The sequence below is a fragment of the Pelmatolapia mariae genome, linkage group LG2 (genome assembly GCF_036321145.2).
Source record: "Pelmatolapia mariae isolate MD_Pm_ZW linkage group LG2, Pm_UMD_F_2, whole genome shotgun sequence".
Taxonomy (NCBI): domain Eukaryota; kingdom Metazoa; phylum Chordata; class Actinopteri; order Cichliformes; family Cichlidae; genus Pelmatolapia; species Pelmatolapia mariae.
In genome coordinates this window covers 20,943,806-21,059,352 of record NC_086228.1, presented here as the reverse complement: position 1 = coordinate 21,059,352, position 115,547 = coordinate 20,943,806, and the positions used below count along the sequence as shown (strand labels likewise).

General features: G+C 39.6%; 8 protein-coding genes across 17 annotated transcripts; 4 read left to right on the top strand and 4 right to left on the bottom strand.

The window, feature by feature from the left end:
• The first annotated feature begins 19,646 nt into the window (after positions 1 to 19,646).
• On the top strand, positions 19,647 to 25,013 carry gla (galactosidase, alpha). The gene is made up of 7 exons (XM_063494473.1): positions 19,647 to 19,903; positions 21,157 to 21,331; positions 22,592 to 22,766; positions 23,423 to 23,514; positions 23,612 to 23,773; positions 24,010 to 24,207; positions 24,399 to 25,013. Exons 1-7 carry the CDS (start codon positions 19,743 to 19,745, stop codon positions 24,726 to 24,728), a joined length of 1,293 nt encoding a protein of 430 aa, XP_063350543.1. The 5' UTR covers positions 19,647 to 19,742; the 3' UTR covers positions 24,729 to 25,013.
• Positions 25,014 to 25,016: 3 nt separating this feature from the next.
• rpl36a (ribosomal protein L36A) lies at positions 25,017 to 29,601 on the bottom strand. Its single transcript, XM_063494474.1, has 5 exons — positions 29,503 to 29,601; positions 28,804 to 28,909; positions 28,044 to 28,111; positions 26,743 to 26,865; positions 25,017 to 25,097 (listed from the first exon to the last, which is right to left on the bottom strand). Exons 1-5 carry the CDS (start codon positions 29,503 to 29,505, stop codon positions 25,077 to 25,079), a joined length of 321 nt encoding a protein of 106 aa, XP_063350544.1. The 5' UTR covers positions 29,506 to 29,601; the 3' UTR covers positions 25,017 to 25,076.
• A 309-nt stretch (positions 29,602 to 29,910) lies between these two features.
• btk (Bruton agammaglobulinemia tyrosine kinase) lies at positions 29,911 to 38,731 on the top strand. Of its 6 annotated transcripts, none has more exons than XM_063494470.1 (20): positions 29,911 to 30,135; positions 31,705 to 31,782; positions 32,716 to 32,767; positions 33,018 to 33,176; positions 33,299 to 33,406; positions 33,987 to 34,068; positions 34,180 to 34,305; positions 34,392 to 34,453; positions 34,548 to 34,735; positions 35,144 to 35,206; positions 35,393 to 35,447; positions 35,531 to 35,610; positions 35,937 to 36,064; positions 36,460 to 36,531; positions 36,949 to 37,120; positions 37,294 to 37,513; positions 37,648 to 37,712; positions 37,804 to 37,922; positions 38,369 to 38,526; positions 38,621 to 38,731. In XM_063494470.1, the coding sequence occupies exons 4-20, from the start codon at positions 33,036 to 33,038 to the stop codon at positions 38,690 to 38,692; spliced, it is 1,911 nt and encodes a 636-aa protein (XP_063350540.1). In that variant the 5' UTR covers positions 29,911 to 30,135; positions 31,705 to 31,782; positions 32,716 to 32,767; positions 33,018 to 33,035; the 3' UTR covers positions 38,693 to 38,731. The 6 variants fall into 6 exon arrangements, with proteins under 6 accessions (XP_063350540.1, XP_063350538.1, XP_063350541.1 ...); XM_063494468.1 differs by having other exon boundaries at positions 33,013 to 33,176; XM_063494469.1 differs by lacking the exon at positions 29,911 to 30,135 and adding an exon at positions 30,719 to 31,569 and having other exon boundaries at positions 33,013 to 33,176.
• Positions 38,732 to 39,320: 589 nt separating this feature from the next.
• On the top strand, positions 39,321 to 41,374 carry timm8a (translocase of inner mitochondrial membrane 8 homolog A (yeast)). Its single transcript, XM_063494466.1, has 2 exons — positions 39,321 to 39,536; positions 40,162 to 41,374. Exons 1-2 carry the CDS (start codon positions 39,426 to 39,428, stop codon positions 40,321 to 40,323), a joined length of 273 nt encoding a protein of 90 aa, XP_063350536.1. The 5' UTR covers positions 39,321 to 39,425; the 3' UTR covers positions 40,324 to 41,374.
• On the bottom strand, positions 41,195 to 44,705 carry zgc:101583 (uncharacterized protein LOC494104 homolog). The gene is made up of 6 exons (XM_063494465.1): positions 44,592 to 44,705; positions 44,262 to 44,394; positions 42,956 to 43,012; positions 42,566 to 42,656; positions 42,144 to 42,304; positions 41,195 to 42,023 (listed from the first exon to the last, which is right to left on the bottom strand). The coding sequence occupies exons 2-6, from the start codon at positions 44,392 to 44,394 to the stop codon at positions 41,389 to 41,391; spliced, it is 1,077 nt and encodes a 358-aa protein (XP_063350535.1). The 5' UTR covers positions 44,592 to 44,705; the 3' UTR covers positions 41,195 to 41,388.
• A 2,896-nt stretch (positions 44,706 to 47,601) lies between these two features.
• Positions 47,602 to 51,194, top strand: mars2 (methionyl-tRNA synthetase 2, mitochondrial). Its single transcript, XM_063494464.1, has 3 exons — positions 47,602 to 48,026; positions 48,349 to 48,683; positions 49,028 to 51,194. The coding sequence occupies exons 1-3, from the start codon at positions 47,750 to 47,752 to the stop codon at positions 50,204 to 50,206; spliced, it is 1,791 nt and encodes a 596-aa protein (XP_063350534.1). The 5' UTR covers positions 47,602 to 47,749; the 3' UTR covers positions 50,207 to 51,194.
• A 118-nt stretch (positions 51,195 to 51,312) lies between these two features.
• On the bottom strand, positions 51,313 to 83,359 carry med12 (mediator complex subunit 12). 5 transcript variants are annotated; one of them, XM_063494458.1, is made up of 43 exons: positions 83,220 to 83,359; positions 82,406 to 82,510; positions 82,099 to 82,290; positions 75,671 to 75,830; positions 75,376 to 75,551; positions 74,655 to 74,765; positions 74,033 to 74,305; positions 73,774 to 73,920; positions 73,194 to 73,293; positions 72,974 to 73,110; positions 72,455 to 72,586; positions 71,428 to 71,554; positions 70,999 to 71,228; positions 70,841 to 70,900; positions 70,565 to 70,738; positions 69,429 to 69,573; positions 68,407 to 68,525; positions 66,683 to 66,826; positions 66,422 to 66,585; positions 65,622 to 65,753; positions 65,224 to 65,451; positions 64,990 to 65,134; positions 64,687 to 64,807; positions 62,825 to 62,935; positions 62,627 to 62,740; positions 62,357 to 62,493; positions 61,660 to 61,839; positions 61,042 to 61,113; positions 60,761 to 60,924; positions 60,452 to 60,613; positions 60,050 to 60,251; positions 57,813 to 57,922; positions 57,390 to 57,525; positions 56,483 to 56,632; positions 55,785 to 56,147; positions 55,537 to 55,678; positions 55,201 to 55,415; positions 54,948 to 55,022; positions 54,537 to 54,748; positions 54,165 to 54,351; positions 53,436 to 53,642; positions 51,813 to 51,894; positions 51,313 to 51,720 (listed from the first exon to the last, which is right to left on the bottom strand). In XM_063494458.1, exons 1-43 carry the CDS (start codon positions 83,319 to 83,321, stop codon positions 51,683 to 51,685), a joined length of 6,483 nt encoding a protein of 2,160 aa, XP_063350528.1. In that variant the 5' UTR covers positions 83,322 to 83,359; the 3' UTR covers positions 51,313 to 51,682. The 5 variants fall into 5 exon arrangements, with proteins under 5 accessions (XP_063350528.1, XP_063350531.1, XP_063350529.1 ...); XM_063494461.1 differs by having other exon boundaries at positions 53,448 to 53,642; XM_063494459.1 differs by having other exon boundaries at positions 53,436 to 53,639.
• A 2,668-nt stretch (positions 83,360 to 86,027) lies between these two features.
• On the bottom strand, positions 86,028 to 114,818 carry wu:fb13g09 (ATP-binding cassette sub-family C member 5). The gene is made up of 29 exons (XM_063494463.1): positions 114,547 to 114,818; positions 113,097 to 113,285; positions 112,438 to 112,593; positions 108,375 to 108,522; positions 107,264 to 107,497; positions 106,774 to 106,947; positions 105,681 to 105,828; positions 104,595 to 104,743; positions 104,057 to 104,164; positions 102,649 to 102,993; positions 102,337 to 102,408; positions 102,010 to 102,134; positions 101,845 to 101,917; positions 101,488 to 101,691; positions 101,113 to 101,238; positions 100,684 to 100,795; positions 100,403 to 100,587; positions 99,872 to 100,018; positions 98,858 to 98,987; positions 98,370 to 98,523; positions 92,357 to 92,485; positions 91,955 to 92,141; positions 90,720 to 90,809; positions 90,092 to 90,284; positions 89,824 to 89,983; positions 88,943 to 89,021; positions 88,737 to 88,850; positions 87,988 to 88,152; positions 86,028 to 87,228 (listed from the first exon to the last, which is right to left on the bottom strand). Exons 2-29 carry the CDS (start codon positions 113,273 to 113,275, stop codon positions 87,136 to 87,138), a joined length of 4,179 nt encoding a protein of 1,392 aa, XP_063350533.1. The 5' UTR covers positions 113,276 to 113,285; positions 114,547 to 114,818; the 3' UTR covers positions 86,028 to 87,135.
• Between the last annotated feature and the right edge of the window lie 729 nt (positions 114,819 to 115,547).

Sequence of the window (115,547 nt, the reverse complement as noted above, 5' to 3'; positions counted from 1 at the left end):
GTTGTAACAGCAGCAAAAAGACACATATACAAACAAACAGTACACAGGACACAGAACAGAAACATACACAATTTTTCTTAAATATTTACATTAAGGACAATGGTTACTATATACAGAGTATTGTACAGTTATTAAATTAAATAAAAATAACTACAGATAAGAGGCAAACCAGGTTGTAGTGCAACTCGGTTAATTAACTTATTGCAGTTACAGTGCTGATGTAAACATCTATGTTTGTTGGGAGCAGTTCTGATTGTACAGTCTGACAGCTGCAGGGAGGAAGGACCTGCGGAAACGCTCCTTCATGCATCTAGGATGCAGCAGTCTGTCACTGAAGGAGCTCTGCAGTTCAGCAACATTTACATGCATGGGGTGAGAGACTCTGTCCATCAGAGATGTTATTTTGGCCAGAGTCCTTCTGTCTCCCACCACCTGCACTGGGTCCAGGGTGCATCCCAGAACAGAGCTGGCCTTCCTGATGAGTTTATCCAACCTCTTCCTTTCAGCTGCCGATAAACCGCTGCTCCAACATACCACACTGTAAAAAATGACAGATGCCATTTTTTACATACCTCATCACGGTGTATTCCACAACAAGAAGCCAGCCAAACTGCGCGTGGTGTTCGACTGCTCTGCCAAGTACCAGGGAACCAGTCTGAACGATCATCTGCTCACTGGTCCTGACCTGATGAACAATCTCAATGGTGTACTCCTTCGCTTCCGGTTGCACTCCACTGCATTGATGTGTGACATAGAGAAAATGTTTCACTAATTTCATGTGAGGAAGTCGGACCAGGATTACCTGCGCTTCCTTTGGTGGAAGAAAGGAGATCTCAGTGCACAGCCCCAAGAATACCGTATGAGGGTACATATCTTTGGCGCAGCCTCATCGCCTGGTTGTGCGAACTACGGATTGAAGCATTTGGCTACAGAAAATAAAGACCGATACCCATTAGGCTCTCAGTTCATTCTGAGAAATTTCTACGTCGACGATGGAGTCACAAGTACAGACAGCTCAGAGAAGTCTATCAAGTTAGCAGAAGAAGCCAGAAGACTTTGTGCCCTGGGTGGTCTTAGGCTCCACAAGTTTGTGTCCAACGACAAAGCTGTCCTGGAAAGCATACCAGCAACTGAACGTGCATCAGACATTAAAGACCTCAACCTTGCCTTTGATAACTTACCTTCAGAGAGAGCGTTGGGTATCCAATGGCACGTCGAATCAGACTGCCTGAAGATCAGCACCAACCTTAAGGAACAGCCTGCAACGCGTCGAGGCATATTTTCCATTGTTGCATCATTATATGATCCCTTGGGTCTCATAGCCCCTTTTTTGTTCATTGGAAAGGAAGTGCTGCAGCAGATGTGCTGCCATGGAACAGGTTGGGACGACCCTCTAACCAACGATCTTCGCCCACGGTGGGAGAAATGGAAAAACGACCTCAACAACTTGGAGAGGATAAATATACCCCGAAGTTACGCCCCGGCAGATTTCGGAAAGGTTATCAAACGTGAGTTACATCACTTCTCCGACGCAAGCACTACTGGCTATGGACAGTGTTCATATCTGAGGCTTAGCAATGAAGAAGGAGACATCCACTGTGCACTAGTCATGGCCAAATCTCGCGTCGCCCCAACAAAAGTCACCACGATCCCAAGATTAGAGTTGACAGCTGCAGTCATCTCTGTGAAAACCAGCAATGTTTTGAAGGAAGAACTTGGATATGCGGACATTGAAGAGCATTTTTGGACCGATTCCAAGGTTGTACTAGGGTACATCAATAACGAGGCTCGACGTTTTCATACATTCGTAGCCAATGGTATCCAGAAGATACATCTCTACACAAATCAAAGGCAATGGAGATACGTCCCTACCGGCCAGAATCCTGCGGATCGTGCTTCTAGAGGATTTTTCGTCAATGAACTAATATCATCGAACTGGTTTACCGGCCCTGCATTTCTATGGGAAAAGGGAGTTGACCTCTCAGAAGAGGTGGCTCCGGAACTGTCAGTCGGAGATCCAGAAGTTAAGGAAACACGGACTCTAAACACGGAAACTGTAGAACAAGGTTCTCTTACCTATCGGCTGACAAAGTTCTCGTCCTGGACTCGCGCCATTTGTGCGGTGGCTCGCATTCTTCGAAGGATCAGCAAGGATAAGTCAAACGGTCTCTCTACAGTGCAGGAAAGAGAAGAAGCCGGGCGCCTCATCATCAAGGATCTGCAGAGACAAATATACTCAGAGGAAGTGCGGCTATTGAAGAAGGGTTGTCAGCTGCCACCTCATAACAAGCTACATCACCTCAACCCCTTCTTGGACAACAATGGTGTGATTAAGGTGGGAGGTCGACTCCGTGATTCAAACCTTCCTCTCTCAGTCAAACACCCTACCATCATTCCAAAGGAACATCATGTTACAAGGATGATCATAGCATACTGTCATGAAGAAGTCAAGCATCAAGGCAAGGGGATGACTCTCAGTGCAATTAGGACAAGAGGTTACTGGATACCAGGAATTGGTAGGATGGTTGCATCCTATCTTCGCCGATGTGTAGTTTGTCGGAAGCTTCGGAGACGGACAGAAGAACAGAAAATGGCCGATCTCCCTCCAGAGCGAGTAAATCCATCTCCACCCTTTACCTACTGTGCAATGGATTGCTTTGGACCCTTCTATAGCAAGCAAGGACGTAGTGTGCGAAAACGATATGGTCTCCTTTTCACCTGCTTCTCCTCTAGAGCCATCCATATTGAAATGCTGGAGGACCTATCTACAGACTCATTCATAATTGGACTGCGCTGCTTCATTGCTATACGTGGAGCCGTGCGCCAGATCAAATCTGACCAAGGCAGTAACTTCCTAGGAGCCAAGAATGAACTGCAGGTAGGCCTCACAGAATTAGATGGTGATAAACTGACGAACTTCCTTTCTAAGAAGCAGTGTGACTTCATCCTAAATGCTCCTGGTTCAAGTCATGTTGGTGGAGTTTGGGAGCGTCAAATTAGAACAGTCAGGAGTGTTCTCAACGCGACCCTTGGACTCTCACCTGGAAACCTACCTGATGCTTCCCTCCGAGCATTCTTCTATGAAGCAATGACGATAGTTAATAGTCGTCCTCTCACTATTGAAAACCTACACGATCCCAACAGTCTTGAGCCACTGACACCAAACCACTTACTTACCCTGAAGTCTACCATGGCCCTTCCTCCCCCCGGCAAGTTCATAAGGGAAGATATGTATACGAGAAAGAGATGGCGCCACGTACAATATTTGGCCGAGCAGTTCTGGAGCCGTTGGCGGAAAGAGTACTTGGCCAACATTGCCTTTAGACAACGCTGGCACACCCCAAAGAGAAACCTGCAGATCGGGGATATAGTCATAATGAAGGATGAAGACTTGCCCAGAAATGAATGGAGGTTGGGAAGAGTCGTAGAGACTACAATGGACAGAGATGGACTGGTTAGGAGAGTGAAGCTATGTCTAGGTGACAGGGAACTTGGCAAAAATGGTGAACGTCTTACTAAGCGGTCAGTGCTCGAACGGCCAGTTCAAAAACTAGTCTTATTGTTGGAAAATGACTAGTTCATTCCTTGCATACTATGCTTCTGTTGTTTGGTCATTATTTGTATTATGAAATCATTTGTGTTCTCTTTTCCTATGGTTATGGAGTTATGATGTTTGGAACACTAATGATTTGGTGGGAGTGTAAATGACCCAGATTATTTATCTTATTGATATTTTTCAAACAGTTAAATCCCTGAACGAATTATACCTTATAATATAGATTAGACTCTTATTTTGAAATTCGGAACGGGCAACTTCCGGGAAGGAAGATCATACTGCTACTGCTTGCCAGGGAAAGGGTTAATGACAAAGTTATTGTTTTCCATCCATCTTTAAATTAGCATCTAGCTGGAAGGCGAACAGGTATGTTTGTGTGTTGTACTTGTTGTTTACATTTCAGACAATTTGTAAATGTATTACTTGATTGTTAACAAGTTTATGAGTGATCTAGCAGGCTGATGCTAGCACCTCTTGTGCCTTTTCTGTGAATTAATTAGCATAAGGGAAACGTAGTTATATCAAGTCAATGTTTATTTTGTTTATGTTGTGATTACAGCTCTTACGATGTTTCTATGGTAACTTGTGAATAAATGGGTTGGAATACCCCACCATGGTCCATCCGTAATAATCATTGAGTGCATCGTCTGAATAAAGTCCGGCTGGAATGCTACAGTGTGGCATTGTCAAAACCAGCCTTCATTATTCATCTGAAAATGGTCATGTACAAAGATGGGACTAAAAAAATAGTGAAAAGGCTGCCGTTGTCCAAAGAAAACCTTTGAAAGACCTTCAGAAAGCCTACAGAGCTACTGCTCAGAATCACTTAAATTAAAAGAAAGTCTGGCTTCTTGGAGGCAAAGAATAATGAAATGAGGAGTGCTTAGTACTGTTTAACCAAAGACTGAAGATGAACGTTCTCACTGCAAAATGACCCAGGACTGGTCAGTGAAGTTCTTTACTATTATTGTCTTGGTAATGCAGATGAATAAGGATATCTGGGTGTGCCCACTCACAGTGTCACAGCTAGCCAATTAGAAGTTCCTAATGAACACTCTACTTTTTGTTTTTTTACTCTAATAGTGACCATAATGTAGACAATCAACATCACGGTGGTGATGACTGAGAATATAAACTCATAAGGTTAAGTGCTTACTAAGCTCGCAAGAGGACAGTTTTCCTATAGACTTCTTTACTTCTTTTTTTTTTTCTTTGCAATCAGTTGCCCCCTTTTGTCCTTCCAGATAGACTGGAGGTTTAACGCAAGATCATACTTGCTTTTCCCTTATACCTGCATCACATGTAGACTCGAAACACCCCAAAAGACACAGTTTCACAAATGGATAAGCAGGTGATCTTGCTCATTATCACTATATTTCATTACTTCTGTGAAAAGTTCTTATTATCATTGTAAATATCTCTAATTTCTAAGGTCTAAAATGGCCCTAATACATACAAATGTATCTTGTAATAAAATAGATACTTCATATAGATCTACAAATAGCATCATAAAAAAATGTCCTCCAATTCCTTATTTGAAGGTGGCACCAGCTCTGACAGTTCAAAAAGGTCATTTTCTTCTGCACTAATTAACGACAGGGCAAAGAAAAGTTCCTTCCCTAAATATCACATATCCAAACGAATGCCAAACACAGCATGGTAATGAATGCTTGGGATGTCTCTTAAGGTTAGCTTTTCCATCTTCATCTTAGTTGTTTTCAGCGGCAGGTCAAAGGTAATGCTGAATCTCTAAGACCCTGTCAGTGTGCTAATTCTTTGCTTTGTCTCTGCTCTAAATTAGTATGCAGTTTAACTTCAGACATCTCGAGCAAAATAAGTAAACCCTTTTCTTTTTAAACAATACCACCTTATTGCATATTTTAGCAATATAACAGTTTCTGGATGAGCGTTTAAGTGATCTCTAATATTTGCCCTTGATGCATGCAATCAGTTCATATAGGAAATCTCCAATATGAATTGCTAAAACATGGTGGAGGTTCTTTTTATATTTAGCCAAGTTATTTTTTTAATATATTGAAATTTGTTTGTATGTGCTAAGCCAATTAAGAAAAACTTTGCAGTTCCAGCACACTCTAGGTTGAAGTAACACTCGCTGACTCCCTACCTTAGATACCAAGACTATAAGGACTGTATTGCCTCTATAGCTTATCCATGAAGAGACTGCAGCACTACAAGCATTTTGTGTGCTTCACCACCTGCAGTCACAGATAACTGTGAGTGCCGTGGTAGGTCTCCCAACCCGATTCCTGTCATCCAAATATCTGATCCTTCAGTATGAGTGTATCCTCCTTCTACTGAGGTGGGTGATCTGATACTGTTAGAGGAAAATGTCATGTACCTCAGCCTCATCTCATGTTTTTTATCCTTACTGTTTTACATGGAAGTGAAGTGGTGCAACCAGGCTATGGGTTCACAGCAATAAATAAGAAAAAAGGCAGCTTTCATGTGGTTTGAAAATATGGGACACGCTGTAGCTCTGCCTTATGGGAAAGTAAGTGAAGTGCTTTAATGAACATGTCTCCCTGTGTTTTCTGTGTGAGGACACAGTGCTTATAAACCAAGTGCATTATGGGAAAAGCCTCTTTCTTCTAGAAATGGAAATCATCCTTTCTCCCTGTTCACAGCCTGTGGTTGCTGCAGCCCACTGGAAACAACATGACATCCAGAATCAAGGCCGGTAGCCTTGTAGTTGGGTACTGCTGGATTTGATAAGTTTAATCTAATTCACACATCAGTGGTAGATAAAGAACAGCAGACCAGTGACAATTTTGCTACAGCAGGACAGCTATGCTTTAGTTGCAGGGGTAGCTGTGGTTTAGTAAACCTTATCAAAAAATGTCATTTGCAGGTCTGTGACAGGATGTTAACTCTACTCTCTGTCATGCAGCCACCCAGCCCCCCACACACAACTTCCTAAACATTCACACTGGATTAAATGTATATAAATAGAATTCCCACCTTACAAGGTTGATTGCCATGCAACTAGGATCTTTACATTTGAGAAGGATAGCCATCCAAATGTCAGTGAACACAAACAACTCAGAGACCGTTTGAGATGTGACCCGTCTTGTGAGGTGCTGCTTTCAAGGCTGAGGCGTCACATCAACCTGCTTCAGCTGTCACTGGTGTCGTTGGTCCTGCAACACCTTAAGTCAGTGATAAGTAGGAAGAATGGGTTCGTGAGAATCTGCCACTGTAACACGGTGGCCTCTGTCAACAGCATGTTGTCTGAGCAGCCTGAAATACCAGATCGTTCTCATTCCTGGGGTGTAAAATAATGTTTAGTGCATTCACAGTGCTTCATTTGTTTATTTTTTAATACAAGTCTTTCACGAAGCAGTCTTTATTTTACTCTGTCATTTTGTTTTTAGAACTTTGAGGTGAAAAATTACTTTGATCCACTGTAAAATAAGGCTGTAACAGGAAAAACGTGAAACAAGTAAAGTGCATTGAATACTTTCCGCATGCACTATAGTTTTGGCAAGCTGTTGCCATGGCATGCAGGAAGTGTCTTTTGGTGACACCAACTAAGTAGTTTTTAGTGCCCAAACCTAATCAGTGAAAACTAAATTTTAAAAAAAGTCAATGAAATGAATCAGTAATTGCAAAAAAGTGAAGTGAAAAACTCAAAAATCACAACAGAACATAAACCAGGGCCTCCTGTTTAATAAAGCTCAGCCTTATAAGAGATAGGCAGCACATGACACACAGCATTATGTCATGCCTTTGAATGAGAACATATTAGAAATATATTAGCAAAGAGTTCAAGGAGTTTAAGGGATAGTGGTACTTTTTTTTCTATCTATTGTAGGTAAAGTAGGAGAAACTAGTTTTTCTGGTTTGCCTGGTTTACTTTCTTAACAGTAACTCACAACCCATTTGTTAGGAGCTCACAACAGGGTGTTTAATAGTTCAATGTTTAAACGTTTATTTTCTTCTACAAAACCATGTAAAAGTAAGCTGGAGGTTGTCCAGAGACACACAAGGAGGGAACTTTGAAGTCAAGAGCGTCCAGGTTTAAGTCACTTATGGCATTACGGCAATGTTCAGGTATACTGCTTAATACCTTTTTTCTCCTCCAGTTTCTCAAGAAGCTGAGTCCAGGCTATGTGATACTTTTATATATCAGCATTATAACAACCAGTGTTAATCACTTGGCATGTCATAGGGGAGGAGATGCAATGTGTTTGCTCATTACTGGCAGCTGCCTGAAATTTTAGTGGGCAAAGAGGCCAATAGTGACTCAGCAGGGCTTTCCACCTACTGTAAATATGTGATAATGCTTTCAATACCGTGACAAGCAAAATAAACAAAGCAAATTTGGAAAAAAAAAAAGACTCCTTGCTTCTGTTATCTAAGAAACACAAGTTTGCGAAATATCTGGTAAACTTTTTCTATCAAACTAGGGAATCTTTATAAAAAAAAAACCTGATAAAATACAGCTAAGCCAGCACTTCCTCTAAGTCTTGTTGCCTTGGAAACAAAGGGGCCCGTTGAGGAGCCAAGAGTGAATAATTCTGTGAGACATGGGGATGTAATTGAAGAGGAGGCAACGAGTCTATGGGGGCTGAAGCATGAAGGTGTGCATATATGAGTGTGTTTGTGTTTGCGTGAGCATGCATGATGCAGGATGCTTGCGGTGGAGAAAAGGGACTCTGCTGTTTGAAGGAGATGCACCAGGATCAACACCAGTGATTCGAGCGTGCGAGCTCTTCTCTCACCTTTTTTTCTCATTGCTGTGAGCAGTCTCTGCAGGAGCTTCAAAAATAAACATCACATCTTTCTTTGTTAACTCTGTGAGCTTTGCAGCTGCACACTGTTTCAGTGAAAAACCCTCCACCGCGCTGAAATGTGAAAGACGAGACTCGGGAGGATTCGGTGGGTGATACCACCCCCTTTTATTTACTGTCCACTTCCTGCTGAGTTATAGTCTGTCCCATCCAGTTATCCAGTGTGTCACAGCGTGGGCTAAACCTTGCATTTTTTCATTGTTTGCCTGTGCCCGTGATGTATGGAAGTTAACTGCATAGATGAATGTCATAAAAGGTCCTTATCCGTGGCTGTTTGTTCACCATTACCACAAAATCTTAAAGTTTTTCCATGGCATCATTGAGGTTTCTTCTTCTAAGTCAGCTTAAAGTAAACAGAGCATTACATGTAAGGAGAGATGCACACAATAAATATATAGAGATATTAAAAATTCCTTCCATCATTAAACCTGCACCAATTAATGATTTAATTAATTAATGTGAAAAGAATTAATCATATGGTTCAATTCAATTTTATTTATATAGCACCAAATCACAACAATAGTTGTCTCACTGCGATTTATAGTGTAGACCCTACAATAATACATACAAAGAAAAACCCAAAAATCATATGACCCCCTATGAGCAAGCACTTTGGCGACAGTGGGAAGGAAAAACTCCCTTTTAACAGGAAGAAACCTCCAGCAGAACTAGGCTCAGGGAGGGACAGATATCTGCTGCGACCGGTTGGGGTGAGAGAAGAAAAACAGGATAAAAGACATGCTGAGGAAGAGAGCCAGATATTGGTTAAATGTCAAATTTACTCTTTGTTTTTTAAGTTTCACGTCTTGTCGTTTCGTTTACACACTTCGTATGTCACATACTCACCTGGTCCTCACCTTCCACAGGTTTTGCCCCCAGCTATCCTTTTACATATGCATCCTTGTTTTCCTTGTTTCTATATAGGGAAATTGTGTCCATCACTTTCCTACAGTTCACTAACTTGGGTTTGCAAACTACTCTAATTCTTTTCTTCTCTTTTTCAGTGCTTAGATTATCATGCCATATTTAATTAAACTTAAAACTAGTGATTAAAGTCAGAATATAATGAGTAGGGTCTTTTTTTCCACAGGAAAGAGTGCAGGTTTGAGGCGTTTCCACATTGGCTTCATTTTTAGATCTTGAAGTTGCATCCATCTTTTATACATAGTCTGTGATTCCAAATAAAGATTTTCTCTGTCTGTTTCCGTGTTCAGCCTTTTCAGACTTTACAGCCATTCTACTGGTTATCTTTCAGTGCTTTTTTTTCCCGTAGTAGCAAAGTAGATTGTTTAGCAGCTTGGAGGAGAGAGCTAAAAGAAAAGGACTACTAGACAAGTAGACGCTGTCAAATAGCCAAAAACTCAACCACAAATTAGCGTAAAGTGCAAGTTTACTTTACTTCTTTGATGACAACAGCCATGTTAAAAAGTTTGCTCTTTAAATTTACTTTTATAAAGAGCATTCAATTTCAAGAGTACTTCACAGTTTTGGGGCTTAAAACAGAAGGTGGCCTCACTGGTATTCATGAGACACACAAGAAGAAGCAGTCGACGACATGATCTAACATCATGTTATTTCTGTACACGCTCTCCAGGTAAAAATTTGCACACTCATTCCTGGTTCTCCAGTATAAAAAACTTTGTCATAGCTTCTTATCATGAAAGTAATACTCTGAGATTTCTGTCTCACCCAAAAACAGACTGTTCATGAGAGGATTACCCTTTATCTGCCCTTTTCTTTTCTGTTTTGTCAAAGCAAAAAGGGAAAATTCAGTTTTGTGATGCTGCAGATTAGAAAGTGTTTTGAATCGTAGCAGGCTGATTTATTCGAGCTCAAACAATGCCCAGGCGTCTGTACATGTCAGTTTTATTTTGCCTGTTTTAAGTAGTTTTATCACATTAGATGAATTCAGAACCCCCTGCTAAAATTGCCTTCTAATCTACAAAACCGACTGGAAAAGAAAAATCACAAATTCAGACAGAAAAATTCTGAGCGTAATAGCAGTCACAACCTTTAGTTTCTGTCAGATAATTAAAGAGCCGTGAACAGGCTTTGTTTTAACCTATCAATCCCTCATTAGCATTTAATATAAAAAGAACTAAGCACTGAAGTTTTAGCATCTTCAAGCACACAGAAAACCATCCTAATAGGTTAAAATCTCATTTGAATCCAATTATGCCTTTGCCATTTGATTCAAGTGTTGCAAAGCTTACCAGCCAAGTGCAACAGGAGTAATGAGCTAAAGCCTTCATTTTCACAGTCTGTAAACAATAGGAGGGATGAGAGGACATGGTTGTGGAACTGCAATCATGGGATCTCCTGAATGCACAGTGATGGTGAACTTGCCTTGTTACCATGGTGATCCTGTTCATAAAATTTTAATTCCTGCATCACACTGACCATGCTTTCCCTCTAAAACGAATCATAGTGGGAGCCGTGTTTTCTGGCTTACTACGCTATTTTAGTCCATTAAGATCACTTGTGTTGTTTTGCTGTCAGAAAACAAAGTTTCTAGTTTAACTAACAGAGAAATACGACTTTTCTGATAACCTTTTTTGTGGCTCTACCACACCGTGCATGACCAGGTGGAATAATATGACTTGATAACCTGCTTCCTTCAGGCTATTGCTTATTTCCATCACCAAACAGAGCGATATGACAATACATTTCTGTGATAACAGAGAAGCAGAATGGTGCGCGTGACATTATTTGTTTTGTTCTCGAAGCAAAGAGAATAAAAGATGTGCTCCGGGCTCCAAACTCACCCAGAGAAATCAATTTTCAGGTTCATGGTTACCTGAGACATATTGAACTTCTATACAGAATAATTTCTTCAGGTAACACAAAAGCAGTGTCTCAAAGAAAACACAAGCTGAATTTTTCAGACTCAGATGAAAAATTAAACAGAAAGTGCAGGCCAAAAAGCTTGAAAGTGATTTTACACTTTCAGACTACTGTATGCCTGGAGTACATTAAAACTTTAAGGGCTTAGTCCAATATACTAGTGTAAGCTTTCAAGCTGCAAACTGCTTGGTACATGGTTAGTCTGGCATCTGAAATCTCCTGGTGCATTTTTGGCATCACGGTTTATCAATATGTGAAAAGGTCAAGTTTGCATCCGTTACACAGATGCTACATTTCAACAACGAAAAATGCTTTAGAACTGGTCAAAAGGTTGACTTTATTTTCACTTTATGCATTGCATAAAGTGTCCAGAGCTGCTGTTGTACTTCTAAAAAACATCTACCTTGCAATCACAAATAACCTGCGGAGTTTATTGACTCTATAAGCCAGAAAACACCCAAACAAAGGTCACTCAGTCTGGAACTTACACAGCAAAATCAGTGAAGTAAAGCACAATGAGTGGCAGTGATGGAGGACTAAAAAAACTGCTTGCAGCTATTCATGCAGTGGCTGAGAAAAAAACAGCTCACTCTGGAATAACACCTTTTGACATGACTGCTTTATAAATGTGTTTTTCTGTAAGTGCTAATGAACTCCATTTCAAACTAAAAAATGTGCTACATTTCACAATATTTTCTTTATAGGTCTAATTAGTCGCCAAATAAAAGTTTGTATCATTTTACATATTGGTCGTGCTGGATCCTTTCTGTGTGAAGCTTGCAAGTTCTCTCTGTGCCTATGTGGGTTCTCTCTGGATACTTTATTATGAACTGGCCATGTCTGCGGATATGAGTTGTAGGTGTTAGTGTGTGGTTGTCTAGCTATGTTAGGCTTGCAATAGACTGACGACTTGTCCAGGGTGTGCTCTGCCTCTCACTCTGTGCCAGCTGGCATTCACTCTTTGCCACAACCCTGAATTGCATAAATGGTTAAGACAATGTATGAATCCATGTATGTATAGACAAACTGACAAGATAAAGTAAAATTAAAGGATCACAAAGTTTAATACATTTCCCCTTTCAAGGACGGCATGAATGTTTTTAGCCTCCCAAAATGTCACTAAAAATGTAGTATACTTTTTAAGACATTTCAACCAAAACTCCAGTCGTCAACATCAAGATACGATTCTGTGAAACAAAACAAGGTTAACCACGTTTATAGGCCAGGAACCTTTCGCTTCATGTTTACATTTGGGGTAAATTTTTTGCGGAGGGCTACTGCTCAAAAATATTATTTTAAAACATCAGGAAGAAAAACAATTTGCAAGAATACACATAAGAGGGCAAATAGCATGGAGAGTGTGTATGTGTGAGGAGGGTAAACAAGTTATTGCAACAAAGGTTCTTTTTGATTCAAATATCAATTTCCCTGACCCTGGTTCTGCCGCTGGTTTCTTCCTGTTAAAAGGGAGTTTTTCTTTCCTACTATCACCAAGTCCAATTCATCCTCATGTGAGGGATTGAACTAGATCAGACTGCCCAACCTCCAACATCAACAGCTTCCCATTGCAATAAAATGTATACTTTAATCTGACTGGTCCTGCATAAGATTTAAAATGTTCCTGTGTGGATTGCAGGGACATCAAGTGGCAACCATAAGTAGTCAGTCCATCTAGTAAATGCTGCTGCTGCTGCTAGATAGAAGGTCAGATGATCATCAGAGTATTTAAGGTTCATTATCTGAGCACGATAACATCAGGGATAAATTTTCAAGGCAATCCTTTCAGTAGCTGTCTAGACATCTCTTTCTGGAACGGAAGGGTACATCATCCAAGTCACATTGCAAAAAATCGATCACTTCTCAGTCAATACAAAAATTAAAACAAAGGTACTCAGTATTGACTTCAATGCCCCTGCAATTATTTGGTTTGCCTCTAATTGCTAAATTAGATGAAGGGACTTAATTCTTACCTGGAACAGTACAGTCTAACTGGAAAACCTAAAAGAATATTTTCACCAGAGTTGTGGCAATACACAACTGTCCCTTTGACTTAAATAGACACAGACATGAAAAATGCCGCAGAATAAGACTGAAACAGATGCCAATTAGACAGCCTCAAAACTATTAGAGTTAATGTCCCAGACACTAAGCAGAGCAAATCACTGATTTCATCAGAAAATGTACTGCCTGTCTATTTCTTTTGGCTTTTGCAATACACTTTATTTACCAGCAAGACTACACAACAGACTATTCTATCTAATTACTGTAAAAAATGTGCATCGTCAGGAATCCTAAAGGTAGGATTATCCCTGGCAGGTAATCAGTGTTTCTGTAAGAGAAACTGAAGCAAAGGGCAGCCTTTGTGTGCTCCCTGACTTTTTAAGGTCTACAAACTGAATCTTGTATTGATTCTACTATTAAAATTGATTTTCTCAATATATACTGAAGTACCTGCCACAGAGATGTTCTAACTATCTCCACTGGAGTAGCCTCTTATTAGTTATAATATTTCAGATGTAATCATTAGGAGAGTAATACTGAACAACATTCTCGCATTGGCAAAAGAGCAGAATCATAATCTGGTACATAATACTGAGAGCTGTTGTTTATTGCAGAGTCTGGGTGTGAAAAGAGAAAATATTTCAGGTTCTCTTTCCTCAAGGAAAAACATCCAATCTTGAAAAAGTAAAATATATTTGAGAGGCCCAAACTAGACAAACAGGACACTTCTTTCAGTTCAACCCTTTAGCTGTAAAGCAGTGAATAATTTATTATTGAGGTTTTTTTAAGTACCTAAGCATCCGAAAGTGATCTGCACAAAAATAGAAAATGAAATACATGACACTTTTTAAATCAAAGTCAAAATCATGTTTAATGTCAAATAATTGCTCAGAGAAAGACTGAACATTATTAAGGAGTGAAAAACTGTGTAATGAGCTATTTAAGGAATGCATGTCATCGCTTCACTTTGCTCTAGACATCTTAATCTGCTGGAATACAGAACATGCAGTTACATGGTCCCTTGCTGAGAGAGATTTAATCCGATTCCTGAAGGACCAAGAAATCCATCTTTGCTCTGTGTGCTTATACATCTGTGACTTTATGGGAAAAGGAAATGAAATATTCCTGATGCCATTTCATGACTACAACATACTGAGTGAGTGTGAGTGGATTTAACCATACAGGATATATATATATATATATATATATATATATATATATATATATATATATATATATATATATATATATATATATATATATATATATATATATATATATATATATATATATATATATATACATATGACATAATGACTTTCTAATTGCATTTTCACTTGTAATAATGGTAATAATGAAGCACTGAATTACTGAATTATATTGAGAATCTAATTAAAGATATCTACAGTTCAGCTGGATAACCATACAACTTAGTGGTTCATTCTTTCTAATCACATGGTAATTATAGATATCCTAAATTTAAAAAAATAACTAAATATTGAAGTATAATTTTAATTGTAGGCTTGAAGATTTTTGCCACTGCAGCATACTGTCCTCTCTCAAATATCCAGTCCAGTAAAAGGAGAACTGACTAAACAATGTTCATATGTGCGTTTCAGACAACTGTAAAAGAAATCTTGTCACTTCAATGAGTAATTGTGGATTTCTAACATTTTGAACATTTATACTAAGCCAAAACACAATTTTGACTCATCCAAATGCATCTGTAGAGCTATAAAATATATTTATGTGTAAATAGCCAACATCCCCTAATTTTCTTTAGTTAGAAATGTTTGAAATCCAGGGATTGAACCATCAAACTCCAAATAGTAGTAGATGACCTGCTCTGCCTCCTGAGCTGAAACTTAGAACACATGGTATTCCCAGGCCCATCCACGTTTTAACCAAGCCCAATCCTGCTAAGCTTCCGAGATCATACATGCACAGGGTGGTATGGCTGTAAACTAACAAAGTATTAAAGAGTTATAGTTAGCTGAGTGTCATCAGCCATGTGCAGTCTTAAAATGGGGGGGAAAGAGCTTTCCTTCAGTTGGGTGAAGAAATAAAGGCAGGAAATACAAAAAAACAAAACACAAAAAACAATCAAAAAAAGAAGATTTCAACCAAATATATGAAGCACTCTGCTAGTGAGAGGACAACTACGTCAAAGAGTCTAGTTTGACAAACAGATGGCTCATAGGTCCTCAACTGGCAGCTTTATTCCAATAAGGAGAAATAATTTGGAAAGAAAATACAACTTATTGCAAAATTGAAACATTGGGAAGCAACATCACAGGGTAAAATTCTAGATAAAGGCAGGATATAGTTACAGACCCCCTGGAGTGTAGAAACTGGTGGTGGAACAGAGTCAGCAGATGGCTGATGGAGACTTTGAATGAGATGCCCTGGGCAACCCGGATGAGGTGGAGATGGGGAGGAGAAGAGCTCCACAACAAAGTGCCTGAAAGGGAGAGTGACAGATTTCAATGAATTTGAAGAAAAGGGAATGGAGGCTGATTGGCTCCAAAAATGCATGACAAAGGATTGTGTGACAAGAGCAGTGATATTGAAACTACAGCTGAGGTAACTTTAACAGAGAGAGAAAATCGAAGTACCAAAGAAAACAGTGATGCAGAAATAGCAAATAACATCAAAATGAACAGATACATAATGTGAGAACAGATTTTCCTAACCCAACTAATTCTCAGTCATAATGAGCTGTTATGAAAACAGCTTAAACTTGTGGTAAAAACAGAAGCATCTGATCAGGATGTCTTCCCAGCACCAACTATGAGGTGGCATCTCCCACCAGAAGAAAGCCCTAGGATAGAAGCAGGACACCCCGGAGAGATTAAATCTTGCAGATGACATGGAAATGCCTTGGTGTCCTCCTGGAAGAGCTGGCCCAGGAGACGGAGGTCTGGGCATCTCTGCTCTGCAAAGGTCCAAATGGAAGCTCATCTGACAAAAAGTTGAGAACAAAGTTATTATTTTAACTAACAACTTAATCTCTGTGGGGTATTAAATCCATTTTTAAGCTATTTTTACATGTGTTTGATTAATAAAATATGGGTTTTCCATCAAGTCTAGGTAATATAGACTACTTGTCACACGCCATGAGACTTCCGAGTGAAAGCAGCTCTACAAACAACAAAAAAACTAAATAAATCCTCTGATCATTAAACACGCTGGGTTTTACACTTAATATAATCTTTACTTCATTAACAAAAACGTTTGCACAAGTGATTTGAATTTGACTAACATAACCAAGCTGAAAAATGCACTCAATACATTGACTCATTTACGGGTCATGAGTTTGCCACTAAAGGTTATTACCAGAGACCGTTTCAGACACACTCCGTCCAACAAGGACCTAATTAAAGTAGCCACATCAGCACATGTAGGCTCTTTCCCCTGTGACACTGGCATAAACAACTTAAGCACCTAATTACACAACAACAGATGATTCCCCAGTGAGGATATGTGAGCCATAGAGTGTTAGTCGTCGTATTTAAGGAAGCACAACTTTCTGATGGCATTTACTTGCACTGCTACCTGTCCCAATAGAGATCAATGCAGTAATGAAACTCAGTGGTGAGGAGGCACACCGTAACACAGCTTTGCCTTTTATTTTATCACCCTACACTTCATAACAAAGTTGCCAACATAAGTCAGCCATGACAGTCATTTCAATTATATGACAGTGGGGAAGAAAGAAACATGATGGATTGGTGTCAAAGCTCCGGGGAGCCATATATACCAGACAGCAAGCACGGGCTGCCCATATGTCAACAATCTCAATTAACCACTGTAAAGACAGAGGCATGCTCCTCTTTTATTTGGTCCTGTGAAAAAACAATGGTTTCCATCACAACCGTGGGCGACATCCCATTTTTACAAGAAGAAAACTGTGTATTCAGATGAGCTGGATTGGCCCATCCATCAGCGGGGAGGGGAGTCAAATTGAAATCTGACATTTAGAGCCTCAACGCCTTTGCTCACTGGCTCTGATATGAACTATAGCATGTGACAAATTGTTTGTATCAGGCCTGTCCCAGGGTGAAGCCTCTGATAATGTTTAGGGTTGAAATAGGCACCCTTGACATTTCGCTGAAAGGTCATGTTTTGTGTTCATTAATGCTCCCTTTTTACATGCACCCACCAGTGGAGGGGGGAGCAGGGGGGTGATATTATTGTCATAATCTGGGTGTGTGCCAACTCAGGGATGCGTCATTTGTTTTGACTCCTCTCAATATCAGAATGCAAGGAGTCATGAGCAACAAAGACGGAGTGTCAGCAGCAAGATCACAGGGGGGTTTTACACAGGCAGTCTGCTGATTCAAATTATGTCACCTCTCCTTTGCAACTCTGTGCCTACCCCAAAACAACTGATCTGACAGCCAAATAAACCAGTTGCAGCTGTCCCTTAAATTTCTCCAAAAGAGCAAAGTAGCACGTTTAATGCAAGACTCATCGCTCTCTCTGCGTGTGTGAGACGATTTCACAAATAAAAACATCCAGGATTAATTAATTCTGTACCAGGGTGTCCGTTTACCTCTAAATTAAGAAAGCTATCTGTAATTCATTTTGTGTCAGCGGCAGACAAATTAGTGTCTCGCATCCATAGCTAATACACAGTTTGAAGCAACGTCGATATGTACAAAGTCTGCATTATTGCTGATGCTGTGCGAGGCATTTTTGATTAGGCGGGCTCCTCAGGGAACTATGTGGTAAATTGGTCCTTTTCTTCTTTTGTTCTTAGTGTCTGATGGAAAGAAAATGCAAGTATCAGGTGAAGGGTTTTCATTTAAATTTGAGTATCTCCTATATTAAAACGTGGCTTTAGTTTGGGCACAGGGTGATGGTTCCCTGGATTAATCTACTTATCCTTTACTTCCCAAATAATTTTTTTTTTAAAAAGAAAAGAAACGTGTATGTAGGAAGACCTGAAAGACTGAGTTATCTGAACTAGACCTCCAAGGTTTACATAGCAACTAATTTTGATCACTATCCAGTGAAAATCTTTTATCAAATTAGATGATTAGATTGTTTTAACTGACAATTAAGTTAAGACAGTTACTTGAATCATTAAACTAAATAAGCTATTTAGGATGACACCAGAAGAAATTAAAGTCTGAAATTAAGGCTGTTTCTCTCAGGAGTTGACAATGAGGTCCAAAAGTCTGAGATCACTTTGAAATATACTTCTCTTTTTCATCAGCTTCAAATTTAGAACACACTGTTATTGTGTTCTGAAAATCCTATCTAAGTAAAAAATAATTTCTTTGTATAGTGTATAGTGAGCTGACATGGATAACATAATGTTATCATACGAAAAAGCCTGGTGTTCCTAAAATGTAATTCCTGCTTTTTTTAGTCTTCAGGTAACCCTATAATGGTTCAGTGGGACTGAGCTCTGTTGACAGTAGAAGAAACTCCATGGCAGTGAGCACTCCTTGATGATTTTTGGTCTTTAAGTATTCTTGCAAAGCTTCGAGGAATCCTTTGGCCTCGGTATAACTCCTTCTCCAAAAAGATGCAAAGGAGAAAACATGCTATATCTCTGGAGGGCTGCTTCTACTTAGATGCAGCACCACTGTTTTGACATGGTGGAGTCAAAGCAGTGGATAAAATCTTCATACTTTCACTCTGGGGGTTAATACTCATTTACTTACTACTTATACCCACTGCTAAATGCTTTTTTAAAGAGCAATGTGCCGCTGAAAACATGATGCACAGTCATTCTATAACAGGTGTACTATTACTACAAGGTAATTTACTCGAATATGTTTCTTTAAGGATCAAATCCACTCGATCTTAAGTGGACTGAAAACTAGCAACCTCAAAGTAATAAAACTTTAAATAAAAAATTTCTTGCCATGCAGGACAGTAATGATGATAGAGGTTAACTGCGATTTTTAAAAATGGCAATGTGCTCTACTACATTAAATTACCCATATGCATTTATCTCTGTTAAAGCATACTGATGGAAACTGAAATTCTGTACTAAGCAATGCATACTTTAAGTAATGCGGGACTCAGACAGGCATTTTAAATGAGAGATGGAAGCTTATTTTTAAAAGCTTTTGTTGGAGACAAAAGCGGTGTGAACAGTGTTAGGGTGGAACTTGTAAAATTACTACAATAGAGTGTTTTCATACCCAATTTAGTCTTATAAATGTGCACTAACTTTACTATTTCCCCATCTACCAGATTAGGTGTGAAATTAATCACGCGGTTGCGGCGATGTTTTTGTATTCGGGTGAGTCGCAAGACTATCACCTGCCTCGTGGTGTCACCTGACTTTTCATGTTTTTCACCTGAGTTTTGCGTTAAACCCCGGAGCTTCCTGGTTTCCAGTAACGTCATTGGACGGTAACAGACGCATTTTAATTCAATTGGTCCAGCTTTGTGTCACTCATCCACGGGAGGCGGGCTGGCTGGCTTTGGCACGAGGAAATGAATAGTGAAACAACTACAGTCGTTTGTTGCCGGTCACTGCACAACTATTGTCGAGCTGAAAATCAAAAATGAGCAGAGCTGCGTGTCTTCTCGTAATTATCAGCTTAATGAGTCCTGCTGCTGAGGCGCTGGACAATGGTCTGGCGCTGAAACCCACCATGGGCTGGCTGCACTGGGAGAGGTTCATGTGTAACATCGACTGTGACACGGACCCAAATAACTGCATCAGGTAAGAAGTGATCCGGTTATCCTGGCGTGTATGTACGCTAAATCAAAGCACAAGCCTACATACTCTGTTAAAACTGAACATATCACTGAAACACATTTAAAAACCTCCCCTAAAAGAATTCACCATTGATTACAGGAAGTGGCATTTGCATTTAGCCAGGTAATCAGGTATTATTAAAAAGGAAAGAAATTTCTTGTGACAACTAGTAAGCACGCCTTCACCATTTATTATATGTTTAATCTGCCTTGAAAGTGTGGTATTTTTATACAAGTACAGAGGAACTCGTTATGAAGGGCTGTCATAAGAATAAGAGCAGGATCACGTGATTGAAATAGTCGTTGACAGCTGATTAAGTTCGCCTTTCTTTGTTCTCTGGATTCAGGCATTGGGGGACGTTGATGTGTGAGATATTGGTGTCAGCAAGTACTATGTATTGTGGAAGCAAAATTTGCAAAAGCTGTAACATAAAGTCATTTATTTGTTATAGTCTAGTGGAGAAATATGTAAGGTCCAGATTGGTTGGGGGAAAATGATGCACATATAAAACAAGGTTTTAAAAATGAGAAAAACTCATTTTTTACTCATTTAAAATAGCCAAAGTTTCAAATAATAAATGTCAATACATATACTGAGCAATAATAAATTGCTCAGTATAAGCAGTCTGGCTCAATAGAGGATAAGTAAGCATTATTTTGTAATCAAAATCATTCAAAGCTGCTCTAGAGGAGCTGGAAGTGATCACAGTAGGTCTGTTTTAGGCCCGGGTCTACTTGATGGTGCAGGGTAGAAGTGGGCGGATCAAGCAAATATCGATACCTACACTGATATTGGTACTGGATCAGTACTCTTGACACATTGCTCTCCCCTACATAAGATGCTGTTATATGTGGAAAACATTAGTATTGTTTTTGGTATCCGTAATATTGGCCTTGTATTTACTTGGTATGGGATTGATACCAACATTTGCAGTTTTGCACAACACTACCGCAGGGTTCATTCAGGGTTTTCTCATAATGATGATATGTTAAGTCATAATTACTATTAATTAATTAATTATTATTAATGTGCCTGACATATTTTTCCTCACAAAACGTAATGTTATTCACCTCTGAGCAAACCTTTTGTTCACTGTTATAATATCTCCTTCATCTCTAAATATTGGTGTGTGCCATATTTCCATTACACATTACATTGTACACTGGCTTCTAACTGCTACTATTAGCCCCGCCTGTCTCCTCCTGTTGCCTTGGCAGTGAGCGTCTGTACATGCAGATGGCAGATGTGATGGTGAAGGAGGGCTGGAAAGAGGCCGGTTACGAGTACGTCTGCATCGATGACTGTTGGCCCTCCCACCAGCGTGATGCCCAGGGCCGCCTGCAGGCAGACCCCAAACGATTCCCAGGAGGCATCAAGAAACTGGCCGACTATGTGAGTATTAGTTATGAAAGAGGAATGAAAAGTCTGGATGTGAATATAGTATTAATGCCATAATTCCTCTATGGACATCAAACAGAAAGAGCTTCAGAGAGACTTGGTGAAAGTGAGAAATACTTTACTAGCTGGGAGAAGCAAAATGAGACTATGTGAGAGGATATGACTGCGTTTATTGTAGCTTCCAGCTTTGGGGCAGCAGTTTGAATAATATACGCAGTTCAAAGAATGATAAACCCATTTTATGTTCAACATGCCGCTGTGATTTTATGGTATGCAGTATTATCATGTCAGTACAACGTGTCTAAAATTTCAAATGTTAAAAAGTTCTTGAAGCCCTGGTTGAATATCTCTAGAAATAAGTGATTACATATTCATCATATACCCATTCAAGCTGACCTGCAGGTATTTACATAATGAATAGGAAAGGACCAGATGTGGAATCTGTTGTCAAATTACCTACCAGTATAGCACCTGGAGCCAGGGAAGATGTGCAAGCACATATTGTTTTGGATAGGCTAGTGCTGCTGTTGACTCTCTTCGCAGGAGACTCACAATAGAAAGGAGCTGGAAGCCATGATGCCAGGCGGATTTCGATGTATAAGGCTTCACGTATAAAGATTGCTAAAAATATATTGTTTAGCAGGAAAGGAATATATTTAGGCCCACTAAGGCAACCTTGAGTTCTGTATTAAAAGAATCAAGTTTAGAGCTGTGCAACATTGCCACCTACTGGAAGAAATATATTGCCTGCTCAGAAAGTTTATGCTTGTAAGCAGAATCAGTGGTTTGTTTGTTTTTTTCAGTAAAGTAGCCCCTTGGGATGATCTGTTTGCTTTTTGGGGGGTTTCATCTTTTTTAGCAATTTACCTGTGCAGCTGTGGCTCAGGAGATAGAGCAGGTCATCTACCAATAGGAAAGACAGTGGTTCGATCCCTGGCTACTCCAGTCTGTATGTCTAAGTACCCTTAGGGCAAAATGCTGAACCCCAAGTTGCCCCTGATGCCTTCATTGGAGTGGGAGTGTATGAAAGTGTGTGTGTGACTGGTTTAATGTCAGTCCATTTACTATTTACCCCTTAAAGGGATATGGTACAAGCTTTTTCCAGCATGCACAGGCACAGTGGCATGGTTGCTCGGATGGGCTCCAGCACCCATATGACCTTGAATTGGACAAGTGAAAGAAAATGGATGTCACTGGTATTTGTCATTCACTGAGATGAATCAACAAATCTTTAATATTTTTTTATGCTTTAAGATCCACTCTAAGGGCCTGAAGCTGGGTATCTACGCAGATGTGGGGGACAAAACCTGTGCTGGATATCCCGGGAGCCTTGGTTACTACGAGAAAGATGCTCAGACTTTTGCTGACTGGGATGTTGATCTGCTCAAATTTGATGGTTGCTTCATGAATCGGGCTTTGCTGGGAGAGGGTGAGTTTTTATTTCAGATTTGCAGTGCCACAAAAGTGAACAACAGGCACCCTATAAATACACATACAGACACATATATGAACGAACGAACAAAAAAAACTCTCCGCCATTCTTGGGGGCATCTCCCATTTTGACCTCGGGACTGTCCGGGCCATATTTGGCACAGATGTTTCTGTATACTTTGCTGGCCACTTGGTTATGGCGTTCCATGCCTGTTGATATGGGGCTGGATTGGCTACATCAGGGTGATGATATCTCCCCCCCTGACCTGGCGTCCTGGCTCCCCCTTGCCGTAGCATGTGTGTTGTACCTGTGAAAGCAGTTTTCTTCCGAACACTGCTAGTTGTTTCATGTAAGCTCTTTTCATCTCTCTATGTTTTTGTTTCAGTCCTAAATTTCCCTTTCTGCTGTACGCATGAGGTGTGTAGCCTAGATGTAGCTGGATACATACGCTCCAGGCGGGAGTCGAACTTGCGACTCCAACTCTAAAGGCGTGTAGTCTTATCACTACGCTATCCGGCTGCTTACAAAAATATATATATAAAAGACATGTACTCTCCATCTATACAGGAGGTCAAATTTCTTTCCTAAACATCATTTTATTTACCAGTTAAGGTGTTTAAAGGGTTAACTACTAAATATTTGCTCTGTTTAAGGCTACATAAACATGTCAAAAGCACTGAACAACACTGAACGGCCTATCCTGTACTCTTGTGAGTGGCCATTGTACGAGTGGCCTTTAAAACAGGTGAGAACTTTGTTTTAATGGTTAACTTTTTTTTTTTAGAAGATGCTGCAAAAATAATGGAGTGTACTCAAAATAAAGAGCATTTCTGTGCTTCCAGCCAAACTACACAGCTATCCGTGAGACTTGTAATCACTGGCGCAACTTTGATGACGTGTTCGACTCGTGGAGCTCTGTCAAATCCATCTTGGACTGGACTGCCGCTCATCAGGACATCATCGTCCCTGCAGCTGGACCTGGAGGCTGGAATGACCCCGATATGGTACTTTGTTCTACTGAAGGCCTTGGACATAAGTGGTTTTACTATCATGAACGTGCTTATTTTGCTTCTTTTTATCTAATCCTAATCAAAATTCACCAAGATGTTGATTAATCTAAATCTCCTCATACTTACTATTGTATTTAGACATTTTTTAGTAGGTTGTGGACACACTGTAGCATCATCACTAAGCCTGATTTGCTTATGAATTTACATATTGAATTACTTTATTTCTCTAGCTTGTAATTGGGAACTTTGGCCTGAGTCACGACCAGCAGGAGTCTCAGATGGCGTTATGGGCCATCATGGCATCTCCTCTACTCATGTCCAATGATCTCAGAGACATTTGTCCTCGCTCCAAGGAGCTCCTGCAGAACAAACGCATCATAGACATCAGCCAAGATTCAATGGGCAAGCAGGGATATCGCACTGCCAAGGTGGGTGTGTGATTCAGTATGATCTCCTTCTGCAATGGCAGCTCAGAGTATTTATGGTAGCCTGTAGTTGCTGTTTAGAAATGCAGGTTTGTGATCAGCCTGACAGGCTCTTTATAGCATTCATTACAAATGATCAGTGTGGGTAATGGCAGATGAAGGTATAAACAACTAAGACTTCTCTTTTTCTACAGGGGAATGATTTTGAAGTGTGGGAGAGGCCGCTGTCGAAGAACCGCCTGGCTATTGCTGTGCTGAACAAACTGGAGACTGGCGGTCCTCGAGGGTTCAACATTGGGGCTGCCCCCGGTTGGAAGATCTGTGGCCCGCAGTGCAACGTCACACAGATCCTGCCTCAGTACAAGGAGATGGGAGTTCAGACTCAGCAGAGCAAAATAATTGTATCTGTCAACCCTTCAGGCACAGCTCTGGTGACTGTCACTCCCATCAGCAGCGATTTCACAAGGCTTCACAAGCTGAACTGGCAGGGCACATTTGTCAGACGAAAGCACACCATTTTGTAGTCCTCAGGTGGTTAAACGCACCCGAGACGTGTACAATATCTAAATTGTCTGGGAAAAAATTGAAGCTGAATAAGTTTTAGGTGTTTATCTTGTGTAAATCTTAGTGAATTAAAATGGTAGCTTAAAGCTGCCTGGAAATGGATCACACTTCATCGGTCCCATTTATATCCAATAAATTAAACACTTGCTGTTAACTGTCTAGACTACTGAAAGGTTAAATTACCATAGGAGACAAAGCTTGAATTTTCGTACAAGTAAAAAAAGAGAAAAAAGGATTCAACTCAAAAGTATGTTTGGATCCATTTATTGAAAATAGTGACAACTTCATCCATAAGACTGGACCACAGTTTAGAACTGGATGACCTGGCCCTGTAAGAAAACAGAGGGAAAACAGTTGTGAGAATGTGCAACTTATATTTGGATTACTTTACATTGGTGATTGCCATGAATTTATAATTAAATTCTGACTTTTGTACTGTAGTTGAATAAGACTAAATAAAACCCAGTATCTTCACTTTCATCAGCTTTACCAGCCTGTTGTAAAGTACTGCCACATATGCATACAGCGTGGATATGACTTAGCCTTTGTGCTGTTGATAAGGAAGACAGAAGCTATTAAATAGAGTAAATGTAAAGTCTGATTAATGAGGTAACCCAACAGATGAATAGTGAGTCATGGGGACACAGGAGCCAAATCACTTTGAGGCAACTGTTGTTGTGATTTGAAATTGAAATAAAAGGTAGCCAATCATGAATTTGAGAATCATGTATTAGAGCTTGTATTGAAGGAAGAAAAAACAATTGATGTTTAAGAAAAAATAAAGAAAAAGACAAGCTCAACAGCAAACCTTGTAAAAATAAATAAAAACTAATAACTGTATTGACCGTATATATATTGAGATCAACTCATGCATCGTATTTTAACCACCACAATAAATCAACACCCAACCCTGAGTCACCATCTCATCAAAACAAATACAATTTACCACTAACCACAAAAAACAACAACAAAAAGAAAAACAATCCGTCACTGAAAGCGAAATATGCTCCAGTTAAAATCCAAGATGGGCTGCATATTTATCAAGTCTAGCAAACAAACATTTCCTAATGCAATTCTGGTGCTATAGCGTGTGAAATGCGTTCATACATGCAGACACATGCCTCTTTCACAACTCAATTTCAAAAGCGGTTTCTTACTAATTACATCAGAAAAGGGTGGGCAGAATCGAGTCGGACATGGTCAGGGTTGGCCCTTTCCCTCGTCTAACACACAGAGCACGTGTCAGACGCTTTCACACTACTGGAAAAAACTGTTGGGGGTATTTTTCCACCTCTTAAAGAGTGCTGCCTAGGCAGAAGCGTGTTGCCTAGGCAGAAGCGCCGACAAATACTCTAAAATCCATATTTTTATATGCACATCTGAAGAATTAAACAATTGCCAGAACGAATAATTTTGACAGGAAATGGGATGACTAGAGAGCGAACAGGCTCAAGATAATTACATATCCGATCAAACTGCATCCGACATTTGCATTCTCGTGCACCTTCTTTGAATATCTTGCAATATCCATCTTTAGCGTGCAAGGCTACAGTGCATGTGTAACAACAGCTTTATACAAACTATTTTTTCCAAACAGGAAATCCATGTTTAGGTGAAAAAACAGCTGATATGCAAAATGTGCAATTTTATCATGCTGTCACCGTGTTAGTTCCGTAATTTATCATGATTAACACAACAGATGTCAATATGTCACATGAAAAACTAATAGTGGGTTATGAACATGAGGTTATTAATTTTTAAATGTGTGACACAAAATAATTACCTACAAATATAAGAAGTCAGAATATTTTGATAACAGATTTCTGTGGGATGATTTTGACACCAAACTGTAGCTTTAGCAGAGATTAAACCCACTCTGAAAAGTACTACTGAAATAAAGTTTATATAAAGAATATGTTGTCAAGAATAGTAAACTTTAATCTTTACAATACCAGGGACATATGTGAGTCTTACCTTTCTCTTCTTGTCACCACCCAACTCGAAGTGCTTACATCTCTTGATGGCCAGCATTCTCTTGGATCTGCAGTTGGGCTCCACACACTCGAGCCTCAACACAATCTTCTTTGTAGTCTTAGCCTGTTTGACAGTATTTTAGTGAGTGTCATTTCCCCTCACATATATCTCAACACGATCAATCCAACAGTACAATGCTGTGAGATAGTATTTACCCTTTTCATGATCATTTTTTCCTGTGAATTTGTCACACCTTAGCATTTTAACACTAGATAAAGATAATCTGAGTAGGGCTTGCTGTTGCGTTTTGGATCAGTCCTGCAGCATAACCCGAGGGCACTTGCGCATAAAGGCACAGATGGCTGGACATTCTACTTTAGGATTTTCTGGCAGAGAGCAGAATTCATAGATCCATCAATCAGAGCGGCAAAACAGCCTCTGACCATCACACGTCTGCCACCAAGTTCGATTGGTATATTTTTATCAAATGCTTTTAGTTTTGTGCCAGATGTAACATTACTTACATTTTCGAAATTTTCAACTCTTTTCTCGGCAGTCCACAGAATATTTCTGTCTTGGAGGGGGAGGGAGGTCAAATGTGAAACCATTTGGTCAGTAATGGTTTGTACCTTGAAACTCTCCCATGGACGCCATTTTTGCCAACTCTCTTCACACTGTTGAATCATGAACTCTGATCTTAACTGAGGCAAGTGAGGCCTGCAGTTTTTTTTAGATCTTTTGTGACCTCTGAGATGAGCCATAGATGTGCTGTTAAGACTAATTTGGATAGGCTAGCCACTCCTGAGAAGGTTCGTTACTGTCCCCAAGTTTTCTCCATTTGTGGACCATGGCTCTCTCCATGTTTCCAAAGCCAGAGAACTGCATTGCAACCCTTTTCATACTAATAACATCAATGTCTTGTTTGTCATCATTTCTTGATTTCTTTAGATTGTGGCGTGATGTGCTGCTTTTTGATATTTTTTAAAAACTTAAAACCTGTACAACACATTGAAGTAAGTGACTTCTTCACATCAACAGATATGGCAGTATTCAGGCCTGGGAGAGGCTATTGAAATTTAACTCAACTACCCAAAAAATTATTTAATTACACTTAAATCATGATTTCACACAGGTCAAAGTAAAAACTGTGCTTTCTATTTACTTGGGTTATTTTTTTATAATATAAAAAATTAGTATGATGATGATCTCAAACTTTAAAGTGTGACAAAATTAGCAGAAAAATATAAATCTGGAAAAGGACATACTTTTATTACAGCACTGAATGAGAAAGCCATGGTTACCTTTTTTCGGAAAATCGGCTTAGACTGACCACCATACCCACTCTGCTTCCTGTCGTATCTTCTCTTACCTGAAAAACATTTAGTTTAGTCAACACATACTTGAACAATTAATAAGATAAAGCAAGGATGCACTGATGCATGGGTTCAAAACAAAATATTGGCCCATATTTGCAGACATCTTACAATTTCCCTACTGTGGTAGGAAAAAGACTGCAGATATATTAAGTGCTAAGACACTAATCTATGGATTTATCAAAATATGTGACGACAAATAATCAGATAATGCCATAGATGAGGCCAGTGTCGTGCTAAATATTTACTGCTGATGATCATGTGACTTTGTGTATATCTTTGCTTATATTAGTAGGTAGATGTAGTAAGCAGAATTTACTGAGTTATATATAAAATAAAGAAATGACCTGTTTTACAAGAATCCCTATGACTCTTTGTCATATGGACACTTAGCTGTACCCTGTGTTTTACACGTCATCAATCCAGTCCTTTCTGGCTGCTTAAAATATATTTATGGAGATGCTGTTAAATTTGGTGCAATTTGTTCTACACTCTTGATCAAATCTACTGAAAAACAAACTTTTAACTGCTTGTATTTTGCGACAGGAACGTTCTTCCTGGCTCATAGTGACTTGATATCACTTACAAAAGATGTGTTTGACAGATCACAGGTCAATGTTTTATATACAGACACTTTTTTGGCGTTAGACACCAGTGCATCCCTTAAATATAGGACAAACATATTTACCCTGTACATAAAGAGAATCCTTCCCCTTCTTGTACTGGGTAACTTTGTGGGGCTGGTGCTTCTTGCACTTCTTGCAGAAGGTCCTGCGGGTTTTCGGGACGTTCACCTGCACAACACAGAGAATAAAATTTAAGCAGACCTGCAGTATACACAAAATACCACAACGCGGACTAACTAGCCACGTCCAACACGCCCAAGCCATAAAACTCACAACACTTATCAAAAATCAAGTGCACAGCTATCAAAGAGTCCTGTTAAATCATTTTTCGAAATTGACCTTAATACGCAGAAGCACCGAGTTTATCATTTAAACTGTGGCTGGCAATGTTGGGGCAAGCTAACACGTTAGCATCACTATTTTAAAGAAAACAGCGTAAACAAATGATGCTCCAATACTTTTTACAAAGCAAAACACTTTTTGACATAGCTGTTAATTGATTTTGATGTTTAGCTTGTTTTGTTTTTTGTTATTTTGCTTCTGACAGAAAGGCCGGTTGGAGTAGAAAAACCAACAGTGGCGTTTCGCCACTAAGATAGCATCCATCAATATAACAGCGTTAAATATACCAAAGATGGCCAATACCGCCATCGTTAGGCACATTGTAACAATATCAACATGACCGGGTGTATCAAATACAGAAATTGTACTTTAATCGGCAGGATTGAGTTAGATTTGTTTTAGGTGTAATGATAGCATACCATGGCTGCAACCCGATGCAGAGGGAAAGAGGAAGGAGGAGGCCGGAAGCAGTTCTTAAAGTCGCCCCTTCAATAGACCTCAGCCGTAGAGAGGTCGGCCCCCTAGCGGCCGGAGATGCAAATAAGCCAAAACCATAAAAAGACTTCAAACACCCACCAATTTTAAGGAGAATGACAGCCATGGAGTGCACAGCATAAACCTGACAAAACTCAGTGGCTCAGTAATATACTAAAACACAAGCTATACATTTTACTCACAGTGAAAAGGCTTTAATGCCTGCAGAAGTTATCATTTTGAAATATCTTTTAACAACGTAATAAGCAGGTGAGAAACTAAGAAATCCACTCAGGTTACAGTGTAACTATATGTAACAACCAAATATGGCCTTGCATTAATGTTTAGCCCGCTTCCACTTATCACCAAAACTGTCCAGAAGGCTGATATGAAAATTAGCAGCAAGAAAAAGGGGAAGTAAGCCCTGTCGATTCCTCTCTGTGGGTGTGTTTTAAGCTTCTTGCATCACAGACCAACACACATTTTATGGAAAGCCAGCTACTGAGGCAAAGGTCCATGCCACTCTTCAAGCCTCAGCATCTGCAGTTGTCTGATGTGTGTCATTTTTCGACATCTGGGTAAGCAGCACTTGTTTCTAAAGGGGGTATTTTTAGTCGCACTTTGTTCACAGAACTATAAAAGAGAGAAGCAACCTTTGAGTACACTTCATCTGAAAGGCCGAGGTAAAAGTAGCATAGATTAGTGCAAGTACTCAACTGAAACCCACCGTAATTTCGTTTGTATGCAAAACCTGTGAAATAACCAATGAAATTATGAATCCACAAGTGACATTTTCAGCTTAAAGTCTAACAATGTATAAAGTTTTGAATGTTTTCTGGACATAAACGTACTGTTGTGTGCTGACAGAGTGCTGATAATCCTTTATGTGCATGCACTGACACTGTTCATCAAAGTGCTTTCTTTGTAGCAGAAAAGTGGTTAAATGTATAGCAAATCGCTATCGCTAATCAGGTTGTACTTTCACACAGTTAGGGTTAGGGTTACTCTTCATGACAGGTATCTTGCATTGAACTGTCATAGATTGTATTATCATTTTTAATACTTACGTGTGCATCATGGGAAATTCTCGTATCCTGACAAATAGTTCTCACAAGTTACCACAATGTTAAACTTATGTGGTATTTTAATATGCCTGAGTATTCTTTGCGGTTAGAATCAGTCTTGTGACATTACTCACTTTTTTTTCTCTCTGTCTGTTTCTTTGTTACGTATGCTCACACAGAGACACGCAAACACACATACACAAGTACGCATTTTATTGCACATAGCACTTATCTACCAGGAAACATCAGGAAACACAGCATCTTTACAGGTTCCTGTTAACATTAGTCTTTCATGATAAGGTTGTGTCTGCTGTGTCATTCGCATCAGACATCGTGCAGTCAAAATTTGTGCACTTTAGAATAAAAAAAATGCAATAATGATCATTTAGAATGATTTATTTGCTACTTAATTGCCTTTCACACAGAGGGTGTAGTGACACAGTTGGCCTGTTTTAGATTATATAGTCCAGGTCACACACAGAAGAGTAAAATTACAAATGGAACCTGCCAAAACTGGTACATTACATGCTTTTCAAATGTCCAAATCATGCACAGCAACATTTAAAAGAGAGATACTGTCAGGTAAGAAGAGGTGCAGGCCACAGGGTTTCTTCTCTCTTCATATTGCAAAGCAATACTGATGCAACTTCCCTATGAGTTTGTCTGTGTCAGCCATCATGAGTCAACTCCCATCAGAAAAGGCAAAAAAAATAATCTCCTCTGAGTAGCCATGATGCATTGGTAGCTGCACAGTTTCAGTCAAAAGGCTTCACCTATTTAGAGGCACATATCACAGTTTTGGGTGTGCGCCCTCAGAGTTTATTGACCTTCACTCGAGTTAGTGATGTGAGAAAACACGGGTCGTGTTAAATGAGGAATGAGTAAACAATGTTTCACAGAATAGGGAACACCTCTGTCTGCTCATGAAGGCACAAACAACACCAGCAGGTACTGTCACTCGAGTGTGAAGAAATGTCAGACTCCCTGTTAGCAGAGAGCAACAGAAGCTTCTCATAGTGCTACAGTTACAGTTCAGATGATAGAAGGAAGTTCTCTCTCTCTCTCTCTCTCTCTCACACTAAGCTGAAAATAGGCTGAGTTGAAGTGCGCACACATCTGACAGAAACTGACACACAGTGAGCATTCGGCCGTGTAACGAGGGTGAGTCTGAGAATTTGATAGTTCACATTTGAGCGGTAACCGGTAACAAATAACTTCCCTGCATTGGTGCACTTTTGTTGCACTTTTAGAACAATGTGGTGATGGGAATACCTTGGCTTTTCTTCTGGTCATTTGGTGAGATTTTAGTTTTAGTTCTGCATTGGTCAGAACCAAAGAAGCCTTCGCTTCCCAACCTATCATCAACATCAATATCTTTCAGCTTTGTTTTCATCAGTTGTCGTGATTTTCTGTGTGTACCGTCACTGCAATACTATTTATACTGAATTAAGTTTCAGCTAGCTATATTTCCCCTAAAATATCAGGCTGTTAATGTCGCTATGTTACTAATTTCCACAACGATTAATTATTGTATGCTCCCCTTCACTCAGACTCTATCAATGTGTCTTGTTTTGGAGGTGCAAGTTTCATTTCAGCGCTGGTGGTTAGGAGGTGCTGCAAACAAGACACACTACACTGCCATAAAGCAAAAAGAGAGCCTTTTTCATTTGCCTACTTATCTTATGTGCGTGGTAAAATGTATAAATGTGCCCGAGGGGAAGGAAGCCTTCTGATAGTAAGAGTGATATATTCCATGATATGTTTGCCAGCAAACAAATTTTATTTAGAAGTAAAACAAAAAAATGAATCATGTCTAGACTGTATAGTTATATAAAATGAAAGAACTATACTACTGTATTCAGCCAGGTTTTTGGATCAACAAAACAGGCACTTGATATTCATTCCAAAGGCAAAGAGGAGTTAAATACTGTATCCAGATGACCAGGATGTAACAGCTAAGAGAAACAGATGTGCCACAGAGGCAAATGTTGGAAACCGAGGATGTTGCTGTCAGGAAAAGCAGGGCTTATGCAAACTACACCTAATCACACAGTGATATGCGCTAACACTGCATGCCTGTTCATCTCTCTCCAGATCTCCACTTTCACCTGTTGTAGTGGCACTGCTCCAACTCTATGAACAGTGGGTAGGTATTACATTCTTTAAAATGCTTTTCAAAGGAAATGAAAACACTGAATAAGTGTAAAGTTCAGCAAAACTTGAGGTTTTATTATAATGCTGAGCACAGTCACAACGGGTGAGCCAGTCACAGCTCTCAGCAGAATTACAGATGCTGTTGTAGTCGGGGTGTGAACATGCTGTATAGTGGAGAAGCATTGTGTTACGCCATGATTACTCTTTTTAAACGTATCCATTTGTCACTTGTTCCAGTGCAGCTGAATCCTGATTGAATCATGTCAGACTCTATACTGGAAGAAGTCTTCATTAAAAGATCTCAACAGAAGAAGAAGACCTCACCTTTAAACTACAAAGAGAGATTGTTTGTTCTCACAGCAGAAAAAATATCCTACTATGACTTTGACAACGACAAAATGGTATGTATATAGAACTGAAGAAAGGTTTGTTTCATATTAATGTTGGCTGGCAACCTTGAGCCACCAAATAAACACTTGGCTCTTTATCTTGGACTTACCTGACTGTTTCCTCTTCTGTTAAGCAGAAGCGAAAAGGTCTGAAAGGGTCAGTTGACCTAGAGAAGATCAAGTGTGTAGAGACAGTCCAGCCAGAGCCCAATGCCCCACAAGATCGCATGTATCCATTCCAGGTAGATATTTTTCAATCCAATTTTCATTACTGAAGTTATAAACAAGAGTCAAATGCAAATGCTTTGTACCTGATTAAACTTTATATAAAATATACAGTTTGCTTGCTTTCACTGCTATCTCTTCTCTTGTTTAGCTTCAGGCCAGGACACGTAACAGGAAGATTATATAAGAATAGAGCTGCAGAAAAAGAACAACAACAAACACTTTCTATTAAAAAAAAAACACGTACGAGCGGCACACAGCAGCATGAGTGAGGCTCTCCAAGGACTGTTCAGTGCTCCAACAGTTAACACTGTGAAAGTTAATTGTTAAGAAGTGAAACTTCCTCTCACACTCAGATGAGCTAGGGGCTTTTAGTGCCAGTGTTGCCATAAATAGTAAAAGTTCAAGCTAAACATGTCTTAATTAAAGAAAAAGCAAAGTAACACTTCGTGGGTTCATGTGTTGAATTTCCGTTAACGCATTTGAAGAGACTTTTGCCACACTTGCAGCAATCTATTCTGCAATACCAAACTTGAAAAAAATAAATAAAAAAATACTGAAAATTGCTGTCTTGCTCCGCTGTGGATTTTTCCATAGGTCATTTATGATGAAGGGCCACTGTATATATTTTCTAAGACTGAAGACACCCGGGCTCAGTGGATAAAGAAGCTCAAAGAATGTAAGTGTGCATGTATATTCTCGCATTTCGTCACGGTATCTCGTATCATCTTTCATGAACATGACCATATCTTGTGTATCTGAAAAACTCTGTGGCCATGTACGTGTACAGTGGTGCGCTTCAACAGCGATCTGATGCAGAAGTACCATCCGTGCTTCTGGGTTGATGGGGTGTGGTTGTGCTGCCACCAGGAAGTTAAACAGGCCATGGGTTGCAAAGTGCTCGATAGTAAGAATGGTGAGAATTAGACTCCCCTTAGTTTAAAGTCTAAAATGATCAGGTCCTAAACTTTTAAATTAATATATCAAATAATGCCTTTATAGGAGTGACATCACAGCTATCTCGAAGGTCAACAAGGAAGCCGCTTCCTCCAACCCCAGCAGAGGTATAGACCTAGGACTTTGAGATGAACATTCACCAAGTACACACTGTTTTCTTCTATATGAAAAAAAGCAATCTTCTTTTCTTTTTTTTTCCAGAAAAAGCCTGCTCGTCCTTTACCTCCACAGCCTCCTGACCCACCAGCTTCCTCTGCAGGCATGACTGTTGTAGCTGAGTACAGTTACACACCCATGACACCACAAGACCTGGAGCTAAGGAAGGATGAGGAGTACACCATCCTGGAAAAGTCCGATGCAAACTGGTGGAGAGCTCGAGACAAATATGGGTAAGCTGACTAGAGGTGACCCAAAAATGTCTCGTAAGAAGAGTGTGACCGCACGTAGCCCATCAGACAAATCAAAAATCAAGTGCAATCAGTATTCTCTGGAAACTTACAGTGGCGGCTAAAGTAAACCAACTGCAAGCGTTATAATGATAAAGACAGATGATCAGTGATGATTTTGAAGCACACAGATTAAAGATAATTTATATAAGAGAACGTTCAAAAAGTGGCTTCCGGGGCTACACGGCTCGTTAGTTCATAAATTTTGCATAACGAGTAGAAATGAATTTATATAATATATGATTCACTTGAATGATTTGTAAAAGTTAGAATCTGCTGGTGTTAAAAAAAAGGTCCAGCAAAAGTTCACGTTTTGCATGTGCCATCTGTTCATGTTCTTTTCTTTTCCAGAAAAGAGGGTTATATACCAAGCAATTATGTTGTAGAAGCTGAAGATGGGCTAGAAAGATTCGAGTGAGTATCAGTGTTATTGCTTTGCCCCTAAATAGGTATATTAATGTCACATATGGTTATACATTTTATTATTTTTAACCTAATTCATTCTTGGTTCCTTATCTGCACTCTAATTAATTTCTCATTGTTGAACTAATACAACAACATTCAGGAAGAATTAAAAATTGTTTATTTTTTTATTGACAGCTGGTATTGCAAGAATATGAACCGTAGTCAAGCAGAAAAACTGTTAAAGGCTGAGGTAAACCCATGACTGTCATTACCAAAAATATGTTTCGGGACTGTATTTAAGTCAAAACTTATGAAATATGTTGTTGTAATCAGAACAAAGATGGAGGCTTCTTGGTGCGGGACTCCAGCAAGGCTGGGAAATACACTGTGTCTCTGCTCACAAGGGGTGGCGGGTGAGTAAGCTTAGCGGTGTTAAACACTACTACCATTTATATAGTGTATCCACTAGCTCCAGTCATGTGTGAACGCATGAAAAGAAGAACTGTTTGTAATGAAAGAGGAAACAGTGGCCCGCAGAGGGAGAGAGATGTAAATGACTTATGCAAAACCAGGACTAATGTGTCTGCGGTACTTTTTTTTAATTCCAAGACTGAGCTACCCTGTTCAGAACACTGAGGAGATTTTACCTAATTATGCATATATGATATATCGTTCCTCTTTGGTGGTTCCAGTGAAAACGTGCGGACTAAATCTACTCATGTTACTCTTCTCTCTTCAGGGAAGCTGTTGGAAGCTGCCGACATTATAACATCTGCACCACCCCGCAGGGCCAGTATTACTTGGCAGAAAAGCATAATTTTAACACCATCGCAGAGCTCATCAACTATCACCAGCACAACGCAGCAGGTCAATATAACTGCCCGGGCCATATGGCTACATAGTCTCAGCTTTAATACTGTGGTATTTGTTACACAATAAACTCATTTTCAAATTTGGTTACGGTAACAGGAAAAAGGAAATGAGTCATAAGCAAGTTTGAGTGGGGGGTAGGGGGCCATTGGAAATTTTGTGGGTTTAATTATTCTTTTTTTATTATTAATCTCCACTTTATTTAACTTAAATTTACAGTTGCTTTTTAATGCGAAAACACTTTTTATTTTCTTTTTTAACGTCTTCTGTAGCCCTTTCACTCACATGTCAAAGTTCAATAAATTAGTTCATTCTTACAATTCATACTCCAGTCATCCTATCAAAAATGACTATCTTAATAGGTAATGTGGCTTTGTTATCTCCCCCACTAGGCATGGTTAGCAGACTGAAACACATCGTATCTAACCGGGCACGGCCCCCATCCACGGCAGGTCTTGGTTATGGTAAGATTATGACAGCACTTGAACTGCAGATGAAATTTAATTACACCTGCTTTCTTGGATTATGAATGTATTCTTTTTATTATAACAGCTTTCAGAGAGTGTATAAAAGCTAACATGTAAGATACTGATTATTGTTTTAACAGTGTTTTGTGCTATTAGTATATTTGGAAAAGTTACACTTTTGTGCCTAGTATTAGATCGGAAGATTAAAAACGTTTTTCTGTCTGTGCACCTGATTACCTGGTTTTTAGTTTGATAAAAGGAAAAATGTTTCTAGTGTTTATGGTAACCAAGAGTGGCATCTCATTTATCTCTCAGCAGCAGCGCTAAAAAGATATATACAACGTGTCAAGCAGTTATTTTAATGAGGTTGTTACATGCTAAAAGAGCACAATTATTTTCTCTTGTTTGACGTAGGTGTGTGGGAGATTGACCCACGCCACCTCACCTTCATCAAGGAGTTGGGATCTGGACAATTTGGAGTGGTGAAGTATGGGAAGTGGCAGGGACAGCATGATGTGGCCATTAAAATGATTAAAGAGGGCTCCATGTCAGAAGATGATTTCATAGAAGAAGCAAAAATCATGATGTAAGCACAACTAAATGATAATAGCTGAATATCTAACTCACTCTAAGATGACTCTGTTTGTGCACAAGACTCATAAAACTGATCTGTCATATTGGGAATGGTAGTTCCTATAATGTCTTTGAGGAAACCCAGTTCACAGTGCTTAAGTTCCTTCTTCTTTTTGCTCAAACAAGGAAGCTTCGCCATGAGAACCTGGTCCAGCTCTATGGCGTGTGCACCAAACAAAGGCCTATTTATATAGTGACTGAGTACCTTGCAAACGGCTGCCTCCTCACATACCTCAAGGAGGGCCTGAAGCAGCACCCAACAAGCATCCAGCTGCTAGAGATGTGTAAAGATGTCGCTGAGGGCATGGCCTACCTCGAGTCACACCAGTACATCCACAGAGACCTGGTGAGAGACAATGATCCACTGTGTCAAAGCTTAAAAAAGAAAAATCCCACTGCTTTTCTGTTTGCTATCCAAAGATAATGCTGAAGGTTTAATGATTATTCCTGAACCAAAAGCGTTGTTTGTTTTATCTCCAGGCTGCCAGGAACTGTTTAGTAGATGGAAATGGCACTGTCAAAGTGACTGACTTTGGGCTATCAAGGTAAAACACTTTACATAACTTGCAAAAAGAACAAGACACACTGGTACATCATCAGCATAATATTAAAATCCTCTTCCTCCAAACCTTCCAGGTATGTTTTAGATGATGAATACACAAGCTCGGTTGGCTCAAAGTTCCCTGTCCGCTGGTCGCCACCCGAAGTCCTTCTTTACTGCAAATTCAGCAGTAAGTCTGACATCTGGGCATATGGTAAGTAATACATACTGTATATATTTTTACTGTTTTATTGATGTACTTCAAAGTGAGTGGACACAGAAACTTCAGTATTAAAAAAAATAGAGGTGCAAATGACTTAATAGGTTAATTAATAATTACTCTACTGTATAAAAAACAGTTTTGGTGAATACATAGGGAAAATAAATGTGCTAACAAAATTATTCTTTAAAATTGTAATTAAATAGTTAAATGGAAAACTAAATACATACATCGGGAATTTATATTACAATTAATGCATTAATACCTTCATTTAAAAAAAATTATTTTTATGCATGTAATGTTTTATTGTTCTGTTGATATCTATTTTTAACCTTTATATTTTATTTTTGGAGTTAGGTCCCTCCATATTTTGTTTTGTCTGCTCAAATTGCATAAAAGCATAATGATTTTAAATTCTAACCATTTATATAATCCATTAGGGGTTTTAATGTGGGAGGTGTACACTCTGGGACGGCTTCCTTATGAGCGCCTCAACAACACGGAAATAGTGGACCAGGTGTCCCGGGGCCTGCGCCTCTTTCGCCCCCAGTTGGCCAACGAAAGAGTTTACAGCATTATGTCAAGCTGCTGGCTTGATGTAAGTGAATTTTCATATTTTATTGCAACTCTCGGTTGAGTTGACATTTAATATTGGCCCTAATCCTAGAGTTTTCCTTTGCTGTTCCTTTCAGAAAGCAGAGGAGAGACCAAACTTTCAGGAGCTGGCGCTGACCGTTCAGGATCTGCTATATGAGCTCCAGTAGGACTCCGAATAATGTATCAGCACAAAACATCGACAGTTCACTCAGAAGCCCACAGAGTCGTATCTTCAGATGCCCCTGGAAAGATAACACAATCAGTGAAAGTAACAGCACAGCGAAGTCCTCTGAAATGTGAATATGTGTACTGTGAATATCACTGTTGCTCACTGATTATACTATCCTTTCCATCCCATAAGTAGAAGTACATTCCTATAGAGTAGCATTTCAATTGTGTACATTTTATTAAAGAGCACCGGACTGAGTTTGTATGTATGTAGTGAATTTTGTGAAATATTTGTTGAATGTGTAAACATCTTTGCATGTCTAAACAAGCTTTGTACGCGCATATGTATTGCACAAATAAAAGCCAAGTATACCAGGCTTTGAAATGTTTGAAACATCATCATGTGGAATGAAAACTAAAAATGAACATGTGCAAAGGATGAAATGAAAATTTCCAACCATGCGACAGACCTGCTGTATTCACGGATCTATATAGGATGGCGTTATCCTCCCCGAACTGAAAACAAACGCTTAAACACACCCTCAAATGGATACGGCAGTTACGAAAGTCTACGTGTACAGGATGACGACTCTTGTCACACAAACGTGCTCTGTGATTGGCTGAACTACTTCCCGTTTCCCGTCGTGCACACACACGTGAAGGTCAGCAATAAAGCCATTAAGCATTTACAGTTTGCAAAATATCACTAGTACGACCTCTTTATAAGCAAGTATGGACAGCCAGGGAGCGACAGCTGACCCTCAGCTTCAGCAGTTCATCGAAATCGAGTCTCAGAAACAAAGATTTCAGCAGCTGGTGCATCAAATGACGGAGGTCTGCTGGGTAAGATAAGCGTTAAGCTACCAGCTCAGCTCTGCCATTTGCTATGTGTATAAATATATCTGTTTTTTTGACTGATGGCTGGTGTGTCTTATATTATACACAATTTTAGGCTTCCGTTTTTACTGGCCGTGGACAGAAAATTATATTAAAAATTGATTTTAACCATTTACAAACACCGGGTCGCACCGCTTTTCTTAGGCAACCCTTACCGCTATTTCAAAGCAGGGATTCAGTAATAAAGTGTTAGAGACACTATACCTATTCCTATTCACTATACCCCGGCTTGGTATAGCTGGCGCTTTAGATAAGGAGTATCGGAGTGAAGCGAGGTGGACGGACATGTAGTATTTTAATGTTCATGTCAAAGCGGGCAAAAGGCAGACGTGTGAGGTCACGAAGGACCGCCTAAGAATTTCCTGAATAACTGGTTTAAAATACACTTTTGGCTTCGACTTTTGAGTGTCTGAGCAACACGTCCGAATCGTGGAGTGCCGCACTGCGTGCTGAGGTCACAGCTGGGGCACAGCCACGCGCTGACGTAAAGTTGGTACTTTGCAACAGGAACTCTGGCGCTGTATCCAATCTTGCCGTTACATTTCCTTTTAATCGGTGTCTCTGTTTCCAGGAGAAGTGTATGGATAAACCCGGGCCGAAGCTGGACTCGAGGACGGAAGCGTGCTTTGTTAACTGCGTGGAGCGATTCATCGACACCAGCCAGTTCATCTTAAACAGACTGGAACAGACTCAGAGGAGCCGGGGGTCGTTCTCAGAGACCATGTCAGACTAAAAACTGTCTCTCCGAGCACTAACGAGGCACACGGGCACTGCTCTGAGAGGAACCGTACCTCTGACCCTGCTGTCTGTACAGTACCTTGAAAAACTGTCCAGCCAATGGGGGGAAAAGGAATCTAAAGTGTTACCTTTTCATACAAGTGCCTGAAATTAACACCGAGTATGGACTCCTGTAGTTTTTTTTTATTTGTCTTCTGCTGGCATCTGAGTGTTGAGAAAAAAACAAACAAACCCACAAACCTAAACTCTGTTTTTGTCAAGTCACAGAATTCAGGCTCAAGCTTTAAAACTGAGTCTGAATGTGAAAACTCACAAAATGTGCAAAAACACACTAAGCTGGCCTGCTTGGGGGGGGGTTACTTGCAGCAAGAGGACTTAACTACATTCTGGTGTAATGAAAGGAACTAAAGATGTCTTGACAGAAGAGGCATGATCAGCAGCCGAGGCTGAATATATGCAATAAATAAATTAAAAAAAAAGAAAAACCAAACAATATTGTCCATCTTTTGGAAGAGTGCAGTGAAATGATGTTGTAAATGTGTTTTAATCGGCATTATCAAACATCCAAAATACAGTTAACGCAGCGATATGTTACAGCTTGCACACATTAGGTAGACATTTATAGAAGTAGACAGCATTCTTTGGTGTGGTTTGTGTGTAATACTGAGGTAATGCAGTAACTGACATCATCGACTCAGAGCAAATTAAGACTTTAACACTGACTGCAAATAAGCTCACACATCTTTAAGCATGATGAAAGCTAAAGGTGCAAAACTTTGGTTATAGTTTTCAGTAACAGAAGGCACAATCTGGCTTGTGAAGGCTATTTTTTAACTCAATATGTTGTAAAAAAAAGAAAAAAAAGAAAAAGAAAATGTACACACCAGTATGATGTGGACAACTAATTTTAAATAAAATCCAGTGTACTGATAGCATTACTCTCATTTTAAAGCCTCCTCTCCCATCCTCCTCGCTTTTTTGTAAGATAGATTGTAAAGCTGTGATATGCATTAAAGTTTTAGAATGACTTTTTAGTGGTAATAACAATACTGGCCCTCTTTTAAGGTGCTCTCTGGTGTATACCCCACCCTCCATTTGTGGCTCCTTCTCTGGGAAGATTCATCTCGTCTTGTGCTTGCAAGTCATAGCTGGGAAGAGCCAAGTATGGCTGTTGGCCCCATGGAAAGCCCTGAGGACCTTTCCTCAGATAAAGTGGGAGGGAATCCCAGGTAAATGTAATGTCTTTAAAGGCATGGAGGAGAAAAATTCCCAAAATGATGGTCAAGAACCCACTGATTGTTCCCACTATTCCATCTACGTTCATTCTTAACCATTCCTTGAAGAGGATGGCCGAGCAGGCCATGACAGATGTGGTGAAGAAGACGTAATAAATGGGAGTCACTAGTGATGTGTTAAAAATGTCAAGGGCTTTGTTCAGGTAGTTGATTTGAAGGCTGACACAGATTACCAGGCAGATGATTAAGGCCCAGAACAAAGGTTCCTTCAGCACCGCTGTCCCGGCAAACAGCTCCTTAATGCCAATGCCCAGGCCCTTGACACAAGACACAGAGAGCGAGCCAATCACAGAGCAGATCAGGATGTAGACCAGCACATTCTTCTGTCCAAAACGCGGAGCCACAGCACAGATAAGAATCAGACTGCTTCCCACAACGCACACAGCAAACACAATGAAACCTAATGGGAGCATTCAAGAATGAGTTAGTAACCTGAAAAAATCAAACATCCAGCTCCTTTCAGGGATTCAGCTTCCACAGTGTTGTTAATCAGATCACAACAAAGCAGGTCTGGTCATACCTGGATCCAGGAGCTTCTCAGACATGGCACTGAGGGAAGCCACCTCTTCTTCCTGCGGTGCATGGATAACCATGACTGTGGAGCCCAAGACGCAAAGCAAACAACCAATCTTCCCATGCACATTCAACCTCTCATTCAGAAAGTAAGAGGACAGCACGGCACTGGAGATGAAAAACAAACACAGCAGAGGCAGCATTGGCAAAAAATGGTACTGTTCCATATTTAGAAGGGTATTTCTTTCATAGTGGAAAAAAGTGAAAGCAACAGCTTTTAGCAAATATATAGAGAGAGATATTTCAAACCGTAGTAAATATACTGTATTTATTGGGGATCATTTTCAATCTCAGATGCATTTCCAACATGCATCCTTCATTAATAATACTATTATACAACATAATACATTAAACCTTTAAAACGTTTACCTGACAAGTACACTCAATGCTCCTAGTGGAGTCACAAGTGTGGCTGGTGCAAATGCATATGCAGCAAAGTTGGCAGCCTCTCCAGCTCCCACTGCAACACAACAAAGATCGTCATTAGCATGCAGATATATTCATATCTGGTGCAGCTGTTTAGGTTAAATATTTTCTTCCAAACCCACATGTGCAAATGTGCTCTTTGAAGGAATGTGTACTTGGAATATTTGGTGTGGGTGCAGTGCTTACTGCCACGTCACCAGCAAAAAAAAAAAAAAAAAAAAACCACAAATGCCTTGTTTTGTTTTAAAACAAAGAAGACAGTGTTTCTGGGAAGAATCCTGACCTTGTTGCCCGTTTACAGGGCAGAATTAAGTCTGCCAAAGATTCACTTACTTGAAATTAATCCTGCCCACCATAGCCATTCTTTCAGGTAAGCATGGCCCCCTTGACCTGTTAGTTGCACAAAGAAAAACTGCAGTAGTTTTCACAATAACAGCTGCAGACTTCTCCCTCAAAAACATCATTGTTGATACATTTATGAACAACCAGTTTAATGTTACTAAGCATAAGTTACACAATGTACTGCGGTAGCTTGAATTTGCACAGCCCTTCTGATACCCGGTGTAGTATATTTTTATTATTCAGGTACACCTGTCTTCTTTTGCACTACAACATTTAGCTATAGTTTTCCACAACTTATCTCGATTTTATTTATGCAGTTCAGCCAACATCTCAAGGACCTTACGGATTATGATTAACTCATAAAACATGCTATAAAGTTCTCAGTTACAAAGCCCAAAGTTTTATAAAGTAGTTTAAATCAATTCCATATCAAAAAGCTAAATTGCTGTTTATATAATAATAATACAGTAATAAGACATTAATATAAATGCCTATGTATTTATGGAAGAACTATGCTCATAGTCCATGAGTGCGTTTGAGTCATTTTGAGTCATTTTGTCAAAAGCAAAATATTACATATTTACTGCTTCTTAAATGTAAGCATTTAATGCTTCTCTATGTCTTGAAGCTTTATTATACATATTAACTCCTGGTTAATTAGCAAATCCCTAAAAAGTAAATTCATTCTTTGTTTAAAAAAACATACATAAACAAATCTAATTTCATTTATAATAAGGGATAAATCTTTACTATACCAGATGGGTGTGTCTTTTAGTAAACTCTTGTAAAACAGGATTAAATACTACTGGCATACTCTGACTAGCAGCTTTGGTGCTACAGTGCAGTGGTTTCATACCTAGGTGTCAGAATCACATAGGTGTAGTCACAAGGAAATCTCTTACATTTTTTTCTCAAATTAATATGCCACGTTTTCTCATAGTTATGCTTTTTAGATGAGCTGACTTGTTTATTGTCACAGAAAAGTCCAATATTCTGTCATTTTCCCTCTAAAATGTCAGACTTCGATGCAATGATTAAATTTTTAGTCTCACGTGATAGTTAAGTGAGTAAGAGTCTCAGTGTATGTGAATACAACACAGCTGCATGACAACTAACCTCCCTCCATCTTACTGTTGATAATGAAAGCTGGATCATTTCCATCATGACAATTGCAATAACAATTCCGATTAAAGGGCTACTTCATTGTGTTGTAGTTATTGTTAATACAACTACGTGTTCTAAAAATCTCTTCAAACGCTCGCATAAACTTTGCTACAGTTGAGTTTTGCTTTATCACCTGCTCGCATAGACCCCTTGCTGGCCAATCGGAGCAGGCCTTTCTTCTTCAAGATGAAACTTGAGCCGATAAAAACACTGGAGCTCACAGCTAGAGAGAGGCCAATGTAGAAGTCCAAACGAGTCACCTCCATCTGAAACAGCGGATAATGCAGTAAAACATGTTCCGGGTGTAAAAATGGTCGACCTACTTCAAACACGAAACTTTCCAGGAATCGAACGCCAGAAAGCTCATGTTTAAAGAAGTCACATGACAGGCTGACTGTACCGCGACGAACTGAAACTACCCATTAAAACGACCGTAAAAGCTGAGCAATATGAAAGTACGTACCGCTCTGATTTGGTTGTAGTTTGTTTTAGTGTCGGCTAACGTCACATTTTGTGAAATGTTTTACCTCCGTCGTCACATTAAAGCTATTCGTCACATTCATTGCGGACCGCGGGAGGAGAAGCAGCTGATTGGCTGGTCGTCACCAAGCAACTTCCTTGTGATCGTCTTGGAAACGGTTATCTGCTACCGGTCAAACAAACAGCTGTTCGCCATGTTTTCATACGGGATTACAGATTAAATTATTTTCGTGATATTTAGTTATAATGGCTGTTTTCCTTAATAACATTAACAAAGTACTGGAAAGAAAGTCGTATAAGAAATAACACAGAAAGGTGTTAGAATATGATACTGATAAAACAGTAAAGGGCCATTCTACAGTTTTAGGACATTGTCTGTATGAAATACGACAACATGTTTGTTGTGTAAAACACACTTCTACTAAGACAAAATGTACCTAGTTGTTTAAAACGTGGTTCCAAAATATTATTTAAAACACAGAAAAATGGCATTTTTCTCTTGTCCCTACTTGCTGATAATGACATTTCTTATATACTATAGGATTTTAAATGAGTTTTACATTAACTTGATTGTTTTGAATTCGTTAACATATCTATAATTGTTTAACCTTTTTTAAACATCAGGATAGTTTAAAAAACCGTATATATCCAAAGCAAGTTCCCACAAAATATGTGCAGACTTGTTACCGAAACCTATTTAGCCTCAAAAAGGAAGAGACAAAACAATGAGGTGGCATGATAAAGAAGAAGTGACATGATCAAGTCGCGTGCTAACACCAATGGTAGACCAAAGGTCAGTCCCCTTTGACATATTTTGTATTTGTCCAAGCTTTTCTGACTAAAGTATGTCACTCTAACCATTACAAGGCCCTGTTACCCATATTATCAAAAGAAGACAAATGAATTTCACAGTTTCATTCTTTTATTTACATAACTACGTTCATCCCTGACTTTCACAGTACATTACATTCCACATTACATTATCTACAAATATAGCTATCCGACCCTGTTGCCTTGTCCTACACTGTTTTTAACACTGTTACTATATAATTTTTATTAAAAATAAACAAATTTTTTATTAGCTCACAAGGGTTTGATCTACTACCTTTGTAATAGTAACTATTATAAAGTTCAGCAAGGTAGATTTAGAAAGTTGCTTAAATGAATCAATCTTAGCTATTAGTATATTAGTATTCCACATAAAGGCAACCATCATCACCTTTTTAAAATCTAAACTTTTACAATTTTATAATCTACATTTTCTGGTTCTGGAGAATTGGAAAATATTTTTGTAAGTTTAATATGTAAACTTAAAAAAAGATTATACAGCAGCAATATATAACAGAAAAAGGTAAAATAAAGGGTCATGTATTTGTTTGTTTTTTTGTTTGAAGCCTAAATTCTCCTCTAATAATGACCCTAATAAAAGCCAGACATGGCACATAAATATTAATGAATTTGTGACGGCAGATACCACTAATTTACTTAAATAATGCTGACAGTTGATAACATCAGGCAATATTACTATTTAATAATATTTACAGTATTATTAAGTAGATATACAGTTGTGGTCAGGAGTTTATATACACTTGTCATGGGCATGAATGTGATGATAATTTTGGGCTTTTGATTATTTCTTTGAAAAATTTCCATGGTAGATTAAATTGTATGGAACACATGTTTACTGACTTTGCAAAGCATTAATTGAATGCACAAGTTTGGATTTATTTTGGATTTTCTCTAATCCACACTGGGACAAAAGTATATATACAGAGTCAAACATATACACAGAACCACTTAAATCTTTTCAGAAGTGGTGCCGACAGTTCTAAAATATCTTTTAACTTGACAAAGCCAAGGCATACTAACTTCTCGTTAGTAATAATGATTGACAATTGGAAGTTTCTCTTTGCCAGCAAAAATGATTTGTTTGACACCACTCATTGGACTCACCAACACAAAATAATTCGTATTTAGACGAAGCTATCGGTGGATACAGTAAATCCACCAAATCCAGAAAATTTGGCCAATCATCAGGAAATCAGGCGGGGAAAGCAGTGCTCCACCACTGCTGACTTCGACTAAGGGCATAGACAAGCAGTAGAAGGAATACTTTGTGGACCTCTTTAATCCTACTGACACGTCTTCTGTAGAGGAAGCAGGGGTTACTGGAAAGGAGAGTTTGTCCATTAGTTGAACCCCAGATTCGGGAAGAGCAATGTGGTTTTCTTGCGCTGGTGGAGCGCTGGACCATCCCTTTATCCTGTTGAGGATAACTGAGTGTGCATGGGAGTTTGCCAACCAGTCTGCATGTGTTTTGTGACTTCAAAGTCTGAGGCCATGGTCTTCAGCCAGAAAAGGTGGAGTGCTCACTCTGGAGTAGGGACATGTTTCTGGAGGAATTCAAGTATCCCAGGATCTGGTTTGAGTGAGGAAAGGGGGGTAACAGGAGATTATTCAGATGTGTAACTACTGAATAATAACCAAGGTTTGGAAGAAGATTCAAACAATCACAGTTTTGTTTGAACTGTGCTCCAACAATAATCACATCAACAATGTGCATTTTATTAAGCACATTGTTGTATTAATATATGCAACAACTCAACAACTTAATTGTGATAAGTGGATTTAAAAAAAATTACAAATCCTTTGTATTTACCTCACTGAAACCATGTGCTGTGCACATGTCAACTTCCTGGTCTGTTTTTTGTCAATAAAGTTAAAGTTTAAAAAAAACTGAAATCGATGTAGTTGTTTTTTTTACCGTAAATATTTTGCTTTTTGTATAGTTTCTTTTTTAAATATTTGATAGAATATCAGCGGTAACACTAAATTAAAGGGAAAAAAAGGAAAAATGAGAAAGAAATGGGGGAAATGCCAACTTATCGAAAATACACCTCGTAATCTGATTGGTGGTTGATAGTCAATGCGCAACATACAGCGTTTTCATTGGACAAATTATTGTTATTCTTAGAAACCGGAAGAAGCCTTAACCTTCACAGGCAATGAAACACATGGATTCCAGGGTTACGAAAAAGGCTTACAATGAACTGAATTTGCCGGTTTTACGCTAACACTCTACACTACGTGGATTCAGTATCCTTTTTTGGTCTTCATGTGGACGTCGCTTGGTATCCAACGATGAGGTTCCCCTTTCTGTTTGCTACCAGAGGATGTAGAGCGGTTTACAGACTCCATCAAAAGCAGTTTTTATCACCGGTTCTACCTCTCTGGGAACATCGGAGCAGCGCTGCTTTGAGCACTCAGCTATGCAAAGATGTCAGAAGTTACTATATAACTACTCCCATCTTCTATGTCAACGCTTCACCTCATTTAGGACACCTGTACTCAGCTGTCTTAGCAGACTGCTTACACAGGTACAAACTACTGCAGGGATTTAACTCAAAGTTTGCAACAGGTAAATCTTCCATTTACGCTAAATGTTCGTTTTTCATGTTACTTTAATTAATGGGTGTCTATAGGTATTAAGGTCTTTGTTATACACCATTTTAAGCCTTACATTGAACAGATCAGGGCAAACGAGAAAATGGTATAACAGAGAAGAAAAGACTAAGATGTTGACATAAAACTGTTCTGTGATCACCTGTGAAAAAGTAAATTAGTTTGTTTTCTGTTTTATATGATTGTGAGTGGAATGTATTTTAATTTTAACCATTATTATTGCTCAGTTGATTTTTTGGCTTTTGATGATGCTCTTGTTATGTTTGTAATACATTCAGGCACTGATGAACATGGCTTGAAAATCCAACAAGCTGCTGAAGCTGCAGGAAAAGATCCCCTGACCTTCTGCACGGGTGTGTCCAAGCAGTTCAGACATCTCTTCAGCAGCTGCAACATATCGTACACAGACTACATAAGAACCACCGAGCAGAGACACCGTGAGGCTGTGGAGCATTTCTGGTCGGTACTGTGGAACAAAGGGCTCATCTACAAGGGGAGTTACGAAGGCTGGTACTCCACACAAGATGAAAGCTTTCTTATGCCCTCTCAAGTCGGTGATGCTCTGGACTCATTAGGGAAGGAGATCAAAGTGTCGCTGGAGAGTGGACACAAGGTAATTTCGATCAAACCGTGCAAACAATTTTTTCCTTTTGTCTCTTGAGGAGCTTTAAGAAGTCTAGGAAAAATACGCCAACTTGAGCCTCTAATCTTTAGTGTGTATGACATTTACTGAGTAAGTGGTGCCTAACAATGGGTTTGATTTTACCACAGACTATTTACTGCATGTAGTTCCTGTCTGTGCTCTACTGCCCTGCCAAATAAACACTGAAAGTGCTTCCCAAACGAATTGTGAAATGGAGATTTTTATCCGTTTTCCCCTTTTCAATGTTTATATTAAGCTATTTTTACTTCATTAACAAAGTTTCAAAAACAGATTATCTCGCCACTGTTTTGCAGGTGGAGTGGATGAAAGAGGAGAACTATATGTTTCGCTTGTCTGCGTTTCAATCTCAGCTGCTTGACTGGCTCAGAGGAAATCCTCAGGCTGTACAGCCTGAGCGTTTTCACCAGGCCGTACTTAAGTGGTTGCAGGAAGACCTTCCTGACCTCTCGGTGTCCCGTCAGAGAAGCCGTCTTCAGTGGGGGATCCCAGTCCCCGGAGATGATGAACAGACTATCTACGTATGGCTAGATGCTCTGGTGAACTACCTCACAGTAGCTGGATATCCAGATAAACACAACCAATGGTGGCATGTGGCCCGCCATGTTATAGGAAAGGACATCCTAAAATTTCACGCCATCTACTGGCCAGCTTTTCTCCTAGGAGCTGGACTGCCACTGCCACAGGTGATTCATGTGCACTCCCACTGGACAGTAGGAGGAAAGAAGATGTCTAAAAGTTTGGGCAATGTGGTCGATCCTCTTGAACGCTCACAAATGTTTACAGCTGATGGTATGAGATACTTTCTCCTGCGTCAGGGTGTTCCTGACTCGGACTGTGATTACACAGATGACAAAGTTGCCAAGCTGCTCAACGCAGAGCTCGCAGACTCTCTGGGTGGTTTGCTTAACCGCTGCACGGCACCAGCTCTCAACCCAGCTCAGGTCTACCCCTCTTTCTGTCCTCAGTTCTTCCCCAGAGCACACGGAGGCAGAGCTGTGCATGAAGACTACCACATGTTGGATGCTATAAAGAAACTCCCAGCTGTGGTGGAAAAGCACTATGAGACTATGCATATATACAAAGCTCTGGAGGCCATCAGTGCCTGTGTGAGGCTCACTAACGGGTTTGTCCAGCGCCACACACCCTGGAAACTGGATAGGAAAAACAGTGGAGACCAGCGCTGGGTAGACACCATCATTCATATCTCTCTTGAGTGTCTGAGGATATATGGCACACTTCTCCAGCCAATTGTGCCAGAGACTTCTAACAAATTGCTGTCACGACTTGGGGTGCAACCGCATGAGAGGAGCTGGGCAGCCCTGAACTTCCTGGCGAGGTACCAAGGAATGGACTGTCCTTTTGAAGGAAGAGCACTAGGATCTGACAGCGGAGTGCTTTTCAGTCGCTTGGAACCTCATAATGCCGATAAACAAAAACCTAAGAAAACAAAAAAGTCTGCAAATTTGAATTGAGGATGGTGTGGGTTTGTTTTTTAATGTAATCTCAAAAGTAAGTTTCACAGTGTGAGATTTGTCACACATGCACTGCAACCATGAACCTTTTCCTCAGTGGTGGGTGTGAGAACACAAAGATCTAACTCAGTCACACCACACATTAGTCTATCTTTCATCTAAAACCTCATTAGTATAAGGGTTTATATCTGATTGCGCTTGCATCAAAGTAATTAAGTGCATTCACTGCTATCTGCACACTTTATACTGCAGCGCATTTGCTCAAACCAAGCAGAGTATTTCCAGTAGTGAGAATATATCTGAAGTCATTTCTTGTTGAGTGCTACATGTCAGAAAGGACATCAGTCTCATGCTGATTCCAAAAATCTACTGTTCCTGTCTGAAAACAGCTGAAGCCTTTGTTTTAATTTATAGAGAAATGGCAATAGTTAAGAGTATCATCACTCTAAACCGAATGGAGCCATAATTTAACATCTTTTTATTCTACTGTTGGATGTCATACTGTCTGGATTGAAACTCTATTCTAAACAGTGTTAACCTGAAATGAAAATGAAAACACCTGTATAGTTACATGTGTATACAGGGTCTTTACACTTTGCTGTTTGTATTTCTCAGTGTTCAAAATTGATTTGAAAACTCAAAGATTAGTTGTACTGAAAAAAAAAAAATGCAATACTACATATTTAATAGCTGCCCAGTCTCTGAACAGTTGTTAGTCAAAGTGTCCTTCCACTGTTGTAATTCTTTTTACTAATCACTATAGTCCCAAGCTGAGGAAACACACCAACTTTAAGTTTTCCATTTACCAGTATGCTTTCCCCCTCTCTCCCAATATTAAACACACAGACGTGAATAATGAACTGATGCCTCAGTTCCATTTAGCTGGTTCAGTTTCATAGTCCTTGTAATAAGAACACCGTTTTATTTACTCATTATTGGAACACTTTTACAAAACAGTCATTTACGGTGGTATTTACATCAGTTTGATACATTTTATGCACTCGTCATTTTCATTTTCCTTCTCCCAGAGCTTGAAAAAGAGCAGCGAAAGATAAAAACTTTCACTACCAGGTTTTAAAAGAGGCAGCCAACACAAGTACCAGACATTAAAAACTGACATGATTTTTAATGAGAAATACACGAAACTGAAAAAATTGTACAAATTGAAAATAAAAAAAAATTGCATTATTCTTATAATTTGTGGTAATTTTTTTCTTTACATAGGCTCCATCATTAAGCATTACGTGTTTACTTCAGATAAGGATCACTCCATTGATATTCTATAATTACACAAGTGACACAAGATCATCTCTGATTGTTGCCTCAGTGGTCAATATTGGATTTCGTTAATCTGTTTGGTGGTCCTTTGTGCCTTCAAGTCATCCCTCCTAACTACCTTCATGGGACTGGACACATGTATTTCCCCAATCCACAGAGCAGGGCCTCCACTCTGCCCACCAGTATGAACAAACATTATCAGTAATAAGAGTTGGTGCCCTGTGATGGTTGTGTACCTGGAAAACAGAGGGGAAAGGTTTACAAATGTGGAACAATGAACACGCATTAGAAATGTGAGAAGATGCCACTGAAGATGTTTTTGACTTACTTGATAGTTGCTGTTGCAGCTGTCTGACCAGAGCTGCAGTCTGCTGTTGCTGCTGAGTCTGCTGCATTCCCGGTCGTGGGAACTAAAACAGAGAGAGGGTACTTAAAACTATTTTTGCACCTTTATCCAAATTAACTCATTTTAAATAAACTCAAGTTGGATTTCCAACTTGGAAGTTAGAGCAGCCCTACTAACCCAGGGTTAATGCAAGATGACAATAGTCCACAGAAACCTTAGTAAAACTGGCCAGTCTCTCTCCTTTAACCTTGATTTATTTAAAAAGCAGCCATTTAGCAGCAACTGAATATTTGGGGTGCCTGAATGCTCAAGTGGGCTGGTAAATGATCACAAACTGATCGGCCACTCGATAATGTTCACGTTGGTCTTCAGTAGTGAGTTCTTCACCAGGAATGACGTATGTTTTGGATTGCTATCATCCTGTAAGACAAAGTGATGACCCAGACCCAGTTTTGCTGCTGGCTCTAGTTTCATCTCATCTGACCAAAGGATGCACGTCCAGTATGCATGATCCCTCTCCAGGTTGTCCTTAGCGCACTTCAGTCTGGCTTTAAAGTGTCTCTTCTGCAGAAGTGGAGTTTTTCAGTGCAGCATCCTAGTGACTGTCGAGTTGGCTAACAAATTCACTAGTGTCTTGGCAGTTGTTCTGGGGTCTTTAAACACATCTCTCATCGGTTTTCTCTCCAGAAACATTTCCCTTCTTACCTCTGCCAGCCGCCTTCTGTGCTGTGTGGCTCTCTGAGAATTTCCTGATGATACTTTTCACTCCAGTTCTTGGCACTTGGAAATGCAGTGATAACTTTGTATAGCCATTTCCTGCTTTGTGAGTGTCAACAATTCTTTTTCTCAAGTCTAAAATGATTACTTTTATTCTTGGCATTTATCTTAAGTGACAGCTAAAACCCTTGCAGAAGTTTTTACACCAAGTGTAAATTGGTAGATTGGTTTTAACTTGATTTTACATGCTTGGATCATTACTAAGCTAAAACATGTCATTACATGTCAGTCATTTGTGCTATTGCTCAATAAAAAGGTCAGTTTTTCAGGCGGTTAATTATATTGACTCTTGTATTTTTCCTGGATTAATTTCTGTCATTGTGTTCAAATCACTAATTTAAGCTTTCTAAAGAAAACTATTATGTTTAGAATTAGTACATTAGAAATGCCTTGCTCTGTTGAAAAAGTACTTGGGAATATTTTTACAAAAACTTTAAATTTCATGGGGGGTGGATGTGTCCTTATCTGTAATTGTTTTTTTTTTATTATGCAAGACTATTTCCTTATTGCACTTTCTAAAAAAATGGAAGAAAAACATCAGAATTAATGGAAGAGAAAAAAACCCAACAACATTGGAGCTACTCTTTGATGCAAATAGCACCTTTTTTATCCCTCTTGTAAATAATTTTTTGTGATAACTGAACAGACTTTAAATAATTATTTAGCAGCATAACAAGAAGTCTTAATCCTTTAGTTTATCTCACCATATCCAAAACATATTTAAATACAGATGACGTTTCCACGAAAACTTCCCAGCACCCGCCACCTGTCCAGTTGTAATTAATAAATCCTGTGAATGCCTGGAGTACTAAAAGCCACTAAAATCACCTGGACTCCTACCATGGGTTGCTGCGGTGGCAGCGGCTGCATGCTCAGGCCCTGGTTCTGTGCCTGGCCCGGTGGAGGCACAGCCGTCACCTGTGGCTGTTGCTGCTGTGGAACTTGCTGTTGAGGAGGAACCTGCTGTGGTTGGACCTGCTGCTGTTGCTGCTGTTGCTGCTGCTGCTGCTGCTGTTGTTGATGTTGTTGTGCCTGCTTTAGTTGGGGAAACATAACATAGAAAAAGCTTGTAAATTTCAATAATGCACCACAACAGCTGAAAGAACAGCAAGGGCCTCTTGCATACTGGATTTAATCTCAAAAGATGCAGATTTAAACAAGTTAACATGTCCAAATGGTGGTTTTTTCCCCCCTAATATGGTAGAAGACAAAGCTAGGGAACCAATCCTATCAATCTGAGATAAGACTAATTTTGTTGGGAACAACTTTTATTCAGCATAGGAGGAAACATTTAGCTGTGACAATGTGTTTAAAAGTAAAGTTAACGTTATTTAATACCACTACATTTCTAACACAGTAGTGATGTGCTTTTAGAACTTTAATCTATGCTAGAAGAGGAACTTTAAAGTGTTTATGCTTTTACAGGTCATGCATTTTAAGCACAGCCTTCCATAAACCTTTTTTTAGTTTTTAAAGCTGCATCAGGCAACTTTTTTTCTGTTTTAAGAAAACCCAAGCCATAGCTAAGATGTGACTAACTTAATATAAGTGACATACCCTCATCGCTGCTTGTCTGAGGTACTGCTGCTGCACTAATTGTTGCTGCTGTTGTTGTTGCTGCTGCTGCTGCTGCTGTTCTGTTAATATCTGATTGGGCCTGGACAAGCCTGGATGGACACCTTGTCCCATTTGACCGAGATGGGATGGCATGATAGGATTCTGCTGGAGTTGCTGGTGGGGAAACCTGATATGTACAAGCCAATAAGAAAAATTAGCACATGCAACAATAGAGCAAGCATAACAAGGACACAAAGACTTGAAATTTCAAATACAGCAAAAGTTATCAAAAGAATGTCAACTTTCTTCAAGAAGACTTCTAAGTGCTAATAATTATCAAACTAGAAGATTTACTTGCAACATAATACTGACCTCTGTGTGTTCTGCATACTCTGTGGGTAGCCTGGGGCCTCCCGGAGAAGATACCCACTTGGCCTCTGTTGCCTTAGAGGATCCACTACAGCAGGGTTGGCTCCAGGATGTGCGCCTGGGAAATTTTGGTTGCCATAGGAATGAGGTACTATACTACCACTTTGAGATGGATGCTGCTGCATTCCCATGTGTGATCCGTATGTGGTATAGCCCTGTGGTATAGCACAAATAAAGACAATGTTGATAATTCAAGCCAAGCAAGGAGGAGGAGACAACTACAGACAAGACCAGGAAAGACCACAGGCAAAATATAGATTTCAAAAACGGTCTGTGGTCTATGGTATCATGTTTGATCATGTATACAACCTTGTGTTAAATGTGATAAACCTCAGAAAAAAAAACCCCACTTACCTGGGATTGGATTGAAGTATATTGTTGGTTTGGTGGCATTTGTCTAATCTGCCCTAATGCGTTTGGATTTTGATGCTGAAAACACGAAAATTGAATTATTCATTTTTCTCTACTATAAAAACAATCAAAGATCAGAATTTAAGCAGCAGTTAAACACAAACTACGTCTGTTTAAGTTTACTAAATAGTGCTAAGGTGTCACAACTATTCTCAAGGAGTAAGTATTGCTTGACATGTCAGAGGTACAGACTCACCAGTCTGACCTGTAGTTGCTGTCGCAGATTCGGGCCTTGTGGCATGGTAGCATGGGGCTTAAAAGTCATTTGGTACTGTTTGTCTGGTCCCATGATACCAGGCATGCTTCCCGGCATGCCGGGCATCATGCCTGGATAACTAGGCCGAGCGGGCATCATTTTGCTAATTTGGCTGCGGTTTGGTTGTCTGTATGGAGCATCTAAACCTGGACCTCCTGTGGAGAAACAAATAAAACATAAGTCTCAATCCCAGATGTTCCAGCTATGGAAATTCCTCTTGGGTGCTACAGCAGCATAAGTCATAATGATGAGAGTATCCTGCAGTTACTATCTGACCTGTAATCTGACCTGGAGGTAGAGGCTGGCTCTGTGTGTACACGTTCTGTGGATTATAGGGCATGGTCCTGGGATATGTGGGGTTCTGCATCAACTCTGGTGCCATACTTGTATAGGCAGGACCTGGTGTTCGGTTATAGTCCTAGTCACAGAGGATAAAGTATTTATTTAAGTTTGGAAATCAATGTTTCAAATATAATGATCTCTCATATTTAATAGCAAAAACATCAATTGGCAGGATAACAGACCTCTGTTTTGTTAGAAGGAGTTTTCTTTTTCTTGGATTTGGACTTTTTGTTGGACTCTGGTGGCACAGTGGCTACATTCTTCTCTGTCTTCACCGCCTCTATCATCTTCTCTGGTTCCTGTGAGACAGGTGTCAGGGGTTCCTCCTCTTCAGGGGGTAGGGGAAGTGGCTCCAGGTAATAGCTACGTGGTTTGGGCTTCAGGTGGGTGTGATAAAGGAGGAATCGCTGCTGCTCCTCAAATTTAGTCACCTTACGGTCCACACGTACTGTACCAAACCAGCCCCAGGAGAGAGGGGCGGAGTGTTTCAGACCCTCAAAAACATCCCACGGAGAAATCTTTTGTTTAGTAGATACTTGAAGACCCTGATAGATCAGAGACAAAGTAAACTTACTAAACTCTTGCTAAATTCAAAATCATCAAGTTAGCATCAGTTCGTTGCAGATTTATTAATGGTACTTTTTAAAAATACACAGAAAAACAAACAAACAAAAAAGATCATAACATAAATAATCCTGATGTGTTCTGGTTTTCCTGTGACTTTAACTTGTATTTATCTTTACAAGCTGCAGTATTTGCATCTTTAGTTGTCTTCAACATACTTCTCTACCCCTCTTTCAAAATATAAAAACTGTGTACATCTAATTTTATAAGCCTAATGTACGGGATGTATATTGACAAATAAAAAGAAAGTGTTTACCTCCTTCTCAAAGCCAGCAATCTTGTTGCCCTTAGTGTCTATCAGCGAACCCTGAGGTTCACAGGTTATGACATCGCGGGTTTGCTTGGGCAGCGGCAGAAGCTGGCGAACCTTTTCCAAACTTTCTGACTGCCGATCTCCAAGTTCTTTCTGTGGACAGAAAACAGATGAAGTGAGTGTTAATAAAACTTAACTTTACATGGGCAAAATGCAGTTCTTCTCATTTAATGTCTACATGAACAAAGCCATTACTTTGGCTGCCTTCACATGCAAAATGATCAATAATCAAGATAGTTACAGCTAGAATTAACCATGACCTTTAGTGTTCAAAGTATACAAGCCTTTTGCACTTAAGGTGAAAAAGCAATTGTTTCACTTTTGTCACTCTGACAAATGTGGTCAGTCTCATTTTTAACTTGAACTCAAGTGGTTATTTTTATAGACGGCGCTCACCCTTTAATCTGGTGAGTTCGCTACTTAATACACCTTTACTACCCATAAGGAAAGCAGGAAGTCGCTGTTACATACGCAGAAATTTCTAAAGCAGATCATGCATTAACATTTTTCTTTTGACACTGAATTTATTTATTTTGGTATTATTTACTAATTGTATTAAGTAATTTAATAATCGTGTAATAGTAACTTAATATTACTGATCATTTAGCAGTAAATACAAGTTAAAAAAAGGAATAAATACATGCATTTAAAAAGTTTAACGAGTTAATACAATTAAATGGAAAATTAAATGACATTGTTAATATATTTCATGCAATACTTATTCAGAGAGTGACTTTTTTTGGTACTTCATAATAAGGACCACAGTTGAGCATTACATAACATCACAAATGGAAAGTATTGTACACAGTAACAAAATCTTGCATAAGTGAGGAAACTGTGCTCATCCTACCCTGAGCTTCTTAACCAGGTTCATGTAGGCTCTCTTGTTTTCCTCCATGCTGCCCTGAGAGATGCTGGACATGTCAGCAGCCAGTGTGCCGTTAATCAGCACACTCAACATGTCCAGCACTGTTGTGAAGAGCTCACTGTTGGAAAGAAGCAGAGTTAGGAGTCCGTTAGATAGTCAGTGTCCAGTAGTAACACTCAAGATTTTCAAACTATAGTTTATTAGACTGTTTATTCAAAAATTAATGAGTGACATTAGATGGTACTCCACAGTTTCTTGCAAAGCAAAATATGACTGTAACTGTTAAAAATGCAGGTCAAGTGCTAGCAGCTGGAAAATCCAATTCATAGTGTCCAGTTCAAGAAATAATGTGCCTATATCAACTTTTTCTTTTTCAATAGAAGTTACTTTGAAGCAAACACTTACTTATTGGACTGCATGTCCACTGTGCCACTGCTGATGATGTCAAGGAGTAGTACCGCCCACTCCGTGGTCTGTTGTGTGCTGCGCTGCACTGTATCAAACATGCCACCGACCTGATGGGATAAGAAGTGCTGGCATGAAAGATGTTCTTGCTTGCATTTCTTTTATTGGTCTCAGCTTTTTTTCCACGATAAAAGCTGGGTCATTCCATCTTTCAACAAACCAAATCTACTAAAATTTGATTTGTTGTTTCCATGTGACTGCTTCATAATCCATATATTAAATAAAGCCATGCAAAATTTTACCCTGCAACCAACTTTGACATTTTTGTTTGATTTACAGGCCCTCGCAGCACATAGCAGCCGGTCAAAATTTCACTCTTTTAAAATTTGGACATTTTTAAAGCATTTTTTTTAAATTACTTTAACTTCAAATATAAATGTTTCAGAGCTGAAAAACATATTTATGCTCTGCTAAAAACATCAGCAAAATCCATTTTACACCCACTCAAATGTAAAGCCAAAATCACATTTTTGTTCAGCACCATCTTCTCTAAAACAAACTTTGAGCAACAAAATGATGGAATATATCATAGTTTCAAATGTGAAACTTGTGTGCTAATGTCCACCAATTTAATGCAAATGACGCAGAGATACAGAAAAATAGCACTGATACACCACATATCTGTTTTCTCATAATAAACTGAAGAAAACTACACAAAGGATGCATCCTATGATTGGACAGGTGGCTGTGGCTACAGACGTAGATAATCAAAAGGTTGTTGGTTCGATCCCTGGCTGCTCCAGTGGATTGCATGCCAAAGATTTCAGATACCGAATGCTAGTTGCTCTCAATGACTTTGCAAGGGTGTGAATTAGGGGTGGGTTTTGCTTATCGATTTATCGATTAAAATCTATTCTAGTTTGGATAACGTGATATCGATTCATTGAAATCCTGAATCGATTTTTTAATATAAATTTATTTTGGCCGAAATGCCAGAATCTCAGGTTAAACCTCACAAAATTTCAACAACCACCAAACAGCTAAAACAGTAAATGAGAGCAGGTACACGGATTCTGCACAAAGACATAAACACAAAGCGCGGACCCGCCAAAACATCAGAATCAGTGAGATGTCGCCTTTCTCACCCGAAGGCACGGACACGGTCGGGGCTGAAAGCCGACAGCTTACTGATTCTGATGTTTTGGCGGGTCCGCGCTTTGTGTTTACGCCCTTTTTGCGCTAGATTCAGAAGCTGTAGGTTTTATCTCTCTCCAAACAATATTGACTGAACCAGCAGCAAAAGAAGATCCAAACTACGCTTCACATAAACATCGTCATGAATTCCCTCTGACTTTTCCTGTTTTGCTTCCACCACGATAAAATCACACTTCATGCACAGCTCTCTCTTTCTCAGTATACTTCAAGAACAGTTTCCCGTCTAAAAATCTGTTTTACAGCGCTGTCGCCCGCTGTTTTTTTCCTTTTACTTCCGAAAAGAAAACCTCATTTCTGTTGTTCAATAGGCTACTGAACAAATGTAAACTTTTTAAAATTATGCAAAATTGCAAAACGCTTAGCTGTGTCTCTAATAAAACCTCTGTAACTTTGCTCTGCTTCACTTCAGCAGCATCAGGCAATGTTCATATGTTGATTAATGGTTTTCTTTCGTTTTTGATCGACTGCAGAATATTTTTATAAAATCCCAGGAGAATCACCTTCATGTTTTTCTGTGTTTTATCCTCAGCTACTTTGACACAAAGGCACCTGCTGTGATGCTTACACCTTTGATAAAGTCTCGCAAGTGTCAGCTTTCTTTTTATAGATATAAAATATGGGAATGTACTGATACGTGATCAGAATTATAATATTTCTGACTGAGGCAAAATTTCCCCGATTCAAATCGAATCGAATCGATTCGGGACCTTGTGAATCTAGAAATCAGTGACGATACCCAGCCCTAGTGTGAATGTTAGGCAATTAGTGCTTGTATGTATATGTGTGAATACCAGGTTCATCATCCACCAATGACTACACCTGTGTCAAAATTTTCTAATAACTGATTTGATATAAAAACTTAGCTACAACTAGAGGTTCACATGAACAACTTCTCCCCACAAAGATTATAAAACAATGTGGATTTTTTTTGCCTTCTTTGTAATTTGATTTAATTCATGCAATTCTTTTTTTCTTTTTCTTTTTTTTTTTAAACCAGCCGTCTCTTCTTTAAAAACGCTTACAAGATTCAGTCGTAGCTTCAGTGCCTCATGCATCATTTGCTTTGCCTTGCAGTCATCTTGGTACTGGTCTTCTCTCCAGTTGGTGACAATCTGCTGCACTTGGCTGTAAAGGGAGGTGAGGAGACCCTCCCTCTGTTCATCCTGCCCTTTTAAGCAGGTCAAGACCAAAGACAGGAACGGCTGCTGGCTCAGCAGAGACATACTGTAAAAGGAAAACAAATTTCAGTTGATGATAAAGGAATCATGGTCCAGAAGTGGGCAGACTGAGTTTCTGGAGATTTCATAACATGTGTAAGTGCTACAAAATGAAAATGTCCTTCCTGCCAAACATTTCTTTCTGAGATTCCAGATCAAAGAAATCTAACTGGTTTAACAACAAAGAAATGTTAGTTTGCCACATACCTTTTCTGTTTCTGCCTGTCCCTCTCCTTACGTGAAGAAGAGCCAAGGTGCTGCCCTTTCTCCAGCTCCTCTCCTGCCGCCTTTAGCACATGGCCCTGGACTGACGTGGGCAGCTTGGCTATCAACGGAGCCACCAGCCAAACACCCGATCGCTCTGATGAGCTGCAGATAAGAAATATTAGACATCAGCATCGCTGTATTTAAACCCAAATGCAATGGCTATGATTTCTTCCTTATAAATAAATGTCCAGACACAACAAAAAAAAACACACATAAAATAATTTTAACAAGACCGGAGGAGAGACGCACCTTAAAATAGGCTTCATTTTGCTTGTGGTACTGTTGTTATTAGATGCAGAGCCTCCTTGGACTGCTGCCCCGTTCCCTGAGGGGTTACTGGAGTTCATCTCAGCTGATTTCTGGAACACCTCTATAGTGGCCTTGGCTATGTTCTCCAAGAGAGAGTAGAGTTCCTAAAGGAAAACAAATAAGAAATAATCTGATATGTCTGATAACAGAAATCCCACAATTATGTTGTTTTCTTTTCTTTTAAAAAAAACCCAAAAAAACCAAAAACAGATAACACTTACATTGTTGGTGCTCTGTTTGATCATCAGCTGCAGCTCCAGAGATGACTGTCTCATCGTCCACTGGTCCATATTCTGCATCAGGGAAAGGATTACTGTTAAATTCTATTCTTGTGGTAGAAGTTAACAACCTGTCATGAACAAGTTATGGATAGTTGAGGCATGTGTTAAACCATGTCCTAAACATGTCAGATTTTCTGCTTTTGTTTTAAACCACATGTAAAGGGACATAATGTGAATATTAAAAACAGCCTTTGATACTTTCCGCAACTAAGGCTGTTCATAATTTATTATGTAAACAAACAGTTCACTATGTGTCTGTATTTTAAAACAGAGGCACGTTTTTCTTTACTGATCTGATTTTTTCTGGTGGCCCATTAAATGAAATGAGTTTGACACTCCTGTCCTAAAACCCTCACTTAGCCAGGAGAGGGCAGCAACACTCCACCAATCCAACTCACGCAACAACTTGATAACAAATGATTTTAGACAAATTAAAGCTGTTACAGTTAACACGCTCGTTCTAAACGGCAAACAAAGTTTCATGCATCATGTGAACCAAAAATAAATTATTCAGCCAGAAGTAAAGCACAATGTGAGTGACTTTTTTTTTTTCTCTACCTGGAGGATGCGTTTGATACGCTGCCTCTGAGGGTTGTCACCATCATCACTGTCCAGCTGGCGGTGAGGATAGCAAATAAGCTGCAGCAGTCGCTGGGCTTGAATGTTCACCAGCACCGGGTCTTGGAGGGCACTGCTGTCCTCAGACAGAGACTTCAGGCAGCGTTCTCCAACCCATTCCTGAAAAAGAAGGGAAAAGGCGTAAAGTGGGAAATGTCAACAACTTCAGCGATCCCCACGTTCAGGTTCAAGTATCAAGATAAACTCAGTCATCCAAAACAAGCATGACTAAAGCTGGGTGGGTGGTAATGAAAACGGCAATGTGTCAATTCTTATGAAACAGAGCTGCTGACTAAAAAATATTTTGGAAATTTCATGAGGTCTCAGATCAAGTACATTCCTCTAAGATAATGAGCTGCCAGCTCTTCCTCCAGCCTTCATATCTAAGTGACATCTGGTGCAGAATATGATCTCATTCATGCTTTTTATGCACCTCTGGCTTACTGAATTCATTACAAATTCAGTAGTGAAGTACAAAATAAGAATAATCAGTTACTATTTGCTGTCTCACAAAAGCTTTCTGACAAAAAAAATGCACCGAAGATAAGACCAAAGTTCTCAAAGTAAAAAGCAATCTTCTTTTTTTTAGCCATTTTACTGTGGACTATATTCACACCATCTTAACTCATATTCTCACCTGCTGGCAGATGGTCTTCAAAACATACTTCGCATATACATCCAAACTGGCTGTCTCGATCGAGACATTGCGTCCTTCGGATATGTCGTCGAGGCCGGCGGTGTGTGACAACCCTGAGCCTCTCAACTCAGCATCACCTGCAACGAGAAGGAACCGGCAAAACCAATCAGTAAACATTTGGCGAAACTGATTATGCCTGTGTTTGATACCAGTTTTTACATGGTGCACACGAAGCTTTAAATGATATAAGAGGAATATAAATATTCATACCCAACATAAACACAGCTTTGAGAACAGCAAATACAGCTCCAACCACTATGCTGTTCTGGGAGGCGGCAAGAAGGTGGCGATCGCAAGACGACCGGATACCAACTGAAGCCTTGTCTGCAAAGTTATAACACCAGTTTAAGAACAAGCTTTGTTTCAAGCTGAAAAAAATGGTAAAATGTTTGTAGATACGCTCACTACCTGACTTCACACCATCTTGGGGGACAGGGTTGCGTTGTGGTGTCTTGAAAAGATGCAGCAGAATTCTGCAGGTCAGTCTGGCTCCTGGTTCAGAGTCTTGCTCACTGCAGGCTGAAGTCACGGATCAAAACATATGCTCTGATTAACACCGAGTTCCTTCACATCGCATTAGGAAGGTTCACTCCTTTTTTCTTTTTGGATGGGCTACACAATCCACTACATCAAAGTCACACATCTAAATTTAAACCCTGTCCTAGATAGGCTCCTCATCAGGCAAGATAAAGATGAATTTTCATAGAGCTGTTGTCGTGAAACAGGGAGTGAGAACAAAGCATTTACTACAAGTGAGAGCTGTTGGCATTTGGCACATGTAGTAGTGTTATAACATGAGCCAAATGCAACCAAACAGCATGGCTGAATGAGGCTTTGTCTCCACTCTGGGAGGGAAAAAAAGATTAACAGCAGGGAGAGAGGCACTTTTCTGGCGAAAGCACAAACTGCACCGAGGCTTTGTGGACCCAGATCAAATCCGTCACGTTTACTCTCCCCTTTGATAGAACTAATGCATTATAAAGCTGGATATTCCTTCCTGTGAGCCAGGCTGAAATGTACTGCTCACTCATTTATAGAATGCCCAATGCCTGTGCGATTATATAGAGATGCTTGGAAGGAAAGTGGTATAGAGAACGCAAGTAAGGCTAAAGGAAAAATGTAAGCGAGAGATTTAGTGGACAAATGGGCTTTACTATAAAGAATATTTTAAAGAAAACACTCCCAAAGGGGGCAGTTTTTAAATAATACATAAAAGAAGTATACTTATCCATATCCTTATCCCTAAAATAGTCAGAAAATGCATAGATGTTGCAGGAGTTTGAGGCACAAATGAGTATTTCAAACACACAGCTCAGTAGGTAGCGTGGTCGCCCCATGATCGGAAGGTCGGGGGTTCGAATCCACTGAACGGCTACCTTGAGGTACCCCACACGCTGCTCCCCGGGCGCCTGATTAGTGGCTGCCCGCTGCTTCACTGAGTGAATGGGTTAAATGCAGAGAGAGTAATTTCTCCACGGGGATCAATAAAGTATACATTATTATTATTATTTTGGGTTTAGCAGTGGAGCACACCGATGACAGAGTTTAACAATCTCTAGAACAATGCTAAAATAAGGCAATGAAATGCATCCCATTAGTTAGGTGGACAAAACTGAACGTCAAAATGCACTATTGGGACTGTGAAGTTGTGTAGGTCACAAAACTTCAGAGTCCTCATATGTCGCATGGAATAAAGAGCACACTCCCTGAAACTTCACAAAGCTACATCTAATCAAAAGATGGAGTTTTGGTGAAACGATCAGAATTAAATCTCAACTCTTGCATATACACAGAACATAGTTACTTTTTCCTTTTGTCTTGGTTCAGTGCTTTCTATTTTCTTTTAATCTTCACATTTATTTTACTTGGTTTGCTTAATTTTACTTTTGAAAAGATAAGGAGCTGAATTGTAGATTGTAAAACTTAAAGCATTTGATGAATAGTGGAAACCATGGATAAATCGATATCTCAGCTGGACATCTGCGTCTGCCAAAAATGTCCTTTCTGTCTGATACCGGCTGATCAACAATGTGATGTTTACTGATGGAAAACAACAAATTGTTACTTTAACAATTTCACAATTGAGGCATCTCTAACTGAACTTGTGAAAATGAGCTAGCAAAAGCATCAAGCTCCTGTGGATTCTGTTTTAGTACTACAACTGTAAACTTCACCAATGTGATCAAGGCTCCCGGCATCTGACCAATAATATTTGAACCAATGACAAAGTACTTCCTTTACCCGAATTCATGGGATTTAAAAACTCTTACCTGCATTGAGAAGGGAAGGAATGGCAACACAGCGAACCAGGTCTTCAAGGAGCAAGCACTGTCTGGCAATGAGAATGGCTACGAAGGTTGCCAGAGAATCGTGGAAGGACAAATCGCTAACCTTAAGGACACAAGACAAGTAGAGACATCAAATTTAACACACGTGTTCTGTGAAAAAACATTCTTCCCTAATTTAGAAAAAAAAATAGCATTTGCTTTGCTTAATATGAGCCTCAACCACTGTTGAGAGTATATGTATAAGAGAAAATAAGGAAAACAGGTTTACTTTAAAAAGAAACTTACATCTACGTTACACAGCAAGTCATTGAAGCCACAGTTGCCGTTGTTAGAGGAGCAGCAAAGAGCCTTGAGAATGCCGAGCCATTCGGCACTCAGGGAGCGGCAATATGCTGTCAGCTCCGCACACAAGATCCCAATATCGTTCACCCTGAAAGCACATCACATGTCATGAAACCAAAGTCCAGTAGTGTAGCAATCCGAGCCCTACACCCGTGTAGCCCAGCAGGAGTAACGCACCTTTCTGGGTCTCGGTGATCCACACACACATCCATTAGCACATTACAGACAAAGCTGTAGCGGTTGGCTGGGCTGTCATTCAAGATTTTGCCCACCATGGAGTGGTTGAAGTTGTTGGCTGAGGGGTTGGCGATGGCCTCCATCATGAACATAGGATCCCAAAGCATGTTGGAGTCTGATGGGTCGATATTGCAGTAGATGGAGTTCTTCACTTTAGAGCAAAACTCACTGTGGTAGAACACAAGGCAAAAACAAATAGTTAAAATTATGTTGCACCGACCAATAAAAACAAACAAACATATTAGTTCAAAAGTGGGTTCAAATTATTCTATTCTAGCATAATTTATGAGTCTACACATTCTTTCCTGTGCATTTATACAAGTTGTTTTTTTCCTTACCTAAATATCTCACCAAACTTGTTCTTGAGGTGACTACAGGAGGTGTAGAGATCATACAGATAGGCCAGAATGCAACGCTCAGCAGAGGAACAGTCTGCTGGGTTCACACCTGACTTCACCACAATGCGTAACCTGTGAATACAATGAAAATGTGATTCGTTCAGTTATGAAAAGAAAAAGTCTTGGTTATTTCTTGCTGAGGAGGATGTGATGGGACAGCAAGGGGAAACAGTGTTACTCTGATAAAATGTAATAAAATCCATTTAAAAACCACTAATAAAAACACTACTGTAATAACAATGCACCATATACGCAAGGTTATGAGGGTCCTGTTGGCCTGCATCATTAAAAAAATCAAGAAATTGCCTGCCACATAAAATCTGAACATTTGTTTCCACAAAAGAATAGCAAGAGATATACTCTGGTAATAACTGCGCTTTAGAGGTGCAATTAAGAGGCGTTTGTTAAGTGTTTTACGGTACACAGCATTCAGGAATCAAATGCACCGTCAGCATCCCCGCGGTATAAAAATCCCAATTAAAGTCAAGTGAATGCCTTTCTGAAGGAGTGCAAACCAACAACAATTCTTTAACTCTGCAATGACTAAACGCATCTTCTCTTTACTACTTTAATTACAAGTTTAACTGAAGCCTTAACCCTGCAAACATCCCTTTACGGGTGTGATGAAATCTCTATTTCAGTTTATCTAGCAGAAAGATGACAACACAGTCTTGGTCCACTGACTGCAATTTAAACTGGTATAAAATGAGCTTTTCCACACATTAAAACTTGTAACATACCCATCAAAAACTTGGGCTGTCTGCTCAGGATTGAGGATGAGGCAGGAGTGGTACCTCCTCAGCACTGCTACAATACACAGACACAGGCTTGTGGTGTAGCTGCCCACCAGGCTGGATGACTTCAGCAGCAGCTCGGCTTCCACCAGACTTAACTCATTCAGAAGCTGCGCAACACAGTCAACAGATGTTTACACATGATGCTGAGTAAATGGTGAAGTTAACTTGATTTGTCTGTATAAAATGTGACTGAAGTGCCAGTACCTGAATAGCGAAGTCTATGAGGCCACTAATGTTAAGGGAGTACTCCATGAGGTCAAAGATGAACTGAATGTGCTGGACGAGAGGCAGGTGGTAGGACATCCCTAAGGCAAAGCTGGTGATCTGTTCCAGCACATTTCTGGACACCTGCACACAAAATACCAGACGTGAAATTAATGCAAGAAATATGAGAACAAATATCTTCTTTAGAGTCAATAAACCAATTTGGAATTTTAAGTGCACGTGGATTAAAACTCCAATCATGGTAAATAGGCAAACTTGGTTTAATTACCAGCAAAAGAGGAAAACTAATAAACGCTCAAAGTTTCTCACAAAGAGTCTGATGAATAAAAAAGATGACTGATCTGTCACATCTGAAGCTACAGCCGAGGGGTGATTAGCTTGGCTTATAGTAAAGACCAGAAGATGGGGAAGTAGCCAGTCTGGCTCTTTATAAAAGTTAAAAAAAGAAAGAAAAAAAAAAAAGCTTAATGTTCAAGAGATATATGGATGGAATCAATCTTCTTACCCACTTGAATCTTCAAGAAAGCGAATAAGCATATTTCAGAAAATGTCAAACGATTCCGAATACAGACACCGACTCAGCCGTAAAGTGGTGGAAAGTTATCCTTATGTATTAAACTGTAAATCCCCAAACACTATGAGACAACGTCTGGCCTCCTGAGGCTTCTGTAGTCTGCATTAGGCCCTTGCAGACTTAAGTCCAAGACTAATAAAGTTCCAAATGAAATTTTCAAAATGTTTTACACAGTTTATAATATGTGGGCTAATACTACAAACACTTTACTATTCATGACTGACTGCATTCTCTGCCATTTATAATTTATATATATTACATTATGATGATTTACCAAGTGGCAATCTCAGGAGCTGAAAATAAAGCCAATGCTATTTCAGCTGCTCCCTTATACACAGGGGGTCAACCCCAGCAGGTAGCTCCAGTTTGTGTTTTTAGACCAGATGCCCTTACCGACTCAACCCCGAAGAGATTTGTCTCTCCTGAAAAGCATCAGAAACTCCAGCTCTGGCTCAGTCTTAATGGAGTACCACGTTAATACATGAGTATTTAAAGGAATATTTTGGAGGTAAATCACAAACTGCTTTCAGCATCTATAGCAAATTTTTTCCTTGCCAACAGCAGGATTCACTGAACTGGAGCTCTCGGCAGTATTTGCAGTGTTGGTGTTTTACTGCTGAATTATCAGAGTAATCATGTGTTCTGCTGATTGGTGCTTCTTGCCCAAGACGTTTGTGCTTCAGTTTTGGTTAAGTGAAATTAAAGTAGCTTATTTGTTTGTAATTTCACACAAATTAGCAGGTTTCTGTGTCTGTGAGCTGGAACCATGCTAAATGCTAACCAAGCTGGTACCCTCTCAACTAAATGTTCACAATTCTTGCTCCAACAAGTCAAAACTAAAATGGTCAAAATGCTAATGTTAAGGCCTCAAGGTGCAAAGTATAAAAACCAACTGATGGCATGGCCATGGCTATGGCTATATTTTATAAACTCAGGTTTTCAGGTTCCAGCCTTCTCAGAGCTGTTTTGGTTCTGAGGCATTAAATTGTTTTGTGACATCTTACAGAAGAAATATTTATACGGATACATTTGAAAGGTCATTCCTTCGGGTCCATTTGGCTACTGTTTAAACAATAACAGAATCTAAAACACGACACCAATGAGAACATAAAATCATTCCTTGTCTAACCTGGGAGGTGACCTGGTGCTGGTCAAAGTGGGAGAGGTGCTGGAATTTGGAGAAGATATCCTCTGCAGTGGGAAAGGCCTCTGGCTTACTCCTCTTCCTTTTTTGTCCTTCCTCTCCTCCTGTGTATGCAGAGGGTAAAAAACAGAAGAAAAAGAAATTTAAAAAAAGGAAGCAGCAACTCTTGCTGGTCAGCAGTATTCTTTCCAGTCTGCCAAACAGGCCAGCCATGAAATCTAGTTAAGCTAGTGGAGTCTTATCTTACTCCAGCCTACTTCGAAGCTTCACTGCAAAATACATTGCTATGGAAGCACTTTAAAGAAAAGGAACGAGGTACTTTTTATTTAAGAGATACATAGTTGTGAAGGGAAGGTCATCACAACCTCAGAAATCTGCCACAAAACATTCCGGTATGTGCAATTATTACTCCCAAAACCTTAAATCAGCCTAATAAGGTCACGTGTATTTGAGATAAAGTGTCTGTGAACAGATGAAAGCTATTAGCATAGAAATTGGGTAGAAAGAAGATTGAGTGATGTAACCCCCTGACGGTTCATAGAGAACAGAAGGGAAAAAAAGAGGGCTTTTTCTTTTAAGAAGGGCAGAAGAAAGGCGTTACAAATGTAAAGTACACAAAGAGGAGAATTATTAGTCGGATAACGGCTGGAATGGCCACAGTGGGAAAGCAAGCAATTACCCTACGTGTGAAAAATGTTTTACAAAACAACCAAACATGATAAAGCTTCTGTTTTCCATGTTGCTTTCAGCCAAAACATTATCTTTCATATGATAAACACGGATTATTCTGCAGAAAGATGCGGGGGGAAAATTCAGTCAACAAATTGGGGAACATGTATAAAACATTCAAGCAATCCCCTGACTCCCATTTTCATCTTTAAAGATGAAAAGTAGGTAAAATAAAACTGTAATGTAATCTTAAAAAAAACAAAACTGCCAGACAAAATTCATGCCCGGAGAAGCAAACAGAAAATGTTTAGCATCAGTCAAAGGAGGAACACTGTTACCCGTTTCTGCTGTGCTTTTGCGGTTTAGCACCTTCAGGATGTCTTTGGTAATTTTCTTAATGGTGTGTCTCGCCTCATCTCTCAGTTTGCCCACACCGTAGAGGACCACTAAACGCTGGTTGCATTCATGACTGGCACTTTCCTCCTAAAAAGAAAGAAAGAGATCCTGATGAACTTCAATAAAATCAAGAACGACAGGAACCAAAAGAAAAAGACGAACAATAATTTAGCAAATGTTACTTTTCAAACCAGCTGATAAGGACAATAAAAACTACCCCAAAAAAACCTACCAAAAAAAATATATCGATAAACAAAGAATCTTACACTGAACTGTGTTAAAATCATGCTGTAAATGAGTCCAGAATTAAAGCAGTTATAATTCTGTGTATGAAAAAATCTCATCGAGCACTAAACAGAGCCATTTCACAAATAACATTAAAAATATTATATTAATTTACCTATATTAATATTAGAAATTATTCACATCAATGCTTTTTGTCCACCAATGACATTAGAAAGCATCATTTATATAATTTAAACAACATTTAGGGACTAAGATTTAATAGATTCAAAAGTTCAATGGCCTCAGTGTACGTGGAACTTCATGTATTAAGCAAAGTCATTTTTTATAGCATTTACACCCATTCACAAAGACCTTGCAAAACAAATAAAGTTAATATATAATACTTTATTGATACAGAGAGTAAAAGCTAGCCCTTCACGGGAAAAGGAAATCAAATCTAAAATAGCTGAAAAACAATTCCAGACCTCATTAGGAAACTGGGAAACCACCAAAACATGTTTTCTTTTAGCCACCTGAGTTTATCTGGGTTGATTCCATAATGTAAATTTGCTTTTTCAGCAATTTAGGCTATAGTTAAACTGAGACTGAAAATGAAAACGGGTTTCAGGAAACTAAATAAAAACTAACAGATGTACTGACAAACATCCAGTTCAGTTCAGATGTTGTCAAAGTACAGAGGAAGAAGATTATTCTCCATCTTTATTATTTACGACATAATATCACTGAGTCATACTGTGTCTTCAGTGTATTAGGAAGATATCTGTGCTTAAGTCCCTGTAGGAGAGAGTATCGGGTATTTATGTTTTCAAAGTCACACTGTAAGGATTCTTACCTGAGGAATAGGGAAGTGAGTGGCATACTGGATGTGGCGGGGTTGCTCATACAGTTGAGGAAAGGCGGGGTCCATACCCTTGTCCTTACAGTTGGGCTTGCTGTCCTGATCTGTAACCGGCTTCTCTGGAGAGGGGCTTCCCTTGGTTTCACAGTGCATTGGAGGTGAGAACATCTGCAGGACAATGAAGTCTGAATTACTTCAAGCGAGGAACACCAAAATGTTCAGACAGAAATGGCTCCTAGTGTTTATGTATAAATTATGGCAAAAATATACCTCATCAAAATTAGCACTGGAGTTATGATCGATTTCCATTGACTCTGATAGGCCAGTATCCTGTTGAACAAACAATAACTTCATGTTATCTTTCTACACCACACAGCTACTGTGTCTGTAACACTACACAACATCGACAACAGATTCCTCCAACATGCCTCCATCTTGACACTGCTGCCTGCATCCTGCTCTTTGCGCTCTGATTCATCAGAGGGCTCATCGCTGGGTGAACGTGGGCGGGGCAGGTGGGAGTCAGAAGCCAAGTCGCCACGGGAAATGAGCGTGCACATGTAGATATTGTGGGAAAAGACGTCGTGACGGATGAGCTCGCAGAAGAGAAGGACTAGGTTGGAGAACTCCACGCGTTCGCTTTCATTCCCAGGCTCCGCTGTGAAGGGGAAAAGAGGATTTGAATAATTTATTAGCAGATTTCCCCTGCCAAATCATTTCGAATAAATATGCAATGAGTAATGAAGTAAAAAGGCAAAGACAAAAGGACGTAAAGTTCGTTCGATATTTAGACTGAGATCATGTGTGACACATCAGAGAATCATCGCTGCAAGAAACAAACAAAAAGAAAGACTCACTCAGGGTGGGAGCCTGAGTATCGAGGAACTGCAGCAGCACATCCTGAAAGACTGGCAGTGTGGCAGCTGAGAGGGAACCGGATGACACAGAGCCCTTCTCATCTACCACCTCCGACTCGCCGCACCTCTGCAAACAAATGTGCAACAGACAGTCTTTGAGTGCTAAATTCAGAAAAATGTATTTACACACCGTTCTTACTTAGCATGTTTCTTTGGATTTACAGTAGATCTACACACATGCTGAAAGTCAACTGTGTATACACATTTAAAGCTTCTAACTAAATCTTATACTCAAAAGATAAAGATTAGGGATGCGACAACTACAAATAAACAATATCAGAGACTGATATGTTCAGACACAACAGATGGTTACCGTGACTTTGAGTCAAAATATAAACTAAAGAATAAAACCCTATTCACACATTACCTGGAAATACATACTATGTTGTAGGGAATGCAGAGTTTGCCTGTGATCTTGCAGACATGTCACAAATATGTCTGCAATTCATGAAGCATGCAGTAAATTCACCATCAATTTTTGCCAAACAGGTCATGTTAATAGTAAGCCCCCTATAAAATGCCATTTCTGCTATTTCTGCCTTTTATTTTATGTGAACAAATGTCATTTGTGTCCCCACTTCTTTCTTTTCCTGCTCTCCTGCATGAGGAGGTTTTAGGGAGTTTGTATCGGCAATTATAAGGGACAGTCTGGAGAGCACAGAGACCCATTCATAAAAACAGTATGGTGAAATCCATCACAAAAGGAAAATATTATAAGATGATGATGATGTTATGCTGAGGGATGACATGCATGGCAACATTCAGTAAGGAACTGTAACAGTAATAACGTGGCAAAAATTATTATTATTAATGTTAGATCTGCGGCTGACAGCCATGGATGTCATTAAATTTGAATATATCCTGTGTAAGAAATGTAATAAATTATAAGGTTTCTGTGACAGAAGGTGCACTAAAGGTGCAGAAGAGGCACAACAGAACTCAGATTGGAGGGCGGTCTGTTTCTTACCTCTGCTTCTATTTCAGCCTGCCTCTTTTCCAGCAGCTTGGCCACAACCATGGCCCTGTGTCTGCCTGAACGCTTACAGCACACAGCCCATTCACAAAGCAAGGTCACCACCGCATCATCATCAGGTGACATCTGGATAGAAACACGCTTTATGAGACAACATCTCCAAAAATAACATAACTCGGTGTCACACTACTATCTGATGATCGGTAATCACATGGCATCAGCAGTCTACTTTTTATTACAATTAACAACAATGTGGTCAGTACTCTCCTGTAGCATGCAACTGAGAAGCAAAGTTACTACAGCTAACTAAAACGAAACTAAAAACAGTGGGAAAAATCACTTTTGCTAACTTAAATAAAAACCTAGCCTTCAGTGAACCATTCAATCAAAACTGGAAACGACCAAAACTACTTTGGAAACTCGAACTAAACTAAACTGAATACCAAACAAAATGTAACTAACTATAACTGAATTTAACTATTAACTCACTAAAATATACACAAAACTCATTACCTCGTGGCCATCTTTACTCTGGCCTGAACCAAATATCCTGTTGTACAGTGAATCCAGGGAGTTGTTGAAGTCAGACTTCTCAAAGCTGTGGTTGTCTAAAACCTCCAGAGTGTGGAGAACCCTTCCGATGGTGAATCCTGCCAAAAGATCAACATTATTTAAATTTGTTCTTAAAAGCTGCAATCAAGTATCTAAAGAGTGAAAGAAACAGTTTTCATACCCGCTGTCGTCTCCTGGCACTTATCAAACGACCACCTGAACTCCACTGCCTGACCTCGCTCCTTAATTTGTTCCTCAATTTCCCGCAACTTTGCACGAACCTGTGAAAGACCACTCTGTTACAGGGCAAGAAACAGAAACCCAAAACCTTTGGGACTGCCAACCAAATCTTAAGATTATGAGGTAACTAAATAACCAATTAAAAGTAGTGAAGAAGGTTTGTGTAAACCACAGCTGTGTTTATAAGTAAAGACATCTCCAAACACCCGACATATATTTCAATGCGAACTTCCATTTGTTCAAACTGGCTTTGTTGGTACTTCAGAGACTGTCCTTGTGTTTCTGTACTAGGAGCCTGTTTGTGCACAAATCTGTTTTGCTCTGTGCATTTCTTGTTCTTTATTGATTTACTGTAATACACTAGAATTCATTGCTTTTGTGCACTAGAAAAGCCAATACAATGACTTTAATGGCAAACAAAATGAAAAAGAAATGAAATGAAAAGAACATGAGGTTTTTTTGAGCACCATATGAATATTTTCACATACAAAAAAGGGAAATGTGAGTATGGATGGAGGTACCTGCTGTGTAAAGGCAGTGTTGCCTCCTGGCATTGGCAAGCTGGAAGGAGCGATGGGCAGGAGGTCGAGAGGGGAACCAGTCTTGTTTCTGCTGTCTGTCAAAGAATAATGCCACACGAGAGCACTGGGACAGCACAACACAATGCTCTAATGTGACAATGACAGGAGAGAGTGGGGCAGAGAGAAGGAATAAAGGAATAAATACCCGGCTTAGAAACCATGTACTAAGTACATGAGAATGAAATTGGACATAGAATACCTGTAACATGCAGCTGAGACCAAACACCAGAGGCCTGTGCTGTGGACAGATATAGAAGTCTGTAAAAGGTGTCTGGGGCTGGTTCCCTCCCGCTGGCTGGGAGGTTGGTGTGGAGGGCAGAGCGTTGCTTTGCTGTGTCAAGATGCCGTGAGCTGGATGTCCTCCTGTGCCAGGGCCCAGGCTCCCGTCACTTAGCAACAAGTTGAGGCGGCGCGTGCAGAAGTAAGCCAGTCTTCGTGACAAGTAAGCAGACTGTACGAATTCCCCCGAGTACTGTGGCACAGAGGAGAGATTCACAGCATTAACCAGAGCACTTGGTGTTCATTCACATCAGTCAGCTACAGAAATGGAAACGAAATGAGGGCTGTGGGCCCCGGTGGGTGCTGTCACCAAAGGTCATTGCCATCACACGAAGAAACAAAACAGGATAAAGTGGTGACAGCTGTAGAAGCATGTCATACCACAGAGCAGGTGGGTGGGTGTATCTGCACAGCTGTATGAATGTTAAGGAGGAGTGCAGGTTTCGCAAATGTGATCCATTAAAGCACTAGTGATGAGGTTAGATTGAAACTAAAGACTGAGGTTCATAATGAGGTGACAGTGAATGAGCAGATGTGTATACCTGTAGTAAAAGGGGCAAAAGTAGTCTGAGAAGCTCATCTTCACCAGGCCGGACTTTCTCAAAACACTCCAGCACCCATGTCAGGAACTCGTGTCTGTCTAACATACCATCCTGAGCACAGAAACACAAGTCCAGCTTAATACTATGCAGATCTTAACACTCCTATGCACTGTCTCCTTTGTGTGGCTGAAAAATGTATTAAATTAGAACATTTTCAACATCTCAACATTATCATATATACACAGAACACAGGAGCTGCCTCAGACTTCATATCATCCACTCAGAAGACTACTGAGATTAATATGACTGAATATGCTGCACATACATGCAAGAGCAAAATCCTTTGGCAACATCTAACCTCAAAACCTTCCAGATCTAAAACACAAATGACAATTTTTAGAAGGGAAATATTGATATAGCAACAACCCTGAAGTTCAAAGAATCAATCAACGTCTGTCCCACGTCCATTTAAATTGAAATATCAATTACAGATGGCACAGTTTAGTGAATTAAATATGATAATTATTTTTTACAAATTACACACTTGTGACTCAAAGATAAAATAGTATAATAAACCAATGCGATTCATCAAAACCTAAATGTTGCCATGGAGCGTCATTAAGTTTGTGCACAGCAGGTAACTCGTGTAACTACCAAAGCTCAACTGCAGCATTTTAACTCCAAGACTTTTTCAGCAGCAGACTTGAGAGTGTGAGCTGACCTGAAACATGAACATGGCCAGCTTCTCGTTGTATTCCCACTGCTTCATGGCCGTCTCCACATCAGGGGGATTAGCTGGCAGGGGTGAGCTGCAGCCTTGGCTGGGAAACTGTCTGTAAAACTCAGCCACCTTCTGAAGCTGCTCCCAGAGATACTTAGTAATGATTTGGGTCCATTCTATACAAACACACATACACACACAAAGAAATGACTTTCACAGCCACCAAAATATCTAATACACGATGTCACAATATCGAATCATATCGAGACTGAAAAGACCCAAGTAACATGCTCACCTATGCACGGGTCAATCACATGCCTCTTCTTGACTTTAGTTTCTGTGATAGCTGCATGATATGCGCAGGTCATCTTAATCATCCATGCTGAACGCATTACAGGGACTGAGTACTTGGCCAAGTATCCAAAAACCTCTTCCTTCTTGCTAAAGATCGGTACCTGTAAAAAGATTTAGCAAGTGTCAGTAATGCTCAGTGAAGCACCCCAAAAATCTCTTTAAAAAAAAAAAATCACAGAAGGAAAAAAAAAGGGGAGGGGGGGCTTCATGAGGTCAAACAAATTTAATGGAGTGCTGTACTGAACTGCTGACAGGGACGCAGCGGTACACTGACTGAACAATATTGCTATATCTGACTGATATCTTCATCTCTTTATATTAAAAAAAATGATAGCATTTTCTGACTGCAATGGCTGATATTTATTTGTTGTGTTATCTTAATTGTGTGCTGGCAAACTACTCAAAACCACTGTGATAAAGAGCTAAAAGAACCTTAATCATAAGTTAAAAAGGAGGAAATAACATAATAAAAAAGACAAAAAATATCCATAGTGATGACGACCATTAATAAAATGTTTAACATGGATAAAATTAAGAGAGACTGCAGAACTGTGTCAAATTGCCACACCTCTAAATACACACAATTTCACACATTCTGCACTTTTTATAGACTTCTAAGCCATTATTATTTAATAATTCCATTATTTATTATTTATTATGTCTATCTATATTATTATTAATATTAATGTTTAATTACATATATATTTATGTTACTTTTATTTTATTAGGTTATTACTTTTTAATTGTTCCCAGGACTGAGACCTCAGTAACTTCACCTCATTCTGTCACGTTTCTTCATCAAAATGTAGCATACATATCAGGAATGTATGTTATTTCTAAACTATATGGCTCCAGTCTTCAGAAATCATTTCATTCATTGCTTGACTTTGAAAATAAATGGTGAGAAAGAAAACACCTATAACGTAGCCAAGGAGAAACCTGGAATTGTTATCCTTCGGGAAAAATGATCTGCCAAAGTCATTAATAAATCCAGCCAGTTTATCACGGCACAGTGAAGTATGTTAAGCAATAAAAAAATTTAAAAAATGAAATGTGCCAGTAAAATGATAAGCAGCTTGCTTGAAAACACACACAAAGCTCACCTTTCATTTATTTTGATGCTTTAAAACTTCAAAACCTATATGCTTCAATTTGTAAGGGCACTTACTTTGAGAATAATTTCACAATATTGAACAAAACAATTCAGACAATCTATGAATAATAGATTTCGTAGTTCTTTAAAAAAAAGAAAAATAAGGTGCTGACACTTTGAAATAAAGACATGCATTGTGTTTTGGGTCAATACACCCAAACAAGACAAACAAAAGACTTGATTTACACAAAAGCATTACGTTTTCTTAACTAGGCTATTTAAAAAGCACTTTTGAATTGTTCCTGTTTCGTAACATCTGAACCAAACAGGAGAGTTCTGTTTAATATAGGAATTATTTTCTCTACACTCATTCAAACTACAGCCTTTTCTTCAGCTTTTACAGAACCAACACACTTTCTTCTCATGATCATGTACATGTAAGGATTTTGCCAACAATATTTTTTTTTCCCCTGATTTTTATATTTTGATCTTTTTTAACTCCGCGATTTCTTTTGATCACGACCTCCTCATCTGCCACGCTCTGGTGTGGTTTACCCCCAGATGCTTTCTATAACACTATCAAGAGTCCTCTTTGATGACCTCACCTGGGCTTTATACACACACTCAGTTTGCTTCTCTTGGGTTGAGAAGCAACCCAAGAGTATGAGGAGTTGATGACTCCTCATACTGTTGCTCAATAATAAATAATAAATACTAAGTTCTGTCTCACTAGAAAAAGCTTTCAAACCAAGCCTATCAACTTCAGTCAGCTCAATTAAAAAAAATAACAAAAAACTGTTATTAGCTAAAATCACTAGGTTTTAAAAAACTACAAATTCATATAGCTAGCAAAAAATATAGTTGTTGCTGTGGCTCAGGTGGAGTGCCCAGTTGTAGGTTTGGTGGATTGATCTCCGACTCCTCTAGTCCTCATGCAGAAGTATCCTTTAACAAGATACTGAACCACTTGTCCCTGATGCATCCATTAGGGTGCAAGTGTGTGTGTAAATGTTAGAAATCATAAGCAGTATATGTCTGTGTGATTGGGTAAATGAGATTTGCAGTTGAAAGGCAGTATATAAGTACCAGTCCATGTTCTACAATGTGTGCCTTTCTCTTATTTTTGTATATATTTCTCCTGTTTACTATTTAATACATATATATACACACACATATAACACAAAAAATGACAACTTATAAATGATATTCTACAACACTCAGCACTGTTAATAGCTTATCTAGTAGAGCACACAACATCACATTTCAACTTGAAGAGGCAAAAGAGCCACTAAACTTCAAACTGCTGCGCCTTGTGGTTATATAGCTATTAAACATGCAGGAAATCCAAAGTGTGGGACCATTTCAATAGGGTAAAAGACAATCCTAAAACGGTAATATGCAATCTCTGCAGGCATACATTCCCCTGCTATTCATCAACCTTTAAGAAAATGCCCCATAATTTGAAACATGGATCCACTTGGCATGCCTGCTGGCTAAACATTAAAGTCTCTTTTATTTATCTATTTATTTATTTTATTTATAAAGAAGGGCAATACATATTAATGAACATTTTAACAAACGTAAATATGCCAGATTATAGCCTTGGGCTAATTTGCATCTGCAGACCCTCTGGCAGGTTGGTGTTATACACAAGTTAGTAAAAACATACAGAGACACTATTTACAGATCATGTGACAAGGACAAAAACAGTGATCACATTATATTAGAACAAACAATGACAAGAAGAGCGGACAACAGAGGACAATATAGATAACAATAATGGAAACACATCAATTATACTGCAAAAACCCCAGTGTTACACATGCCCTGACATTGCACTGACCCATTTCACTAATAGTTGTAATACACTAACTCTTTTTCATGTCCAATATAAAGCATGATTAATTAAACATGATCACATGTTTGTGTGTCCCTGAGCCACCCTTTTAAGTGACTCTTAAAGATGGGGAGACTTGTACTTTCCCTCACTGACAGTGGAAGAGTATTCCAGAAGCTCACTCCCTTATATGACAGAGCATTCTGTGAAAAGGTGGTCCGTCTAAATGCCAATTCACAATCACCTCTCACAGTGGCTCGAGTCAGTCGAGACCCGGCAACACTGCTAGACTTTTGTTTAATAAAATCACTCATTGTTGGAGGCGCCAGACCATGTATAACTTTGTATATTAGACAGTAGGGCTGCACGATTAATCGTTAGAAAATCACGATCTCGATTCATACTTATGTGCAATCTCATTTCCAAATGACAACGATTTCAAAAAAAAAAAAAAGACAACGACGATTGTACCGCATTTTGATCCGGGACGTAATCTGCATGAAAAGAAGCGCTCACTCTTCCTGCTCAACAAATGACAAGGGCGGAGCCTTATACCACGTGATACAGAAGCTGTGCCGTGATGCTCAAATTGGCAGGGAAAAACAACGGAGAACACGTCAGGGATGATGAGAAAGTGACAGGAGAAAATCCGTCCCGGTCAACCACCCAAACATCAATAACGGGAACCTTATACAGCGCTTCCCTATACACGTCGAACTCCCGCAGGCACAAAGAAATTACGGAGGCTATTACTTATCACCTGATCAAAGATATATCAACACTGTGCAAAACGAGGGATTTAGGAAAATGATCAACACCCTAGACAAACGCTACACAGTGCCGTCCCGCAACTATTTTTCTATTGTTGCACTACCTGCTCTATACACGCAGTGTCGAGCAACGGTGGAGACGGAATTTCAAGCAGTACAACATTTTGCGGCAACCACAAAATGTGAGGCATTTATTGTTTTTATGTGTATTTATTGTTTTTATGTTCAGTTTCAACTGTTACGAAGTTGATGTGCAGTTAATAAGTGCAATAAATATTTATATTGGAAAAGAAAATCGTGAGAGAATCGTGATCTCAATTCTAAGCAAAAAAATCGTGATTCTCATTTTATGCAAAATCGTGCAGCCCTATTAGACAGGCAGATTTAAATAATTTGAAATTAGTGAAATTTAGAAACTTGTATTTATCTCAAATTTGACAATGGTGATATGAAAAGGGTTTCTTATCTAATATTTTCAATGCTCTTTTGTAGCATACTTCGATTGGCCCACTAGCAGCAAAGCTCGTATAGGACCAACTTGTAATACAGTATTCATTATGAGCCGGTATCATAGAGTGCAGGAATGTAATCGCTGCTGTGTCTGTTAATGAGGTGCGGATATGTCTAAAGTTCTGTATATTAACATTTACAGTTTTCACTACTTTTTTAACATGTTTTTTAAAGGATAATTTCGAGTCTAGTAGCACTCCCAAATACTTAAATTCCTCAACATTAATTAGTTCTTGTGCACCCAAGCGAACTTTTACTGCAGCCACAGCTGTTTTAGGTTTACTAAAAACACTGATACGGTCTTTTTAACATTAAGTCACAGGCATGAGTCATTCAGCCATTTTTGTAAATCATGTAATGCCAATGAAAGCTGATGGGCTGCATCATCAGCAGTTTTGGCTTGTGTAAAAATTACCGTATCATCAGCATACATAATCGTGTCCACATTTTTGCACACATTGGATAAGTCATTTACATAAAGTGAAAATAACAGGGGGCCTAGAATTGAACCCTGAGGGACACCTTGCGTACAGTAAAGATAGGGTGACTTGCTATTCTTTATTTGCACGCACTGTTTTCTATCTGATAGATAAGACTGTATCCATTTAACGGTGTGATTACTAAAGTTAAATGTTGACAGTCTAGACAAGAGCTTAAGATGATTCACAGTGTCAAACGCACACTTGAAATCAAGAAAAACAGCCGCAACATAACTGCTCTTGTCTAAGTAAGACTTCACCCTCTCAACAAAAACACAAACAGGTGTTTCAGTTGAGTGAAGAGTGCGAAATCCGAATGCATAGGGTGCAAACCCGGATTGGAGTCATTAAGATGTTCGATGATAGAATTAGCAACCCACTTTTCTGCTATCTTTGAAAAGATAGGGAGTATGCTAATAGGTCGATAATTAGCAGGGTCTATTTATCACCCAATTTATAAATTGGTGTAACTTTTGCCACCTTCCAACTCATAGGAACGACTGCCTGCGTCATTGATAAATTAATAAGATGGGTCAAAGGCACCAAAAGACAAGATTTATGATACTTCAAGAAATTGGTATCAAACCCACACTCATCCCTTGCTTTAGAACTTTTTAATTTAGAGATTATATTTTCTACTTCATTTTCTGTAATTTTTTGAATGTTGAACTTTGAATCTTGAGAAGAAATATCCTTTTTGGTGTCAGTATTCCCAATATTTTGTTGAGGGTCACAAGAATTAGAAAACACTTGTGCAATTTCATTAATGGTACTTTGGAAAAAATCATTTAATTTAGTAGCTAGGCTGAGAGGCTCTGATACCAGTTCATTGGCAAATTTAAGTTCAAGGTCTTTATCAGCATTATGCTTACTGTTACCAAGGAGTTTGTTAATATTTTCCCAAATTAGCTTACAATTTCCTCTGGCACTATTAATTACAGTCATGAAAAAATTTGCTTTTGCCATTTTCAAAGTTTGTGTGACTTTATTCCTTGCAGATATAAAAATTTAATCGATCAGTATTTAATCCAGATTGTAACGATTTTTTAAGTAACTGGTCTCTGAGTCTCATAAGCTGTTTACACTCAGTATTAATCCAAGGCAAGGAATAAACTCGTTTCTTTCAATGGCTCTCTTTCTGAAACTGTGACAAGACCCCTTTAAAAGAAGAGTATAATAGATCGCAACATTTATTAGTGTCATCATATTATAGTATGCTAGTCCACTCAAAATTATTTAGAGCTGGCATTAAATGTTGTTCTTGACTATTTGGAATCAATGTTTTTTTTATATTCATGCTTTTACTGACGTCTCAGTCGCTTTTAGTCAGCTTTCTGGAGAAGAATATGGCACTGTGGTCAGACCACTGCCTACCATCCCCCAGTAGCTTTTCAGGCTACTGAAGCACATTCAAAATCATTAATAACTTTTCAGGTTCTCTGAACTTGAGGCTTTCCTCCTGCTCGCTTTGGGAAGACTTAAAGTGTTGTTGTTGTTGTTGTGATTTTGCTTCTCCACAGCCCAGGAATTTAAACTATGCTCTAATGTGTACTTACTTAATATCATAAATTTAAAAACAATTAACTCACTAACTAGGTGGCTTAATGACTTGTGCTCAACTAGGAGAACAATTACATGAATACCCAATAATAAATAATAAACAAGGGTTTTAAGTCTTACCTTTTTAGCCAGCTGTGTCAGAGGTTTAGTCCCAGCTAAATCCGTGAACCAGTTATTGATGGAGCTCTGTGACCTCGCTGTGACAAGCCAGAAATTATCCTTCTGGTTGACCTGTGGTTTACGCTTCCCTGTGTCTGGAAACGTGCTGTAGCGCAGCTTCTCTGCAATAATGCTGCTGAAGTTTGAGCTGATCTATAAAGAGAGAGGGGAACATGTAAGATGGCCAAAACCCAGCAGGGGGGGGGGGGGAACTATCCAGTTGTGAATGGTATGCTAGGGCAGGAGCTGTGTTAAAATGAGCCATTACCTTGGAAGGGTTGAAGTTGACATTTTTGGCACTGCCATGTTCATCACCGGATACAGCTGGTTGGTTATTGAATCCTTGCTTCACATTCAATGCAGTCAACTCATCCTGAAACACATTTCAGCGAAGAAAATTGATATTTTTCATGCTACGTTAGTGGTATAATTTGAGATCCTAGACCACTGAGAAAGTCGGGATGTGTGGTTGATTGGTTTTGCAGACATGAGGTAAACATAAATAACAATAAAAACATGTTTTAAATTATTATTGGGGAAACATAAAGAGTCACTTTTCCATTTGCGTCAACGGATTACATCAGGTTATTGCTGGATATGAACGAAAAGGGATACCTCAGCTAGGCCAAACTCCAGTCTAAAAACTCAGCAAATAATTTTGCTTCATTTACAGCTTGCTGGTAATAAAGGTTAGCTTTGAAGGTCTGGCTATTCGCAAAAACAAAACATATGGCTATTAAACAGCAACAGTCACGCACAATCCAAAACCGAGAGCATATTGTTTAAAACCACAAAGTAAGACAATGGCTGCAGTTTATATCAAACTGCAACGCATCCGCCACCCCAAGAGTTAGCTTAGCAAACTCAGCGATCTTACCAAGTAGCTGCTTGTCAACTAAGCAGGGCAAGCTAGCTAACAAACTGACAACTAGGTTCTGTTCATTGTTATTGCTAGGCCCAGACCGTTCACAGGACTGCTAAGACTGACTAGCTAGTGTTAGCTCGCACAGCTCCTCTGCCTACAATTTTCCTCGAGAAAACGTTACTCCCGGCCGTTCAGGGAGCACGTCGTCAAATCTGACCTCTTTTTGCTTTGGATCTTGCGGATAAACGTCCGGAGGTCCGAGTCGGGGCCGCTTTAATGGACGGTGTTCGTAACTTAAGATCCCGAAAGCAGCCATCATCCAGCGGCATCACAGCTAAGGCTTTCCTCCTTCCAGCAGCCTGGGGCGAGCTACAACAACCAAACTCATTTCCGGCAGGGTTCCAGTCGTGAACTTCAAAATAAAAGTCAAGGAAAATATATTGCATAAAAAGCTTTGTGCTTTTTAGTTACTCTAGTAAGTAAATAGAAAACAAATAATGTTTTTTAATCGTTTCCATGTTTTTCCTTTCTGATTAAAAGTGCGCCATTAAAAACACTCACGTGTATTTGGTTATTAGGCTATTATATAATATTAGATTTGGGTATTTAGCTTTAATGTCTGACTAAAAAATCTACATCCTGCATAATTTGTGGTCTCCCATTTAACCTTTAAAGCCTAGCCAACACACACGCACGCACACAGATATGTTTACACATGTAAATGTAAATATACATGGTATAATAAGGCAAAATAAGTTTGTACATCTCTAACTAACTGGAAAGTCAATATTTGGTGTGAGCACTTTTATTCTTAAACACAGTCCGAACTCAGGCAAGCTTTCTTGTAATTTCTTTAAGATGTTTTCAGAAATAATTTTCCAGAAAGGACGCTCCAAAGCTCTTCTTTGGATGTTGCCTCCTTTTTGTTCCATGACAAAGCGTACACTGTGTTTTACAGATGGCTATACACACTGACTGCATAAGAGCTCTGTGCAGTACAGGTCTGTGTAATTTGGAATACCTCAGCTGTTTTTCCCTGTTCTCCTTCCTTCAGAATGGCTTCTTGACAGCTACCCTGACACTGAGACCACTTATAATGAGGCTTTGGCGAACAGTAAATGGATCAACTCAAGGGCCAGATGCATCTGTCTGTTCCTGTGTCAGGTCTTTGCTGGATTTTTCCCCCCATTTCTTAAGGCATGACTTTCAGATACTATTCTTCTGCTACAGATATTTTTTAGGTCTGCCATTTCTGCTTTGTCCTCCACTTATCCAGTTTCCTAATTTTTTTTAAGAATACACAGCACACGTGTCTTGTAAATGAGGGGCGCTCAGGACTTTGCCATATATATAACACGTGTCACTTAGCCCATTTTTATTCTGAAATAAATGAAAGAATGACCAAAAATGCTTGGATGCTACATTTAATTCCAGTTTCAGCACATTAGCAGTTATCTAAGTGTAATATGAAAATCTGTCCCTCCAGCTCGGACTCAGGAAGTCAGAGTCTGAGCTTTTAAGAAGAAAAAACTTCACAGTTAGTCAAACATTTCAAATATTTTCCTCCAAAAAAATAAAAAGTTACAACACAAAAACACTGTGGACACTCTTCAAGTATACATTATAGGATGAAGGCAGCAGGTAAGGTTATTGTAAGGTGTGTGATGAGGAGGTAAATCCTGGGCAAAAAATATTAACATTCTGAGTCTGATATGCAATCATTTGGGGGTCCGAGAAAACACACACAAAGGTTACTCCAAATGAAATGCAGTGTAATTTTTGCATTATGTGGAATAGTTCAAGTTTCAGAAATTAATAGGTATTCCCTTTACTCCTGTGTGACTTCACGATCTTCAGATATTTCCCTACCTTGTAAGGAATTTATGTTATTTACCAACATTTATGCCAGTTTGGTGGATTTTCATACTGCAGGAAGAGGTGACCAGATGGGAAAGTCATATGTTCTATTTGTTACTTTCATGTTTCTTCACTTGGAGTTGATCTCAAGGGTAAAAAAAGTGGATTTCTTAGTTTTGCTGAAGTGCATGTGGGCAGATTGTTGCTGAAATCTGCAGATTAGGGCTTTACACTTTTGAAATGGTCTCATAAAACCCCAATTTAACCTTTGCGTTTGTTGAACGCCTGCATACAGTATTGGAGGAGGCCTTAGATGTCATGTTGATGCGGGGTTATTCTGAAACAAAAGGCTTCACAATTCCCTAATGAGCTAATGGAATATTCATAATATAAATGTCTCTGTTATAAAATAGACTGAAAAATAGGAGTCGACTGATACAGCGTGGCTCGTTTGCGGCACTGTCACACTCACATTGGAAATGCTTTAAAATTCAGTAGAACCAGATGTGTTTTGTATTCCATGCATTCTTTTCCCCTGTCAAAAAAACCCACCAAAAAAACCCACACTGCGTCTGCAGTACCCACAATGCAAATCATGTTTACTGGTAGCATTGGCTACTATTTCCTCAGGCTAATAGCCTGAAGCGGGAATAAAGTGAGGGTGACAAAGGCCTGTAAGCTCACTTCTTTTAACTGATTCTCATTTTGAAAGTTGTAGCTAACTCTAGGCAAGTCATACAGGGAAAAATCATTAGATGTTTTGCTGCTAAGGAGCAACAAAACACTTTACAAAACTTTCTTTTTCCCTCTATACTATACTGACTGCTCTTACTTTTAAAATACTGCAATTTCCTTTACCATTAAAACAAGAGTACCATGAAGCTACATACCTCAAGGCTTTCAGGCTGATAAAGACCTCCATAGCATGTATGAATGGAGTCTGGTAAATCAAAAGCATGTATCGAAATTATTTCTATGTGAAGATAAAACATGAATTGCCCTAGTTTGTTTTCTCAAGGAATGCAAAAGATTCTTTCCAAAAATTCCTCTGGTAACACTTTCCTGCGCATACATTCATAACTTTTTGAGGAATCCAAAGAGACAAATCAAACAACCACATAACATCCTTGATGGACATCTTATAAGAATAGACTAGACACATCACCAATAAATAAAAAATAGGTTTATTCAAAAAAAACCCTCTATATATCAAAAATCCCACATTTAACAAATTTATATTACAGCTTCACAATCTCAAGTGTACAAAGGCAATCTTGAAAATAAGGGATATTGCACTTTTCATGATTGTTCAGCACATACTCGAAGGCAGAAGTTTGCAGTCCTCTCATGTGTGAAAACAGAACATGTACAGACACACCCTGATTGTTTTCAGTTTTGTTGCAAACCACACACCATACTTCAACACCTAAATGATCTTGCTGGTAAAACATTCAACTCCAGCATTTGAAAAGATGAGCTAATTTGAAAACACAGTGCTTGCATGCAGTCTAAAAAAAAGCATGCTTACATGGCTAACTCCATTATATAACCTGGAATTGTTTACAGGTCTAGGCACATATCACATCTGCAATAATTTACTGAAATTATCTCATTATAGCAACAACAAAAAAACACAAACATTTTAGCCTCTTTTGGAAAGTCATTTTGAGGAATGGATAGAAGGTGATTTTTTCAAAAATACTGTATTTAATAATTAATTCAAACAAATAAATTCCTGACATAAACAAATAAACATCAGTAGCAATGCAAATAAGAAATTAAATCTGATCCACACCATTTTCTGCCTAACATTAATTTCTTGGACTGTCAGGTCTCAGTCATGGAAATAAAACTAATTTAGTGTCTGACTGATTAACTAACCTCCAGAGAAAAAAAAGAACCATCCTACGTCCTTCAAGTGTCCACATGACACATAAAGTGCTATTGTCAGAGACGCAGCTCTGTTTCACTTGCAGTTAATTGTTTGGCCCCCAGGAAACAACTCCTGTGACACGGCGGCAAAGAGCAGGTGGCTGATAGATCTCACTTAGCATACTGAGATTTGATGTGCTGTTAGGAAGTGCTGTCTGTGTGTCTTTGGTGAGGAAATGAACGGACACGGTTGCATGGACTACCCATCAGTGGATTTCTTTACTCATCATTTTCACACTTGGCAGGATTTGTGTGTGTGTGTATGTGCATGTGTGCAAATCATTTATTCAGCTGGATATTTTGTAGGATCACAGCTCACGTCCAAAGTTCAGCTCCAGCGTGTTTTATCTGTTTTGGTTTTCTGATGCTTCTATCATGGCTCTAAATCTTGAGTTTTCATCTGCCAGCAAGGCAACGGGACTGTCAAACTCCAAAATCTACGAGAATGAAAAGGATAAAACAAAATCAGCACTTGCATATAAAATCTGGGCACATTATCTCCAAACTTACTCCAACCGAAGATATTTCCCAGCGGCAGTGTATGAAAAGCATTTCAATATGTGGGAAATATTGTCCTCAGACAGCCTTTGCTGCACTTTGCTGAATCACAAGTTCCTATAAGGAGTAGCGATCACTCCCGGCACACAGTGGCCAACACTGACTGTTTGAGCCATGTTGACATTATCAAAGAGGCTCGAACAACAAGATATTTTGGGATCTTTTATAATACAGGCAAAGCCAAAGATTGCAAAATGGAAATTTAATTGTCTTTTTAATACAAAATGCATGAAGTAATGAACCATTTATGTACAACTAATAGTAATAAAACAACACGTTTATGAATATCTGTGATTTTTTCATTCCACTGCACAGCCAAAAAATTGGGTGTAAATTCAAGCTATAAATCTTGTCTCTTCTGATGCATCCATCTTATTTTACTCTACTTACTGATGCCAAAAATGCAAACTCAACTTATTAAGGGATAAGAGCTGAAACACATAAACTGGTGACTACTTGTGTGCTTTTCATGTTATCAGCTACCATCAAAAGTCTTGAAAACTGCTCAAGTGAAATATGAACTGTCTCATCCCATCCGTCATATCAAACACACAGTAATTTAGGGAATATCACATCAACGATTGAGTTTCAACCACTGGACCGAGTTTCACAGTCAGACATACTGCATTTATATTCACCTGGCCGCTGTCCATGACCATGACTCTGCTGCAGCTCATCACTGTGTTGAGACGATGGGCGATGATGAGAGTGGTGCAGCTGCCAAACGCAGTGCGAATGGTCTCCTGGATGAGACGATCCGTCTCAGTGTCAATGGCTGCTGTTGCCTCATCCAGTAAAATGACCTTTAATAAAGGACAATATGAAAAAAAAAAAAGACACATGCATTCATATTATAGGAGTTTGGTTACTTCGATTGCACTGTTTCATTGACTCTAACGACCCACATTATGGAATTGAGTAATTTTTTATAATATAAAAAAAAATGATGCAAATATTGCTCAAAGCAAAGTTTTTGTTTTCAGTGAAGGAGAATTTACTGGTATTTGAGGGGCAGATGTGTGATAGCTGATTTAATCAACCAAGGTTGCAGAAAAATAACATGAAATAAGAAAACTGAAAGAAAGATTTCAAACAAAGAAAAGGCTGAAATTGTGGTGCACATGCATGGTTATTGACATATAAAGTTATGAAATAGTACTTCACAAAAATAGCTGAAAACCAATAAAATTATATGCTATATCCTGATGATGTCAGACCTCATGCTATCAGTTCATAAGCCGTACCAGCTATGGGATATCACCAGCAGGGGGCAGTGGTATCCCATGCAGGTGGTTGTATGGCAAGACTGATTATTCATTTTAGAACTGAGGAGTTTATCAACTATTCCACATGCAAATATAAACCAGCAGCATTATACAATCAGCACCTTGCTGTTTCTCAGCAGGGCTCTGGCCACACAGAGGAGCTGCCGCTCTCCCACTGAGAAGTTCTCTCCGTTCTCTGTCACCTCTGAGTGGAGTGAATGAGGCAGCTGGCTGACCTGAGGAAGGTCAAAGGGACATAAAGATGTAAAGGGAAAGCTGCTCTAGTCATGTAAAATATAATTTACACTCCAACCAATTTGTAACTCACCATTTCTTTTATATGTGTCTTCTCGAGAGCTTCCCAGATATCAGCATCAGAGTATTGATCCCATGGGTCTAAATTGCTCCTGTTGGAAATAAACCATGATAATGACGTTCATACTGATTATACATTATGACAATGATAAATGGACAACATTTATATATTATACTATTATACTTTTCTAGTCTCATGGAGTGTTTTTTATGCATAGAGGACCACACACACTCACAAATTGGTACATCTGGGGCAGTTTTTAGGGTGATCGAAGCAGGGATTTAATATTATCGGTCGACTGTTCTACCTCCTGAAATGCATCTGCCCCTGTCTATTTTACATTATGACAAGAAGGGCAGCATACTCTGATCCTGAGCTCAAAACAATCCATGGCCAAGATCGATTCTGACCTGCAGCTGAGGGAATTCATTCACAAAACAGAGGTGCTTTTTTGCTTTTGAATACTCTCGCCTGTCAGACCTAGCACCCCTGTTGCTTAATTTCTTAACACAAAACATCATTTTTCCTTTTTGTAATGGGCACACATCAGATCACCGCTGTGCACACACAGCAGCGACATCTTCCAATATCTCTCAAAAGCCAATTTCAGGCAAAATTGAAAACACAATCACAGACACTGAGTGACTAGATGGAAAAATATCCTGCTCACTTTTCATGTTCAACACATATACTATAGCTTTAAACAGATGGGCTGACTATAGGCACTTCCGAGGAAGAGAGTAGCTATCTACCTGGTTGCACAACTAAAACAAATTTTCCATTAAAGCAGATGTATTAATTGCTGATATGATTTTTTTAGCCAAAAGACTTTTAAGGCAGTTCAATAACCCAGCTGCAGTGATTAATAATGAAAGTATTTATCAGTGGATTACCTGATAGTACCGATGAAGAGCACAGGCTCTTGAGGAATAATAGCTAGCTTGCTCCTCAGGTCATCCAGACCAATCTGTGCAACATTGATTCCGTCAATGATAACAGAGCCCCCAGTCAGCTCCACAAGTCTGAACAAAGCTACTCCTAGGGAGGACTTTCCTGCAAACACATATAGAAAACATGCTGTGTTAACAAATGCAGACACATTTAAGTGGAAACGGAAGCTGAAAAGTCTGCCGGCTGGGGAACTGAAAAGGTCAGTCGTACCTGATCCTGTGCGGCCCACAATGCCAATGGTTTCTTCAGGCAGGATAGTGAAGGACAGGTTCTTAAGCACCAGTGGCAGATCATCGCGATAACGCATCTCCACATCCTGAAAGGTGATCTTTCCCTCCTGAGGCCAGGAGGGGGCAGGTTGGGCTGTCTCAGGACTTTGTCTAGGTGCTTCGCTCTCAAGAGTCTTAGATAAGGAAAAGGTGATGGTATCTGGCATTAATCTGTAAATCTCTGTGTAGGGGCAAGCCCCCTAACTGATTTGTAGTGATTTTCTTTCTATGAGATTTTCTTGGCATGTCAGAAGAAAAAGTTGAGCTGGCATTGTGGTTTGATGCAGTTGTGTGACATAAGCTCTATCATGTGCCCTGGAGTGTGTTAATACTGCACAAGAGGTTTCTATCTTGGTTTACACACATGCTCGTGACAAACACACACACACACACACACACACACACACACACACACACACACACACACACACACACATATACATTTGGACTTGCCAAATGCCTTGAATTAAAACAGTGTCATATATCTCATGTGGTCTGGTCTAGTGCTGTTATTTCAGACATGCTGTTACACAATCCACCTTTCTCACTGTGCTAATCAATGCTGTTACCTTTATATAATGATTGATCCTCTCAACAGATGTAAAGCGAGCTTCTGTCTCTGTGAGGAGCCGCATGGTAAACTGAAACAAGCCAGTCAGCTGGAAGAGAAAGAAAAGCAGAGGGGTAAAAAGGTTAATGATTAACAGTGTCACACCAATTACTATGAAACACTCGCTATTTATGTGCGCTGCCCCCCTTCAGCAATTGAGCAATAAAACAACTGGCAATTTACAGCCTAATAAACAGGTTTGCTGATATGGCTCCTTCACGATCTTGTTAATCGATTTCAATTCTCTGCCATGGCTGTGTCGATTATAACATGCAGTAAAGAACAGAATCTTAAAAAAACAAAAAACTGGGCAATGAGAAAACAAACATATTTCTAAGGCACACTGTGAAAATCATCTTGTCTGTGTACAGCAAGGTGAGAGTGTGCGTTAAAGCAAGACCATGTAACCTGTGCTAATCAATGGCTGCTTCATGCAGTGCTGTAAGACCCATATTAAGCAGCAAATAACAGCTAAAATACTACAGAATAAAAAAGATGAATGATGTATTTTATGAACATGTTTTGTTCTGTCAAACACAAAAAGCCTAATTTTAATCTGTCTTTTCAAATCGATCAAGCAAACATTAAAATAAGGCAAGGTGAAGATGACGAGAATAACAATGATAACCCTGTTAGAGTTCAATGTTCCACCTTGAACTCTTATTTCCTGGGATTCCTGTGGTTATATTGTGGTTATGTAACTCCTACCCAAACAATGGTGCAGACAAAGCTTACCACCCATGGCAGCAACCAGAACACCCACACTGAAGAATCTGTTCAGGACTAACTTGAAATTCTCAACAAAGAGCTCCCAGTGTTGACTAAAATCCCTGTCTGATTAAGCATCCACAGGATGTGCCTGCAACAAGACCTGTCCGCAGAGGCCCCATTCCAGATCCCAAAAGGAACTGAAGGCTCTGGGCCCGTGCTGTAGACGTTGGCAACATCCAGCCACATGTCCTTGCCCCAAACTGCACAGACCAGTTTTCCCAATAAGGTTAAGTACACAAGGTGATCGGTGTATATTCAGACAAGTTTTAACTCACATTTAGACGTAAACAGTTATAGAGGCTGCCTTGCTACCCTTCCTACACAGCCCGGAGCTTCAAACTGTCAACTTTTTTGCCATTCAGAGGACCAGAGCCGTCAGTGTTTTTGCACATTCTGTGTTACTACATGAGTTTGTTTACACACCTGCACTGCATATGATATGGCCAAGCCTGCGTAGGCTGGAGGTATCTGATTGTGCATGAAGACAATGAGCAGTGCTACAGCAGTGATAAGGGAGATACTGATGAGGTCCAGGCGGATAGCCAGCCAACGCATTGCACAGCTGAAGAGGTAGTTTGAGGCCTGGTTGGTGTCCAGCAATTCCTGATATCTGAAAAAAAAGAGAGGGAGAGAAAGAGAGATACCGTAAACTAATTTCAGCCAGAGTAGAAGCAAGCAGAGCTCTGCACTCTCCTGCTTGCTGAGGGGAAATATTCTGGTATGGGCTCTGGTATATTTACTAGCAGAGGAGCAAACTCAAAAACTACAAGAAGAGATAAGATGAAATTAAAGTTTAATGATGCCCATAGCTAGCCTTATACTCACCTTTGGAGGAAATCATGCCCTCTTCCATAGGCATGGATGGTGGAGAGGCCTTGAAGGCTGCTGGTGATGTGAGAGGTGAATGGTGATTGGCTGATGTTCTCCAGGCGCTTTAGCTCTCGAAGCAGTACCCTGCAAGTGAACAATGAAAATCCTTACATTGAACTTCCATGAAATTCACATTTTTATTTAAAATACATAGCTCAGTATTGATGTTACTCTGAGCCATTTTCACTGTGTATACATCACAGAAGCAGATATATGGCAACTCCAGAAACACATTAGAACTAATTTATGTTGTGATTTGCAGCCCTAAATGGTTATGAAAATCCTAATGAGTCAGCACACTGCAGAACTGTAAAGCCTCCACTCATCTTAGTCTCATTTGAATGAAAATTGTTAGGCATTGTGAGAAAGTACGCTCTAGCATGTGCGGCGTAAATGGTTCAAATGAATTACATTCAACTGGAAATCACAAAAGACGAGCCAGAGTAAGCGCAAAAGAGACAATTTTATGAAACACAAGAGTAATGTTTGTTTTGAGAACCAACGCACGTATGTTATATTTCAGTTAAATTGACAGTGCAGCTTTCAGCCACATTTTTACTTTACTTGTACCAGCCTCTATTTCAAGGGAAAACTGACATCACACGTTAATACCGAAACACAAGTGAGGAGTGAAGGAATGGAGAATGCATCAGCTTTAACGATCCAAGAGCGCTGCAGACAATGATGAAATGACGGGCAGAGACGGATCGGCACATGGTCCAAAACATGGCACCAGCTTTTCTTACTTCCCTACCGTTTCCCTCTATCTGATGCTTGTGCAACATTATGAGCAGTGTTTCATACACACAGACAGCCAGACATCAGACTCACCATTCGAGACAAAGTGTCGGGGAGAGAGTTATACTGACAAAGGTGTGGTGTCTTTCTATTTTTAGATGCCAAGACTGAATGAATGGTACATGGGATTTACACATCTCCTATGAATCATTCAGTTTTCTCATAAAAAGCTGAGAAGAGAGACGGAAGGAACATGACACTTCCTCGCTTCGAGGCTGTGATCCAGACAAACATGTTTATGCCCCTGGCTGCTCCGTCTCAGAATTCAATAAAAAGCTGCTTTAGAAGTGGGTAATATCAATGGGAGATCTAGGTTGATGTAACATCCATAAATATCTCGGGATGTCGTGACTTTGTCAGATACAGCATTTCGCCCTGTTCAACAGCATTGCCAAGGGTCATCACTACCTTCCAGTGACAGGTGAGGATCATCTCTTCCTTCTGGGTCTCTGTTGTTTACTCAGAATTTATCACTAATTCCTGCACTACCCATAAATAAAATGTTTCTTTAAAGATGACTGAAGATGTTTAGTGATTTATTAATCACTCGAGAGACAAAAATGGTGTCAAGTCTGATTAAAGTAATCAGGAATTCCAGTTTAAAAATATCAAGCGGTACATACAGAGAGTGGGAGGGAAAGTTTTAAATGTCTGAGCTCCCTAAAAATAAATCCACCTCCAAACATAATCATAGCTACTGTATATCAGTTTATCTTATACTTGTCTAAAAGTCAAAAATACTCATACTTTTATGTGTTTAAATCTAAATGTGCTTTCAGATTTCACATCGGAGCAGCAATAACACAGAGACTCGTGAGCTTCTTGAGCTCACTGATAGAGGAAATAACAATATGCTCTGGTTATTTCCCGAGACTCCAGCGAGCTGTTGTTTCCCTCTGTGGTTTCACTTATATTGCACAACTGCTGAAAAAATATATATAATGACTAGGTGCATTTGCAAAATTTACTATGGAACAGATCATTTCAGATAAAGATTATCACAGTACTTCTTTCCATGGTATTTACCTTTAGCAGTCTCTCTCTATTTTAAACACTACCGATTAGAGCATGTTTTAAAACAGAGTTTAATAAGTGGAGAAGATTTTAACTGGTGGCTTGTTTGTGTTTGTCTTTTACAGTGAATTGTCTTTTACTTTCGCACCTTGTGGTCTTGTTACATAATAATAAGTGCAGTACTGAGTTAAATATTTTTGGATTAGCAGTTCTCAAGAGTTGTACCAGTCTTTCCCCCAGACTGAATGATCCCTGCTCATATTCGTGTATGGGAAGAATGTCTTAAGCAATAGTTTTTCAGGCTTTCTGAAAGCCTTTCAAAGTTTATCTTTGGCTGTTTTTTTTACTCCACACATTTTCAGTCTAGTCCTTGTACCTGATCATTTTCAGAGGAATATTTTGACCTATGAATCATTCAAGTATAAAAAGGCAACAAACTCAAAGGAAGAACCAGTGTTGTGTGTACACCTAACAGACAATCAACAATAGAACCAATTTTAAATTCTGTCTTTTGATATTTCGTTATTTGCAGCTTGCTATGTTATGTGACAAAAGAAATGGCAAGCCTAGGGAACATCTTCAGCAGATGAAAGTCGTGTCCTTAATAAATAGGAAAAAAAGCCAGAAAAGGCTTGACATAGGACCTGAGAGATACATCTGTCCCTTCAGCTTATCTACTGTTTGTCGAAGCCTCATCAGAAATGGTCACAGTGGAGGCTTCGCTGTCAAGAAGCCATTCTTAAAAAGGGCAAACAGGGAGAAACACTGAGGTTTGCTAAATTACACAAGAACTGGACTGAAAGTGAGTGGCAAAAGGTCTTATGGAGTGAGGAATCCAAATTTGACATTTTTGGTTCAAATCATTGTCAAATTGCACAGAGGAGGTCAGGAGAGTGGTACAACAGTGAGTGTCTACAGCTATCTGTAAAACAGTGATGGTGTTGGGAAATTATGAATGCAGAAAGTAGTATATAAGTATATTCACTGACAATTATTAGCCCGAAGCAGCTTACCACTAAGTTCAACCATCACAAGTACGTGACAAGGCCTTTGCCTAACAGAAAACTAAAACTTATTCAATCGTTTAAACCTCAAAGAGGCCTTTGAAGTCTTTGAAAAGGCCTTTGAAAAAGAGACATGACAGAGACATGTACCTTTTACAAAATGTCATCACTCTAAGGGTCTAAATTTCAAACTATTTCGCACATAGAAAGGTAGACAGTTCGATTTATTTTCATGTATTTTTGGTTTTACTTCAGTCACTCGTGATGTTTTGATGAGCAGTTCTCAAGAAAGCTGCAACCCACAATCTGCCAGCTCTGCATGGCCACATTTTAAAAAGGAACAAACACACACACACACACACACACACACACACACACACACACACACACACACACACACACACACACACACACACACACACACAGAGAGTTCTGTTTTCATATCTTAGTGGGGACATCTAATTGACATAATGCTTTCCCTGTTGGTCCCCACAAGTATAGTAACATTCCAATATTTGGTCCCCACTGCGGTGACTAGATCCTAACTGACTAACTAAGTGTAAGGCAAAGAGTATGTTTCTGTACAAGAACTTGAGCCATATTACAAATGCTAAGAGGAAGTCTTAAATTTTGATATATCTAACCTAAACTTTGTGTACTGTGTCATATTCCCCCAGTGCAAACATGGGAAAAGTAAGAAAAAGAAAAAAAAAACTCAGGGAAAAGAGCAAAAAGGCTTTGAGAATCACCATCTTTCCTCCATTCTCAAGTAATTTCTCAGTCCTTGTTATAGCTGGATTTAATTTTCTTTATCGAAGCATCCATCAAACTCAAAGAAAATCTGCTTAACTTTGCTTTCTTCACTGCTGTCGGATAAAGGCTGGACTTTAGAAAAGCGTCTCTCTTAAACCTTTGAATTTTAAAATGAGAGACACTAAAAATGAAGAGTATTGTTTCAATATGGGGGCCAACAGACGAGAACTAAACAAAATGAAACAAAAATGCAGGTGTTCTAATTAGTGAGTGACTTATCACCCTAACGTTAAAGATCTACAGTGGGCTTTTTGCCTGTGCTAGCTCTGTGTGTTAAGCCTCACCTTTACTGCATGCACTTCACTCTTATCAACTCCATGTAGAGAAAATAAGAGGCAGCTGTCAGTTAAAAATACAACTCATAGGGGAAAACAATTTACTGCTCTCCAATTACTTTGCATTGCATGACAGTATCTCCTTGTCAGTTCCGCTTGCTATGAAAAAAAAAAAGACTTTAAGCATCTGTGTGGTGGGATAAACCACCAAGAGACTAGCGGACCCGTAACTTTTGTATACTTATGAAGGCAGGAAAAATGGAGAAACTGTGTGATCATGACTCTTGGTATGCCTGCATGTGGAGCATGTTTTTAGTGTACACAAATCACACTTTTAGCACATAGTTGATACAATCTTTCAAAAGTGGATACAATTGCTAAACTTTACATGCTCATCCCTCTGGGGTCAATAATTTGAGGGACCATATTAGCTACTTGAATTTTCAGAATTTCCATTTTGTCCATATCTATCATAGAAAACAGCTCTTTTACTAAAAACTGGATAAATTATAGAGGTTTTACTCTTGATTTTTTAAGTTTTAGACTAAAATAAAGTCACATTTATGACTGAAAAACGGTCCTATTTTGTTTTAAGTAAAACAAGGTAATTAAAATGACACATGTGCTGCATGTTGCTGCAGTGGTCAGATTACAACTGCAGCTACACGATGCAACAGATTACCCATTTGACCCTTTGATGACACCATGATGCATACCACTCAGTTCAGACACCCAGTGCCAATTTATTCCATGAGCGAATTTCATGTATTTGATGCATGAAGGCTCTTGTCACGGTACTGGGCCATGAAGCCCAGTGTTTGAGTTCTAATGCATATTTTTGTATCCCCATGTTGTAGTGTAACGCATCTAGTTGTTTTCTAGTTTGCAGTTTAGTCCTTGGTTTCTTAGTCCCTTTTGTCATCTCTCCCTGGTCCGTGCGTCTATCTGTCATGTTTCATGTCTGTTTGGCTCTTGTTGTCAAGTTCGTGCCATGTCTATGTCTTTGTGTTTCCTGTTTTATTTTGGAAGAGTCTGGTGTTCTTTGTTCATTGTAGTTAGTGTTACTCTCCCCTGTATTGTCGTTATGTTTCATTCTAGTCAGCTGTGTTCTCATGTGTCTCCACTTCCCCTGATCACCTCATGTATGTATTTAAATCCTCAGTCTTCCTTTTGGCCGCGTCGTCTGTTCAATTTCCCCCATGTTACGCCAGGTTTCAGGACTCTGTGCTGGTCATGTCCATGTTGCTTACGTGTATACGTTTCATAGTTCTTTGTTGTTCCAGCACAGAGTCCTGTTCATAGTTGTCTCCGTCATGTGCATCATTGTCACCCTGTCTTCGCTTTCCCTGTTGTCTGAGTTAAGTGTCAGTTCTTAGTTTTCCCAGTTCAGCTTCTAGTTTAGTTTTGCTCTGTGCGTTCTGTTGTTTGCCACGTTAATCAGCCCAAATAAAGGCTTGCTTTTCGTTTCAAGTTCTGTACTGTCTCCTCGTCTATGTCTGCACCTGGAACCTCACACTCCCACACACGATCCCCCCACCGCAGACTGTGACAGCTCTTTACCCTTGGCTCAGCTCAATCATGTTGGCACACTTCATTCATTCATGGAAGCATACACCAGATACTGGGTGAGAGGTTACGCCAACAGCCAGTTTAGAATGACGAATTAAAATATCAAGCAGAGAATCTTCTTGCTTGGCAACCAATGCACCACTGTGCTCCCACGCTGTTCTACTGGCTAACTCATGTAGGTAACCTAACTATCTATCAAGTTAGTTAGTCAACGCTGAATCCTAAGTTGAGTTTCAAAGCCGTGATCACAACTGCATTCACAGACACATTGTTAATCGTCACGCATTTATCCAAACCAAGATGGATGCATCATGGGGTACTTGGGGTTCAATATTAGTCACAGTGAAATCTATTGCTTTTTATAAAAAGCTTAAGTCATTTTGTCAGTGTGGAGCAATTTCACAGTATGGAGCTGACCATTGTACATTGTCTGCATTATACTCTTGGACAAAATAACAAAAGCCAAGATTAGAACGAGAGTGTTGAATGTCTGACCTGGAAAGATGATTGACAATGTAGAGGAAGCCTCCCAGAGGCAGGACTGAAATGAGGAACCAGGGGAAGACAATGCCCACCATTCCCAAGCAAAGCAGCACAAGGGACAGGTTCTGCAGGAGCATCTCAGCCTGCATGGTGAGACGCACATCCACTGTGGAGACAGGAAATAAAGTACATCAGATGCACTGTGTAGAGTCTCTCTAGGTCCCACTAAGTGTCTTTTGTCAGGGGAAAATCTATGAGCAGCAAAAAACAGCAGTCTGCAAAAATATTAAACCCAACCACCCAAAGAAACAACAGCTCACAAATCAACATGTCAAGCAAAGACACCAGTGAAGTGCATAACAGAGAGCCACTCACTAGGGAAAATGCTCCATGTCAAATCACACTGTGTCTTGGCACTACACCTTGTCAACCAGGGTGACTTCCCTGACTGAAAGCTCTCCTGGGGGAAAGGTTCACAGTCAAGACAAATCAAGACTCACCCTCGTCCATGTCCCTAGAGAAGCGGGTCAGGATACGACCCAGAGGTGTTGTATCAAAAAAGTGCATAGGGCAATGGAGGATCCGGCTGAACAGCTTGTCGTGGAGCACGGAGGCAGCCTTCACTGTGCACTGTCAACACAGACAACATGTTGTACTTGAACACGAGACCTGACACGTGTAAACAACAACTTTAGGAACCGTATGGACACATTCATTGCTTGGATAAACAGACAGTTGGAGTGAAATTGTCTGTTAGTCGACACAGTTTTAAACCTCAAAGCACAGCGGGTAAATACAGTGGAACACATATGTTGCCCGAGTGTTATAAATGCTACATATGCTATGCATGTGCACAGTGGTGGGTAGCTGTCATGCACAGAGTAGTGCTGTCAAATCTTCATTTATAATGAGTTTCTGGGAGGCTGACATAAAGGTCATGACCTAGTGCGCATGAGACATTTCAACAATTGGACAGAAATTACATGTGGCAGCAGAGAACAAATTAATTCTATTAATGGAATATTTAACACTCACAAAGATCTCATCACAGCTAGAGGTAAAAAAAAGATTAGCCATCTTTGAAAAATTAGCAATTTCAAGTGGCACACATTAACGTGGGGACCTAACCTCTGCAGTGCAGTGTCAGGATGGGTTAGCTTGAAAATGAGGACGCACACCCGAGGGGATGCTGAAATACACGACAAGCACACGCACACACACACAGACGCACACTCACACGCTCTTTCTCTCTGCTTCTTTGTCTCCGTTTCTCATAAAGAAACAGACTGATATGCATGCAGCCACTGTAAGAGTTGGGAGACAGGACAGTGGACAGAGAAACTGACTTGTCCTGTTGGCATTTTCAATTATAGCACTGGATCCATAAGAGCATGAACAAATGACAGTGTAGACATCCAAGCAGGAGCGCTATCTGGATGTAAGGTAGAAGTTTTACTCAATTTTAAAGTTCATCAGTGGTTAAGGCTACAAACTTGTGAAAGAAAGGGGCTTACCTTCACAAACACTAACCCTCTGATTGTCTTCAGCAACAAAGCAGCTCCCATGGAGATGATGTAAACAGTTGAATAGTACCGAATATGAGGGTTGAGTCTCATGCTGTTGCTCGCTATTGTTTCATTCACCGAGATTAATGATGTGTTCTGAAGGCAGATGGAGCAACAAATTACAGGCTGACAAAAAAAATCATTTTTTCCCCATTTGGTCTCTAATGAAACTGAGAAAAGCACACTTTGGCTCACAAAAGAAATCAGGAAAATCAGTCCGTTCGGTGGTGTTTGCCATTCCAAGCACATTTCTCAACAGCAGCCACCAACTGCTTAGCTGCACATCTGTTTCTTTACTGCTCACACTTGTTTTTAATTAAGTTTACCAAGGTGCTGTTACTTTTTTAATCATGCACATCCAGATTAATGTTCAGTCGGCTGCCACACTCATCCAAACACAGTAGTTATTTTTCTTTTGGGAGCCAAACACACACTACAGAGAATCCTGTATTATAGAAAACTAGAGTCATCTACACTCACCCCGCTGCCCTGTCTGATCCAGTGGCTCAGCCACCAGTTACTGAAAGCTAGGCTGCCTGTGGTGGAAAAGAAGAAGAAGATGTTGATGACGAAGACTACTGGGCCTCCCGCTGCTTTGATGTAGGCTCCGTAAACAGACCACGGGACTGAACCAGAGCCTTTCTCTTCAGCTTTCATCAATGGTTCTAAATATAAAAGCCAGAAAAGAAGTTACTTATGAACCATTCTCATGGAAAACAGCAATTTACATGAGAAGCATGAAAACGGGCAGAGTTTCTCACCTCCTTTCTTGCTTTCCATCTTAGGGCCGACCTTGGCAATATCAGTGGCACTGTCAGCCTTATTTCCACCTACCCTCTGCTCTTTGTTTTTTAGTTTCTCTTTCACCAGATTCTGAGAGTAAAAAAGGGGAGTGGGGGAAGAGTTTTGACACATGTCACCAGCAGAAATCACAACGGCTATAGCAATGGCATTGTGGACATTATTAAAACAGAGATATCGGTGACATGGTCTTTAGCAGCTCACCAGTAAATCGGTGCACACATAAATAATAAAAGCCTTTGTATGCATTAACATTTCCTTGCTACAGGGCCTGCCTTTCTGGGCTTATGAATTATTCAGCTTGTAATGTTCAGTTTTATTGTGTCGTGAGGGCAAAGATGCCTTATTCAAAAGAGTTGGCTTTGCTCCTCGTGTGCCCCTGGCCTTACCTCCTGTTGCATGCTGTTGAATAGCATGGCATAGTCGCGGTCTTTACCAATTAGCTGCGCATGGGTACCGTGCTCAGCAATCTGGCCGTCCTTCATCAGAATAACAACATCGCACTCGGGAAGATACTAAAAGATAAATGCATGAAAGAGGCAAAAGAGCAAGATATTAATTTTGCAGACATTCTGTGGATTTTTGAAGGTTTAAACTTTTTATTAATTGATCGCTGGAGCTTTTCCAGCAAAAAAGCAGCATTTCTCATGGTTGAAAAAGCAAGAAAGACTCAGTTTGACAGAAAGGACTGAAATATTCTAAAAGAGCAGAAACTGCAAAAGGATGCTGATGGAAATTATTGGAATTTCACAGGCAATACTTACCTGCAGCTGATGCGTTACAAAGAGTATGGTTTTGCCTTTAGCGGCCCCCCGAATGGCTTTACTGAAGATATGGGAGCCCACACAGGCATCAACAGCACTGAGAGGGTCATCCAGGAGAAGAATGGGCCGCTCACTGTAGAGTGCACGCGCCAGGCTCACTCGCTGACGCTGCCCTCCACTCAGGTTGGCACCCCTCTCGCCAATCTAAAAAGAGAAAATAAAAATACATTTTGCACAAAACTCTCCTCGTGCTGAGGCTGAATTAAATTTATTGCATAAACTGAAACTGCTGGGCATGATATTTGAGAAATCGATGTTTTCGGAGCTGACATTTTGTTAAAAAGAAGCGACAGATACCTCTGTCATGTCTCCATATGGGAGCTCTGCAATGTCTGGGAGTAAACAGCATGCCTCCAGCACTGCACTGTATCTAATGTGGAAACAAATATGCAAAGTTAGGGATAAATTTGCAGGTTTAGCGCTTTTTTACTTATAACATGGTTATACAGTACTTATTCTTACTTGTCTGGGTTATACTTATTTCCAAACAAGATATTTTCCTTGAGAGAATCATTTAGGATCCAGGCTTGTTGAGACACATATGCGAAGCCACCGCTGACAGCAACTTTTCCTTCTAACAGAGTCATCTAAAACACAAAGGCAGAAGGTAGGGAGCAGAGAGAATAGTTGAAAAAGTCCTTTTCAGATTGCAGGTTATACTGTGACATTGTGTGTGACTGAAAACTTCAGCAAGAAAAGCTGTCCTTGTTGTTATTCATGAGTTATTCTGGGTTATCTGAAGAGGAAATCTAAAGTGAGCATCTAGTTGAGCATTCACTCGAATCTCACCTGTCCCAGCAGAGCAGACAGAAGAGAGCTCTTTCCACTCCCGACACCTCCACAGATTCCAACCAGTGACCCCTAGTAGCAGTGGCAAAATAGAGAACACAGCTCATTTCCAACTTCATTTTTTTTATTCTCTAATGCTACCAAAGTAGCCTTGTAGGAATCACTGTTTAAAATGATCTTTATACTGGGCCCAGGTGCAGACCCTTTTGTCATGTTTAATATGAGTATTCACCACTGTAAGTAACATGTATGTAAGGACTACAACTGAGAAAAATCATAACTAATCGACTTGATATGTGTTTGTGGTGTTACCTTCTTTATACGCAGGTTAATTCGGTGCAGGGTCTTGTGCAGTGGGGGGCGTATGCTTTGAGTGGAGGAGACAGTGCTTTGTGGACTCTCCTGCTCCATATTTGTGAGGAGACTTTGCACATTGGGGTTTTCCTTGTTTCCTTTGCCATCCTCTGTGGAAATGTACAAGCTAAGCTTTTCCCTTCGCAGCACATGCTTCATTACTCCTCGCTTCTTGGGAGCCGGGTTTGGTTTTTTGCCTTTTGCCTTTTCCCAAGCCAGCGTGGCAACCTGAAATTCTACGGCGTTGCCAGGATCCTCCATTTTTTCTACAACCTCCTCTCTGTCATCCATCATGAAGAGCCTCTGTGGAGTCAAACATAGTGGGCTGGATTATAGGCAACACACATTGTGATGACCAGTTTAATAGTTACTTAAATATTTTAGTGCCTGAAAAACAAAAGTGCAGTTTAATCCTTTTTTAAAAACATGTTTACATGTGGTAAACAGGTTAAGTACTACAAAAATTGAAAAAATAAAGAAACGACTATAAAAAAAAGAAAAAAGACTTGAAATACAGAAAACCCAAGGATAAATCTAATGATCAGAAGGTCGGGGGTTCAAATCCACCGAACGGCTACCCTGAGGTACCCCTGGGCAAGGTATCGTCCCTACACATTGGTGGCTGCCCACTGCTTTACTGAGTGAATGGGTCAAATGCAGAGAGTAATTTCCCTACAGGGGATTAATAAAGTATATTTTAAAAAAAAAATGCTTTTTACTCAGCTTTGTATTAATCTCCCAATTTATACCGCAATTTTGTAATTATGTTGTTTGTTTTTCCTTTGTAAATTCCAGTTTTTCCGCTAACCGCAAAAGTCCTAGCTTTGTGACAAATCAGACAAAACAAACAAAACAAACCTACCACCACCCCCACCCCCTCTGCCCACCCAAAAAACAAAACAAACAAAGCCCTGTTCCTAATAACAGGTTAAACAAACTCTGAACTTAACCCTGAACTTGATCACAGAACAAATGTTCACAGTTTCACGTGTTAGAGATTAGTGCTTTATACACTGGTGTACCTTTGCCAAGATGTTTGCTTACTTCACTCTTGCTGGCTTTCTGAATAACGTGAATTTTATCACGTGTTTGGAAAACAGCAAAAAATGTCAGATGTGATACGTGAATAGGCTAAAAACTGCTTCCTTACTGACATACTATGTGAGTTTAATTTAGTGTGTGACCTTTAAAAAAAAGGTACTTATTCTGAGAAGAGATATGGATTATTAAGTTCATTTATGCTTTATCAACCTTGACATCTTAAAATACTATTAAGACATGAAGACATCAACAGCTACATCACTATTCTTTACATGAAACATTATCATTTATCCACTTTTACAAGACACCAGTCCATCTTTCTCACCTGAAATCTTTTGACTGCAACAGCAGCCTCTGATAGTGACCTCACCGCCAGTGGTGTGACTTTCAGGGCAAAGGTCATAGCATTGAAAACTGCAACCACAGTGAAAGCCTGAGGTGGAATGTGTAGAGATGGAGACAGTTAAACTCAATAATTTATTTATATTCATGAAGTTTGACTTTAAAATGTGTATATGTGCTCGTCATGACCAGAGACTTGGTGGGCATCTTAAAAGTTTACAATTTAAATAAATATGCAGTTAATATGCTGACTACGGATGGGTGACAAATTATAGGAAAACCACACCATAGTGCTTCAGTTTTGGACAACATTTATTAATGATTTAGCCAGTGGACCATCCTTGCCCCAATATGTCCCTTAGATTTTTTTTGTCTTGTTGCCATTTTGATCTGAAAATCAGAATCCTCTGGGGGCTCAGTATTTTTATACAAAGCACAAAGCATAATTGTCATTCATTGTCTTTATGATTTGTTTTTCCTATTGACTTGTCACACACCTGTAGATTTTTATACATAAATACCTCAGCTGCGGTTAGGTCATAACCTAAGGCCATATGTAAGGAGAAAGTGCACACGCTTGCGAGCACCACAGTGATAGGAGCCAATCCCACTGTCATGCTTTGGACGTTCCCGGCCCTCTCTAGTATGCTCCTCTCTTCTAACCGCACTTCTGTCGAGGAGATAAGAAAGACAGAGATGATAAATAACCAAGGACAGACACAAAGAATGCGAATGTGACGTAAGGGTCGAGTGAAAGTGTTGGCCAGCCAATCCACACCACAATCAGAGTCACTAACCAACATAGCAAGCACACAGAAATAGATACAAGAGAGGACAAGAGACTCGCTCTTCAAAGGGGCTTCAAAACCTGGTGATCCTTGAAAACTTTTCAAGTCCAATTCCTGAATCCTGACCCTCTCGTCTATGTTTGTATATCCCGTTTGCACGGGCTTGTTTAGTCACTTCATTGTCCTTATTCCCCATTGGGATGTGTGTGTTCTTGCATAAACTACAAAGGAGGAGTCATCGGCACAATTGCTGACTGTAAATTTGAATTGACATTGTAACTCTTAAGACTCATTCACCAATGAATGCAAATTAATTATTGTTATTATAGCAGGTAATCACAGGACAGCAATGAAAGTGAGACCCAGCTGGCTAATTTGGAGCAGATTAAATAGGGAAAATGATGCTTATCCATGACCTAGAGCAAGGACCTCATGAGAAAAGGCCATCGCTTAGTCATGAATAAGTAGAGCAGTCTTGACAGCCATTTAAGGTATCATAGGGCCCCAAACACTTTGCAAATTAATCTTGAGGCGCAGGGATTGAAACTGCCTTTGATTATAGACAATGGCACACTTAAACAGGGCAGGTTAATGGAAATGGATTAAGGGGCAGGGTTATCATGCCAGTTTGCTACGAGGACAAGTCTAATTTTAGGTGATAAACCGCTCATTTAGTGACTAATTTGCATGAGTAAAAGATGTTCAAGTGAAGTGACACTTTATTCTCAAAAATGCTGACCTGCACGAAGTTCTCAGGTCTTCACCACATTCAAGAAATGAGCACAGAATATATTGCTGAGTCACATGACTGTCACTTACTGCGAATGTTTTTTGCAAAGGCATCTTCCCAACAATACATCTTGATGAACTTTATACAGCCCAAGATTTCGTTCATCAGCCTCACGCGTTGGTCGCTGACTGCCACACACTTCTTGCGGAAATATGCCGTCAACCTCGATGCAAGCATCTGTCCAGACAGGAACGGGGGAAATGATGACAGGAGAAATAAGTGGCGGGGGAGGAAATGAAAGCAGACATAATCACATTAACTGTGCTGCAGGCCTGTCCCAGAGACCAGAGTGATAAACGCCTTCCCCATCAATAGCAGGGTCTCTAGCTGTCAGACTACAGCTCAGATTGAGTGTAATTTGAAAATAACAGTTAGAAAGTTGACAGGCGACTGATAGCCACAGAGTTATGATGCTTTTAAAAAAGTGTCTGTTTGGCTCTCCAATAATCTAAATTAACTTAAAGACTTTAATGACGTTACGATTTCTTCAACTAACCAAATTAGATTTTAAAAAAATCAACTTGGAAAGAATGAATCAGCAATAATAAACTCTCTGGTGAGTAATTTTTGGTAAAACTTTCTGAAACTGCTATAATTACATTATCTTAAAGTGGACCTATTACGTCATTTTCTCTCATATCCATGAACTGTCATACTGATGGATGCTCATATTAAACATCACCAAAATTTTAAATCATGTCAATTTATGTACACGTAATCCACATGAGCCAAAAAGCTTCAGTCTGCCCTAAACGCTCCATTTCAATTTCTTCTGCTGCTGGATTTGTTTGTCAAAGGGAGCAGATATTCCTAATACGGTCATCTAAAGCACACCACTCTGTCTTGGAGTTTAAAAAAAAGTTGGCTTACAGGGAGGATGGGAGAAAAAGGAGAAACGCTCAAACAGCTTGCTTCAGACAGAGAAGGAATAGAGGTGCTGCAACCGAGGCACAGTATAAGATAAATAAGCAGTTTTTTGAACTGTGACTCATGCAAGTCTAGCAGAGTCCAGGAATAAAAAATAAGGAGCCGGAAAAAAGGTCCACTTTAAAAAGAATGACAGACAGACAACCATGTTTTCCATTCTTTGCCTCTGGTTAGATGTTATAGTGAAAGTCGTACCATGACAGGGTAAATGATGATGAAAATGGATGACCCCATCAGAGCCGTGGGGCCCAGGAAGAATGCAGTGTAAGATAGACCCAGTATTCCCACAAGCGGCCCTCCAGCCAGAAGGCAGCCCATACACACTGCTTCATAGAGCCGCTGGCCGTCACTGGAGCAAATGTTGATCAGCTAGGTAGAGAGAGACAGTGATTTACATAAAGCACTGCGTCAAAATTCCTCCAAATATTACTACAAAAACAGTTTTATAAATACAGTTATCCTTATTCCCACATTTACTTGTTGGACAATGATTCCTCTTAAGCCGAGTAATGACTAATCTTAGACAGCCTCCCCTCCCTCAGGCTATGGGATTTGTCGAAATCTAAGCAGGACTGGTGTAAGAGCAGAAATTAAATCCATCTCAATCATCTGCATGTGGTGCCCTGCAGCGAGGGATGATTTCTTTAATATGAAGAGGAGTTCCCTCCAGGGTTACAACACCTACCTCGCCCGGACTGATGTCTTTAGTGCTGCGCAGGCGGAGGATCTTGTGGAAGGCCAGGGTAAGAGCGGCCCCACGGAGGCGTGCTGCAGTGCGGTAATTGACACCCCACATGAGTCCCAGAGACCAGGAGCGCATCAGTTCCATGAGGAAGAGCCCGGCTGCCAGAGACAGGCCATACCACACAGAGCTCTCTGAGCTCTGGGAATACTCCAGCAGAGATTTAACCAGGATAGCCTGCCCACATAGAGTGACAGAAAGGAAAGAGTGAGGAAAAAAGGAAAGCACAGAGAAAAAATGGCAGTGGCAAAACAGAGAACAAGAAGGACAGAGATAACGTAGGAGATAGAGAATAAAAACAAGCAGAAACACAGGAAATATTTCATACATAACTTGATTAGAAGTGGACAAAATAAAATATGACAAAATGCATTTTTTAAGCAATATTTTTGCTAGCCTGGATAAGTAAAATTAGTCGATAACTCATTCCACAGCAGAAAGAATACATACAACGGCTTTGTCATTAAATGCACTAAAGAAAAAAAAATCACATAAGAATGTGAGACAAATGCGTCATTGTCTAAGAACTAAATCCAGTTAATGCTATTAGTTGTGGGTAGCAGGAATCACATAGTATGCACATAAGACATCAAAAGAAACAGCTTGGAGCAAAAGGAACAATGAAAGTCACTCAGACATGCCACAGACTTCGAACTTCAAACATAATTACCCTTCAGTTTTCAGTTTTCCGATAAGGAATGTTTAGAAATATTCACACTTTGAGTTTGTTCTCCGATAATCATCTGAGAGCTGTTTTGGCAGGGAATCTAAAGCTACAAGTGTGCCACATAAAAAGCCCTGCGCATATCTGGACCAAAGTGTGACTGGGTACAAAACAGCTAATCTATGGTATTAATATGACTCTCAGTATCTAAGGCTTTTTTATCTCCCAGTATGTTTTCATTTCAATTTCCAGACCAGCATGAAACAGGATAAAGTGATTTTCTGAAAATACATGGACTTGAGGCTCCAAGCCAGCGACCATGCTGAAAGGCGTTTTAGCTGAATCAGCAAAAAAATATAAAAGGCAAAGAAGGATTTAGACTGTACTCACAGGCCCAACAAAGCCTGCCACCATTGTGAGAAGCAGGGAGAATACGGCCACCAGCGTACGGGTTTGGCAGAACCTCCAGAAGACTCTTGTCAGGGATGCCCCCTCTCGCCCGCTTCGTTTGAGCTCCTCGTGCCACAAATATTCAAGCCTGGAACCAAAACCCAGGATCACAAATAGTGACAAACTATAGGAGTACACAGTTCAGCCAAACATGAGTCCATTCTCACTAAACTAAATATATATAACTCTCTAACTGCTTCCCCTTTTTTCACGCATCAGTGCTATCCAATGTGGTGGTAAAGAGCCCAAATGTTTCTTGGATATTTTTTTCTTTAATTGGATAAAATCAGCACTTCCTAAAATAGAGGATAAAAACAGTATAGAAGGCAATCAATGCAATCAAAAACCCCAAAAGACAATTGAAGATAGCTAGGGTGATAATAGTATAAAGGTGACCTACAATATACAATCACGCTTCACATAATTGCACTGAGAAAGGTACTACCAAACATGTTAAAGATGTGCTAATGCACTTTTATTGCTGTATAATGCCATTTGAAGTGGGTAAATATCTTGTTGGCCAAATGCATCACGGCTAATGACTCTATAAAGCAGCAGTCGAGCAGCTGCAGAAAGTAATTAACACCCTAACGACTTTATTAAAAACGTATCAGAGATAGACAGAACATTATACCCGCTACACTCTTGCACGGCCTGGTAATTGCTACTTGAAGTCAAATGGTGCTAAATCTAAGGAATTGCAATTATTTGCACTCCAAATGCTGCAGAGACACAGTTTGATTCATAGAAAGTTAGACTACTGTTCCTAAATCCAATCAAAGGACCAAGCGAGGAATAGCAAATTAAACTGGAAGAACAACAAAAAAGAGATTTTTTTAACCCCCCCCCCCCATTACTGTCAAAAATTAATATACAATTGTGGTCAGAAGATTACAGATAATTTGGGAGTTTAAATGATTTTAATGAGTCTGAGTTTGAACTGTTCTTTTAAAGCATTACTTTAGAAAGCAAGAACTGGTTGCACAAGTATGAATTTATAATGGATTTAATCCACACAGGGACAAAAGTATACATACAGGCTAAAATATGCACATACATAGCATTTGTGTGACAGGACTGACCAATATTCAAAACAATGAGAAAGTCCAAGGAACTCAGTCAAGATCTATGAAGGGAAATTGTAGATTTACACGAGCGGGGGAGGTCTCTCTGAGCCATTTCTAAACAGCTGCCATCATATTTATACCCATGATGAGCACATGCAAACTTCTGATCACACAAATCCGAAGTCATGTGTATTTAGAAATACCATATTAGATCTCGTGTGTACATGTACCTACATATAAATGAAAAGGAGAACAGCAGGGCAACAGTGTGGGCTGTAAAGCAGGAATTATTTGCTTTCGAACAGGAGTGAAATGTTCTTGACAGCCATCGTTTCAGCATGCCAGATGGCAGGCAAAGCTGATGTTGCAGGAGTGTGTTTGAACAGGACACAGCATTCAAGGTTCGCACCTCACTGAGCAACCAACAAGTGTCAACTCTCCCAGGGTGCCTTTCCAATTTCCCGTCTTGCTATCATCTGTGCTTTTGCATCTCCATTCTGTAAATGTTCTTGCTATGTAAACTGTGTCAGACACCCACCCAGTGGCTTTGTGCTCTTTTGCTGCTTCCCGTGTCTGCTTCTTTTTAACAAACACAAAGCAGCACAAAAACTCTCAGCCCTGAGCCACGATCTTTAAACAGAACAAGCGTTACTGGCAACCTACGCAGTTGTCACCAGATACAAGAGTGAACTTCCTCAAATAGTCGCTCTCCTTTTTACTGCTGAGTCACAGCAGTAATGGAAAAAAAACCACTGGTTTTACTTTCCCTGAGTAGCACAAATAATAAGCTTAATGTAAAACATTTAAGTTCATTCATAGAATCAGAGCGTCTTTACGAGGCATTTCCCAAGCTGTAGTTTGGCCTTTTATCTCACGGTCTGCCCCAGCCTGGCTCCTGTCAGTGACAGCTAATGAATGAGACAGGGAGACACTGTGCATTACAGGTACACACTTAATGCCATTATTGTCTAAGAGAGGCACAAATTCTCACGGTAATCTGTAATCCCAGCCATTCTTAGCAACACTCCCCTGCCTTTATCCCATCACATCGTCCTTGTATTGTAAACAGACACAGGATGTTCATCAGTTAAGTCTCAAGGTATAGCTTAACTAAGTGCTGCACAAACACACAAAACAGTACATAATTATGAATACTAAAACAAGAGTGTAACAGCTGTATCACTCCAAAAACCCTGACTAATAACACTGAATGAAACGTGAACTTGCATTTTCTGTTTTCGTCACAATTAATCTCACAAGGTTTAACAAAAGGGCTTTCTCGATATTTATTTTAAAGAGACAATACTGTCCCACGAGACTGAAACAGGCTTGTACAGTTACATATAATATCAGTGGAATTCATCCTCAAACAGCAAGCTCCACAGGATACTCTGGACAAATAACACAATCTCAACTCAGGGTTACAGCACAAAGAGAATCTACTTATACAAGTGACCGAAGCACATTTTAACCAAGAATGGATTAGAAACTCTCCTCTACAACTTCACTAGATGTTAATTAGCAATTTGAATATTTGAAAATTAGTAACTTCATTTTCACTCCTTCAGCTAAAGCATCAGAGCATATAATGAAGATGCCAGTCATGTGCAGTGAGCTGACTGCATGTTACTTAAAATGATGACACTGGCATTACTCAACACTTGTAAAGAAACCAACAACTACAAGGGCTGAAAATGGAAGTCAACATAGAGTTCCTTTTGGTGCCTTTTGAAATCCATTTTACAGACCATCCAGTTAATCTATGCTATAGGTTAGGCTACTAAAACTGTAGTTTTGTGCATATGTATCAACCTATAATGCAGTAATTTGCAAACCTCATGAATCCATATTTTATTTGCAGCTGGTTGTAGAAAACATCAACTACCTGAACTGAGAAAATGTACCATTTCACAAAAAAGTATTAGCTTATTTTGAATTTGACGGCAGCAGCATGTCTCAAAAGAGTTTGGGAGGGGTCAACAAAAGGTTAGAAGAGTAAGTGGCACTAAAAAGAGAAGGCTCAATAACATGACTGGTTATACAAAGAGCATCTTAGAGAGGCCGTTTCATAAAAGCAAAGATAGGCAAAGTTTCACAGTCTGAAAAAAAAAAATATCACATCGCCCTATAGACCTGGTATTGTTTTTGAACATTTATAACTAAATTGTATTGACCAGTCGAAATCTTCCTGCTTGTTCAAAGTTGTTTCTCTTGTTTCTTTTTTTCCTTTGTATATATGTTGCATATGTAGTCTAGGATGTTAATAATAATACAAAGAAGAAGAAAAAATGAAGAAATAAAAAATGGCAGATCCATTTAACAGGAGTTCGTTCTTCAGTAGTTTCCAACACTCTGTCTGTGACCCTCATTCTCACGCTCTCTTTGTTAATGAAGAGATAAATCTTGAATAAGGCTATAATTTTGTGCAATGACGCTGCAAATTTTAGTAAATGCTGTTCAGAAAGGAGTGAACAGCACATTTGATGCTGGGTAAATACAGCCAGCTAGATATACTAGCCTGTATTTACCGCAGTGGTATGCTACACAGATGACTGATTTAAAATAATTCCCAGATTGTTGACTGTAAAGAAAGAAAGAAAGCAGAAGAAACAGTTTGGCTCATCAAAACTCAATATTAATATGGTATACAATATGCAGTGTCTGTGTACACAGCATATTATAGTTTTGCTTTGTGATTTCACTCAAAAGTCCCCTTTTTTTAAAAGAGGGGATAGTTCCCATATATTAAATTTCACTGTTATAAAGAAAACGTAAAAATCTAACACCTTCAAATAACTCCTACCTCACCTTTTTATTTCATGCCTCACCAGGCTCCAGTATTGTGGGAATACTGTGTTTCAACAATAAATAGAGTCTTCCTAACACCGCAGGTCCCTTTCATCAGGCAAACCTCAGCTTTGGCACAATTACCTCACCTTTGGCAGTTGACTGCAGAGGCTTCGTGGCAAGACAGTCCCCACACATCATCTATAGACAAGCTGGACGCCTTGTAGGCTTTCACTGCCAGCGGCGAGAGCCAGTGCAGAGTCATAAATGAGAAGAGGCCAGCATTATCGACTGGATGCTGGTGCCTGGAATAGAGTGGAAGACGTGGAAATAGGTGAGATGTATAAAAGCACAGGTACACACACAGAGGCGCTATGCTGGGGGAACAGACAGACATAGGTTTTCTGAGAAATAATCGGCGCCTTTGACTCGAGTCAGAGTCAATGAAAGGTGAATCATGCCGGCTGTGTTTGGATAGTAATTTACACGCTCTTCACAGAAATCTAAGAGTGCAGTGAAAAGAAAAAGAAGTTTGGGGGGGGGGTTATCAGTGGGTATATGCTCAGACATGGCACTGTGCTGCTGGGGGATATGTTGCAAGCCCTTATCATGGCCTCAGGCTACACCCGAATAGTCAGTGCATTAGGGAGGGGCCAAACAGAGCAAATGTGTACTCCAGAGTCTGTGTATCTTTACACTTCAACATATCTGTCACTGTAGGAGCTTAAAACTGTCTCTGCCTTTATGTTCTCATTCATCTCTCTCGCTACCAGAGTCATCAAATACAATTAAAGTCGATTTTGTTTACTTGTGCCTTATCCTGAAGGGCTTTAAAAGCTGAAGGCTTTTCCTGTAGCGTCCTGGCCTCTTTGGCCCCTTCTCCAATGAAGCCTCTGCTTCCTCTTCCTCCAGTTCTGGCAGCGGTTGCAGAGAGGGCAGAGACAGACCCTCTACACACCCAGCTGCTTCCAGTGCATCAGGGAACATGTTGGGCCCTCTGAGGAGAAAAGAGCATTGTGAAAGCCATTGTACAACTATTTCTATTTATTTACACTAAGTTGTTACATATAAAAGAGACGCAGTAACTGATCAAAAGTACAAAACCCCAAAACATTGTTATATAATATATAACATATGTTCATATTTGAGGACCTTGTGATTTTATTAGCAGGTTTGCTTGATTATAGCATTATCAAAACCTCTGGAGTTTCCTTATGGCTTATAACATATGGTGAGTGTTTTGCTGAATCATCCCCTGAGACACGGATAGGCTCGAGAATCACCTTGCTCATAGGTCACAGCCCCTCTCTGGTGTACAACTAAAGTGCTTATCTATTTAAAGACAACCTGCCAGCAGCCCCAGGAGCTCGGGAACAGACATCTGAGCTGTCGGTGTGTCCACACACCGTCACTGATCCCTTGTATGGCAAACCTCCTTGACAAGGTCAGCTTGACCTGTAGTGGGGTGCCAAGAGACTCACCAGAGAATATGGTAGATAGTGAGATTCAATACAGTGCATACCGAAGGTGCATAAACAGAGTTGCATAACAAAAAATAACAACATGTTGTAACTCCTAATGTAAAAGTATGATGTGACCCTAACTCTGAGTTCAGGAAAAACAGAAAAAAAAGTCCTCAATGCCCCAGTCATGTGAAGTTTGTCATATGGCTGTGAAGTTTCAAAGCTCTCTTTAGGGGAAGGCTGCACGCTTTTAGTTTAAAATATAAACCTTTGCAGCCTGCATTCAAAGAGCTCCTGGAGCAAAACAAAGAAGGTTCAAACTAAATATGCTGTATAGTTGTTTAACTTGTTAGTCAGGTTCCAGCTTGGACAACAAAATCATAAACATGCATGAGAGAAGTCATTTTGCAGCTTTCATTTTACCAAAACATAAACACATAAAGTTCACATATCAACTAAAAAGTAGCAAAGACACAAAGAAAAGTAGAAATTAGAGGCAAAGAAGTTAATAATTGGAGTTACGGTAAAGATAATGTCTGATATTAGGATAGACACACACGCTTTGCCGTCCCTTAAATTCCTAGATGATCAAAAATCAATACTTTTAAAACACAGTCTCCCTCTAAACAGGCATTTAAGGTCTTTATTTAGGAAGTCCTTACTGACGTAAAACGTAATATAAATATAATGGCTTGACATCCTACTTAAATTATAGAGATACCGCATAAGATCACATGTTCCTGTTACTGGTGTGGAAACAGAGGGATTAATTTATGTTTTCACTGTGACACTTACTTTTAAGTCCTCCTTGATCAGGTCAGTACAGATCTCAGATGTTGTGCCTATAAGCAGGAACCAGAGAAGAAGAAGATTCTAACGACCATGGTATCTCTTCTCTAACTTTTGTCATTTCATTAAAGTCTAAACTCCGCACAGACACATCTTCCTCATCTGCGGAGCTGCGCTCGGATGAATACACGTTCAGGAAACCTGGGAAACTTTAGCGCCTCACGTGTATAAAATGCGTGCTGCTTTCTCCCGGCATTAACTGAAGCTACCTCCTTTTGCCGTCACACGGAGCCCCGAGGGGAGAGGAATTCCCGATAACGCTCTTATGTCACACGGTCTCCACCAACCGCTTACAGAGCTTAGCGGTCACCCTAGTAACGGGGATAACAACGAGGAAGTGCACACAGCAGGGAGGGGCGGGTCCACAGAGGATATTTTTAAATAGGCGGAAGAAGGCTGCATTTTAATTGGTTGCTAGGTTGTTAGGCAATGGGAGGGCCGCTCTGCTGTGATTGGTTATGACATCATTGGTCATATTTGGCTCGCCCAGTTCTCATTACAGCTCAAAGTGCACCACATACATACTGTCAGGCCCTTCATCGAAGGCTTACTTTGCCTAATGTACACATCAAAATGTAGACAGCTTTCCAATGGATCATTCGGCGCCCACCTAAGCTTCAAGTGACTTCCAGTTTTTTAAAGTCCAGGTTAGAGAAATGTCCTAGAGATATAATAAATATAATAAAGAAATAATATATAGTGAGTGACCCATCAGGTATTTCTTACTTTTTCAGAAGGGAATGGGCTTTTTTGTTATATCAGATATAAAATGATATATCACCCTCAATAAACACGAAGCAATAATTCTGAGTAAATTTGCGACTGAGATATATAAAATTAATGGTTGATATATATTAAAGAAAATGTGCTCGGTATAAACTGAATGTACACCATTCGAGCAGATTTCATTTGAACAGATTCCATTAAATACAACATGGTACAAAATT

What these genes read in the sequence shown, in the direction of transcription:
- gla (XM_063494473.1), top strand. Translation starts at nt 19,743, where the DNA reads ATGAGCAGAGCTGCGTGTCTTCTCGTAATTATCAGCTTAATGAGTCCT. An exon ending in ACGAGTGGCCTTTAAAACAG is followed by an intron (nt 23,515 to 23,611) that starts GTGAGAACTTTG and finishes CTGTGCTTCCAG; the next exon opens with CCAAACTACACAGCTATCCG. An exon ending in GCTGGAATGACCCCGATATG is followed by an intron (nt 23,774 to 24,009) that starts GTACTTTGTTCT and finishes TTATTTCTCTAG; the next exon opens with CTTGTAATTGGGAACTTTGG.
- rpl36a (XM_063494474.1), bottom strand. An exon ending in GGATTCTCTTTATGTACAGG is followed by an intron (nt 28,112 to 28,803) that starts GTAAATATGTTT and finishes AATGTTTTTCAG; the next exon opens with GTAAGAGAAGATACGACAGG. An exon ending in GTGGTGACAAGAAGAGAAAG is followed by an intron (nt 25,098 to 26,742) that starts GTAAGACTCACA and finishes GTTTTCTTACAG; the next exon opens with GGCCAGGTCATCCAGTTCTA.
- btk (XM_063494471.1), top strand. Translation starts at nt 33,036, where the DNA reads ATGTCAGACTCTATACTGGAAGAAGTCTTCATTAAAAGATCTCAACAG. An exon ending in AAAAACTGTTAAAGGCTGAG is followed by an intron (nt 35,448 to 35,530) that starts GTAAACCCATGA and finishes TGTTGTAATCAG; the next exon opens with AACAAAGATGGAGGCTTCTT. An exon ending in GTCTGACATCTGGGCATATG is followed by an intron (nt 37,923 to 38,368) that starts GTAAGTAATACA and finishes ATAATCCATTAG; the next exon opens with GGGTTTTAATGTGGGAGGTG.
- timm8a (XM_063494466.1), top strand. Translation starts at nt 39,426, where the DNA reads ATGGACAGCCAGGGAGCGACAGCTGACCCTCAGCTTCAGCAGTTCATC. An exon ending in AAATGACGGAGGTCTGCTGG is followed by an intron (nt 39,537 to 40,161) that starts GTAAGATAAGCG and finishes CTCTGTTTCCAG; the next exon opens with GAGAAGTGTATGGATAAACC.
- zgc:101583 (XM_063494465.1), bottom strand. Translation starts at nt 44,394, where the DNA reads ATGGAGGTGACTCGTTTGGACTTCTACATTGGCCTCTCTCTAGCTGTG. An exon ending in GCATTGAGTGTACTTGTCAG is followed by an intron (nt 42,305 to 42,565) that starts GTAAACGTTTTA and finishes TTTCATCTCCAG; the next exon opens with TGCCGTGCTGTCCTCTTACT. An exon ending in TGAGAAGCTCCTGGATCCAG is followed by an intron (nt 42,024 to 42,143) that starts GTATGACCAGAC and finishes TGCTCCCATTAG; the next exon opens with GTTTCATTGTGTTTGCTGTG.
- mars2 (XM_063494464.1), top strand. Translation starts at nt 47,750, where the DNA reads ATGAGGTTCCCCTTTCTGTTTGCTACCAGAGGATGTAGAGCGGTTTAC. An exon ending in TAACTCAAAGTTTGCAACAG is followed by an intron (nt 48,027 to 48,348) that starts GTAAATCTTCCA and finishes TAATACATTCAG; the next exon opens with GCACTGATGAACATGGCTTG. An exon ending in CGCTGGAGAGTGGACACAAG is followed by an intron (nt 48,684 to 49,027) that starts GTAATTTCGATC and finishes ACTGTTTTGCAG; the next exon opens with GTGGAGTGGATGAAAGAGGA.
- med12 (XM_063494458.1), bottom strand. Translation starts at nt 83,321, where the DNA reads ATGATGGCTGCTTTCGGGATCTTAAGTTACGAACACCGTCCATTAAAG. An exon ending in ACACTGCCTTTACACAGCAG is followed by an intron (nt 73,294 to 73,773) that starts GTACCTCCATCC and finishes GGTCTTTCACAG; the next exon opens with GTTCGTGCAAAGTTGCGGGA. An exon ending in GTATCAAACGCATCCTCCAG is followed by an intron (nt 61,114 to 61,659) that starts GTAGAGAAAAAA and finishes TCCCTGATGCAG; the next exon opens with AATATGGACCAGTGGACGAT.
- wu:fb13g09 (XM_063494463.1), bottom strand. Translation starts at nt 113,275, where the DNA reads ATGTTCCCTGATGCACTGGAAGCAGCTGGGTGTGTAGAGGGTCTGTCT. An exon ending in CCCTTCAGGATAAGGCACAA is followed by an intron (nt 112,594 to 113,096) that starts GTAAACAAAATC and finishes ACTCTATTCCAG; the next exon opens with GCACCAGCATCCAGTCGATA. An exon ending in GGGCATGATTTCCTCCAAAG is followed by an intron (nt 92,142 to 92,356) that starts GTGAGTATAAGG and finishes CTTTTTTTTCAG; the next exon opens with ATATCAGGAATTGCTGGACA.